The 144179-nt window shown below is 45.5% G+C and overlaps 4 protein-coding genes and 1 pseudogene across 12 annotated transcripts; 4 read left to right on the forward strand and 1 right to left on the reverse strand.

The window, feature by feature from the left end:
* Positions 1-530: 530 nt before the first annotated feature.
* Positions 531-33112, forward strand: LOC130296763 (gastrula zinc finger protein XlCGF26.1-like). 2 transcript variants are annotated; one of them, XR_008849281.1, is made up of 7 exons: positions 531-722; positions 5707-5846; positions 5972-6151; positions 6517-6643; positions 6727-7068; positions 14398-15853; positions 32925-33112. XR_008849281.1 is itself a non-coding variant. In XM_056548665.1 (6 exons), exons 2-6 carry the CDS (start codon positions 5769-5771, stop codon positions 15606-15608), a joined length of 1938 nt encoding a protein of 645 aa, XP_056404640.1. In that variant the 5' UTR covers positions 531-722; positions 5707-5768; the 3' UTR covers positions 15609-16308. The 2 variants fall into 2 exon arrangements, 1 of the variants encoding a protein (XP_056404640.1); XM_056548665.1 differs by lacking the exon at positions 32925-33112 and having other exon boundaries at positions 14398-16308.
* Positions 13703-13811, reverse strand: LOC130344574 (U2 spliceosomal RNA; annotated as a pseudogene).
* On the forward strand, positions 25299-61370 carry LOC130296749 (zinc finger protein 436-like). Of its 2 annotated transcripts, none has more exons than XM_056548635.1 (7): positions 25299-25445; positions 33989-34128; positions 34551-34727; positions 36230-36356; positions 36440-36507; positions 37052-37529; positions 58633-61370. In XM_056548635.1, exons 2-7 carry the CDS (start codon positions 34051-34053, stop codon positions 59676-59678), a joined length of 1974 nt encoding a protein of 657 aa, XP_056404610.1. In that variant the 5' UTR covers positions 25299-25445; positions 33989-34050; the 3' UTR covers positions 59679-61370. The 2 variants fall into 2 exon arrangements, with proteins under 2 accessions (XP_056404610.1, XP_056404617.1); XM_056548642.1 differs by lacking the exon at positions 25299-25445 and adding an exon at positions 33110-33429.
* A 31060-nt stretch (positions 61371-92430) lies between these two features.
* Positions 92431-125406, forward strand: LOC130297126 (oocyte zinc finger protein XlCOF7.1-like). 7 transcript variants are annotated; one of them, XM_056549413.1, is made up of 8 exons: positions 102246-103419; positions 103620-103809; positions 104665-104804; positions 105599-105778; positions 106636-106762; positions 106846-106913; positions 107457-107757; positions 123243-125406. In XM_056549413.1, the coding sequence occupies exons 3-8, from the start codon at positions 104727-104729 to the stop codon at positions 123917-123919; spliced, it is 1431 nt and encodes a 476-aa protein (XP_056405388.1). In that variant the 5' UTR covers positions 102246-103419; positions 103620-103809; positions 104665-104726; the 3' UTR covers positions 123920-125406. The 7 variants fall into 7 exon arrangements, with proteins under 7 accessions (XP_056405386.1, XP_056405392.1, XP_056405391.1 ...); XM_056549411.1 differs by lacking the exons at positions 102246-103419; positions 103620-103809 and adding an exon at positions 92431-92489; XM_056549417.1 differs by lacking the exons at positions 102246-103419; positions 103620-103809 and adding an exon at positions 92431-92489 and having other exon boundaries at positions 107457-107745.
* Positions 125407-127024: 1618 nt separating this feature from the next.
* LOC130295997 (gastrula zinc finger protein XlCGF26.1-like) lies at positions 127025-129995 on the forward strand. The gene is made up of 2 exons (XM_056547397.1): positions 127025-127408; positions 128181-129995. Exons 1-2 carry the CDS (start codon positions 127025-127027, stop codon positions 129345-129347), a joined length of 1551 nt encoding a protein of 516 aa, XP_056403372.1. The 3' UTR covers positions 129348-129995.
* Positions 129996-144179: the final 14184 nt, after the last annotated feature.

Consider the following 144179-nt stretch of genomic DNA (forward strand, 5'->3'; position numbering starts at 1 on the left):
ACAGCTCAGCTACATGCACATTACACATATACAGCTCTACTGTGTACACATACAGCTCAGCTACATGTACATTACACATATACAGCTCTACTGTGTACACATACAGCTCAGCTACATGTACATTACACATATACAGCTCTACTGTGTACACATACAGCTCAGCTACATGTACATTACACATATACAGCTCTACTGTGTACACATACAGCTCAGCTACATGCACATTACACACAGCTCTGCTGCAGACATATATAACACACACATACACAGCTCTGCACCACGCACATCACACACACACAGCTCTGCTGCATACACATAACTTCAGCTCATCCAGCAGCGATCACAACCAGCACAGCAGAGTCCTGCATACACTGAGCAGATGAGCCTAGAGCAGCAGCCCCTGATCATGTGACTCCCCCTCCTCCATGTGACGGATCACATGACTGTGACATCATGGCAGGTCCTGTAACAACCAGGAAACGACAGGTGGAGGTATCTGTGTGTGTGTAGATATATATATAAAAGGAATATGTAAAGCAGCTCCTCACTTCCCCTTCTCAGGTCGCATTCCCTGAAGCTTTAGCTCCAATTACTGAGTCTCAAAAACTGATCGGGACTTTATGGCAGAATTCTCCCCAGAAGGAAGAGGACTCATCTGCAGACATCACTGTTCGGGGTGATCGCCCCTCGTTACTACAGAGCAGAGTGTTCTGGTTTATCTGGTGAGAGGCCTGGAGACTATGTATATGTGTGTGGTTTGTTCCCCTCTTACTGGTTATTGTGGTTCCGGTCTCTGTAGTTACTGGTTATTGTGGTTCCGGTCTCTGTAGTTACTGGTTATTGTGGTTCTGGTCTCTGTAGTTACTGGTTATTGTGGTTCTGGTCTCTGTAGTTACTGGTTATTGTGGTTCTGGTCTCTGGAGTTACTGGGTATTGTGGTTCCGGTCTCTGGAGTTACTGGTTATTGTGGTTCCGGTCTCTGTAGTTACTGGTTATTGTGGTTCTGGTCTCTGTAGTTACTGGTTATTGTGGTTCTGGTCTCTGTAGTTACTGGTTATTGTGGTTCCGGTCTCTGTAGTTACTGGTTATTGTGGTTCCGGTCTCTGTAGTTACTGGTTATTGTGGTTCCGCTCTCTGTAGTTACTGGTTATTGTGGTTCTGGTCTCTGTAGTTACTGGTTATTGTGGTTCCGGTCTCTGTAGTTACTGGTTATTGTGGTTCCGCTCTCTGTAGTTACTGGTTATTGTGGTTCTGGTCTCTGTAGTTACTGGTTATTGTGGTTCTGGTCTCTGTAGTTACTGGTTATTGTGGTTCCGGTCTCTGTAGTTACTGGTTATTGTGGTTCCGCTCTCTGTAGTTACTGGTTATTATGGTTCCGGTCTCTGTAGTTACTGGTTATTGTGGTTCTGGTCTCTGTAATTACTGGTTATTGTGGTTCTGGTCTCTGTAGTTACTGGTTATTGTGGTTCTGGTCTCTGTAGTTACTGGTTATTGTGGTTCCGCTCTCTGTAGTTACTGGTTATTGTGGTTCTGGTCTCTGTAGTTACTGGTTATTGTGGTTCTGGTCTCTGTAGTTACTGGTTATTGTGGTTCCGGTCTCTGTAGTTACTGGTTATTGTGGTTCCGGTCTCTGTAGTTACTGGTTATTGTGGTTCTGGTCTCTGTAGTTACTGGTTATTGTGGTTCCGGTCTCTGTAGTTACTGGTTATTGTGGTTCTGGTCTCTGTAGTTACTGGTTATTGTGGGTCCGGTCTCTGTAGTTACTGGTTATTATGGTTCCGGTCTCTGTAGTTACTGGTTATTGTGGTTCTGGTCTCTGTAGTTACTGGTTATTGTGGTTCCGCTCTCTGTAGTTACTGGTTATTGTGGTTCTGCCCTCTGTAGTTACTGGTTATTGTGGTTCCGGTCTCTGTAGTTACTGGTTATTGTGGTTCTGGTCTCTGTAGTTACTGGTTATTGTGGTTCCGCTCTCTGTAGTTACTGGTTATTGTGGGTCCGGTCTCTGTAGTTACTGGTTATTGTGGTTCTGGTCTCTGTAGTTACTGGTTATTGTGGTTCTGGTTATTGTGGTTCCGGTCTCTGTAGTTACTGGTTATTATGGTTCCGGTCTCTGTAGTTACTGGTTATTGTGGTTCTGGTCTCTGTAGTTACTGGTTATTGTGGTTCTGGTCTCTGTAGTTACTGGTTATTGTGGTTCTGGTCTCTGTAGTTACTGGTTATTGTGGTTCTGGTCTCTGTAGTTACTGGTTATTGTGGTTCTGGTCCCTGTAGTTACTGGTTATTGTGGTTCTGGTCTCTGTAGTTACTGGTTATTGTGGTTCCGCTCTCTGTAGTTACTGGTTATTGTGGTTCCACTCTCTGTAGTTACTGGTTATTGTGGTTCCACTCTCTGTAGTTACTGGTTATTGTGGTTCCACTCTCTGTAGTTACTGGTTATTGTGGTTCTGGTCTCTGTAGTTACTGGTTATTGTGGTTCTGGTCTCTGTAGTTACTGGTTATTGTGGTTCCGCTCTCTGTAGTTACTGGTTATTGTGGTTCCGCTCTCTGTAGTTACTGGTTATTGTGGTTCCGCTCTCTGTAGTTACTGGTTTTTGTGGTTCTGGTCTCTGTAGTTACTGGTTATTATGGTTCCGCTCTCTGTAGTTACTGGTTATTCCGGTTCCGCTCTCTGTAGTTACTGGTTATTCCGGTTCCGCTCTCTGTAGTTACTGGTTATTCCGGTTCCGCTCTCTGTAGTTACTGGTTATTGTGGTTCCGCTCTCTGTAGTTACTGGTTATTGTGGTTCCGCTCTCTGTAGTTACTGGTTATTGTGGTTCCGCTCTCTGTAGTTACTGGTTATTGTGGTTCCGCTCTCTGTAGTTACTGGTTATTGTGGTTCCGCTCTCTGTAGTTACTGGTTATTGTGGTTCCCGTCTCTGTAGTTACTGGTTATTGTGGTTCTGGTCTCTGTAGTTACTGGTTATTGTGGTTCCGCTCTCTGTAGTTACTGGTTATTGTGGTTCTGCCCTCTGTAGTTACTGGTTATTGTGGTTCCGGTCTCTGTAGTTACTGGTTATTGTGGTTCTGGTCTCTGTAGTTACTGGTTATTGTGGTTCCGGTCTCTGTAGTTACTGGTTATTGTGGTTCCGGTCTCTGTAGTTACTGGTTATTGTGGTTCTGGTCTCTGTAGTTACTGGTTATTGTGGTTCCGCTCTCTGTAGTTACTGGTTATTGTGGGTCCGGTCTCTGTAGTTACTGGTTATTGTGGTTCTGGTCTCTGTAGTTACTGGTTATTGTGCTTCCGCTCTCTGTAGTTACTGGTTATTGTGTGTGATGTCCCAGTACGGGATATGTTCCTACAGTCCTGTCTGGTTGAGTCCCTGTACCTCCTCAGGGCTATATTCCCCCATAATGTGAACAGGTTGTGTATTAAGTGCAAAGGACCTTGTAATGTTGGTCACATGATAATGTTTGTCACATGTTTAAGTCATGCTTTGTTACCCAGAGAGCACCAGATAACCCACAATTGGCCTATGGGCTCCTTGCTCTGCCCCCCTTAATAAGAGGAGGTGGTACTACAATCACTCTCATAGATCCTGAGGTCAGATCCAGTCCAGATGTCTCAGAGCCAGTGTCCAGCACATCTGGAGGCCTCAACCTAAATTCCAGCCATAAGTCAGTAAGTCAAGTCATCTTTATCTGCTGTCACTACCTTCAGTCAAGTCAAGTCAATTGTAGTCAGCGTGGCCTGCACCTATAGTCTCTTAAGTCACTTCAAGTCCCAGCAAGCTGCGAGGTCCCCTGTGTTACTGGTCACCTCTCTGGGATTCTGGCCAAAATTTATAGACTGTACCATCTGTCTACCTCATTAAAGCTACCGTAACCTTAACCTGGCCTTGGACTATTATTTGCCCCTGCCTAACCTAGGACTAGCAGTACTACCTTCGGGTGGTTACATAGGCAAATCACGCCCTGGTAGTTACTGGTTATTGTGGTTCCGGTCTCTGTAGTTACTGGTTATTCCGGTTCCCGTCTCTGTAGTTACTGGTTGTGGTTCCGGTCTCTGTAGTTACTGGTTATTGTAGTTCTGGTCTCTGTAGTTACTGGTTATTGTGGTTCTGGTCTCTGTAGTTACTGGTTATTGTGGTTCTGGTCTCTGTAGTTATTGGTTATTCCGGTTCCGGTCTCTGTAGTTACTGGTTATTGTGGTTCTGGTCTCTGTAGCTACTGGTTGTGGTTCCGGTCTCTGTAGTTACTGGTTATTGTGGTTCCGGTCTCTGTAGTTACTGGTTATTGTGGTTCTGGTCTCTGTAGTTACTGGTTATTGTGGTTCTGGTCTCTGTAGTTACTGGTTATTGTGGTTCTGGTCTCTGTAGTTACTGGTTATTGTGGTTCCGGTCTCTGTAGTTACTGGTTATTGTGGTTCCACTCTCTGTAGTTACTGGTTATTGTGGTTCCGGTCTCTGTAGTTACTGGTTATTGTGGTTCCGGTCTCTGTAGTTACTGGTTATTGTGGTTCCGGTCTCTGTAGTTACTGGTTATTGTGGTTCTGGTCTCTGTAGTTACTGGTTATTGTGGTTCCGGTCTCTGTAGTTACTGGTTATTGTGGTTCCGGTATCTGTAGTTACTGGTTATTGTGGTTCTGGTCTCTGTAGTTACTGGTTATTGTGGTTCCGGTCTCTGTAGTTACTGGTTATTGTGGTTCCGGTCTCTGTAGTTACTGGTATTAGAAGAATTGACATAGCATCGGGCGCTCGGGGATCCAGGGAGATTTCACAACCAGGTCATGGAGGTGGATAGGAATTCAAGCTTTATTAGTATACAACAACGCTTTCCGGGTTAGCATACCCCTTCTGTCAATCTGAAGAAGGGGTATGCTAACCCCGAAACGCGTTGTTGTATACTAATAAAGCTTGAATTCCTATCCACCTCCATGACTTGGTTGTGAGATCTCCCTGGATCCCCGAGCGCCTGATGCTAGGTCAATTTTTCTAATACCAAGTTCACCAACAGGATCTCCTTTTTGGATCCATCCTGAAGACCTGTAGGCTTGCACAGATTCCTTCATTACCTCAGATTGAGGTTATATGCGTATTATTATACGCTCCAGGTGAGCGGCCATTCATTAGACCCCTTACATATCCCCACTTTACGTGGGTCTTTGTAATAATTTTTAGGGTAATGCACTAGGCGCCTCCTTGGGTCTTCTCTTTTTTATTTGTTTACAGGTCTGTAGTTACTGGTTATTGTGGTTCTGGTCTCTGTAGTTACTGGTTATTGTGGTTCTGGTCTCTGTAGTTACTGGTTATTGTGGTTCCGGTCTCTGTAGTTACTGGTTATTCTGGTTCTGGTCTCTGTAGTTACTGGTTATTGTGGTTCTGGTCTCTGTAGTTACTGGTTATTGTGGTTCCGGTCTCTGTAGTTACTGGTTATTGTGGTTCCGGTCTCTGTAGTTACTGGTTATTGTGGTTCTGGTCTCTTTAGTTACTGGTTATTGTGGTTCCGGTCTCTGTAGTTACTGGTTATTGTGGTTCCGGTCTCCATAGTTACTGGTCATTGTGGTTCCGGTCTCTGTAGACAGTTGAGACCCCTCCCCCACCAAATACCTTACTAGACTGTATGGCGATACTGACCATGTTGTGTCTCCCATCTTATCTCTCGTCTGACCTGAGTCCTAAGGTCGTGTTTATATGGGATTTTATACCGGATCCTCTTCTTCCCTTCAGGTTCCTCCAACCCAGGATCCTCTGCTGATATCTTCTATATAAGAGAAGTTTCCTGATCAACCATGGAGAGAGACAGGAACAAGATGGCCGACAGGATAATAAACCTCACCCTAGAGATACTCTTCCGGCTTACTGGAGAGGTGAGGGATTCTGGGAGTGATGTCACATGACCTCATTATTATCTATAATAACAGATGGATATGACTGGAGAGGTGAGGGATTCTGGTGTATGTAGTGATATATTAATGTGTCTCTCCATACACAGGTTTACACAGTAATGAAGAAGTCCTCTAGTGGGCGCTGTCGGGCCCCTGTGTGTGAAGGATGGGGAAGAACCCAGAGCCCAATCCCGGGGCCCCCACCTCACTCCCTGATACATGAGGAAATGGATGAACAGAAGATCCTAGAACTAATCAACAAGATGATGGAGCTGCTGACTGGAGAGGTGACCCTGCTGGGACATTATACAGTAATGGAGGGGTCTGGTGATGACTGGAGAGGTGACACTGCTGGGAATGCTGGGACATTATACAGTAATGGAGGGGTCTGGTGATGACTGGAGAGGTGACACTGCTGGGACATTATACAGTAATGGAGGGGGTCTGGTGATGACTGGAGAGGTGACACTGCTGGGACATTATACAGTAATGGAGGGGTCTGGTGATGACTGGAGAGGTGACACTGCTGGGAATGCTGGGACATTATACAGTAATGGAGGGGTCTGGTGATGACTGGAGAGGTGACACTGCTGGGACGTTACAGTAACACCGCTGGAGGGGTCAGGGTGATGACTGTATCATTGTATGTCAGGTTCCTATAAGGTGTCAGGACGTGGCGGTCTATTTCTCCATGGAGGAGTGGGAGTATGTAGAAGGACACAAGGATCAGTACAAGGATCAGGTGATGATGGAGGATCAGCAGCCCCTCACATCACCAGGTAATAGACATGACTATATACACACGTCCTCTCATTATTTGTATGTAAAGAATTAATTCAGTCTCCGTATGTGTTCCCTACAGTCAGATCCAGTAAGAGAACAGCACCAGAGAGGTGTCTTGTATATCAAGGTGAAAATCTCAAGTGTATTAATGCTACAGACTTAAAGGAAAAAGAAAAGACAGACGTGAGCAGTGATGAGCAGTATAAGGAGGACATTTCTACAGGGAAAGATCTGATCTATATTAATGCTACAGATATAAAGGAAGAAGAGACAGATGTGAGCGGTGATGAGCAGTATAAGGAGGACCTTTCTACAGGGAAAGATCTGATCTATATTAATGCTACAGATATAAAGGAAGAAGAGACAAATGTGAGCGGTGATGAGCAGTATAAGGAGGACATTTCTACAGTTAACTGCCTAGGTGAGTAGTAACTACTAAAATAAGAGAACAGTCACGGATTCTTCTCAGTCACTTACTACAACAATTGTGTGTGGAATATTTTACGTTCTGTGTTCTGTCTGTATTTTGGCTGAATGGAGGAATACACAGCAGAAAAGTCTTAATATACTGGAAAAAAATATATTTGGAAAGTCTTTAGATCCTTTGACGTTGTTCTAATTTTTTTTATTTTGAGGCCCATCATTCCGTAATACTCCATAATGACAATAAGTAAAAATAGAATTTTAAAGTGTAGCTGTCATTAAAAAAGAACTTGTGTAATTCAGATAATACCATTGTATGTATATTTGTAATATACAAGGTGGGCCATTTATATGGATACACCTTAATAAAATGGGAATGGTTGGTGATATTAACTTCCTGTTTGTGGCACATTAGTATATGTGAGGGGGGAAACTTTTCAAGATGGGTGGTGACCATGGCGGCCATTTTGAAGTCGAATGGCGGCCATTTTGAACTTATTGGGAATTTCACAAGAAAAACAATGATCTGCTTGGTTTTAACGTAACTGTATTCTTTCATGAGTTATTTACAAGTTTCTGACCACTTATAAAATGTGTTCAATGTGCTGCCCATTGTGTTGGATTGTCAATGCAACCCTCTTCTCTATATACTGCTATATACTACTATATACACCGCAGGAGAAATGCTAGCACATGCTTCCAGTATCCGTATACACTGCTATATACTACTATATACACCGCAGGAGAAATGCTAGCACAGGCTTCCAGGATTCGTAGTTTCAGGTGCTGCACATCTCGTATCTTCACAGCATAGACAATTGCCTTCAGATGACCCCAAAGATAAGCCTAAGGGGGTCAGATCGGGAGACCTTGGGGGCCATTCAACAGGCCCACGATGACCAATCCACTTGATGTTTCCCTCTTTATGCACTGAAGCTGGCACGTTCCCTGAGTTTTTCCAGCAAGATGGTGACCACCACATTATGGGTGTCAGGTCCGAGCATTCCTAGATGAACAGTTTTTCCTGGAAAGTGGATTGGTCCTCGTGGGCCAGTTGAATGGCCCCAAGGTCTCCCGATCTGACCCCCTTAGACTTTTATCTTTGGGGTCATCTGAAGGCAATTGTCTATGCTGTGAAGATATGAGATGTGCAGCACCTGAAACTACGGATACTGGAAGCCTGTGCTAGCATTTCTCCTGCGGTGTATATAGTAGTATATAGCAGTGTATACGGATACTGGAAGCCTGTGCTAGCATTTCTCCTGCGGTGTATATAGTAGTATATAGCAGTGCATACAGATACTGGAAGCCTGTGCTAGCATTTCTCCTGCGGTGAATATAGTAGTATATAGCAGTGTATACGGATACTGGAAGCCTGTGTTAGCATTTCTCCTGCGGTGTATATAGTAGTATATAGCAGTGTATACGGATACTGGAAGCCTGTGCTAGCATTTCTCCTGCGGTGTATATAGTAGTATATAGCAGTGTATACGGATACTGGAAGCCTGTGCTAGCATTTCTCCTGCGGTGTATATAGTAGTATATAGCAGTGTATACGGATACTGGAAGCCTGTGCTAGAATTTCTCCTGCGGTGTATATAGTAGTATATAGCAGTGTATACGGATACTGGAAGCCTGTGCTAGCATTTCTCCTGCGGTGTATATAGTAGTATATAGCAGTGTATACGGATACTGGAAGCCTGTGCTAGCATTTCTCCTGCGGTGTATATAGTAGTATATAGCAGTGTATACGGATACTGGAAGCCTGTGCTAGCATTTCTCCTGCGGTGTATATAGTAGTATATAGCAGTGTATACGGATACTGGAAGCCTGTGCTAGCATTTCTCCTGCGGTGTATATAGTAGTATATAGCAGTGTATACAGATACTGGAAGCCTGTGCTAGCATTTCTCCTGCAGTGTTTCTATCAGTGTGTGAAGAGTGGGAGAAGAAGGTTGCATTGACAATCCAACACAATGGGCAGCACATTGAACACATTTTATAAGTGGTCAGAAACTTGTAAATGACTCATGAAAGAATAAAGTTCCATTAAAACCAAGCACATCATTGTTTTTCTTGTGAAATTCCCAATAGGTTTGATGTGTCACATGACCCTCTTCCTATTGAAAAAACAAAAGCTGGATTCAAAATGGCCGACTTCAAATGGCCACCATGGTCACCACCCATTTTGAAAAGTTTCCCCCCTCACAAATACTAATGTGCCACAAACAGGAAGTTAATATCACCAACCATTCCCATTTTATTAAGGTGTATCCATATAAATGGCCCACCCTGTACATTTTTTTTTTAAAAATGTGTATTTTTGTCCCTGTGGCTAATATCATACCTGTGTGTCTCTGTGAGGAGACAAAATAGGAAGGAAGTGTGGAATGACGAGCAGGGCCCTGTACACTGAGGACGAGCAGGGCCCTGTACACTGAGGACGAGCAGGGCCCTGTACACTGAGGACGAGCAGGGCCCTGTACACTGAGGACGAGGAGGGCCCTGTACACTGAGGACGAGCAGGGCTCTGTGCAGTGAGGCTCTATGACACACCCTCAGCTCACACATCAGAATGATTGACAAACCAGGAGCCTGCACAGATCCCTGCTGTCCTGCGTCACTTCCTGCATTTGGACTCCTCACAGAGACACACAGACAATAGCTGCAGGGACAGAAATTTTAAAACCAATGTTTATTATAAATATTCATATAATGGTATTATCTACACTATATAAAAAGTATTTGGTAACGACAGGTACACTTTAAACTAGGGATCGACCGATTATCGGTATGGCCGATATTATCGGTCGATAATCACGATTTTGGGCATTATCGGTATCGGCAATTACCTTGCCGATAATAACCCTCCCCCCCCCCCCCCCCCCCCCCCGACCCACCGCATCGCACCCCCCACCGTAGTGCTGGGCGGTATACCGGTATGAACCGGATACCGTTTTTTTTCTCCCACGGTATGGATTTTTGTCCATACCGCTATACCGGTCGGGCCCCTCCCCCCACCCTCCGAGTCAATAAAAAAAATAATAAACTTACCCGTAATGGTGGTGGTCCGGGCCATCCATCCTTCCTGTAGTGTCCGGCGTCATTCCGAGTGGAGGGTGAAACGGTCCGGGCTGTTCTTCTCCGGGGGTCCTCTTCTCCACTCCGGGCAGGCTCCTGCCTAGTACGCTGCATAGACGCCGCTACGCCATGACGTCCGGTGCGTTGCTGCGGGTGGTGGCGGCGGCCTATGGCACCACAAAAGCCACTGCAGTGCATTGATTTAAAGTGCCCGCTTTAAATCAATGATCTGCAGCGGTGTCGCGGGGGGATAAATAGCAGATAACTTATACCGATATTCCGGTATAAGTTATCGGCTATAGGCCCTAACCTCCACCGATTATCGGTATCTGCCCTAAAAAAAACAATATCGGTCGATCCCTACTTTAAACTTTTCAAAAATTAATTTATTTTGACCATAAGTATTCAGACCCTTTTTGTTATGACACATGATAGCTCTTGGGGGGTCTTTAATTTCTCTTGATAATCTCTGAGATGTTTCTACACCTTAATTGGAGAACACATCATTCAGCTGATTGGACAGGATTTGGGAAGACACAGCCGTGTCTATATAAAGTTTGATAGCTGACAATGAATATCAGAGTAAAAACTGAGCCATGAGGGGTAAAGAATTGTCTGTAGAGCTCAGTGACAGGATTGTGAGGAGCAACAGATCTGGAGCGGAGTAAAAAAAAAATTCTCTTTCAATATTGGAGCACTCGGCTTTACCTGTTTCTAAGTCCTTTATACTACTCTGCAGTCCCTGTTTACTCCCTTTTTATATGGGGCCCTAATAGAGGCAAAATCAAATTGTCCACCCTACAACATCCGAAGTTGGCGGCAGGGGCGGCTTTGCCTGACGTTCATCTTTACTATTTAGGTGGTCAACTTAGATATTGGGTGCTCCCTGACCCTATGCCAAGTGCGGAGCGTACACTTGCTAGATATGTACAGTGTGACGGACTGACCAGGGACCTCTGTGTCCCCCTCTGCCAAGTGCGACTTCTCCTTCCAGACGACAAGCTCCAGCATACCACAGACAATATCTTTAGGCAGAACTAGAGATTATCGCATCCTCGTACCCAAAGAACCAGGCAACACCAGTCTTCAGGTATAAAAAAAAAAAAAATCAATCTCTCTTTATTCCTGAGAAAGGACATCACAGGGGGGGGGAGGGGCAGTAAAGACAATACAGGTGACAGTAAGTCTGGAAGATAATCCAATAAAGGTATGCCTATATAGTGCCTTGTGCAGAATCAGTACCTTGTGCAGAAGGTGGACCGTGTGCAAAATGTGTACTGAAAACAGCAAATAAAGGTATTTTAATAAGATATCCAACAAGGAGCTTTAGGTCACTGGACAACATTAACTGAGGGGCACAAACTGTGGAGATAGTCCATCAAAGTCCCTGTCTTTCTTCTGTCAGCCCCTAAAGCTAGTGCCAGTCACTCTTCCATAGTCACTCTGGGAGCCGAGGCAACAATAGCGAAGGGGTAGGTTGACTCTAGGAACCGTCACAGTGCTCCCCCTAACAAAAAGGCAGACCCGGTGCGATCCCAACCGATCCACTTGGGGCTGTCTGGGCCACCACCATCAGTCCCAGTTGTCGTGGTTCTCCTCTCGGTTAATGTTTAGTGGCAACAATGTAGTCCAATACCAGCAAACCCTGCATGAAGCTCATTGGGGCACCCCTCAAGAAAAAAAAAAAAAAAAAGTTTCCGCTTCTCCCCCCTCCTCAGCCGGGGGAGGGGGAAGGCCTGACCCGGCCTGTAGTCCGTGAGAAGGAGGCTAGCTTCCGAGCCCCTCCCAAACAACCTTTCCCAAACAAAGCCTCCATTCATCGGCGGTCGGAGGGGCAGGAGACCGATTGCCTCCACACCCGGTTGCAATATCTGCCACTGAGCAGCCGCACAGACTGTGCCAGTCCCTGTACTGTTCCACAGCTGCTGGGGATCCAGGCCGACTGTCTGGGATCCTGGCGGGATCAGTGCAGGGATCACTGTCTCCTCTGTAACTTCAGAGCTGCCAGCAGTCTTTGTTGAGCAAAGTGTAGCAGAACTCTGCCCTGATGCCAGCGCTTAAGCCGGGGATGTAATCAGTAGGTGGAGAGAGGTTGACTGCCTCCTCACCCGGTTGCAGGGTCCATCTCACGACATGGAATTCTCTGGGGAGCCGCACCGACTGTGCTTGCTCCTGTACCGTTAAACAGCCGCTGGGGATCCAGGCCGACTGCCTGCAATCCAGGGTGGATGGTACAGGGGTCACGGACCCCTCTGTAGCTGTAGAGCTGCCAGCAGTGTTCGGTGCGGGGCAGAGTGTAACAATTCTCCCATTTACTGGTCTCTTCAGCTGCTAATAGCAAGCTTATTCAGCTATATATCATTTATTATTGCTACATTACCCCGCTTCGACTTTGTCAGATGGGGCGCGCATCCTCGGATGCCTGTCATAGATGTTTTGCCCTTAGGGCAGACGTTTGGCACCTTTTATATGGGACAGCTGTTATGTGGCATCCTTTTTGGGGTGAGGTTTTGCACCTACCAAACTCTCTAGTGGCCCAGTATCTCCCGACTGACCCCCTCCATTTGTTTATTCGGTATCCTGAATGAGGAGGTGTGGCCCAATCACGTCCTTACATTTCTTAGGGAAACTCTGTTTTTGGACAGAAAAGATATAGCCCTATGATGGATGTACCCCCGACCCCCTACATGTACTAAATGGAAGAAATTGGTGAACTCTATTATTCTGTTCTCTAAAGTGGTGTATAAACACCGGAAATTATTATTATTTTTTTTTTTTAAGAGCCGAGGCAAGTGCTCTCTATCACCCAAAGTGCAAGAAAAAGTGCAAACGTGTCACACTAAAAAAACGTGCACAAAGGATGCGGTCTATCGCTAAGCCCTTCTCCAACAGGAGAGAGGCCCCCCAACAAACCTACCCTTCACCTCCAGGCCAAAAGGCACCTGCAAGGATCCAGGTTCGATGCCCCTTTTAGCCGAAGCTACTAAGGGGCCGAAAATGCACCTGGCTTCAACCTAGGTGTTAACCAAGGTATCAGCCGAGGAGCCGTATACTGATGGCATCTTGACCAAAGCCAAGATGCCCAGGGGTTGCAGGGAGGTGAGGAACCTAATGGCCACACACACCTCCCCTAGACCGCCAGGAGGGACACTCAGAAGGGCTACCGCATCCTGCCAATCCTGTGTACAAAACAACACGTAAAAGTAGCACAGTGACAAAACACAAAAAATAAATAAGTAAATAAATGCAGATATACTGCCCGGTCATCCGGCCAGATCTATAAAAATTTCCCGGATCCTAGCCAGAAGGCCGGGATACCAAGGGTGAGTGCCAAAGGTGAAGAGTATGGTGCAGTGCTTTCACTCAGTGAGTTATAACACCCAGTGAGTTTCGGCACCTCAGGCTCACCACTCCCCGAGGAACAGAAGTACCTCGGCTCTACACCCCCCCAACCTCATGGTGAGACCCAGAGGAAACAGGTCACACCAGAGCAGCCGTCGAGCTGATTCCTCAGAACCAGCCCCGGAACACCCTGATACCCCTGCCCCCTCCATGCAGCACCCATCCCCACCAGCCCAAAACCGGCGTCATTCGGGCACCGGCATGAAACTGTTAAGAACAGATACTACACTTGATTTTAGCCAAAAGGCCGAGAAGCGATTCTTTCTCCGTCTGTTGTATAAACACCGGAAATGTCCGTCCAAATTTGACCATGTGTGGGGCACATGGTTTTCCTCCCCCTTGACTCAGTGTTTCCTGGCTTCTGTTCGTGGTTTGACCAACTCACGGTGCCCAATAGTGCCTAACATATTTATGTTTTCTGTTTCTACTGATGTAAAATGGTTTTTCCAGCGGCGGCGACATTGTTGATGTATCTCTAGTCCTCTCATTTAGTTCTAATTCTTGAAGGTCTCTGCTTGATTTTGTGATGTGTGGGGACAGCGGACCTACTTCCGTGTTATCTTTGCACCTTCGGGTGCTTGTTTTTTGTTTAATGTTTCGGTTAGCCCTTATTGAAAAGCTTATTTTGTTGCTGATTAGATAGGTACTATGCCCTTTGTTTTTTATACTCGATATGATTGTACCTTTGCCTGCCTTTCATATTTGTAATGCTGATGGCTTTTTTACCTTTTAACAAAAAAAAAAAACAAAAAAAAAAGGGCCCTTCTACCCAAAAGTCTAACTATATTTATATGCAAAATTCTTAAGGTTATATTTCTGAAAAATATCTGTTTTATTCTTGGCAGATGACTGTACCAGGAGATCAGAGGAGAATCTTATATCTTCAGATTATAAAGCAGATGATGATATCACACAAGATACATATGAAGAACATTCCATTATCCCAGATACACCCTCAGCCCTTCACAGACAAGATCTGTCATCTCATCCTGTTATACCCGTCCTGTCTTCTGATCCATCACAGGCTGGTAAACAAAATAAAAGCCACAGAAGGGGTGTTAGACATCAAAAAGCTTATACAGGAAAGGAGCCATTTTCTTGTTTAGAATGTGGAAAATGTTTTACTAAAAAATCAAGACTTTTTAAACATCGAAGAACTCACACAGGAGAAAAGCCATTTCTATGTCCAGAATGTGGAAAATGTTATCGTTATAAATCAAATCTTGTTGAACATCTAAAAACTCACACAGGAGAGAAGCCATTTCTTTGTCTAGAATGTGGAAAATGTTTTCCTCAAAAAACACAGCTTTTTAAACATCAAAGAACTCACACAGGTGAGACGCCATTTGCATGTCCAGAATGTGGAAAATGTTATCGTTACAAATCAAATCTTGTTGAACATCTAAAAACGCACACAGGAGAGAAGCCATTTCTTTGTCTAGAATGTGGAAAATGTTTTTCACAAAAAACAAAACTTGTTAGACATCAGACAATTCACACAGGCGAGAAGCCATTTTCATGTTCAGAATGTGGGAAATGTTTTTATACTAAATCAAGACTAGTTGAACATCAGAAAACTCACACAGTTGAGAAGCCATTTTTATGCCCAGAATGTGGAAAATGCTTTACTCTTAAAGCAAAACTTGTTAGACATCTAACATTTCACACGGGGGTGAAGCCATTTCTATGCCCAGAATGTGGGAAAGGTTTTATTCAAAAATCAGATCTTGTTAAACATCAACGAATTCACACAGGGGAGAAGCCATTTTCCTGTAAAGATTGTGGCAATGTTTTTACTCAGAAAACATCTCTAAAGGAACATCAAAGAATTCACACAGGGGAGAATCTATTTTCATGTCCTGAATGTGGGAAAAGTTTTAAACGGAAATCAAATCTTGTTGAGCATCAAAAAACTCACACAAGGGAAATGCAGTTTTCATGCTCAGAATGTGGCAAATGTTTTAATCGGAAATCATATCTTGTTAAGCATCAGAAAACTCACAGAAAAAAACAATATTCATGTACAATATGTCCTTTAGGACAAAGTAATGTCTAATTACACAGTAAAAAAAATCACAGAGGAAAAGCAGAACCTGTTCTTCTTACCATCCTGTTGTTTTTTTATTATGTCCTGTAAGTATGATGGGTGCAGGGCTGCCATCAGAAAAGTTCTTTGCCCTTCTTATACAATCGGCATCTTCTCAAATGTTTTGATTTCCAACGTCTTATTTTGGGCGTCATTCCAAGGTTTCTTAGTCACAAGCAGATTGCAAGCTCAGCAACATGGTGCATAGTTTAAAAGTAGGTAACAGATCTTTTTTCAGCATTAGAAATGACATATAAATATATAAGTATTAATATATATATTGATTGGAGTCAGAATCATTTTAATCAACTTGACAAGGGCAGCACAGTAAAGCACTGTGCTGCAAAGTATGTAACTCCGCCGCACTCTGCTATAATCTAATATGCCCTATTCTGGTTAGTGTAAAACTGCCCTAAAATTTTGTAAATATTCCCACATACTGTGGGAGATGTATGAAAATCTAAGAGAGGTAAAGTGTGGCTTCTTTAATTTTTAAGAAAGCCTTTGAAAAATAAATAGCAGCAATCTGATTGTTGCAATGGGCAACTGCATCACTTTCGTCTCTTCAGGTTCTGATAAATCTCCCCTGTTGACCATACAGAGGTAGATACCAGAAAGTGTCTGCTGACAGTGTAGGCCAGGGGGTCCTCAAACTTTTTAAACGGGGGGCCAGTTCACGGTCCCTCAGACCGTTGGAGGGCCGGACAATAGATAACAAAACATGAACAAATTCCTATGCACACTTATATCTTAGTGGACTACCACTTTAAGTACGCAGCACAGTTCCCCCCACATTAGGTTGACAGTATAGATCCCCCCCACATAAGGTTGTAGTTCCCACACATTAGGGTTGGCAGTACAGTTCCCACACATTAGGGTTGGCAGTACAGTTCCCACACATTAGGTGCAGTACAGTTCCCCCCACATTAGGTGCAGTACAGTTCCCCCTACATTGGGCGCAGTACAGTTCCCCCCACATTAGGCGCAGTATAATGTTCCCCCACATTAGGCGCAGTATAATGTTCCCCCACACTAGGTGCAGTATAGATCTCCAACACTAGGTGCAGTATAGATCCCCCAAATTAGATGCAGTATAGCTCCCCACAATTAGGTGCAGTATAGCTCCCCCACATTAGGTGCAGCATGTTCCCCCACATTAGGTGCAGTATAGATCCCCCACATTAGGTGCAGTATGTTACCCCACAAACATACAGCCTCCATCCATACAGTGTATGGCTGGAGGCTGTATGCCTGTGTCCTGCCCCACTTCAGTGCTCTGACCACCGCTCCACCGGTCTGGACATAGCAGTAAGTCCCGGGACCGGTGCTTGGAGCACCGAAGCTGACGTGCCGCTGGGAACACTTACCTAGCTGGCCAGCGCACGTCTTCATCGCTGCCCCGCTCCTCCGCGCTCCGTTACTATGGGCGCACGCATGGCGTCAGTGACGTCCCTGTGTGCGCCACCTTCCCTGTGTTTTTAAAGTAAATGCGGGGTCTCCGAGAGTGCATCCCTGTGTCCCGAAAACATCTTTCGGGACACAGGGATGTCCCAGACAGCGTCGGGCCGCATGTGGCCTGCGGGCCATAGTTTGAGGACCCCTGGTGTAGGCGATTACAATGACATGACTCACAGATGACGTCTTCTCTGATCGGAGTTGTTGGCTTTTCCTTTTCTTCTGAATCTTGCCTGGACCTCCATGAAGACTCCCAGCTATGATTTGTCTCTGCAGAATACAACGGACGCACATTATAGGCTCCTTTCTAAAGCACCATCCCCACCTCTATACATACTCCCCATCTATACTGCCTCACATAGTAATAGTTTCCACTTTGTGCCCCCATACACAGATATATACAGCCCCCCACATACATATCCCGCTTATACGCATACACATCTCCCACACACACACATACACAGCCCCCCACACACCTCACACATACACAGCCCCCATACACACATACACAGGCCCCACACACACAGCCCGTTTATACGCATACACATCTCCCACACACACACACATACACAGCCCCCCACACACATACATAGCCCCCATACATACACAGGCCCCACATACATAGCCCGCTTATACGCATACACATCTCCCACACACACAGACACAGCCCCCATACACAACCCGCTTATATGCATACACATCTCCCACACATACACAGCCCCCACACACATACACATCTCCCCCACACACATACACAGCCCCCCACACACATACACATCTCCCCCCCACACACACATACACAGGCCCCACATACATAGCCCGCTTATACGCATACACATCTCCCACACACACACATACACAGCCCCCATACACAGGCCCCACATACATAGCCCGCTTATACGCATACACATCTCCCACATACACAGCCCCCATACACAGGCCCCACATACATAGCCTGCTTATACGCATACACATCTCCCCCACACACACATACACAGCCCCCATACATACACAGGCCCCACATACATAGCCCGCTTATACGCATACACATCTCACACACACACAGCATTACACACATACACATCTCCCACATACACAGCCCCCATACACACACATACACAGGCCCCACATACACAGCCCGCATATATGCATACACATCTCCCCCACATACATAGCCCCACCACACATACACAGCCTTATACGCATACACAGCCCGCTTATATGCATACACATCTCCCACACACATACACAGCCCCCATATAAACATACTCTACTCCCATACTCCCTCAAGGACGCAGGGATTTTTTATTTTTGGACTTTTGTTTCCCCCTTGTTTTCTAAGAGCCATAACGCTTCCAATTTTCCACCTACAGACCCATATGAGGCTTGTTGTTTGATGTCACTCCAAAGTACAAACAGTGGCACAATCATTATTAGTGGGGGCTTCTGTTTCTTCACAATATACTTTTCGGTAAGAATGACCCATATCTGGGCTATTATCTTTATTCTGTAAGTCCATACAATTAAAGGACTACTCTGGAGCAAAGTTATTTTATGGCATTGAAAAGACAGCAAGAAGTTATATAAGAAAGCCAATTGCCTCCATTGTCTCACTTGCATGCATCACGACTTTGCCGATATCCAGAAGTACAGCCTGTCTGCCACAGTTATGAATTTTGTTCCCTGTGTGTTCGGCCGACCGCGGCCATCTTGGTAACGAAACGTCACTGCTCTCATCATCCTCCCCTCTCTCAGCTGGCCCCCCTGGCCTCCTCCCTGCTCTCAGCCTGCCCCCCTCCCTCCGATCCGGTCACTCCCATCCTTTACATATTCCTATACTCAACATTTGCAGAGCCGTCATTAGCTGGGCTGTGCAAACGCGTCAGAATACCCTTTTAAACAGTAAAACAATGTATTACAAACATGTTCTTTCTTAGGCTGGGTTCACACCACGTTTTTCAAATACGGTTACCGTATACGGTTTTCTGCTAAACAACGTATGGCAAAAACCGTATGCAACCTTATACAACCGTATGACTCCAAATTAAAACGTATACGGTTTTTCCCTGTTCGGTTCTATCCGTTTGCATCAGTTTTTGCCAACGGTTTTGCTATTTTGTTGGAATTAGTTTTCCAGCAACTTAATAAAGTTACTATTGTTCTATTGAAATTCCAATCTGCGCATGTGTCAACTCCAAAAACGGATAAGAAAAACCGTGTGGAACCGTATTCTGAAATTCTGTGTACGGTTCTCATAGACAACAATGTTAAAAGAACCGCATACGGTTTTCCAACCGGAGGCAAAAACGTGGTCGACAGCGTTTTTGCCTACGGTTGAAAAATCGGCAAAACCGTATCCGAGGCAAAACGGATGCAACCGTACACAACATTTGGAATATGGTTTACAATGCATTCTCTATGCATACGGTTTCGGATACGGTCGTATAAGTTTTTTTGCGGAAAACCGTATACGGTTACTGTATTTGAAAAACGTGGTGTGAACCCAGCCTTATGTATATATTCCTTTTCAAAACAGAGTGTCTCCAGCGATTTCAAAACAACAACTCCCAGCCGGTCTGGACATGCTGGGAGTTGTAGTTTTGCAACAGCTGGAGGCACCCTGGTTGGGAAACACAGTATTATACCCTTGGGGGGGGGGGGGGGGGACTTTATTACCGAAGTGAGGCTGTGTCCTGTTGCTTCTCAGGCACCAGGGAGATATAGCAATGAGAGCAGCGTGTACTCAAATAGCTGTATCTCCCCTCTGAGCCGAGTACAGCGTCGGAGCTCACTTTGTTTGGTGCGGGGGGAGGGAGACATACATCATAGTGGTGGGTTTACACACAGGGCGGCAGCAGGGGGGGCGTGATTATTGTAATTACTGGGGAGGGGGTGAGGAGTAGGGAGGCAAGGAGGGACCGGAAATCAGAGCAAGGCAGCGTGGGGGATGACGATTTTTTATTTTTTTTTAAACTGTAATTTTTATTAAAGATTTTTCATGTATACAAATCCAAGCATAAACAGCGGAAAAGAACACTACAAGTACCGAGGTCCTGGAATATTCAGCATAACAAGTAAAATCAACCAACAAGAAAGGCCAAGACTGTCTAGTAAGGTAGCAGGACAATCCACTAGAACCATGAACGTCAAGAGTATAACACAGAAATGTAAGCGTCAATCAGTAAAATTGAACATTCTGTCATCTGCTGACCGCAATGTACCAGAAAAGGAACAAAAAAAATAAAGCTTTACAGACCACAAACACTGAAAGGGGAGGGGGGAACATAAAAAAAAAAGTGGGGGGGAGGAGGACACACAAGCAGAGATGCGCGGGGTTCATGCAGAGAAGCAGAGATGCAGGGGGTTCATACAGGGAAGCAGAGATGCAGGGGGTTCATACAGGGAAGCAGAGATGCACAGGGTTTATACAGGGAAGCAGAGATGCACGGGGTTCATACAGGGAAGCAGAGATGTACGGGCTTCATGCAGGGAAGCAGAGATGCACGGGGTTCATACAGAGATGCATGGGGTCTATACAGGGAAGCAGAGATGCACAGGGGTCTATACAGGGAAGCAGAGATGCACTGGGTTCATACAGGGAAGCAGAGATGCACGGGGTTCCTACAGGGAAGCAGAGATGCACAGGGTTCATACAGGGAAGCAGAGATGTACGGGCTTCATGCAGGGAAGCAGAGATGCACAGGGTCCATACAGGGAAGCAGAGATGCACAGGGTTCATACAGGGATGCAGAGATACACGGGGTTCATACAGGGAAGCAGAGAAGCACGGGATTCATACAGGGAAGCAGAGATGCAGGGGGTTCATACAGGGATGCAGAGATGCACGGGGTTCATACAGGGAAGCAGAGATGCACGGGGTTCATACAGGGAAGCAGAGATGCACAGGGTTCATACAGGGAAGCAGAGATGCACGGGGTTCCTACAGGGAAGCAGAGATGCACGGGGTTCCTACAGGGAATAAGATGCACGGGGATCATACAGGGAAGCAGAGATGCACGGGGTTCATACAGGGAATAAGATGCACGGGGATCATACAGGAAAGCAGAGATGCACGGGGTTCATACAGGGAATAAGATGCACGGGGATCATACAGGGAAGCAGAGATACACGGGGTTCATACAGGGAAGCAGAGAAGCACGGGATTTATACAGGGAAGCAGAGATGCAGGGGGTTCATACAGGGAAGCAGAGATGCACAGGGTTCATACAGGGAAGCAGAGATGCACGGGGTTCCTACAGGGAAGCAGAGATACACAGGGTTCATACAGGGAAGCAGAGATGCACGGGGTTCCTACAGGGAAGCAGAGATGCAGGGGGTTCATACAGGGAAGCAGAGATGCACGGGGTTCATACAGGGAAGCAGAGATGCACGGGGATCATACAGGGAATAAGAGATGCACGGGGATCATACAGGGAAGCAGAGATGCACAGGGTTCATACAGGGAAGCAGAGAAGCACGGGATTCATACAGGGAAGCAGAGATGCAGGGGGTTCATACAGGGAAGCAGAGATGCACAGGGTTCATACAGGGATGCAGAGATACACGGGGTTCATACAGGGAAGCAGAGAAGCACGGGATTCATACAGGGAAGCAGAGATGCAGGGGGTTCATACAGGGAAGCAGAGATGCACGGGGTTCATACAGGGAAGCAGAGATGCACGGGGATCATACAGGGAATAAGAGATGCACGGGGATCATACAGGGAAGCAGAGATGCACAGGGTTCATACAGGGATGCAGAGATGCACGGGGTTCATACAGGGAAGCAGAGATGCACGGGGTTCATACAGGGAAGCAGAGAAGCACGGGATGCATACAGGGAAGCAGAGAAGCACGGGGTCCATACAGGAAAGCAGAGAAGCACGGGGTTCATACAGGGAAGCAGAGATGCAGGAGGTTCATACAGGGAAGCAGAGATGCACGGGGTTCATACAGGGAAGCAGAGATGCACTGGGTTCATACAGGGAAGCAGAAATGCATGGGGTTCATACAGGGAAGCAGAGATGCACGGGGTTCATACAGGGAAGCAGAAATGCACAGGCTTCATACAGGGAAGCAGAGATGCACGGGGTTCATACAGGGAAGCAGAGATGCACTGGGTTCATACAGGGAAGCAGAAATGCATGGGGTTCATACAGGGAAGCAGAGATGCACGGGGTTCATACAGGGAAGCAGAAATGCACAGGCTTCATACAGGGAAGCAGAGATGCACAGGCTTCATACAGGGAATCAGAAATGCACGGGGTTCATACAGAGGTCTTCATGTCAGCGTTCATTACACAGCAGCTTTGAGAGAAAATCTGCTTTCCTGTATGGACCCCGTGCATCTCTGCTTCCCTGTATGAACCCTGTGCATTTCTACGTTCCTGTGTGAACCCCGTGCATCTCTGCTTCCCTGTATGAACCCTGTGCATCTCTGCTTCCCTGTATGAACCCCGTGCATCTCTGCTTCCCTGTATGAACCCTGTGCATCTCTGCTTCCCTGTATGAACCCTGTGCATCTCTGCTTCCCTGTATGAACCCCGTGCATCTCTGCTTCCCTGTGTGAACCCCGTGCATCTCTGCTTCCCTGTATGAACCCCGTGCATCTCTGCTTCCCTGTATGAACCCTGTGCATTTCTACGTTCCTGTGTGAACCCTGTGCATCTCTGCTTCCCTGTATGAACCCTGTGCATCTCTGCTTCCCTGTATGGACCCAGTGCATCTCTGCTTCCCTGTATGAACCCTGTGCATCTCTGCTCCCCTGTATGAACCTCGTGCATTTCTATGTCCCTGTATGAACGCTGACATATAAATGCACAGGGTTCATACAGTGATGTTCATGTCCTGTACAAACCCCATTCATTTCTATGTCCTCTTTATGGGGCTAATGAACACTCCATGAAAAAGCAGAAGCCAGCCCGAGCAGTTCGTCCCCCCCCCCCTTGCAGCCCGAGGAAACCTGCGTTATACACAGCACACTAATATAACTCAGCCCTGGTTGGGATACACTGGCATACACACACAAAAGGGACTACAACTCCCAGCATACACACCTAACGGACTACAACTCCCAGCATACACACACCTAACAGGGACTACAACTCCCAGCATACACACACCTAACAGGGACTACAACTCCCAGCATACACACACAAAACCGGGACTACAACTCCCAGCATACACACCTAACAGGGACTACAACTCCCAGCATACACACACCTAACAGGGACTACAACTCCCAGCATACACACACACATAACCGGGACTGCAACTCCCAGCATACACACACACACCTAACAGGGACTACAACTCCCAGCATACACACCTAACAGGGACTACAACTTCCAGCATACACACACCTAACAGGGACTATAACTCCCAGCATACACACACACATAACCGGGACTACAACTCCAAGCATACACACCTAACAGGGACTACAACTCCCGGCATACACACACCTAACAGGGACTACAACTCCCAGCATACACACACATAACCGGGACTACAACTAGCAGCATACACACCAGTAACAGGGACTACAACTCCCTGCATACACACCTAACAGGGACTACAACTCCCAGCATACACACCTAACAGGGACTACAACTCCCAGCATACACACACACCTAACAGGGACTACAACTCCCAGAATACACACGTAACAGGGAGTACAACTCCCAGCATACACACACATAACCGGGACTACAACTCCCAGCATACACACCTAACAGGGACTACAACTCCCAGAATGCACACCTAACAGGGTTTACAACTCCCAGCATACACACCTAACAGGGACTACAACTCCCAGAATACACACCTAACAGGGTCTACAACTCCCAGCATACGCACCTAACAGGGACTACAACTCCCAGCATACACACACCTAACAGGGACTACAACTCCCAGCATACACACCTAACAGGGACTACCACCCCCAGCATACACACACACCTAACAGGGACTACAACTCCCAGCATACACACCTAACAGGGACTACAACTCCCAGCATACACACACACACACACCTAACAGGGACTACAACTTCCAGCATACACACACACACACACACACAAACACACCTAACAGGGACTACAACTCCCAGCATACACACACCTAACAGGGACTACAACTCCCAGCATACACACACCTAACAGGGACTACAACTCCCAGCATACACACACCTAACAGGGACTACAACTCCCAGCATACACACGCCTAACAGGGACTACAACTCCTAGAATACACACACACACATAACCGGAACTACAACTCCCAGCATACACACCTAACAGGGACTATAACTCCCAGCATACACACTCACCTAACAGGGACTACAACTCCAAGCATACACAAACACCTAACAGGGACTACAACTCCCAGCATACACACAAACACACCTAACAGGGACTACAACTCCCAGCATACACACCTAACAGGGACTACAACTCCCAGCATATACACACACCTAACAGGGACTACAACTCCTAGCATACACACACACACACACACACACACACACATAACCGGGACTACAACTCCCAGCATACACACTTAACAGGGACTATAACTCCCAGCATACATACCTAACAGGGTCTACAACTCCCAGCATACACATAACAGGGACCCCCCCTCCTCACATAGAAATCATCCCCAGTCAGAGATTTATTCCCAGTCCCTGCAGTGTATACATCCTCAGCCTATGTACAGTAAACACAGTCAGGGGAGATGAGGAGCGCTGCTCTGGCTTCTAGACCTGCGTCCTCCGAGGGGAGATGCTGTAGCCGTGATCCTCCTCTCTACCCCTGCTCTGGCTTTCCGTGGATCTCTGCGTCCTCAGCTCGGGGAGATGAGGGAGGGGACGTGTACTTCTCCCTGTGGAGATCTGCGTCCTCCCGAGCTCAGGGAGGGGAGATAAGGGTGGGGGCGTGTTCCTTCTCTCTCCCCTTGCTCTGCCCTCCCCCAACACTAGCTTCGGAAATCTCCGTAGAGCTGGGGGAGGAGCGGACCCAAGGATTCAGGGGGCGCAAAAAACACCTCACAGCGGTCCGATTTTTTCACGGGTTTGACTTTAGCCCCTGCAGAGTATTACTTGGCCCCTGCAGACTATTACTCCGCCATATACACCACCAAGAGAAAACCTCCCCCGATACTAAAGCTTTCCTGTCCTTCTCGTCACCAGCAAATCACTCATAACCGCCAACTCTATTGTATTTCCTACAGACTCCACACTGGCTCCGCCTACTAGGGTTTAGTCACATGGCTGGTCACATGGTCATGACATCATCACAGGTCCTTTAGCTGGCTAGGAAATAGCGTCCACCCCATGTCTCCTCTACTATTGTAGGTATGTGTGTAGTTTGATTTGTTTTCCTCTTACTGGTTATTGTGGTTCTGGTCTCTGTAGTTACTGGTTATTGTGGTTCTGGTCTCTGTAGTTACTGGTTATTGTGGTTCTGGTCTCTGTAGTTACTGGTTATTGTGGTTCCGGTCTCTGTAGTTACTGGTTATTGTGGTTCCGGTCTCTGTAGTTACTGGTTATTGTGGTTCCGGTCTCTGTAGTTACTGGTTATTGTGGTTCTGGTCTCTGTAGTTACTGGTTATTGTGGTTCTGGTCTCTGTAGTTACTGGTTATTGTGGTTCCGGTCTCTGTAGTTACTGGTTATTGTGGTTCTGGTCTCTGTAGTTACTGGTTATTGTGGTTCTGGTCTCTGTAGTTACTGGTTATTGTGGTTCCGGTCTCTGTAGTTACTGGTTATTGTGGTTCCGGTCTCTGTAGTTACTGGTTATTGTGGTTCCGGTCTCTGTAGTTACTGGTTATTGTGGTTCTGGTCTCTGTAATTACTGGTTATTGTGGTTCTGGTCTCTGTAGTTACTGGTTATTGTGGTTCTGGTCTCTGTAGTTACTGGTTATTGTGGTTCTGGTCTCTGTAGTTACTGGTTATTATGGTTCCGGTCTCTGTAGTTACTGGTTATTGTGGTTCTGGTCTCTGTAGTTACTGGTTATTGTGGTTCTGGTCTCTGTAGTTACTGGTTATTGTGGTTCTGGTCTCTGTAGTGTTCTCTGTAGTTACTGGTTATTGTGGTTCCGGTCTCTGTAGTTACTGGTTATTGTGGTTCCGGTCTCTGTAATTACTGGTTATTGTGGTTCTGGTCTCTGTAGTTACTGGTTATTGTGGTTCCGGTCTCTGTAGTTACTGGTTATTGTGGTTCTGGTCTCTGTAGTTACTGGTTATTGTGGTTCCGGTCTCTGTAATTACTGGTTATTGTGGTTCTGGTCTCTGTAGTTACTGGTTATTATGGTTCCGGTCTCTGTAGTTACTGGTTATTGTGGTTCTGGTCTCTGTAGTTACTGGTTATTATTGTTCTGGTCTCTGTAGTTACTGGTTATTGTGGTTCTGGTCTCTGTAGTTACTGGTTATTGTGGTTCCGGTCTCTGTAGTTACTGGTTATTGTGGTTCTGGTCTCTGTAGTTACTGGTTATTGTGGTTCCGGTCTCTGTAGTTACTGGTTATTGTGGTTCCGGTCTCTGTAGTTACTGGTTATTGTGGTTCCGGTCTCTGTAGTTACTGGTTATTGTGGTTCTGGTCTCTGTAGTTACTGGTTATTGTGGTTCTGGTCTCTGTAGTTACTGGTTATTGTGGTTCTGGTCTCTGTAATTACTGGTTATTGTGGTTCTGGTCTCTGTAGTTACTGGTTATTGTGGTTCTGGTCTCTGTAGTTACTGGTTATTGTGGTTCTGGTCTCTGTAGTTACTGGTTATTGTGGTTCCGGTCTCTGTAGTTACTGGTTATTGTGGTTCCGGTCTCTGTAGTTACTGGTTATTGTGGTTCCGGTCTCTGTAGTTACTGGTTATTGTGGTTCTGGTCTCTGTAGTTACTGGTTATTATTGTTCTGGTCTCTGTAGTTACTGGTTATTGTGGTTCCGCTCTCTGTAGTTACTGGTTATTGTGGTTCCGGTCTCTGTAGTTACTGGTTATTGTGGTTCCGGTCTCTGTAGTTACTGGTTATTGTGGTTCTGGTCTCTGTAGTTACTGGTTATTGTGGTTCTGGTCTCTGTAGTTACTGGTTATTGTGGTTCTGGTCTCTGTAGTTACTGGTTATTGTGGTTCCGGTCTCTGTAGTTACTGGTTATTGTGGTTCTGGTCTCTGTAATTACTGGTTATTGTGGTTCTGGTCTCTGTAGTTACTGGTTATTGTGGTTCTGGTCTCTGTAGTTACTGGTTATTGTGGTTCTGGTCTCTGTAGTTACTGGTTATTATGGTTCCGGTCTCTGTAGTTACTGGTTATTGTGGTTCTGGTCTCTGTAGTTACTGGTTATTGTGGTTCTGGTCTCTGTAGTTACTGGTTATTGTGGTTCTGGTCTCTGTAGTGTTCTCTGTAGTTACTGGTTATTGTGGTTCCGGTCTCTGTAGTTACTGGTTATTGTGGTTCCGGTCTCTGTAATTACTGGTTATTGTGGTTCTGGTCTCTGTAGTTACTGGTTATTGTGGTTCCGGTCTCTGTAGTTACTGGTTATTGTGGTTCTGGTCTCTGTAGTTACTGGTTATTGTGGTTCCGGTCTCTGTAATTACTGGTTATTGTGGTTCTGGTCTCTGTAGTTACTGGTTATTATGGTTCCGGTCTCTGTAGTTACTGGTTATTGTGGTTCTGGTCTCTGTAGTTACTGGTTATTATTGTTCTGGTCTCTGTAGTTACTGGTTATTGTGGTTCTGGTCTCTGTAGTTACTGGTTATTGTGGTTCCGGTCTCTGTAGTTACTGGTTATTGTGGTTCTGGTCTCTGTAGTTACTGGTTATTGTGGTTCCGGTCTCTGTAGTTACTGGTTATTGTGGTTCCGGTCTCTGTAGTTACTGGTTATTGTGGTTCCGGTCTCTGTAGTTACTGGTTATTGTGGTTCTGGTCTCTGTAGTTACTGGTTATTGTGGTTCTGGTCTCTGTAGTTACTGGTTATTGTGGTTCTGGTCTCTGTAGTTACTGGTTATTGTGGTTCTGGTCTCTGTAGTTACTGGTTATTGTGGTTCTGGTCTCTGTAGTTACTGGTTATTGTGGTTCAGGTCTCTGTAGTTACTGGTTATTGTGGTTCCGGTCTCTGTAGTTACTGGTTATTGTGGTTCCGGTCTCTGTAGTTACTGGTTATTGTGGTTCCGGTCTCTGTAGTTACTGGTTATTGTGGTTCTGGTCTCTGTAGTTACTGGTTATTATGGTTCTGGTCTCTGTAGTTACTGGTTATTGTGGTTCCGGTCTCTGTAGTTACTGGTTATTGTGGTTCTGGTCTCTGTAGTTACTGGTTATTGTGGTTCTGGTCTCTGTAGTTACTGGTTATTGTGGTTCCGCTCTCTGTAGTTACTGGTTATTGTGGTTCCGCTCTCTGTAGTTACTGGTTATTGTGGTTCCGCTCTCTGTAGTTACTGGTTATTGTGGTTCCGCTCTCTGTAGTTACTGGTTATTGTGGTTCTGGTCTCTGTAGTTACTGGTTATTGTGGTTCCGCTCTCTGTAGTTACTGGTTATTGTGGTTCCGCTCTCTGTAGTTACTGGTTATTGTGGTTCCGCTCTCTGTAGTTACTGGTTATTGTGGTTCCGGTCTCTGTAGTTACTGGTTATTGTGGTTCTGGTCTCTGTAGTTACTGGTTATTGTGGTTCCGGTCTCTGTAGTTACTGGTTATTGTGGTTCCGCTCTCTGTAGTTACTGGTTATTGTGGTTCCGCTCTCTGTAGTTACTGGTTATTGTGGTTCCGGTCTCTGTAGTTACTGGTTATTGTGGTTCTCTGTAGTTACTGGTTATTGTGGTTCCGGTCTCTGTAGTTACTGGTTATTGTGGTTCCGGTCTCTGTAGTTACTGGTTATTGTGGTTCTGGTCTCTGTAGTTACTGGTTATTGTGGTTCCGGTCTCTGTAGTTACTGGTTATTGTGGTTCCGGTCTCTGTAGTTACTGGTTATTGTAGTTCCGGTCTCTGTAGTTACTGGTTATTGTGGTTCCGGTCTCTGTAGTTACTGGTTATTGTGGTTCCGGTCTCTGTAGTTACTGGTTATTGTGGTTCTGGTCTCTGTAGTTACTGGTTATTGTGGTTCCTGGAGTTACTGGTTATTGTGGTTCCGGTCTCTGTAGTTACTGGTTATTGTGGTTCTGGTCTCTGTAGTTACTGGTTATTGTGGTTCTGGTCTCTGTAGTTACTGGTTATTGTGGTTCCGCTCTCTGTAGTTACTGGTTATTGTGGTTCTGGTCTCTGTAGTTACTGGTTATTGTGGTTCTGGTCTCTGTAGTTACTGGTTATTGTGGTTCCGGTCTCTGTAGTTACTGGTTATTGTGGTTCCGGTCTCTGTAGTTACTGGTTATTGTGGTTCCGGTCTCTGTAGTTACTGGTTATTGTGGTTCCGGTCTCTGTAGTTACTGGTTATTGTGGTTCTGGTCTCTGTAGTTACTGGTTATTGTGGTTCTGGTCTCTGTAGTTACTGGTTATTGTGGTTCCTGGAGTTACTGGTTATTGTGGTTCCGGTCTCTGTAGTTACTGGTTATTGTGGTTCTGGTCTCTGTAGTTACTGGTTATTGTGGTTCCGGTCTCTGTAGTTACTGGTTATTGTGGTTCCGGTCTCTGTAGTTACTGGTTATTGTGGTTCTGGTCTCTGTAGTTACTGGTTATTGTGGTTCCGGTCTCTGTAGTTACTGGTTATTATGGTTCTGGTCTCTGTAGTTACTGGTTATTGTGGTTCCGGTCTCTGTAGTTACTGGTTATTGTGGTTCTGGTCTCTGTAGTTACTGGTTATTGTGGTTCTGGTCTCTGTAGTTACTGGTTATTGTGGTTCCGGTCTCTGTAGTTACTGGTTATTGTGGTTCCGGTCTCTGTAGTTACTGGTTATTGTGGTTCCGGTCTCTGTAGTTACTGGTTATTGTGGTTCTGGTCTCTGTAGTTACTGGTTATTGTGGTTCCGGTCTCTGTAGTTACTGGTTATTGTGGTTCCGGTCTCTGTAGTTACTGGTTATTGTAGTTCCGGTCTCTGTAGTTACTGGTTATTGTGGTTCTGGTCTCTGTAGTTACTGGTTATTGTGGTTCCTGGAGTTACTGGTTATTGTGGTTCCGGTCTCTGTAGTTACTGGTTATTGTGGTTCTGGTCTCTGTAGTTACTGGTTATTGTGGTTCTGGTCTCTGTAGTTACTGGTTATTGTGGTTCCGGTCTCTGTAGTTACTGGTTATTGTGGTTCTGGTCTCTGTAGTTACTGGTTATTGTGGTTCTGGTCTCTGTAGTTACTGGTTATTGTGGTTCCGGTCTCTGTAGTTACTGGTTATTGTGGTTCCGGTCTCTGTAGTTACTGGTTATTGTGGTTCCGGTCTCTGTAGTTACTGGTTATTGTGGTTCCGGTCTCTGTAGTTACTGGTTATTGTGGTTCCGGTCTCTGTAGTTACTGGTTATTGTGGTTCCACTCTCTGTAGTTACTGGTTATTGTGGTTCTGGTCTCTGTAGTTACTGGTTATTGTGGTTCTGGTCTCTGTAGTTACTGGTTATTGTGGTTCCGGTCTCTTTAGTTACTGGTTATTGTGGTTCTCTGTAGTTACTGGTTATTGTGGTTCCGGTCTCTGTAGTTACTGGTTATTGTGGTTCTGGTCTCTGTAGTTACTGGTTATTGTGGTTCTGGTCTCTGTAGTTACTGGTTATTGTGGTTCTGGTCTCTGTAGTTACTGGTTATTGTGGTTCCGGTCTCTTTAGTTACTGGTTATTGTGGTTCTCTGTAGTTACTGGTTATTGTGGTTCCGGTCTCTGTAGTTACTGGTTATTGTGGTTCCGGTCTCTGTAGTTACTGGTTATTGTGGTTCTCTGTAGTTACTGGTTATTGTGGTTCTCTGTAGTTACTGGTTATTGTGGTTCTGGTCTCTGTAGTTACTGGTTATTGTGGTTCCGGTCTCTTTAGTTACTGGTTATTGTGGTTCCGCTCTCTGTAGTTACTGGTTATTGTGGTTCCGCTCTCTGTAGTTACTGGTTATTGTGGTTCTGGTCTCTGTAGTTACTGGTTATTGTGGTTCCGGTCTCTGTAGTTACTGGTTATTGTGGTTCCGGTCTCTGTAGTTACTGGTTATTGTGGTTCCGGTCTCTGTAGTTACTGGTTATTGTGGTTCCGCTCTCTGTAGTTACTGGTTATTGTGGTTCCGCTCTCTGTAGTTACTGGTTATTGTGGTTCTGGTCTCTGTAGTTACTGGTTATTGTGGTTCTGGTCTCTGTAGTTACTGGTTATTGTGGTTCCGCTCTCTGTAGTTACTGGTTATTGTGGTTCCGGTCTCTGTAGTTGCTGGTTATTGTGGTTCTGGTCTCTGTAGTTACTGGTTATTGTGGTTCCGGTCTCTGTAGTTACTGGTTATTGTGGTTCCGGTCTCTGTAGTTGCTGGTTATTGTGGTTCTCTGTAGTTACTGGTTATTGTGGTTCCGGTCTCTGTAGTTACTGGTTATTGTGGTTCCGGTCTCTGTAGTTGCTGGTTATTCTGGTTCCGGTCTCTGTAGTAACTGGTTATTCTGGTTCCGGTCTCTGTAGTTACTGGTTATTCTGGTTCCGGTCTCTGTAGTTACTGGTTATTGTGGTTCCGCTCTCTGTAGTTACTGGTTATTGTGGTTCCACTCTCTGTAGTTACTGGTTATTGTGGTTCCGCTCTCTGTAGTTACTGGTTATTATGGTTCCGCTCTCTGTAGTTACTGGTTATTGTGGTTCCGGTCTTTGGAGTTACTGGTTATTGTGGTTCCGCTCTCTGTAGTTACTGGTTATTGTGGTTCCGGTCTCTGTAGTTACTGGTTATTATGGTTCCGCTCTCTGTAGTTACTGGTTATTGTGGTTCCGGTCTTTGGAGTTACTGGTTATTGTGGTTCCGGTCTTTGGAGTTACTGGTTATTGTGGTTCCGCTCTCTGTAGTTACTGGTTATTGTGGTTCCGCTCTCTGTAGTTACTGGTTATTGGGGTTCTGGTCTCTGTAGTTACTGGTTATTGTGGTTCCGCTCTCTGTAGTTACTGGTTATTGTGGTTCCGGTCTCTGTAGTTACTGGTTATTGTGGTTCTGGTCACTGTAGTGACTGGTTATTGTGGTTCCGGTCTCTGTAGTTACTGGTTATTGTGGTTCTGCTCTCTGTAGTTACTGGTTATTGTGGTTCCGCTCTCTGTAGTTACTGGTTATTGTGGTTCCGCTCTCTGTAGTTACTGGTTATTGTGGTTCCGCTCTCTGTAGTTACTGGTTATTGTGGTTCCGCTCTCTGTAGTTACTGGTTATTATGGTTCCGCTCTCTGTAGTTACTGGTTATTGTGGTTCCGGTCTTTGGAGTTACTGGTTATTGTGGTTCCGCTCTCTGTAGTTACTGGTTATTGTGGTTCCGGTCTCTGTAGTTACTGGTTATTGTGGTTCCGGTGTTTGTAGTTACTGTGGTTCTGCTCTCTGTAGTTACTGGTTATTGTGGTTCTGGTCTCTGTAGTTACTGGTTATTGTGGTTCCGGTCTCTGTAGTTACTGGTTATTGTGGTTCTGGTCTCTGCAGTTACTGGTTCTTGTGGTTCCGCTCTCTGTAGTTACTGGTTCTTGTGGTTCTGCACATTTAATTTCATTTTTTTAAATTTGAATTCTTAAAACAAACTTTATTAAAACTTATGTAATTCCTTTTTTAGTCTGATCCTTCATACTGTGATTTACATAATGTTTCTGTGGTGGCCCAGTATGGGTTGGTGTTACCCCGTACCTTCCCTGCCCTGTCTGGCAATGTCCCCAGGGCCCCCTGCATTGTTTCCCCCATTGTTAATATGTTATGCATTATGCTGTGTGTTATACCTTTAATAAATGTACCATGTGATTTATACCCAGGAGGTACCAGTGACCAGCTGACCCCAAGGGTTACCTATGGGCTCCCTGCTAGTCTCCCCCATATAAGCCTTGGGTGGAGGTAGCTTCTCTCTCTTGTTTCCTGCTGAGGTCCAGTAAAGTCGTGCCTAGAGTGTGTGCCTAGAGTAGTGGAAGCTTCAAGGCAAATCCTGAAGCCACAAGTCAAATTCAAGTAAGATAAAGTCAGTGTCCTGTCAGTCAAGTCATCTGTCTACCCATCGAGGCCTGCACTAAATTCTCCCGTCCAAGTCCCAGCAAGCCTGTGAGGTCTCTGTGTCACTGGTCACTTCCTTGGGCCCCGGCTATACTGCATAGACTGTAACAACAGCCTACCCTCAGTAAAGCTACTGTTGTCTGTAACTTGGCGTCAGTGTCTTCATTGCTCCCGTGCCTAGCCCAGGATCCAGTGATATACCTTTGGGTGGTTATAGGCTAAACCACGCCCTGGCTTCAAGAATACAAGGGGTTAATGTCATCTGCCCCTAGGGTAATAACATCTGCCCTGCATCTCACACTCCGCCATACCACACATCAATAATACAATCTATTCGGCCATATATTTGGCATATAGCCATGGCAGGTCTAGGATCCTTCTTTAGGCCCCAGGTTGCCCTGGTAACCCATTGGCTCCATGTGACCATTATCTTGTTCCTGGCCATTGCAGCGGGATGTTATCTGTACATTACAGCCGCCATCATCTACTGATACCATGGACACATCTCCTGCCACATAACTGTATGTCCTCTTGTGGGAAGATAGTCCGAACTACAGCGTATAGTTACATCATGGTGCGGGAAGGGGTTAAGATCTTCACTATGATCTATCTGACCGTCCCTTATATCCTTCCCCCCCCCCCCCCCAAACCGGCCTTCACTGTTTACCCAGAAATTCCTCCCCCTCCCCATCTAAGTCCCCTCCCCCCACCAAACACCGCCCTGTATGGAAATACTGAACATGTGGTGTCCGCCATCTTATCTCTCCTCTGACCTGAGTCCTAAGGTCGGGTTTATATGGGATTTTATACTAGATCCTCTTCTTCCCCTCAGGTTTCTCCAACCCAGGATCCTCTGCTGATATCTTCTATATAAGAGAAGTTTCCTGATCAACCATGGAGAGAGACAGGAACAAGATGGCCGACAGGATAATAGAACTCACCCTACAGATACTCTTCCGGCTTACTGGAGAGGTGAGGGATTCTGGGAGTGATGTCACATGACCTCATTCTGATCTATAATAACAGATGGATATGACTGGAGAGGTGAGGGATTCTGGGAGTGATGTCACATGACCTCATTCTTATCTACGTAATAACAGATGAATATGACTGGAGAGGTGAGGGATTCTGGGAGTGATGTCACATGACCTCATTCTTATCTATGTAATAACAGATGGATATGACTGGAGAGGTGAGGGATTCTGGGAGTGATGTCACATGACCTCATTCTTATCTCTGTAATAACAGATGGATATGACTGGGGAGGTGAGGGATTCTGGGAGTGATGTCACATGACCTCATTCTTATCTCTGTAATAACAGATGGATACGACTGGGGAGGTGAGGGATTCTGGGAATGTATGTAGTGATATTTATGTGTCTCTCTATACACAGGATTACACAGTAGTGAAGAAGTCCTCTAGTGGGCGCTGTCGGGCCCCTGTGTGTGAAGGACGGGGAAGAACCCTGAGCCCAATCCCGGGGCCCCCACCTCACTCCCTGATACATGAGGAAATGGATGAACAGAAGATTCTAGAGCTTATCAAGATGATGGAGCTGCTGACTGGAGAGGTGACACTGCTGGGATATTATACAGTAATGGAGGGGTCTGGTGATGACTGGAGAGGTGACACTGCTGGGACATTATACAGTAATGGAGGGGTCTGGTGATGACTGGAGAGGTGACACTTCTGGGACATTATACAGTAATGGAGGGGTCTGGTGATGACTGGAGAGGTGACACTGCTGGAACATTATACAGTAATGGAGGGGTCTGGTGATGACTGGAGAGGTGACACTGCTGGGACATTATACAGTAATGGAGGGGTCTGGGGATGACTGGAGAGGTGACACTGCTGGGACATTATACAGTAATGGAGGGGTCTGGTGATGACTGGAGAGGTGACACTGCTGGGACATTATACAGTAATGGAGCGGTCTGGTGATGACTGGAGAGGTGACACTGCTGGGACATTATACAGTAATGGAGGGGTCTGGTGATGACTGGAGAGGTGACACTGCTGGGACATTATACAGTAATGGAGGGGTCTGGTGATGACTGGAGAGGTGACACTGCTGGGACATTATACAGTAATGGAGGGGTCTGGTGATGACTGGAGAGGTGACACTGCTGGGAATGCTGGGACATTATACAGTAATGGAGGGGTCTGGTGATGACTGGAGAGGTGACACTGCTGGGACATTATACAGTAATGGAGGGGTCTGGTGATGACTGGAGAGGTGACACTGCTGGGAATGCTGGGACATTATACAGTAATGGAGGGGTCTGGTGATGACTGGAGAGGTGACACTGCTGGGACATTATACAGTAATGGAGGGGTCTGGTGATGACTGGAGAGGTGACACTGCTGGGACATTATACAGTAATGGAGGGGTCTGGTGATGACTGGAGAGGTGACACTGCTGGGACATTATACAGTAATGGAGGGGTCTGGTGATGACTGGAGAGGTGACACTGCTGGGACATTATACAGTAATGGAGGGGTCTGGTGATGACTGGAGAGGTGACACTGCTGGGACATTATACAGTAATGGAGGGGTCTGGTGATGACTGGAGAGGTGACACTGCTGGGACATTATACAGTAATGGAGGGGTCTGGTGATGACTGGAGAGGTGACACTGCTGGGACATTATACAGTAATGGAGGGGTCTGGTGATGACTGGAGAGGTGACACTGCTGGGACATTATACAGTAATGGAGGGGTCTGGTGATGACTGGAGAGGTGACACTGCTGGGACATTATACAGTAATGGAGGGGTCTGGTGATGACTGGAGAGGTGACACTGCTGGGAATGCTGGGACATTATACAGTAATGGAGGGGTCTGGTGATGACTGGAGAGGTGACACTGCTGGGAATGCTGGGACATTATACAGTAATGGAGGGGTCTGGTGATGACTGGAGAGGTGACACTGCTGGGAATGCTGGGACATTATACAGTAATGGAGGGGTCTGGTGATGACTGGAGAGGTGACACTGCTGGGAATGCTGGGACATTATACAGTAACACCACTGGAGGGGTCGGGGTGATGACTGTATCATTGTGTATCAGGTTCCTATTAGGTGTCAGGACGTGGCGGTCTATTTCTCCATGGAGGAGTGGGAGTATGTAGAAGGACACAAGGATCAGTACAAGGATCAGGTGATGATGGAGGATCAGCAGCCCCTCACATCAGCAGGTAATAGACATGACTATATACACACGTCCTCTCATTATTTGTATGTAAAGAATGAATTCAGTCTCTGTATGTGTTCCCTACAGTCAGATCCAGTAAGAGAACAGCAGCAGAGAGGTGTCCCCGTCCTCTTCTTCCACAGGATCAGGATCAGGTAGATGGAGATATTCCCTATGATCTGTAGAAGGGCTGTGAAGCTTTTGTGTTCAGTCTTGTTTTATCCTACAGTATTATATGCTTTATACTTGTGGAATGAGAAAGGTGGAGATGACAGGATAAAGCCGACCATAGACATTACATGTTGTCTGGATCTTCTCACAGTTTTCTGACTATGGAGACTGCTGGTTGGAATAAGGAAACAACAGGTTGGATTTATACCCATCTGATCCTTTATTTCCCCCCGAGACAAACCCCAGAGGTGTCTGGCAGGAGCTGATCTCCTCCACTGACACAACCTGAAGCCTGTCTAGCCATGGGGGATATACATGTGTATGAGGGTCCTGAGGTTATTGATCCATCATCTAATCTCTATGTCCGGCTTCTAGGAGACCTGCAGCTATGGGGCTCAGATAACTCCTCCTGTCATTTTTGTTTCTCTTTATAATTAATAATCTTTTCTGCTGATATAAAACATTCAAAGTGATTTCTCCTACTGTCAGATGACTTTTACAATATTTCTTTCACATCCTATGAATCAGGGTGAAGATCTGATTTATATTAATGCTACAGACATAAAGGAAGAAGAAACAGATGTGAGGGGTGATGAGCAGTATAAGGAGGACATTCCTACAGGGAAAGATCTGATCTATACTAATGCTTCAGACATAAAGGAAGAAGAGACAGATGTGAGGGGTGATGAGCAGTATAAGGAGGACATTCCTACAGGGAAAGATCTGATCTATGTTAATGCTGCAGACGTAAAGGAAGAAGAGACTGATGTGAGCGGTGATGAGCAGTATAAGGAGGACATTCCTACAGGGAAAGATCTGATCAATGTTAATGCTAAAGACGTAAAGGAAGAAGAGACAGATGTGAGCGGTGATGAGCAGTATAAGGGGTACATTCCTACAGGGAAAGATCTGATCAATGTTAATGCTACAGACGTAAAGGAAGAAGAGACAGATGTGAACGGTGATGAGCAGTATGAGGAGGACATTCCTACAGGTAACCGCCCAGGTGAGTAGTCACCACTAAATGCTGAGAAGAGTCACAGATTCTCAGTCACTGACTACAACAGTTGTGTGTTGAATATCTTAAGCTTTATGTCCTGTCTGTATTTTGACTGAATAGAGGACTATATAGCAGAATAGTCTAAATATGGTGGAATACAATGCATTCGGAAAGTCTTCAAACCCTTTGACTTCTTTTCATATTTTGTTATGTTTAGGCCAATTGTTCTGCAATATTCTATAATGACAATAAGTGAAAAGAGAATTTTAGAAATGTTGACAAATCTATAAAAAGGTATTTGGCATGACCATAAGTATTCATACCCTTTGCTATGACACATGATATTTAGCTCTGGCTCCTCCCATTTCTCTTGATCATCTCTGAGATGTTTCTACACCTTGGTCAGAGTCACCTGTGATAAATTCCGATGATTGGACAGGAGTTAGGAAGACACAGCCTTGTCTATATAAGATCTGCCAATATATATTTGAGCAAAATCTGAGCCATGAGGAGAAAAGAACTGCCTGTAGATCTCATAGACAGAATTGTGAGGAGGCACAGATCTGGGGGGAACAAGATTCTTTAATCTGATGAAGCATCATGTCTGTGGGAAACCAGGCACTGCCCATCACCTGCCCAATACCATCCCTACAGTGATCAAGGTGGGGCAGCATCATGTCTGGAGGAAACCAGGCACTGCCCATCACCTGCCCAATACCATCCCTACAGTGAAGCATGGTGGGGCAGCATCATGTCTGGAGGAAACCAGGCACTGCCCATCACCTGCCCAATACCATCCCTACAGTGATCATGGTGGGGGCAGCATCATGTCTGGAGGAAACCAGGCACTGCCCATCACCTGCCCAATACCATCCCTACAGTGATCATGGTGGGGGCAGCATCATGTCTGGAGGAAACAAGGCACTGCCCATCACCTGCCCAATACCATCCCTACAGTGATCATGGTGGGGGCAGTATCATGTCTGTGGGAAACCAGGCACTGCCCATCCCCTGCCCAATACCATCCCTACAGTGAAGCATGGTGGGGCAGCATCATGTCTGGAGGAAACCAGGCACTGCCCATCACCTGCCCAATACCATCCCTACAGTGATCATGGTGGGGGCAGCATCATGTCTGGAGGAAACCAGGCACAGCCCATCACCTGCCCAATACCATCCCTACAGTGATCATGGTGGGGGCAGCATCATGTCTGGAGGAAACCAGGTACTGCCCATCACCTGCCCAATACCATCCCTACAGTGATCATGGTGGGGGCAGTATCATGTCTGTGGGAAACCAGGCACTGCCCATCCCCTGCCCAATACCATCCCTACAGTGAAGCATGGTGGGGCAGCATCATGTCTGGAGGAAACCAGGCACTGCCCATCACTTGCCCAATACCATCCCTACAGTGATCATGGTGGGGGCAGCATCATGTCTGGAGGAAACCAGGCACTGCCCATCACCTGCCCAATACCATCCCTACAGTGATCATGGTGGGGGAAGCATCATGTCTGGAGGAAACCAGGTACTGCCCATCACCTGCCCAATACCATCCCTACAGTGATCATGGTGGGGGCAGCATCATGTCTTGAGGAAACCAGGCACTGCCCATCACCTGCCCAATACCATCCCTACAGTGATCATGGTGGGGGAAGCATCATGCTGTGGGGACAGGGAGACTGGTCAGGGTTAAGGGAAAGCTCTGGGCCTCAGACTGGGGTGATCATCCACCATCCAACATGACAATGCCCCTAAGCACACAGTCAGGACAACACGGGAGCGGTTTAGGGACAACTCTATGAATGTCCTTGAGTGGCCCAACTAGAGCCTGAACCCAATGGGACATCTCTGGAGAGACCTGAAAATGGCTTCACCGACGGTCCATATCTATCCCGACAGAGCTGAGAGGATCTGCAGAGAATTTATTTTTATTTTACCACAAGAAACAACAGAGAAAAAAACATGAAAAGTGAGGAGGTCTGTAGACTTTCTGAATGCATAGTATGCTGTAAACAAAACAAAATATATAAAATATTCATACGAATATTTGGTTGTTATTTTTCTCTCCTGTATTTTCCCCTATTCAGTCAAAATGCACATTAACTATAGATGAACATGTGACCCGGTTCCAGGTGATAACACATAATGTGCACTTATAATATGGATGTGAGAGGACGGTATATATGATAGGAAATAGATCTTTATACTGTGGGACACATTCATCCATCCAAGACATGAATTCTCCAAGTATGATCCACTTAAGGTGTTATGGGGTTAAAGGACATCGCAGCGAATTAATGCTTATCCCCTGTCTGTAGGCTAGGGGACAATTGTTTGATCGCGCGGGGGGGATGACTGCTGGGACCCCACCGCGATCTCCCAAACGGGCCCCGGCATTGCCACTCTATGACAGCGGCTAATGCGCGTAGTGACGAGCTCAGTATGGTGGACGGTACGCCCCCTACATGCTCCCTCCCCATACAGTGTTATAGGAGAGGCAGGGAGGCATGAACGCTGCATCCCCGTCTCTCCCATAGAACTACAGAGATACATGCAGGGGGCATTTCAGACGCTGCTTCGTGCAGAGGTTTGACACGCTTTGTTCCCGTGGAGAGCTGGGTACCGTGCAGGAGATCGTGGGGGATACCGGCAGTTGGACCCCCCTGGCGATCAGACATGTATCCCCTATCCTGGCAATGGTATTATTAAGATTGAAACAGGTAAGAGAATAGACTGTTTGCACTTATACCCCGTAGTTTCTCACTCGGCGCTTAGCACGGCGCCAATCTGTATAGAGACTGCAGCAGTTTCCTAGTAGCCAGTATACACTCATATCCCTCGGGTTCCAAGTCCCTTGAAAAATAGTTTTCCAAATTTGCAATGTAGATAGAAATAAAGGACGTCACTCACCGGGATGCAGTGCAAAGTTTCTTTATTTTCATAGGTGCATGGACAGGGGTGCATATGAATGGACTTAGAGAAGCAGCTTGTCAGCCATTAGCTGGGTTACAGCTGTTGTGCGTGCGTCAAACACGCTTCATCATGTAGACACACCGACAGCTCACCTCCACCACCTGCACCTGTGCACGGGCCTTATCAGCAGCGTCCCTGACCACGTGTGTGCACAAGAAGGAAAAATGGTCCAGCCCAGGATTGCAGATAAAAGCAGTTTCTTTATTGGGTTGTAATCAGACAGAACAGCTGACGCGTTTCGGACCTACACCGGGCCCTTAGTCATGGCATATACACACATTAAAACAAAGTTACTTATATATAAAAACTATATGGTCATGTGATCATCAACTTGAATAGAGAGAGCTCTGGAAAAGATGGCATGGATCAATAGTATCCTATAAAAAGTGGTGTGGATCCAAAAAAGAAAACCGTAGCTAGATACAACAATAGATTGTATTAATCATAAAAGGCATGTAAATAAAACAAACTGTTGTGAAGGAGACATTTAGATACATTTTTATACATTTTAGGTTTCATATATATATTAACATCCAAAAGGATCATTGTGATACACCACAGGAGATAAGAAAAGATTTTATATGGGAATGAAAAGGAAGAAAAATGCGAATATATATATATATATATATATATATATATATATATATACACAAATATTTAAATTAGCTCACCACACCACCTTCACAGGTAGTGTGTCCTGCAAAACAGCTCAGGCTCCATTTAAGAAGTCTCAGAACTGATTGGGATTTATGCCAAGCCAGAACTCTCTCCTTCCGGCACTTCGGGTTTACTGCTTGCAGAATCTTGTTAATGATGCACCTGTTCCCTCTGCGTCACTGAGAGGCGTCCCCTATAACAGACAGACAGGGTCTGATGAAGCGTGTTTGACGCACGCGCAACAGATGTAACCCAGCTCATGGCTGACAAGCTGCTTCCCTAAGTCCATTCGTATGCACCCCTGTCCATGCACCTACGAAAATAAAGAAACTCTGCACTGCATCCCGGTGAGTGACGTCCTTTTATTTCTATCTACATTGGTATTATTTAAATATTGTTAAGAAGATTGATAAGATATCATACATATTAGGAAAATTTTGGTCCGAAAATTTAGCCTGTGCTTGGCCAAAAAAACAAAAATGCATTGCCCCGACCCCTTTTTTAAAAAAAAATATTGTTTTTGTTAAATTTTTTATTTTTTTTTTGTGATGTGACCAAAATCGGCAATTTTTGCGTAAATTTTTTAATTTTTTTTTGCATTAACGCCGTTCACACAGCAGGATCTGAAATTAAATAATTTAATAGTTGGGACAATTACGCACGTGACGATACCAAATGTTTATTTTTATTTTTTAAATAAAAAATGGGAAAAGGAAGGTGATTTTTACTTTTATGGAAGGGGTTAATGGCTGTTTTTTTTTTTTTTTTTTTTTACACTATTTTTTTTAGTGTCCTTAGGGGACGATTAGAAGGAATCATTAGATTCCTTATTACGGATCATTGGGGTTCCATAGAACAGTCGCATTGCGGAGGGGTGATCCACCCCACCGGACCACCAGGGAGCATTAACATGTCCCTTTAGATCCCATTTATGACACAGACTTGACAGCAGCCCACGTCATGTCCTCACCCGATCCATGATGTACATGTATGTCATGGGTCGGGAGAGGATTAAGCCACTCCCACCAAAGTAATTTTCAGCGGCCAAAATTTCGGTCCATCCCTAACACATATATAGTAAAAGATATCTCTTAGCAACATGTTTCAGGGGTATACATAGAGTCCCTCTTCCTCAGAAAGTCAGATCATCTTGAAAATACATGTTATTTATACATACTGGCTATTTTCTACCAGACCATTTTCTCCTTTTGGCGCTGCTGGAAGGCTTTTGGCACTTCTGTATCATGTGACTAATGCATCACAAAGGTGTTATTCAGTGGAGTGCATGCCCCCATCCTGCCATGGTGGTAAAACACAGTGCTCCACACGCCCCGCCCCCTCAATGTATGCAAGCCTTGAACAGCAGTTTGAGGGTGCATATTGTTGTGCATGATGTGTGCGAGTTGTTCATTTGGAAGCCCAGATCCTGGATCAAGAGGAGCAACTGGCAACACTGAGATGCATTGACAACTTGGAGAGGAGTCTCCTGCTCACTGAGCAAGTACTCTCTGGGGTAGAGGTGGGGGAGGATAGTGGGACGGAGGTGCAGGACAGTCAGGCAGTTACCTGGTGGGTTACAGTTAGAAAACGGGGTAAAGGGAAAAGTGTCAGGGAGGCTAGTCCTGATCCGGCACACCCCAACAAGTTTGCCCGGTTGGCAGATGAGGGGGATGCCAATTCAGAGCTAGCGGTACTGCAGCAGGACTCTGCCTCTGACCGCCAGGGGGGCGTCTGCTCCAGTAAGGAGGGAGGGAGGAGAGCAGGGCAGGCCACACAGGTACTGGTAGTGGGGGACTCAATTATTAGGGGAACAGACAGGGCGATCTGTCACAAAGACTGGGATCGCCGAACAGTGTGTTGTCTTCCTGGCGCTCGAGTTCGGTACATCGCGGATCGGGTTGACAGGTTGTTGGGTGGGGCTGGAGAAGACCCAGCAGTCATGGTACATATTGGCACCAATGACAAAGTAAGAGGTAGGTGGAGTGTCCTTAAAAATGATTTCAGGGACTTAGGCCGCAAGCTTAAGGCAAGGACCTCCAAGGTAATATTTTCTGAAATATTACCTGTACCATGAGCCACACCAGAGAGGCAGCGAGAGATTAGGGAGGTAAACAAGTGGCTCAGAAGCTGGTGTAGGAAGGAGGGATTTGGGTTCATGGAGAACTGGGCCGACTTCGCTGTCGGTTACCGGCTCTACCGTAGGGACGGGCTTCACCTCAATGGGGAGGGTGCAGCTGTGCTTGGGGAGAAGATGGCTAGAAGGGTGGAGGAGTGTTTAAACTAGGGACTTGGGGGTAGGGAACCTACAACATAAAGGGGAACGATAGAGTAGATAGAGAGGGGGACTTATTAATGTACCTTGGGGTGTAGCAGAGGGAGGGGTTAGAATAATTAATAGGGATAGGCTTCAAAGGAAGAAAAACCATATGCCATTAAATTGCATGTTGACTAATGCCAGAAGTCTGACCAATAAAACTGATGAACTGGAGGGGTTGATGTCTGAGGAGGATTATGACATAGCGGGTATAACAGAGACTTGGTTGGACGATACCTGTGACTGGGCGGTCAACATACAGGGTTACAGTCTATTCAGGAAGGATCAGACAAAACGGAAAGGGGGAGGAGTTTGTCTTTATGTAAAGTCCAGTCTGAAGGCCGCACTGCGGGAGGGAAACGATAATGTGGAGTCATTATGGGTAGAAATATATGGAGATAAAAATAATACAATCCTGATAGGGGTATAAGCTATAAGCCACCAAACATAATGGAAGAGGCAGAAGATCAATTACTGAGGCAAATAAACAAGGCAGCAAATCAGAATGAGGTGATAATAATGGAGACTATAACTATCCTGATATAAACTGGGAGACTGAGACCTGTGAATCTCATAAAGGAAACAGGTTTCTGACTATAACTAAAGACAATTATCTGTCCCAAATGGTGCAGGGCCCGACCAGAGGGGGCGCCCTACTAGATTTAATATTGACCAACAGACCTGACTGAGTAACTAATGTGCAGGTAGATGGACACCTAGGAAATAGTGACCATAATATAATACATTATAACTTGTTCTTCAATAAGGGAATCTCTCGAGGGGCCACAAAAACAATGAACTTTATGAAGGCAAAGTTCGATTAATTCAGAGAAGCCCTTAACAATATAAAATGGAATAATGTCCTCAAAAACAAGAATACTGACACTAAATGGGAGACTTTTAAAAATATCTTAAACTCTCACTGTAAAATGTATATACCTTATGGGAATAAAAGGGTCAGAAATAAAAGAAAACCAATATGGATGAATAAAAATGTTAGGGGGGCGGGGGCGTGGCCTGGCGGTTGAGATGAGCGGTCGCACACTGTAGGTGCTCCCGCTTAGAGCCTGCATTTTACCTATCCTGTACTAAATCCTGGAGCCTCTGACCCTGCTGACCCGACTCAGGACCAGAACGATGGCACCTAAACTGGATCCTACGAAACAGAAGGATAGATCTGCGGTGGAGAAGCTGCGAGACTATGCCCGCGCGGTGAAACAAGATGGTGCTGGGCGGGCTGGGCCGCAAGGTCGGGCGGAGGAGCGAGAGGCCTTGCTACCTGATGACGACTCTGCCGGCCCTGAGCTGACCCTTCGGGAGGTGAGCGACACCCTCTTGATGGCTATCCAGACATGCCGGACCTCCCTTACGGGCAAGATGGAGGAGGTCAGGGTGGATGTTGGCCTTCTCCGGCAAGATCTGCAGAGTCTCCGGGAGCGGGTGGGGGAGACGGAGACTCTCATTTCCACTCTAGAGGACACGGTACAGCCCTTACCTTCCTCCTTACGAGCGGTGCAGGAGCAGCTGGAGTCGGCCCGCCAGAAGAATGACGACCTCGAGAACCGACTGCGCCGGAACAACATACGGGTGATTGGTCTCCCGGAACGCACGGAGGGCCAGAATCCGGGGGCCTTTGTGGAGTCGTGGATTCGGGAGCTCATGCCAGATGCTCCCTTCTCGGCTGCATATGCTGTAGAGAGGGCGCACCAAGTGCCGGCGAAGCCACCTGTACCGGGGGCCCCTCCTCGCCCACTGCTAGCAAGATTCCTCAATTGCAATGACCGGGACCTGATACTCCGTTCTGCCCGACGGCTGGCGGAGATCACGGTCCAGAATGCCAAGGTGTCCATCTTCCCGGACTTCTCTTCCGATCTCCAGCGCAAGAGGGCCTCCTTCACTTCTGTTAAGGCGCGGTTGTGTGAACGGGGGATGCCATATTCCATGGCCTACCCTGCCCGACTTCGGGTGGTGGATGGAGACCGGGCGATTTTCTTTGCCACCCCGCAGGACGCAGATGAATGGCTGAGTAGGCAGAGGTGAACCTGCTTCCCCTGGCGGGACCTAGCTGCCTGACCGGACTGATGTGGGTGACTGCCGTGGAGTTCCAGCCTGTGTCCCTTTTCTACATCTCCTGTCTACCCTGGTTCCCTGCAGTGTTTGAGGTACTGTGTATTCCCCTGCCATCCCACCTACTTGGCACCTTTTTTCCACCCTCTCCCCCCTAGTCCAGACTGCCCTGTGTTTTCCCCCCCCCCCACCGATCACTGTTACCCCTGGGACGTTTTAAGTTTGCCCACGAGGGACTGGGCCGGACCTCTGTGGGGAGCATACCCCTCTGTCTTTCCTCCGGTCAGGCTGGACCCCTGTACCCGGACTGCTCTCCCCATTGTTTTTGTGTTTTTTTTTTCTTTTTTTCTCTCACCCTCAATTGCCCCCCCCCCCCCCCTTTCACATGGACATTGTATGGCCCTGATGGAACTGTCAAGACTTTCCTCCAGTTCCCCCCACAAATTGGATCCCCCCTGCCTGGACATTCCAAATGCTGAATCCCCCCCCCCCCCCCCCCATGCCCCTACTCGACCTCTGCAGCGAGGTCACTTCCATGTGACCTTTTATGGATGAATAAGGGTGTGGGGTTATGACGACTGCTCTCCTGCTGGGTGGGTGGCGGGAGACTTGTGTCAATGGTGGTCACTTTGCACTGTGTTTTATGCTTTATACACCTCCAATTCTCACTCTATCTCCTGATATATTCTAGTCTGTTCCCTCTTTCCTGCCTTGGTCTCTTCCCCCTCCTGAGTGTCATACCTTAAGCCTCCTCTTTTTCCCTTTGCCTCTTTGTTTAATTGGTGGTCATTTTCTTCCCCCCCCCCTCTCTTCTTTATCTGTTTTCCTGTTTTTCCCTCCTATTTCTATCTGGTCCTCCGGTGTCGCCTCCTTCTCCTGTGTAATGCTGTCCTCCTTGGCTTCTTCTGCAGTTTATATAATCCAGAGGCTCTCATCTACCCCATGTTTGAGCAGGCTCTCCCCACTAGATGGAGCTGTTGCTCTATCACTGCTTTTCCTGCAGTGGTTATGTTTGTTTCTCTTGTTTTCTTCTATGTTTGTTCCCCATGTTTAGGGGACATTTCTCTTGTCAGAATGCGCATTCTCAATGGAGCATATCTTGTACCACTTCTACCTCTCACCACCTTGGTGCCTTTTCTATTTTCATGGACCCGTGTGTGTTTTGTACCAATCTGTTGGTGTGGATGGTTGATGTTTGTGTTGTCTTTATGTGTCTCTTGCTGTGTTCTTAGTGTACACTCTCTTTTACCATGGCGGACCTTAGAGTAATGTCGTGGAATATACGGGGGGCCCGGGCCCCTCGTAAACGTACAATGGTTTTTGCACATATTAGGAAGTTCCGCCCTCATATGATAGCATTACAAGAGACACATCTCACCCCGGACAGGGCCCACCAGTTTACCAAACCTTGGGTACAATGGTCTCACCACTCCTTCCATACATCTTTTTCTAGGGGCGTTTCACTTTTGATTGCTAGGTCAGTGAGATGGGATCCTGTAGCTGTGCGTAAACACAAGGTCGCTATATTTTTGTCTATGCCTACATTAACAACGTGCCTTATGTGCTGCTATTTATTTATAATCCCCCGCCGGCCTCCATGGAGGTATTGCATAGTGCTGTCACTTTTGCTGCCGGCTTCCCTTTCTGCGCGTGTGCTGTGTATGGGAGATTTTAAAATGGTGCCTGACTTGGTCATGGATCGTCACAGTACCAGAGGGGTTCCTTTGGGAACTGGGACCACTCCTCTCTCTTTGTTGGTGGATGAAATTGGCTGGGTGGACATCTTTCGGGATCGCCATCCTCATACTAGACAATTCTCCTGCCACACTCTGGGTCGCAATGCGTTGTCCAGAATCGACCTTGCCTATGGTAATCCGCTTCTCTTGTCTCAGGTCTCGGCGGTTTCGTATGAACCACGTGCTGTATCTGACCATTCTCCATTATTGCTGGACATTCGCGTGGCCGATTCTGGTACACCGCATAGATGGAGAATACACCCTTTCTGGCTGGATCAGATTGGCCCCAATGACCGTATCCCGGACCAGCTTCATGTGTTTCTTCGAGCCAATGTTCCAGAGGGTTCTCCTGTGCTGGTGTGGGAGACTCTAAAGGCATACCTGCGGGGCTGCCTGCGATCTACGATCTCTTTTATTAAGAAATCTGCATCTCGGCGGGAGGAGGAACTGGCCAGTTCCTGCACCGCTCTGGAGGCCAGATATGTGGCGGACCCTTCAGAGTCTAATAAGGTGGCTTGGCTGCGGGAGGGAAGACAATATATGTTGCATCTTCACGAAAAGGCCAATAGGAAATTATTTTTCACCAAGCAATTCTATTTCGAACATGGTAATCAATCCAGTAAACTGTTAGCTCACATAGTACGGCAATCTACTTCAGCTGCTCAGGTTCTTAAAATTAAAGCCCCAGATGGGTCTGTGCTGCTGGGGGTGGAGGAGATGGCACAATGTTTTTCTGCTTTTTATACTAACCTCTATTCTTCGCAGGCTCAATATGATGATGTGGAGCTGGCTTCTTACCTGGACGGCATAGATTTCCCTGTTTTATCTGATAGTGATAGAGACATGTTGGATGCCCCTCTTACGCTCTTGGAAGTGCAGGAAGCAGTAGCTGATATGTCTAGGGGTAAGTCTCCGGGCCCGGATGGCCTCCCCTTGGAGGTTTATCTTCGGTACTCTGAGATTCTCCTTCCTCCCCTGTTGGCCATGTTTGAAAAGGCATTTATAGACAATATCCTACCTGACTCTATGTACGAGGCGACCATAGTTGTCCTCTTGAAACCTGATAAAGATCCCTTAGAATGTGGCTCCTATCGGCCGATCTCTTTATTAAATCTGGATTATAAAATTCTCACAAAAGTTTTAGCTAAACGGTTGAATCGGGTAGTACTGTCCATTATACACTCAGATCAGACCGGATTCATGCCGGGCAAGTCCACATCGGACAATATCCGTAGGGTTCAAACTGCCGTCCAGGTGGGAGGGGCTCTGGGAGGTGACTGGGCCTTGGCATCTTTAGATGCTGCCAAGGCTTTTGACTCGGTGGAGTGGGGGTACCTGCAGGCAGTGCTCTCTAGGTTCGGTTTTGGTCCTGCTTTCCGGAAGTGGGTCTCCCTCCTCTACCGGTGTCCGCAGGTCCTGGTTAATGGCACTTGCTCACGCCCATTTCCCTTGGGCAGGGGTACGCATCAGGGGTGCCCCCTGTCCTCGCTCCTGTTTGCGGTGGCGGTGGAGCCCTTTGCACTGCGTATCCGCCAGGACTCTGGTTTCCGTGGTATGCCGGTGGGAGATAGGGAAGAACGCATTGGTCTGTACGCGGATGATACAGTGCTCTTTCTCTCAGACCCGTTGACGACACTGCCGTATGCTATGGCCTTGCTGGATAGGTTCGGATTTTATTCTGGGCTGTTTATTAACTGGTCTAAATCCGTTATTATGCCCCTCTTGCGTAAAACTTGGCCCCCCATTATGTGTGGCCTTCCAGTGGTCACGGAGTTTAAGTACCTGGGGATCTTTATCCATAGGGACCCAGCTGGTGACCTATTGTCTAACATCCTCTCATTGATCCCATATGTCAAATCCAAATTTAGAGTCTGGGCTACGCTGCCGCTATCTGTTACTGGGCGTGTTAATCTTATTAAACTCATTATCCTTCCTAAATGCCTGTATATGTTGGAACACGCTTCTGGGCCTGTCCCTAAATATTTCTTTGACTCCCTTCACTCTCTTCTGTTCCCATTTATTTGGGGCCCGAATAGACGCAAAATCCGACTTTCTACTTTGCAACGCCCTAAATTAGCGGCAGGTATGTCATTACCCAACTTCTACCTCTACTATTTGGCGGGCCAGCTACGATATCTCAGGCAATGGGTGGGAGAGGATGTTGGAATGGGTCCGGAGCGATCCTTAACTAGCTTTGTCCCGTTCTTGACCCCGAGACTTTTACTGGAGAGTCCCACCCTTGGCGGGCGGGCTTACCTACCCCTTCATAAACTGGCGATCAAGGTGTGGCGTGCTGCTAAGGTGCTCTATGGTTATACTGATGTGCCATTGGATCTCCCGATGTGGGACAACCCTTTCCTCCCACACATTACTGTCTCTCTGGACCCACCCTTTTGGAGGGGACTCGGGATTCTTACTTTAGACCATGTGTACCGTGACAATGTACTGTGTTCTTTTGATCAGTTACAATCCACCTATGCTTTGCCCAGGCACTGTTTTTTTAGGTATTTACAGTTGCGCCATGCGCTCAATGCTCAGTTCCCTGTAGGTAGCGCCCCTATATCAGCCTTCCCTCTAATAGGTGAACTGCGATCTCAGGGTCCTAGGGGGCTGGTGTCCATCCTGTATACACACCTCATTCAGGCCAAGGTTTCCGGTTCCCAGCTGCCGGCGGTCCGGCATTGGGAGTCTCACAGCCCCAATTTGTCTACAGAGATCTGGGAGGAAATATTTTCTTCGCATATACTGGTGTCCCCAGCGGCTATTAATAAATTGATTCAATTGAATATCATTCATTACAGCTATGTTACCCCTCTCAGACTGTTTAGAATGGGTCGTACCGACTCTGATGCCTGTCATCGCTGTGGTGATGCCGGAGCTGACTTTTGGCATCTTATTTGGGCTTGCCCCAATATTGAGACATTTTGGGGGGAGGTTATTCGATTTCTCAACACGCTTGCCCAGCCTCCCTTATCTGCTGACCCCTTAATCTGTCTTTTTTGTATTTTAGATGAGGAGGTGTGGACTCATCATGTCCGCGTCTTCTTGAGGGAAACATTATTCATGGCCAGGAAGGCTATTGCACTTAAGTGGATGGACCCCGGCCCTCCTACTTTATCTCAATGGAGGGCTTTGGTGAATGCAGTGATACCCTTCTCCCATTTGGTATATAAGCATAGGAAATGTCCTGGTAAATTTCTTTCAGTGTGGGGTGAGTGGTGCTCCTCTCCGTCCACGCAATGCTCATACTCTGTCTCCTCGTGGGCCTCCATCCCTGGTTCCTGGAGACCGTGTGTGATTGCATGGTGCGCTTGTCGTCTTCTCTCTTTTATGTGACATGTTAGCTGGTCTTCTCTGTTCTCTTTTCTTGCACGGGTCTGCTTTCTTTCATTTCTCTCCCTTCCCACCCTCCCCCTTCTCTCTCTCCATCTCTTACCTTTTCTCTTAACTATGATGGTACACAACTTTACCCAGAGTGTGCTCCGTGGGGATGCTCCAATTACTAGTATCTAGAGTATCCCGGGTTCTCCCGGTTTGAGGTTGCCTGTTCAGTGTTCTTTATTTTGCATTCTAAGATAAGTAACCCTGTCGTTTACATTCTGTCAGACTGTACTTTGCTCAGGCGCCCTTGAATTAATGTAACGTGTACTACCATGTTGTCTCTTTATTGAGCCGATTGTTCCTTACTTTCCAATAAAACGTGTTTAAAAAAAAAAAAAAAAATGTTAGGGGGGCAATAAATGACAAAAATAAAGCATTTAAATTACTAAAACAGGATGGCAGTGAAAAAGCATTAAAAAGCTATAGAGAAAAATGTAAATTATGTAAAAAGCAGATAAAAGCCGCAAAAATAGACAGACAGACTCATTGCCAAAGAGAGTAAAACTAACCCCAAAATGTTTTTTAACTATATAAATAGCAAAAAGGTCAAAAATGAAAGTGTAGGCCCTTTAAAAAAATTATAAAGAAGAAATTATAAATGGAGATCATAAACAAATTTTTCTCCACTGTATTCACTGAGGAATGAAATGCCAGGTGAAATACAGTGTGATAAGGTAAACTCCCCAGTACAGGTCACTTGTCTAACCCAGGAAGAAGTACAGTGCCGTCTACAAAAAATCAAAATAGACAAATCACCAGGTCCAGATGGCATTCACCCCTGTGTTCTAAAGGAATGAAGTAGTGTAATAGACAGACCCCTATTTTTAATATTCATGGACTCTATAGTAACAGGGATTGTTCCCCAGGACTGGCACATAGCAAATGTGGTGCCAATATTTAAAAAGGGGACAAAAGGTGACCCCGGAAACTATAGGCCTGTTAGTTTAACCTCTGTTGTATGTAAATTGTTTGAGGGTTTTCTAAGAGATGCTATTTTGGAATATCTTGATACAAATAAATGTATGACCCCGTATCAGCATGGCTTTATGAGGGATCGGTCCTGTCAAACTAACCTGATCAGCTTTTATGAGGAGGTGAGCTCCAGACTGGACCAAGGGCAATCGCCGGATGTCATATATCTGGATTTTTCCAAAGCATTTGATACAGTGCCACATAAACGGTTGGTGCATAAAACGAGAAGGCTGGGGGACAATGTGTGTAAATGGTTAAGTAACTGGCTCAGTGATAGGAAACAGAGGGGGGTTATTAATGGTACTTATTCTAATTGGGTGACTGTAACTAGTGGAGTACCGCAGGGGTCAGTATTGGGTCCTTGCCTGTTTAATATATTCATTAATGACCTTGTAGAGGGGTTGAATAGTAAAGTAGCAATCTTTGTAGTTGATACTAAACTCTGTAAAGAGGTAAACACAATAGAGGACAGGGCACTGTTACAAATGGATCTGGATGGGCTGGAGGCTTGGGCTGGGAAGTGGCAGATGAGGTTCAACACTGATAAATGTAAGGTAATGCACATGGGGAGGAAAAATCCGGCCTGGGATTATGTATTAAATGGGAGCACACTAGGGACAACTGACGTGGAAAAGGACTTGGGAGTTTTAGTTAACAGTAAATTTAGCTGTAGTGACCAGTGTCGGGCAGCTGCTACCAACGCTAATAAAATCATGGGGTGCATCAATAGGGGCATAGATGCCCACGACAAGGAAATAATTCTACCGCTGTACAAATCACTAGTCAGACCACACATAGAATACTGTGTACAGTACTGGGCACTAGTGTACAAGAAAGATATAGTGGAGCTGGAGGGGGTTCAAAGACGGGCAACCAGAGTAATACGGGGAATGGGAGGACTACAGTACCCAGAAAGATTATCAGAATTAGGGTTATTTAGTTTAGAAAAAAGAAGGCTTAGGGGAGACCTAATAACTATGTATAAATATATCAGGGGACAGTACAGAGATCTTTCCCATTATCTATTTATACCCAGGACTGTATCTATAACAAGGGGGCATCCTCTACGTCTGGAGGAAAGAAGGTTTCTACACCAGCACAGACGGGGGTTCTTTGCTGTAGGAGCAGTGAGACTGCGGAATTCTCTCCCGGAGGAGGTGGTCATGGGGAACTCTGTGAAAGAATTTAAAAGGGGTCTAGATGCATTTTTGGAGAGTAAGAACATTGCTGGTTATGTAAATTAGAATTATAGGGACAGAAGGTTGATCCAGGGATTTATTCTGATGCCATATTTGGAGTCGGGAAGGAATTTTTTACCTCTAGTATGAGGATTTTTTTGCCTCTGAATTAACTCTGGATTAACTCAGTAGGGACTCATTAGGGTTATAGGTTGAACTTGATGGACTCTGGTCTTTTTTCAACCGTATGAACTATGTTACTATGTTATGGGAGGGGGCGTGATGGCACCTCCTTGATTTAAAAGAAAATGTTTTCCTGTGGCAATTCCTCAGTGTGAACATACCCTTACTGATATAATTAAAAAAGTGATTAATAACAGGATTGCAAGGAAAAAAATATTTATAATATTTCTTATTTATAAGTCTCTTCAGTGTACCAGGAGAATCTTAAATTTAAACGTATAACTGGATGGGAACGAGATATGGAGCGAACTGAGGATTCCGCTTGGTCTCTTATCTATTGGAATCTAAAGATCAGCTCTTATATTAATCGTTTTACTCAATTTTGTATTATCCATAGAACCTATTATAGTCCTAAGATTAAAAAAAAAAGCTCAGATTCCAATTGCTCTCCATGTGAGGAGGGAGGGGCCGACCTTATTTCGTGTGGCGGTAATGCGCTAGTGTACAACTTTTTTGGAAATACATTTTCAAGAGAGTTTTAAAGGAGGTGCTGGGCGTTGTAGTTTTGCAACAGCTGGAGGCACCCCGGTTGGTAAGCACTGTACATGTAGCAGAGCTGAGTGTGTGATCATGTACATGGAGCATAAATTAGTGTGTGGCATGTGTATGTAGCAGGGCTGAGTGTGTGATTATGTGTATGCATGACCACTAACACACTGCTCTGCTGCATACACATAATCACACACTCAGCTCTGTGGCATACACATAATCACACACTCAGCTCTGCTGCACGCAGGAGCAAGCTGGTAAAATAGTGTATTTTTGGTCACTTTTTATATCATGAAAAAATTAATAAAAAGCGATCAAAAAGTCTGATCAATACAAAAATGGTACCGATAAAAACTTCAGATCTTGGCGCAAAAAATGAGCCCTCATACTAGGGATCGACCGATATCGTTTTTTTAGGGCCGATACCGATAATCGGTGCAGGTTAGGGCCGATAGCCGATAACTTATACCGATATTCCGGTATAAGTTATCGGCTATTTAACCCCCTGCGACACCGCTGCAGATCATTGATTTAAAGCGGGCGCTTTAAATCAATGATCTGCAGTGGCTTTTGCGGGGCCATAGGCCGCCACCACCCGCTTCTCTCCCCTACCTGTCAGGGTGGTCCGGGCCATCCATCCATCGTTCCTGTAGTGTCCGGGGGCGTTCCGGGTGGAGGGTGCACCGGTCCGGGCTGTCCTTCTTCTCCCACGGTCTTCTCCTCCACTCCGGGCAGGCTCCGGCCTAGTACGCTGCATAGACGCCGCTGCGCAGTGACGCCCGTGCGCAGCGACGCACCTGACGTCACGGCGTAGCGGCGTCTATGCAGCGTACTAGGCTGGAGCCTGCCCGGAGTGGAGGAGAAGACCGTGGGAGAAGGACAGCCCGGACCGGTGCACCCTCCACCCGGAACGCCCCCGGACACTACAGGAAGGAAGGATGGATGGCCCGGACCACCCCCATTACGGGTAAGTTTAATTTTTTTATTGACTCGGAGGGTGGGGGAGGGGCCCGACCGGTATAGCGGTACGGGCAAAAATCCATACCGGTATACCGCCTAGCATCACGGTGGGGGGGGTGCGACACGGTGTGGCGGGTCGGGGGTGCGGTGCGGGGGGTCGGGGGGGTGGCGGTCGCGGTGCGGTGGGGGCGGTGCAGGGGGCGGGGCATTATCGGCTTATCGGCAAGATAATTGCCGATACCGATAATGCCCAAAATCGTGATTATCGGCCGATAATATCGGCCATACCGATAATCGGTCGATCCCTACCTCATACTGCCCCATACACGGAAAAATTAAAAAGTTATAGGGGTCAGAATATGACAATTTTAAACGTATACATTTTCCTGCATGTAGTTATGATTTTTTCCAGAAGTACGACAAAATCAAACCTATATAAGTAGGGGATCATTTTAATCGTATGGACCTACAGAATAAAGAGAAGGTGTAATTTTTACCGAAAAATGTACTGCGTAGAAATGGAAGCCCCCAAAATTTATAAAATGGTGGTTTTTTTTGTTTTTGTTTTTTCAATTTTGTCGCACAATTTATTTTTTTCATTTCGTCGTAGATTTTTTGGTAAAATGACTGATGTCATTGAAAAGCAGAATTGGTGGCGCAAAAAATAAGCCATAATATGGATTTTTTGTTGCAAAATTGAAAGAGTTATGATTATTTAAAGGTAAGTAGGAAAAAAATGAAAGTGCAAAAACTGAAAAAACCCTGGTCCTTAAGGGGTTAAGTAGTTAAAAATGGTCACTAGGGGGGTCTGTCTTTTTAATGTTTACAGTATTTGGGGTGGGGGTGGGGGGGGTTAAGACGGGAAATAAGAGAGAATTATATTTTTAAAAATGTTTGTAATGTTATAAAATGAAATGTATTAATAAACAAAGTTTTGTAGCCACCATCAGCTCCAGGAAAGGTGCATTTATACCCGAACATCTATCCAAATGTGTCTGCAGATCTGAGCAGCAAATACACCTGATCCCTGTAGAAAGGTCCTAATTCTGATAGTGCCTTATATAGATGCACCTAAAAGACTAAATATGCAAAATTCTTAAGGTTATATTTCTCAGTAATAATAATAAAAAGGATTCTTATCCTTGGCAGATGACTGTACCGGGAGATCAGAGGAGAATCTTATATCTTCAGATTATAAAGCAGATGATGATATCACACAAGATACATATGAAGAACATTCCATTATCCCAGATACACCCTCAGCCCTTCACAGCCAAGATCTGTCATCTCATCCTGTTATACCCGTCCTGTCTTCTGATCCATCACAGGCTGGTAAACAGAGAAAAAGCCAAAGAAGTGTTGTTATACATCGAAAAGCTTATACAGAGAAGGAGCCATTTTCTTGTTTAGAATGTAGGAAATGTTTTAATTACAAATCAAGACTAGTTGAACATCAGAGAACTCACACATTAGAGAACCCTTTTTCCTGCCCAGAATGTGGGAAATGTTTTACTCAAAAATCACATCTTGTTAAGCATCAGCGATCTCACACAGTCCTAAAGACCCTGATCTTTGGCGACCGGGAAAGAGCAGGCCAGAGTTCCCAAGTAACTGGAAATATAGGTCCCACGATCGTCCCAGTCCAGCACTTTCCAGGTGTGGTCCCCCACACTGGAAAGAAGGGACCATCCCAGAAAAGATGCAGAGTGTGTTACAAGAGGGGGAAACGGAAGGACACCACCACTCAGTGTGACACTTGCCCCGATAATCCGGGCCTCTGCATTAAAAACTGCTTCAGGGAGTATCACACTTCCATGGAGTACTAAATTTTCCCTTTTCATTTTAATTTCCCTCAGACCTTTTCATTTTAATTTCCCTCAGAGCTGTTTACGTGAATATATGAGGTATGTCCTTACTCTAAAGAAATGTATTTACAAATTTACGGTGACATTTTCTCCTATTACCTCTTGTCTAAAGAAAAAATTGGGGGTAACTCCGGCATTTTAATGTAAAAAGAAAATTTTTCCTTTTCACATCCCACTTTAATGAACATTTATCAAACACCTGTGGGGTGTTAAGGCTCACTGTAATGCTTGTTATGTTCCTTGAGGGGTGTAGTTTCCAAAAAAGTGTGCCATGTCGGGGGGTTGCTGTTCTGGCACCATAGGGGCTTCCTAAATGCGACATGCCCCCCAAAAACCATTTCAGCAAAATTTGCTTTCCAAAAGCCAAATGTGACTCCTTCTCTTCTGAGTATTGTATTGCGTTCGAGAGCACTTGACGTCCACACATGGGGTATTTCCATACTCAGAAGAGATGGGGTTACAAATTTTGGGGGGCATTTTCTCCTATTTTAGTGGGGGAAAAAAAATTTCATTTACACATCCAACTTTAACGAAAAGTCGTCAAACATCTGTGGGGTGTTAAGGCTCCTTGAGGGGTGTAGTTTCCAAAATAGTATGCCATGTGTTTTTTGAGGGGTGTAGTTTCCAAAATAGTATGCCATGTGTTTTTTTTCTGCTGTTCTGGCACCATAGAGGCTTCATAAATGTGACATGCCCCCCCAAAAACCATTTCAGAAAAACTCACTCTCCAAAATTCCATTGTTGCTCCTTCCCTTCTGAGCCCTCTACTGCGCCCGCCGAACACTTTACATACACATATGAGGTATTTTCTTACTCGAGAGAAATTAGGTTACAAATTTTGGGGGTATTCTTCTCCTTTTACCCCTTGTACAAATTCAAAAACTGGGTCTACATGAAGATGCAAGTGTAAAAAATGAATATTTTGAATTTTCGCCTTTCATTTTGCTGTTATTCCTGTGAAACACCTAAAGGGTTAACACACTTACTGAATGTAATTTTGAATACTTTGAGGGGTGCAGTTTTTATAATGGGGTCAGTTGTGGGGTACTTGTAATATGAAGGCCCCTCAAATCCATTTCAAAACTGAACCGGTCGCTGAAAAATTCCGATTTAGAAAATTTTGTGAAAAATTGCTGCTATACTTTGAAGCCCTCTGATGTCTTCCAAAAGTAAAAACATGTCAACTTTATGATGCCAACATAAAGTAGACATATTGAGGGACATCTATCAATCTTTGCTTATGTATTCTTTTTTTAGTAATTTTTTCCTTACTTTGTTTTTGCTTATGTGTGACGTATTTATCAACTGGTTTCAGCCTGTTGATAATTTTCTTTCTCGTAAGCAATTTTTTTCTTTTTTACTTTGGTAGTAGCTTTTTCTGCTCCATGTTTGAGCTGGAGTAAATTTAGTCAATTTTTAACGCTGTTGCGACTGTCGCAGTTAATAAATACCTGACTACCCGTAGACCATTTTAAAATTATTACTACTTAGTAAATTTTAGGAAAACTTGCTTTTCTCGCTTTCCAGTCAAAATGTCGCACGAAAAATCGTGTAGTCGCAGTTGCGACAATTTTGCGACAATTATAGTAAAGAAAACCTGACTAAACCCGTTGATAAATGTCCATAATTGTGTATGTGATTCAATATATAATTTATTTGGGATGTCTATTTATTTTACTTATAAGCAGAGAGAGCTTCAAAGTTAGAAAAATGCTAAATTTTCAAATTTTTCATGAAATTTTGGAATTTTTCACCAAGAAATGATGCAAGTATTGGAGAAAATGTTCTACTGTGTAAAGTAGAATATGTCACGAAAAAATCTCTGAATCAAATTCATAAGTAAAACATCCCAGAGTTATTAATGCTTAAAGTGACTGGTCAGATGTGCAAAAAATGCTCTGGCCCTTAAGGTGAAAATGGGCTTGGTCCTTAAAACGGTCACTAGGGGTCTGTCTTTTTCATTTTTATAGTATTGGGGGGGGTTAGGACGGGAAATAATTATATTTTTAAAATGTTTGTAATGTTATAAAATTAAATTTATTAATAAACAAAGTTTGGTAGCCACCATCAGCTCCAGGAAAGGTGCATTTATACCCGAACATCTATCCAAATGTGTCTGCAGATCTGAGCAGCAAATACACCTGATTCCTGTAGAAAGGTCCTAATTCTGATAGTGCCTTATAAAGATGCACCTAAAAGACTAAATATGCAAAATTCTTAAGGTTATATTTCTCAGTAATAATAATAAAAAGGATTCTTATCCTTGGCAGATGACTGTACCGGGAGATCAGAGAAGAATCTTATATCTTCATATTATAAAGCAGATGATGATATCACACAAGATACATATGAAGAACATTCCATTATCCCAGATACACACTCAGCCCTTCACAGCCAAGATCGGTCATCTCATCCTGTTATACAAGTCCTGTCTACTGATCCATCACAGGCTGGTAAACAGAGAAAAAGGCACAGAAGGGTTGTTAGACATCGAAAAGCTTATACAGAGAAGAAGCCAATTTCTTGTTTAGAATGTGGGAAATGTTTTACTCTAAAATCAAGACTTTTTAGACATCAAAAAACTCATACAGGAGAGAAGCCATTTTCATGTTCAGAATGTGGGAAATGTTTTATTGAAAAATCAGATCTTGTTAAACATCAAAGAATTCACACAGGAGAGAAGCCATTTGTATGCCCAGAATGTGGAAAATGTTTTATTGGACAATCACATCTTAGTAGACATCAAAAAATTCACACAGGAGAGAAGCCATTTCCATGCCCTGAATGTGGGAAAGGTTTTACTGCAAAATCACATCTTGTTAGACATCAAAGAATTCACGCACAGGAGAAGCCATTTTCATGCCCAGAATGTGAGAAATGTTTTATTGAAAAATCAGATCTTGTTAAACATCAAAGAATTCACACAGGAGAGAAGCCATTTTTATGCCCAGAATGTGGAAAATGTTTTACTGGACAATCACATCTTAGTAGACATCAAAAAATTCACACAGGAGAGAAGCCATTTTCATGCCCTGAATGTGGGAAAGGTTTTACTGTAAAATCACATCTTGTTAGACATCAAAGAATTCACGCACAGGAGAAGCCATTTTCATGCCCAGAATGTGGGAAATGTTTTTCTCTGAAATCATATCTTCTTAAACATCAAAACACTCACACAGGGAAAAAGCCATTTTCATATCCAGAATTTGGGAAATGTATTTATTTTACAAATCAAAACTTAATAATCATAAAAAACTCCCAGGGGAGAACCCTTTTTCCTGCCCAGAATGTGGGAAATCTTTTACTCAAAAATTAAATCTTGTTAAACATCAACAAACTCACACAGTCCTAAACGCCCGGATCTTTGGCGACCGGGAAAGAGCAGGCCAGTGTTCCCAAAGAACTGAAGTTATAGGTGCCACGATCGTCCCAGTCCAGCACTTTCCAGATGAGGTCCCCCACACTGGAAAGAAGGGACGATCCCAGAAAAAAATGCAGAATGTGTCGCAAGAGGGAGATACGGAAGGACACCACCACTCAGTGTGACACTTGCCCCAATTTTAATACAGAGGCCCTCTGCATTAAGGACTGCTTCAGGGAGTATCACACTTCCATGCAGTACAAAATTTTCCCTTTTCATTTTAATTTCCCATAATTTCACCCCAATGTACCAAGTTTATAGTAAATTCCAAGTTTTAAGCCCATAAGCCACTAAATTGCCCAAAAACCTCTTATTAAAAAAAAAAAAAAAAAAAACACCTGATAAGACCTCTGTGGGTATTTTTTCCAAAAATGGGTCATGGGTCACTGAGTCTCTATCATCGGGGACTTAGGGACGGCCACACACATCACATTCCCAGAATGATGACTCAGAGCATAGGGTTTGGGGTGGGCATATTTTTCAGTTTTGGTTATGCTCTGGGTCATCATTCTGGGAACATAACCTGTTTTTTCATCTTATGGCCCACTGTACCCCACTTTATTAACTCAGTGTACCCCATGTAACGCTCCTTGAGGGGGGTCCCACTGTTCTGGCTCCATAGTAGCTCAGTAAATGCTCAAGGCCCCTGACTGTGCTCCTGCTCTGCCAAGACCTGGTGTGCACCCGCAGAGCTGTTTACATGAATGTATGAGGTATGTCCTTACTCCAAAGAAATGTATTTACAAATTTACGGTGACCTTTTCTCCTATTACCTCTTGTTAAAATTAAAAATTTGGGGTAACCCCGGCATTGTAATGTAAAAAATAAAAATTTTCCTTTTCACATACCAATTTAATGATCATTTATCAAACACCTGTGGGGTGTTAAGGCTTACTTTAATGCGTATGTTCCTTGAGGGGTGTAGTTTCCAAAATAGTATGCCATGTGTTTTTTGTGCGTTCTGGCACAATAGGGGCTTCCTAAATGCGACATGCCCCCCAAAAACCATTTCAGCAAAATTTGCTTTCCAAAAGCCAAATGTGACTCCTCTTCTGAGCATTGTAGTTCGCTCACAGTGCACTTGACGTCCACACTTGGGGTATTTCCATACTCAGAAGAGATGGGGTTACAAATTTTGGGGGCATTTTCTCCCATTCCCCCTTGTAAAAATGTAAAATTTGGGGGAAAACCGGAATTTTAGTGAGAAAATGTTTTTTACATATCCAACTTTAACGAAAAGTCGTCAACCACCTGTGGGGTGTTAAGGCTGTACCCCTTGTTACGTTCCTTGAGGGTGTAGTTTCCTAAATAGTATGCCATTTGTTTTTTTTTTTGTTTGTTTTGTTTTTTTGCTGTTCTGGCACCATAGAGGCTTCCAAAATGTGACATGCCCCCCAAAAACCATTTCAGAAAAACTTACTCTCCAAAATTCCATTGTCGCTCCTTCCCTTCTGAGCCCTCTAGTGCACCCACAGAGCACTTTACATCTACATATGAGGTGCAGTCATGGCCATATATGTTGCCACCCCTTAAATTTTCCAAGAAAATGAAGTATTTTTGGGGATTGCAGTAACACATGTTTTGCTATAGACATGTTTATTCCCTTTGTGTGTTTTAGAACTAAACCAAAAAAGGAGGAAAAAAAGCAAATTGGACATAATGTCACCAAACTCCAAAAATGGGCTGGACAAAATTATTGTCACCCTTAACTTAATATTTGGTTGCACACCCTTTGGAAAAAATAACTGAAATCAGTCCCTTCCTATAAACATCAATAAGCTTCTTACACCTCTCAGCTGGGATGTTGGACCACTCTTCCTGCAGACTGCTCCAGGTCTCTCTTCTTGGAAGGCGCCTTTTCCCAATAGCAATTTTAAGATCTCTCCACAGGTGATCAATGGGATTTAGATCAGAACTCTCCAGCGCTTTGTTGCCATCCATTTCTGGGTGTTTGTTTACGTATGTTTGGGGTCATTGTCCTGCTGGAAGGCCCAAGATCTCGGACACAAACCCAGCTTTCTGACACTGGGCTGTACAGTGCAACCCAAAATCCGTTGGTAATCCTCAGATTTCATGATGCCTTGTACACATTCAAGGCCCCCAGTGCCAGAGGCAGCAAAACAACCCCAAAACATCATTGAACCTCCACCATATTTCACTGTTGGTAATGTGTCCTTTTCTTTGTAGGCCTCATTCCATTTTCAGTAAACAGTAGAATGATTAGCTTTACCAAAAAGCTCTGGGTTGCAAACTTCTTGATAATGTGGACAAAGGCAAATAGACTTGTAACCTTAAAGGAGTAGTCCAGTGGTGACCCAGTGGTTAACAACTTATCCCCTATCCTAAGGATAGGGGATAAGTTGCAGATCGCGGGGGGTCCGACCGCTGGGGCCCCCTGCGATCTCCTGTATGGAGCCCCGACAGCCCGCGGGAAGGGGGCGTGTCGACCTCCGCACGAAGCGGCGGCTGACACGCCCCCTCAATACAACTCTATGGCAGAGCCGAAGCGCTGCCTTCGGCAATCTCCGGCTCTGCCATAGAGATGTATTGAGGGGGCGTGTCGGCCGCTGCTTTGTGTGGGGGTCGACACCCGCTATCTGGCCGGAGAGCCTGGCCCCCGTACAGAGAGATTGCAGGGGGCCCCAGCGGTCGGACCCCCCGCGATCTCAAACTTATCCCCTATCCTTAGGATAGGGGATAAGTTGTTCACCACTGGACTACCCCTTTAAGATTGTTGATATTTTTCCACAATTTTGGTCCTCAAGTCCTCAGACAGTTCTCTTCTCCTCTTTCTGTTGTCCATGCTTAGTGTGGCACACACAGACACACAATGCAAAGACTAAGTGAACGTCTCTCCTTTTTATCTGCTTTCAGGTGCTTTCAGATTTTTATATTGCCCACACCTGTTACTTTCCCCCAGGTGAGTTTAAAGAAGCATCACATGCTTGAAAGAATCTTATTTTTCCACAATTTTGAAAGGGTACCAATAATTTTGTCCAGCCCATTTTTGGAGTTTGATGTGACATTATGTCCAATTTGCTTTTTTTCCTCCCTTTTTTGGTTTAGTTCCAATACACACAAAGAGAATAAACATGCGTATATCAAAACATGTGTTACTGCAATCCTTTTCTGTGAGAAAAACAAAATTTTCTTGAAAAATTTCAGGGGTGCCAACATTTACGGCCATGACTGAATTTCCTTACTCGAGAGAAATTGGGTTAACACACTTACTGAATGTCATTTTGAATACTTTGGGGGGTGCAGTTTTTATAATGGGGTCATTTGTGGGGTATTTCCAATATGAAGGCCCTTCAAATCCACTTCAAAACTGAAATGGTCCCTGAAAAATTCAGATTTAGAAAATTTGGGGAAAAATGTGAAAATTGCTGCGTAACTTTGAAGCCCTCTGTCTTCCAAAAGTAAAAGTAAAAACATGTCAACTTTATGATGCAAACATAAAGTAGACATATTGTATATGTGATTCAATATATAATTTATTTGGGATGTCTATTTTCCTTACAAGCAGAGAGCTTCAAAGTTAGAAAAATGCAAAATTTTCAAATTTTTCATGAAATTTTGGAATTTTTTTTACCAAGAAATGATGCAAGTATCGACAAATTTTACCATTATGTTAAAGTAGAATATGTCACGAAAAAACATTCTCAGAATCAAATTCATAAGTAAAAGCATCCCAGAGCTATTAATGCTTAAAGTGACAGTGGTCAGATGTGCAAAAAATGGCCGGGTCCTTAAGGTGAAAATGGGCTTGGTCCTTAAGGGGTTAAAAATGGTCACTAGGGGTCTCTGTCTTTTTAATTTTTACAGTATTGGGGGGCTGGGTTAGGATGGGAAATAAGAGAGAATTATATTTTAATGTTTGTAATGTTATAAAATGAAATGTATTAATAAACATAGTTTGGTAGCCACCATCAGCTCCAGGAAAGGTGCATTTATACCCGAACATCTATCCAAATGTGGTGCCTTATATAGATGCACCTAAAAAGACTAAATATGCAAAATTCTTAAGGTTATATTTCTCAGTAATAATTAAAAAAAAGGATTCTTATCCTTGGCAGATGACTGTACCAGGAGATCAGAGGAGAATCTTATATCTTCATATTATAAAGCAGATGATGATATCACACAAGATACATATGAAGAACATTCCATTATCCCAGATACACCCTCAGCCCTTCACAGCCAAGATCTCTCATCTCATCCTGTTATACCCGTCCTGTCTACTGATCCATCACAGGCTGGTAAACAGAGAAAAAGCCAAAGAAGTGTTGTTATACATCGAAAAGCTTATACAGAGAAGAAGCCAATTTCTTGTTTAGAATGTGGGTAATGTTTTACTCTAAAATCAAGACTTTTAAGACATAAAAAAACTCATACAGGAGAGAAGAATTTTCGTGTTCAGAATGCGGGAAATTTTTAATTGTAAAATCAGATCTTGTTAAACATCAAAGAATTCACATGTCACGATGCCGGCTGGCAGGTAGTGGATCCTCTGTGCCAGAGAGGGATTGGCGTGGACCGTGCTAGTGGATCGGTTCTAAGTCACTACTGGTTTTCACCAGAGCCCGCCGCAAAGCGGGATGGTCTTGCTGCGGCGGTAGTGACCAGGTCGTATCCACTAGCAACGGCTCAACCTCTCTGGCTGCTGAAGATAGGCGCGGTACAAGGGAGTAGACAGAAGCAAGGTCGGACGTAGCAGAAGGTCGGGGCAGGCAGCAAGGATCGTAGTCAGGGGCAACGGCAGGAGGTCTGGAACACAGGCTAGGAACACACAAGGAAACGCTTTCACTGGCACGATGGCAACAAGATCCGGCAAGGAAGTGCAGGGGAAGTGAGGTGATATAGGGAAGTGCACAGGTGATAACACTAATTGGAACCACTGCGCCAATCAGCGGCGCAGTGGCCCTTTAAATCGCAAAGACCCGGCGCGCGCGCGCCCTAGGGAGCGGGGCCGCGCGCGCCGGGACAGGACTGACGGAGAGCGAGTCAGGTACGGGAGCCGGGGTGCGCATCGCGAGCGGGCGCTACCCGCATCGCGAATCGCATCCCGGCTGGAGGCGGTATCGCAGCGCCCCGGGTCAGTGGATCTGACCGGAGCGCTGCAGTGAGGAGAGTGTAGCGAGCGCTCCGGGGAGGAGCGGGGACCCGGAGCGCTCGGCGTAACAGTACCCCCTCCCTTGGGTCTCCCCCTCTTCTTAGAGCCTGAGAACCTGAGGAGCATACTTTTGTCTAGGATATTGTCCTCAGGTTCCCAGGATCTCTCTTCTGGACCACAACCCTCCCAATCCACTAAAAAAAAGGTTTTCCCTCTGACCTTTTTGGACGCCAAAATCTCTTTGACGGAGAAGATGTCCGAGGAGCCGGAAACAGGAGTGGGAGGAACAGATTTGGGAGAGAAACGGTTAATGATAAGTGGTTTAAGGAGAGAAACGTGAAAGGCATTAGGAATACGAAGAGAAGGAGGAAGAAGAAGTTTGTAAGAGACAGGATTAATCTGGCACAAAATTTTGAAAGGACCAAGATAGCGTGGTCCCAACTTATAGCTAGGGACACGGAAGCGGACATATTTAGCGGAGAGCCATACCTTGTCTCCAGGGGAAAAAATGGGGGGAGCTCTTCTTTTCTTATCCGCGAATTTCTTCATGCGTGATGAAGCCTGTAAGAGAGAATTTTGGGTCTCTCTCCATATGATGGAAAGATCACGAGAAATTTCATCCACAGCGGGCAGACCAGAGGGCAAGGGGGTAGGGAGGGGGGGAAGAGGGTGACGGCCGTACACCACAAAAAATGGGGATTTGGAGGAGGATTCAGAGACTCTGAAGTTATACGAGAATTCGGCCCATGGTAGAAGATCTGCCCAGTCATCCTGGCGGGAGGAAACAAAATGTCGTAAATAATCACCCAAGACCTGGTTAATTCTTTCTACTTGTCCATTGGATTGAGGATGATATGCAGAAGAAAAATTTAATTTAATCTTGAGTTGTTTACAGAGAGCCCTCCAGAATTTAGACACGAATTGGACGCCTCTATCCGAGACGATCTGCGTAGGCAACCCGTGAAGACGAAAAATGTGTACAAAAAATTGTTTAGCCAACTGAGGCGCTGAAGGAAGACCAGGAAGAGGGATGAAATGTGCCATTTTGGAGAATCGATCAACGACCACCCAAATAACAGTATTGCCACGGGAAGGGGGTAAGTCAGTAATAAAATCCATACCAATCAGAGACCAAGGCTGTTCGGGGACAGGCAGAGGATGAAGAAAACCAGCGGGCTTCTGGCGAGGAGTCTTATCCCGGGCACAGATAGTGCAGGCTCGCACAAAGTCCACCACATCTGTCTCTAGAGTCGGCCACCAATAGAAGCGAGAGATGAGTTGCACAGATTTCTTGATGCCCGCATGACCTGCGAGATGGGAGGAGTGACCCCATTTGAGGATTCCAAGGCGTTGGCGTGGAGAAACAAAGGTCTTTCCTGGAGGAGTTTGCCTGATGGAGGCTGGAGAAGAGGAAATCAGGCAGTCAGGAGGAATGATGTGTTGAGGAGAGAGTTCAACTTCAGAAGCATCTGAGGAACGAGAGAGAGCATCGGCCCTAATGTTCTTATCGGCAGGCCGAAAGTGAATTTCAAAATTAAATCGGGCAAAGAACAGAGACCACCTGGCCTGGCGAGGATTCAGCCGTTGGGCAGACTGGAGGTAGGAGAGGTTTTTGTGATCGGTGTAAATAATAACTGGAAATCTTGATCCCTCCAGCAGATGCCTCCATTCCTCAAGTGCTAATTTAATGGCTAGAAGCTCTCGATCCCCGATGGAGTAGTTCCTCTCCGCCGGAGAGAAGGTCCTAGAAAAAAAAACACAAGTAACAGCATGCCCGGAAGAATTTTTTTGTAGAAGGACAGCTCCAGCTCCCACTGAGGAGGCATCAACCTCCAATAGAAAGGGTTTAGATGGGTCAGGTCTGGAGAGCACGGGAGCCGAAGAAAAGGCAGACTTGAGCCGTTTAAAGGCGTCTTCCGCTTGAGGAGGCCAAGACTTGGGATCGGCATTTTTTTTGGTTAAAGCCACGATAGGAGCCACAAGGGTAGAAAAATGTGGAATAAATTGCCTGTAGTAATTGGCGAACCCCAAAAAACGTTGGATGGCACGGAGTCCGGAGGGGCGTGGCCAATCTAAGACGGCAGAGAGTTTGTCTGGATCCATTTGTAGTCCCTGGCCAGAGACCAAGTGTCCTAGGAAAGGAAGAGATTGGCATTCAAACAGACATTTCTCTATTTTGGCATAGAGTTGGTTGTCACGAAGTCTCTGAAGAACCATACGGACATGCTGGCGGTGTTCTTCTAGATTGGCAGAAAAAATCAGGATATCGTCCAGATATACTACAACACAGGAGTATAGGAGATCACGAAAAATTTCATTAACAAAGTCTTGGAAGACGGCAGGGGCGTTGCACAGGCCAAAGGGCATGACCAGATACTCAAAGTGTCCATCTCTGGTGTTAAATGCCGTTTTCCATTCATCCCCCTCTCTGATGCGGATGAGATTATAAGCACCTCTTAAGTCCAGTTTGGTAAAAATGTGGGCACCTTGGAGGCGATCAAAGAGTTCAGAGATGAGGGGTAGGGGGTAGCGGTTCTTAACCGTGATTTTATTAAGACCGCGGTAGTCAATGCAAGGACGTAGAGAGACATCTTTTTTGGACACAAAGAAAAATCCGGCTCCGGCAGGAGAGGAGGATTTACGGATAAAGCCCTTTTTTAAATTTTCCTGGACGTATTCAGACATGGCAAGAGTCTCTGGGACGGACAGAGGATAGATTCTGCCCCGGGGTGGAGTAGTGCCCGGGAGGAGGTCGATAGGACAATCATAAGGCCTGTGAGGAGGTAGAGTCTCAGCTTGTTTTTTGCAAAAAACATCCGCAAAGTCCATATAGGCCTTGGGGAGACCGGTTACAGGAGGAACCACAGAGTCACGGCAAGGGTTACTGGGAACCGGTTTTAGGCAGTCCTTGGAACAAGAGGGCCCCCAACTCTTGATCTCCCCAGAGGACCAATCCAGGGTTGGGGAATGAAGTTGAAGCCAGGGAAGTCCAAGGAGAATTTCAGAAGTGCAATTGGGGAGGACCAAAAGTTCAATCCTCTCGTGATGAGATCCGATGCACATTAGAAGGGGCTCCGTGCGGAAACGTATGGTACAGTCCAATCTTTCATTGTTTACACAATTGATGAAGAGGGGTCTGGCGAGACTGGTCACCGGGATGTTGAACCTGTTGACGAGAGAGGCCAAAATAAAATTTCCTGCAGATCCGGAGTCCAAGAAGGCCACAGTAGAGAAGGAGAAGGCAGAGGCAGATATCCGCACAGGCACAGTAAGACGTGGAGAAGCAGAGTAGACATCAAGGACTGTCTCACCTTTGTGCGGAGTCAGCGTACGTCTTTCCAGGCGGGGAGGACGGATAGGACAATCCTTCAGGAAGTGTTCGGTACTAGCACAGTACAGGCAGAGATTCTCCATGCGGCGTCTTGTCCTCTCTTGAGGTGTCAGGCGAGACCGGTCGACCTGCATAGCCTCCACGGCGGGAGGCACGGGAACAGATTGCAGGGGACCAGAGGAGAGAGGAGCCGGGGAGAAGAAACGCCTCGTGCGAACAGAGTCCATATCCTGGCGGAGCTCCTGACGCCTTTCGGAAAAACGCATGTCAATGCGAGTGGCTAGGTGAATGAGTTCATGTAGATTAGCAGGAATTTCTCGTGCGGCCAGAACATCTTTAATGTTGCTGGATAGGCCTTTTTTAAAGGTCGCGCAGAGGGCCTCATTATTCCAGGATAATTCTGAAGCAAGAGTACGGAATTGTACGGCATACTCGCCAACGGAAGAATTACCCTGGACCAGGTTCAACAGGGCAGTCTCAGCAGAAGAGGCTCGGGCAGGTTCCTCAAAGACACTTCGAATTTCCGAGAAGAAGGAGTGTACAGAGGCAGTGACGGGGTCATTGCGGTCCCAGAGCGGTGTGGCCCAAGACAGGGCTTTTCCAGACAGAAGGCTGACTACGAAAGCCACCTTAGACCTTTCAGTGGGGAACTGGTCCGACATCATCTCCAAGTGCAATGAACATTGGGAAAGAAAGCCACGGCAAAACTTAGAGTCCCCATCAAATTTATCCGGCAAGGATAGTCGTAGTCCAGAAGCGGCCACTCGCTGCGGAGGAGGTGCAGGAGCTGGCGGAGGAGATGATTGCTGAAGCTGTGGTAGTAACTGCTGTAGCATAACGGTCAGTTGAGACAGCTGTTGGCCTTGTTGCGCTATCTGTTGTGACTGCTGGGCGACCACCGTGGTGAGGTCAGCGACAACTGGCAGAGGAACTTCAGCGGGATCCATGGCCGGATCTACTGTCACGATGCCGGCTGGCAGGTAGTGGATCCTCTGTGCCAGAGAGGGATTGGCGTGGACCGTGCTAGTGGATCGGTTCTAAGTCACTACTGGTTTTCACCAGAGCCCGCCGCAAAGCGGGATGGTCTTGCTGCGGCGGTAGTGACCAGGTCGTATCCACTAGCAACGGCTCAACCTCTCTGGCTGCTGAAGATAGGCGCGGTACAAGGGAGTAGACAGAAGCAAGGTCGGACGTAGCAGAAGGTTGGGGCAGGCAGCAAGGATCGTAGTCAGGGGCAACGGCAGGAGGTCTGGAACACAGGCTAGGAACACACAAGGAAACGCTTTCACTGGCACGATGGCAACAAGATCCGGCAAGGAAGTGCAGGGGAAGTGAGGTGATATAGGGAAGTGCACAGGTGATAACACTAATTGGAACCACTGCGCCAATCAGCGGCGCAGTGGCCCTTTAAATCGCAAAGACCCGGCGCGCGCGCGCCCTAGGGAGCGGGGCCGCGCGCGCCGGGACAGGACTGACGGAGAGCGAGTCAGGTACGGGAGCCGGGGTGCGCATCGCGAGCGGGCGCTACCCGCATCGCGAATCGCATCCCGGCTGGAGGCGGTATCGCAGCGCCCCGGGTCAGTGGATCTGACCGGAGCGCTGCAGTGAGGAGAGTGTAGCGAGCGCTCCGGGGAGGAGCGGGGACCCGGAGCGCTCGGCGTAACATCACATAGGAGAGAAGCCATTTTTTATGCCCTGAATGTGGGAATGTTTTATTGGACAATCACATCGTTAGACATCAAAGAATTCTCGCAGGGGATAAGCCATTTCATGCCCAGAATGTGGGAAATGTTTTAATTACAAATCAAGACTAGTTGAAAATCAGAACTTACACATTAGAGAAGCCATTTTTATGCCCTGAATGTTTTACTCAAAAATCACATCTTGTTAAACATCAAACCAGTCACAGAGGGGTGAAGACATTTTCATGCCCAGAATGTGGAAAATTGTTTGCTAGAAAATCTTCTTTAACGTCAAAACACTCACACAGGGGAAAATACATTTTCATGGCCAGAATGTGGGAAATGTTTTATTCAAAAATCACAACTTAATATTCATTTAAAAAAAACTCACACAGGAGAGAAAACTTTTTCCTGCCCAGAATGTGGGAAATGGTTTACTCAAAAAGGTAATCTTGTTAAATATCAACACACTTACACAAGGGAGAAGCCATTTTCCTGTCCAGATTGTGGCAATTTTTTTACTCTGAAAACAAGTCTAAGGGAACATCAAAGAATTCACACAGGGGAGAAGCCATTTTCATGTTCAGAATGTGGGAAATGGTATACTCTGAAATCATATCTTGTTAAAAATCAAAAATCTCACGCAAAAATGTGCAATCTGGCCTTTTAGGACAAAGTAATGTCTAATTACACATCCTGTAAACATAATCTATTCTTCTTACGGTACCATCCTGTTGTTTTATTATGTCCTGTAAGTATCACTGGTGTATGGAGTGGGCTCTACACTCGACCCCTTTCCATACCTCGAGGCTCCTGGCTGCTTTTAATAGCAGAGGGGCACCGTAAATAACTGACATGGAGCAACTAGTTGAAAATCGTAATTAAAAAATATTTAAAAAATATATATTTTCCTATAAAAAGAAATCATGTAAGTTCCTATCGGAGGTGGAGCTTGTGGCAGACCTAGGCAGCTGTGCCTTCTCTTAGCATCTGCTGCAGACCTCTGTTTCTGAGGAATTCTCTGTGAGAAGAATAGTGGCTGGATTCTGACACCAGCAGATTTCTTACCATTCCTGGAACATTTTGGTATCTTCAGCCACCATTTTGAGCCATGGGAAAGCCATGTGGCTGAGGAGAGCCTAGTAGGAGCCAGTGCCATCATGGACTCCCTGCTGCTGGGCTGGATAAGGGCCTGCAGTGCCTCTCTGTCTGGTCAGTGACTCTCCTGGGTGCTGTCTCAGTGCCTTATCTCCTCTCTGAGCTGTCCCCTGTACTCAGCCTGCACTGAGCTCCCTCCTTCACACCTCTGTCCCAGGGACTCCTCCATAATCCCTCCTTCACACCTCTGTCCCGGGGACTCTTCCATACTCCCTCCCTCACACCTCTGTTCCGTGGACTCCTCGATACTCCCTACCTCACACCTCTGTCCTGGGGACTCCTCCATACTCCCTCACACCTCTGTTCCGTGGACCCCTCCATACTCCCTCACACCTCTGTCCCGGGGACTCCTCCATACTCCCTCCCTCACACCTCTGTTCCGTGGACCCCTCCATACTCCCTCACACCTCTGTCCCGGGGACTCCGATACTCCCTCCCTCACACCTCTGTCCCGTGGACTCCTCCATACTCTCTCACACCTCTGTCCCAGGGACCCCTCTATACTCCCTCCCTCACATCTCTGTTCTGGGGACTCCTCCATTCACCCTCCCTCACACCTCTGTCCTGGGGACTCCTTCATACTCCCTCTCTCACACCTCTGACCCGTGGACTCCTCCATACTCCCTCTCTCACACCTCTGACTCGTGGACTCCTCCATACTCCCTCTCTCACACCTCTGACCCGTGGACTCCTCCATTCACCCTCCCTCACACCTCTGTCCTGGGGACTCCTTCATACTCCCTCTCTCACACCTCTGACCCGTGGACTCCTCCATACTTCCTCCTTCACACCTCTGACCCGTGGACTCCTCCATACTCCCTCCCTCACTTACTTGCTTACTATCTGTGTGCCTGATACAAGTGAGCTCTGAGAAGCCTCTGTATTCCCAGCACAGGGGGTTAGAGTGTACCATGTGCACAAAAGCGACATCCATAACTTTACTCCATAGTATTCTGGAAAAAAAAAGTGACATCTAGAAAAACGACTCTTGTTCTATATATCTGCTGCTGCTAGAAAAATCCATACTCCATTTCTGGATATCTAATTCACCTCCCTCTACCCGTCTTCTCCTTGAAAAACTTGTATTTCTTTGCTGTACAGACTGAAAAGAGCCTTCACCACTCAGGGAGCAGATGGCTAAACAATTCTTCCTCACCTGGATCAGATTCCCATCTCTATTTACCCCTTCACTCATAACAACCCCCCCTGGAGAGGACCTCCGACCACAGGACAGGAAACCTGAGGATAGTAAAATAGGACGCACCTCTCCACACCTCAGGTCAGGTCTCCTGCCCTCAGACGTTCTCCCTATTAAAATCCTTATGATAAAAATGTGTTTCCTCATAGCTATAACCACAGATAGGAGAGGGAAGCTCCAAGCTCTTTCAGCTTTCCCTCCTTTTACTAAAATCCTGGATGATAGAGTAGTAATGAAGACTTTGCCTTATTTTGAGGAGATAATACGACCATCTTTTTGTTTAACCCCAAAAAACGATAGAGAAGAAGACGTTAATAACCTTGATGTCAGACGTAGCCTTTTACAATATCTGGACTGTACCAAGAAGTTTCGCCTGTCAGATATTCTTCTTATACAGTTTTCAGGTCTGAACAAGGGTAGAACTGTTCCAAAACAACTATTAGTATATGGATTAAAGCTTCCATCTCTGTGGCCTATGTCTGTAAGAATCAGACTCCTCCATTGTACTTTTCCGCTCACTGGACTAGAGCAGTAACAGCATCATGGGCAGAGAAAGTGAAAGCTTCCTAAATATATAAGGCCTCCACATGATCTTCTTGCGATACCTTCTTAAGATATTACAGATTACAATTAAATCCCACTTCAGACATGTCTTTTGGTCGCAAGGTTTTGCAGCACCCCTCACTTATTCCCCTACCTGAAAAAAATATAAATAAATAAAATATTTACCCATGTTAGGGCTCCCTGTCAGAGTACTTTCCTAAGAACTGAGGTGTGGAGAGGTGCATCCTATTTTATATGCTCATATTTCCTGTCCTGCAGTAGGAGGTCCTCTCCAGGGGGCTCACTACTTGGTGCTTGGAGCAATCCATAGGCGGTGGAGATCCACTAGGCTCTGACCGACGGCACTTACCCCTTATCTTCATGGTGGACTTTCGTGTTCATGCTCCTCCGGGTACCCAACCTCCCCATCCCTGGTTTGTCCCCTTTAATCAGGGTTCACCTCTTTTGTTATATGAATGGAATAAATTGGAGAGAGAAAATACCAGATCTGTGGTTATTTTGGTCCCATCACAATTCACTAAAAAAATGTACGGTAAGTAAGAAAAAATCTGTTATGGATCAAATAGTTTTGTTTTTTTTGAAAGTAGTGGGGGAAAAAAACTATACTATACAAACTATGTACTGAAGAACAGAGATATTGTAATTTTAACATATACGTGTCTCAAACAAAAAATTCTGTTATTGTTGGATAAGTTATGGTAAAATGCAGGGCGACATTATAAAGCACAAATGACACTGAGGACAGAAAAGACAAGCACTTTCGAGGTTCACACCCAAAAATCACAATGATATGAGTATAAAAAATATATACATTTTAGGGATCGACCGATATAGATTTTTTAGGGCCTTTACCGATAATCAGTCACCTTTCAGGCAGATAGCCGATAACTTATACCGATATTCCGGTATAAGTTATCGGCTATTTCAAACCGATAATCTGTCGATCCCTAATACATTTACTGAACAATAAATGCAAGGGAACAAGACATTTAAAAAACACTTAAAAAGCATATTTGAGCCCCACTAAAACCAAAGGGGAATAAACAATTCCCCTTCAGGGATCCCAGGTATGGTGACAAATTATACAATATGGTGATATCGCTGTCTGCGCTAAATAATACCTTATGCCAAAAAAATCCTTTATATTACAAGCAATCAATAATAATGCTGAAATGGGGCTGGCACAAAGGACTAATCATCAGGCAAGTGCAGCACTCCGAGGAACCCTCTCAGAGCTTCGACACTATACCAGGCGGTATACCAGAAAGGGCAAACAATTTCCTGCAATCCCCTGTGAGTCACAATAAAAGATCTCAATTTCTATAAAATAAAAAATAATTGTGCCTGAATTCCCAATGCCTTTCGGCATCTAGCCTGTCTACTCCCCAAAAAAGTCTTCAGGTGAGATACCAGCATTGGCTAATCTGGAGTAACCGCATCCAACCATTTGACAAAAAGACATCTCAGTGCCACAAAAAGAACAATATGGACTAACTGCGCAATTTTCTTCCCTCCCCCGCAGGTGGGTCGCAATTGATAGAATAATAAGGATTGGGAATGGAATCGGCACCTGCCATTGAGCGGTCCCAAACCCCATGATATAGATTTCTCAGTGGCGCGTGACATTTAGGGCAGCTAGTTATCCTATCTGGGAAGGATGGCGAGGGTAGCGTATAATGCTGCATGGGCCACTTTAAAATAGGTTTCCCTCTATCACTCATTAATGACGTGTTTACGGACCACCTCCCAACTCGTCAGGATCATATCAGGGGTATCAGCATCCCCTGTCCACCTCTCCCATGGAACAACTTCTTAGGGTTAATTTTCAAGAAGCGGTAGCAAAAAGCTGAATAAAGCTGGGAGATCAACACCAACTGTGGATCCTTGCCTAAAATGTTATCTAGGGAGTGTGTAGGTTCCAACCACATGAGATCCCCGGGTATGGAGGAGCAGAAGGCGAATACTTGATAAGCATAGGACGTGAAGAAGTCCAAAGGAACTAAGCATCTCCCCGGGCGTGAGGTGAGGGGACCAGAGAGAATGCCCGGGTTGTATACTCTAGCAGTGAGAGAGTCATATAAGGCTGCTATGAAAGAGTCAAATCTACCCTTGATCCTGAATTTGGTCAGCAACAGCCCCAGCCAGTGCCAGTGCACATTATCAAGTGCTTTCTCCGCATCAAGGGTAAGCAGTGCAGAGTGGGAGTCTGGCCAGGGTTGGTTCCGAGCACTATCCATGGCTGACAGGACATTTCTAATATTCGTAACCATTGAGCGAGTTTTAACAAACCCCACCTAAAAGGGCGGGCAGAAACATGGCCAAACAATTTGCCAGGATTTTTTAGGGCAATTTCATGTCCTGGTTGATTAGAGAAAGAGGGCAATATGAGCCAGGGTCTAAGGGATCTTTGGCTGGTTTGGGGAGCACCTTAATATATATATATGCCCTTTTGGCTGCAAGCGATAAAACCCCAGATTGCAGAATTTCGTTAAAATAGCTTGTTAAAGGTGGATCAACTTGTTCTATTAAGGACTTGTAAAATTCACTAGGATAACCACCTGGTCCTAGCACCTTAACATTAGCTAGAGACCTTATACCCGCCACCACCTCCTTTGATATTGCTGCATTGAGTTCCTGACGCTACTCCGACAATGCCGGCAGCGTAATGCCCTCCATAAACGTTGTTCCCTCATCAGTCGGAGTGGGGGGATGGAGGTGGAAGAATATAGCTTAGTATGATAGGAGCCCAATACAGCATTAATTGAGTGTGGCTCGTTTCTAATTTGACCCTGAGAGTCCCGCAATGCTAAAACATGCTCTGGTGCATATGCCCCTGACGCTACACGCGCTAGGAGACCTCCAGCTTTGTTGCCTTGTCTAAATAGATCGGTCTCAAAGTGAGATCTATTAATACGCTCCTTCCTATCTAGCATACTTTCGTAGGATGCCCTCGTTTCCTGCCATTTTAGTTTATGGGCCGGGATGGGGGAGTCACCAAAACAGGAATAAGCTTCTGATAAGGCTGCACTTGCAATTAGGTGAAGCTCCAGAGTCTTATGTTTAGGCATGTTACTATATGCCAAGATCTTGTCTTGCCCCTGAGGACCTCTTTTGCTATTTCCCAGTAAAAGGCGGGATTGTCTCTGTGCATTTCATTATCAGTCTGAAACTCCAGCCACCATTCCTTTAGAAGAATTAGGAAGGACTCGTCCTTAGTAAGGCTGGCCTGCCACGATTTTCATTCCGGGTCAAAATTTGGATGCCCTGAGAAAATGACCAGATCATGGTCACTAGCTGACTATGTTTGGGTACGCAGCCCTATAGAAGTTAAAGGGTCCGTATCTATCCGTGCACAGATTTGATTTCAGATTTGAGCTTCCGAAATCGTATCTGTGCTTCGGAGGTTTAAATTGTGATGTGAACCCAGCCTTAGGTAGGACAGAAAATGCCGTAGGAAATTCGAGCCTTTGGGGCAGGATGGCAAAAGTTCCAGGACAACCGGTGTGTTTTTCTAAATGACCAAATTCCGGACATCCGCTGCGCATGAACAGGGGAACAGCAGGGGACTGACCAAGAAATAGTCAATATGGGACCAAGAACCGTGAACATGTGAGATATGTACGAACGTGTGGTAGTCTGGGTGGAGGTGATGCCAAGTGTCTTGTAGTCCCGTTAGGGTCAGTAAAGGGGGAAGGACTTTATCACTCTGACGCGTGAGTACTGGGGGAAAAGAGGAGTCCCATGGTCTACTAGGGGGTCAACTACCGAATTCGAGTCCCCACCCAGGAGCACGAGTGATCTAGCAATGCAGTGAATGGTACCTGCTAGGGATGTAAAAATTAATTAGTTTCCATTTGGTGCATAAACATTGTAAATACTATATGCATTGCCATTATGTTCTAATTGCACTTGAGATAAGCGTGGCTAAGAATCCCTCTCATGGGAGAGTTAGCATTCCAGATTTGCCATCAACCGCCGGGCTGCCCAGGACCCTGTCTTCCCACAGCTTCGGCATTCTCTGAAAGTCATTTTCCGCAAGATGTATCTCCTGGAGGAGGACTATGTCAGGTCGCTAAAGTTTCAGAAAAAACAGAATTTTAATTAGCTTCTAAGGGGACTGTAGCCCCTCAACATTCCAAGTAACTGCCCTACACATATGTAGAACCCCTAGGGGGCAAGGGGGGAGGGAAAGGCACTACACAGCGGTGGACCGGAGAAGACCAGGAGAGCCCAGCGGAGGCCCGGGGACACCATCGGGAGCGGCGGGACGCGGTCCGGAGCGGCGGGGACAGGTGAGTACAGCTTCCAATACTTTACATTGCACGAATCCCTCAACATACGATGGATTCGACAAACGATGGCTCATTTGGAACGAATTACCATCGTATGTGGAGGGACCACTGTATATGTAATTAATTGATTAACCTCTTAAGGACCAATGACGTTGTGGAACGTCATGGCGCCCTGGGCTTTAAGGACCAATGACGTTCCACAACGTCATGGCGTTTTCCGGTCTCTGCCACTCGCCGGGCAGAGATCGGATCCGGGTGCCTGCTGAAATCCTTCAGCAGGCATCCAGGGCAAACGCCGAGGGGGGCCATGTAGGCCGCAAATCAAAATCGCCCTTGCGATCAAAATCGCCCTTGCGATCTGCGGCGATACCGGGCTGATCGGGTCTCTGGGACCCGACCGCCCGGTAATTTTGCATGATCCCGGCTGTCACAGACAGCCAGGACCATGCTGGAGCCTAGGAGCGAGGTGGCAGGCTTGCCACCTCGCTCCTAGGCTCCAGCATGGTCCTGGCTGTCTGGGCATGCTGGGAGTTGCAGTCCTTGGCGTCTGGGCATGCTGGGAGTTGCAGTTTTGCAACATCTGGAGGTCCACAGTTTGGAGACCACTGTGCCCTTCCAGATGTTGCAAAACTACACATCCTCAGCATGCCCTTACTGTCCAGGCATGCTGGGAGTTGTAGTTCTGTAACATCTGGCCCTTCAGATGTTGCAGAACTACAACTCCCAGCATGCCTGGACAGTAAGGTCATACTGGGAGTTGTAGTTTTGCAACATCTGGAAGGGCAAAGATTGGGAACCACTGTATTAGTGGTCTGCAAACTGTAGTCCTCCAGATGTTGCAAAACTACAACTCCAAGCATGCTGGGAGTTGTAGTTCGGCAACATCTGGCTCTAAAGATGTTGCCAAACTACTACTTCCAGCATGCCTGAGAATGTTTGGGAGTTGTGGTTTTGCAACATCTGGAGGCACACTGGTTGGGAAACATTGTCTGTTTCCTAACTCAGTGTTTCCCAACTCGTGTGCCTCCAGCTGTTGCAAAACTATAACTACCAGCATGCACTGATGGACTGTGCATGCTGGGAGTTGTGGTTTTGCAACAGCTGGAGGTCCCCCCCCCCCCCCCCTGTGAATGTACAGGGTACATTCACATGGGCAGGGGGCTTACAGTGAGTATCAGGCTGCAAGTTTGCGATGCAGCAAATTTTGCGCGGCAGCTCAAACTCGCTGTAACCCCCCGCCCGTGTGACTGTACCCTAAAAACACTACACTACACTAACACAAAAACACTACATATACACATACCCCTACACAGCCCCCCTGCCCTCCCCAATAAAAATGAAAGCGTCTGGTACGACACTGTTTCCAAAATGGAGCCTCCAGCTGTTGCAAAACAACAACTCCCAGTATTGCCGGACAGCCGTTGACTGTCCAGGCATGCTGGGAGTTTTGCAACAGCTGGAGGCACCGTTTGGGAATCACTGACATAGAATACCCCTATGTCCACCCCTATGCAAATCCCTAATTCAGGCCTCAAATGTGCATGGCGCTCTCACTTTGGAGCCCTGTCGTATTTCAAGGCAACAGTTTAGGGTCACATATGGGGTATCGCCGTACTCGGGAGAAATTGCCTAACAAATTTTGGGGGGCTTTTTCTCCTTTCACCCCTTATGAAAAGGTGAAGTTGGGGGGTCTACACCAGCATATTAGTGTAAAAACTAAATTTTTTTACACTAACATGCTGGTGTTGCCCCATACTTTTAATTTTGACAAGAGGTAAAAGGGAAAAACGCCCCCCAAAATTTGTAATGCAATTTCTCCCGACTACGGAGATACCCCATAAGTGGGCGCAAAGTGCTCTGGGGGCACACAACAAGGCCCAGAAGGGAGAGTGCACCATGTACATTTGAGGTGATTTGCACAGGGGTGGCTGATTGTTACAGCGGTTTTGACAAATGCAAAAAAAAAAAAAAAAAACACAGGTGACCCCATTTCGGAAACTACACCCCTCACGGAATGTAATGAGGGGTGCAGTGAGAATTTACACCCCACTGGTGTCTGACAGATCTTTGGAACAGTGGGCTCACTGTACCCCTTGTTACGTTCCTCAAGGGGTCTAGTTTCCAAAATGGTATGCCATGTGGGTATTTTTTGCTGTCCTAGCACCATAGGGGCTTCCTAAATGCGACATGCCCCTGAGCAAAATTTGCTCTCAAAATGCCAAATATCACTCCTTCTCTTCTGAGCATTGTAGTTCGCCCGTAGTGCACTTCAGGTCAACTTATGGGGTACCTCCATACTCAGAAGAGATGGGGTTACAAATTTTGAGGGGTATTTTCTGCTATTAACCCTTGCTTAAATGTGAAATTTGGGGGGAAACACATTTTAGTGAAATTTTTTAAACATTTTTTTACATATGCAAAAGTCGTGAAACACCTGTGGGGTATTAAGGCTCACTTTATTCCTTGTTACGTTCCTCAAGGGGTCTAGTTTCCAAAATGGTATGCCATGTGGGTATTTTTTCCTGTTCTGGCACCATAGGGGCTTCCTAAATGCAACATGCCCCCCAAAAACCATTTCAGAAAAACGTACTCTCCAAAATCCCCTCGTCGCTCCTTCGCTTCTGAGCCCTCTACTGCGCCCGCCGGACAATTTACATAGACATATGAGGTATATGCTTACTCGAAAGAAATTGGGCTACAAATGTAAGTATACATTTTCTCCTTTTACCCTTGTAAAAATTCAAAAATTGGGTCTACAAGAACATGCAAGTGTAAAAAATGAAGATTGTGAATTTTTTCCTTCACTTTGCTGCTATTCCTGTGAAACACCTAAAGGGTTAAAATGCTGACTGAATGTCATTTTGAATACTTTGGGGGGTGCAGTTTTTATAATGCGGTCATTTATCGGGTATTTCTAATATGAAGACCCTTCAAATCCACTTCAAACCTGAACTGGTCACTGAAAAATAGTGATTTTGGAAATTTTGTGAAAAATTTGAAAATTGCTGCTGAACTTTGAAGCCCTCTGGTGTCTTCCAAAAGTAATAACTCGTAAATTTTATGATGCAAACATAAAGTGGACATATTGTATATGTGAATAAAAAAAATTAATTTTGGAATATCCATTTTCCTTACAAGCAGAGAGCTTCAAAGTTAGAAAAATGCAAAATTTTCAATTTTTTCATCAAATTTTGGAATTTTTCACTAAGAAACGATGTAAGTATCGACAAAATTTTACCAATAACATAAAGTAGAATATGTCACGAAAAAACAGTCTCGGAATCAGAATGATAGGTAAAAGCGTCTTAGAGTTATTAATGCTTAAAGTGACAGGGGTCAGATGTTCAAAAAACGCTCTGGTCCTAAGGTGTAAAATGGCCTGGTCCTTAAGGGGTTAATAAGTAACATTACAATGGCAAAATAATATGAGGACATGGTGAAATGTAATTATTAATAATGGCAGTGGTTGTATATAAATATGTATATATAATTAATTAATTATATATAATTAATACGGAGGGAAGGGGAGCTGGAGTGAGATAACTGGAAGACTGGTCAGATGATTGTTTCCACAATTTCGTTAAGCCCACGTGGCAAAACTGTGCTAAGTTTAAACATCCAATAAACCCCACGCTTTTTGAGAAGTTCAAAGCGGTTGGAGGTGTCTTCACTGATGTAGTCAATGGGAGTGACTCGGATGGGACTATTGTCATTAGGATGCTAATTATGACAGTGTCTAGATAGCCCATGGAGTAGAAACTGTTTCCTAATGTTTTGACGGTGTTTATTAATTCTACAGTGTAATGGTTGATTTGTTCGCCCTATGTATTGCAATCCACAGATGCAGTCAATGAGATATAAGGAGCCCTCCGAAATGTCAGCTGTGGGTGATTTGGAATATTTCCTTTAAGATGAACATCATTTAGCAGAATATGCCAGTTTCTGTTAAGGACTACTCTTATTCTACTGGCCGCATTGCTATATGTGGTAATAAAATTTGTTTTCTGTTTGTTATGTATTCCTTGGTTGGTTGTTTTTGTTGTGTTCAGACAGTCTTTTTGCGTTTTTGATTTTACTCGTTGGAGTGCATGTCTAACTATCATATTTGGATACTTTTTTTCTTTAAACCGCCTCTCTAGAATCCTTGCTTCTTTTCTGAATGAGGTTTCTTCTGTACAATTTTTACATAATTACATAGTTAGTACGGTCGAAAAAAGACATATGTCCATCAAGTTCAACCAGGGAATTAAGGGGTAGGGGTGTGGCGCGATATTGGGGAAGGGATGGGATTTTATATTTCTTCATAAGCATTAATGTTATTTTGTTCCAGGAATGTATCTAATCCTGTTTTAAAGCTGTTAATTGTTCCTGCTGTGACCAGTTCCTGAGGTAGACTGTTCCATAAGTTCACAGTTCTCACGGTAAAGAAGGCGTGTCGACCCTTGAGACTAAACTTTTTCTTCTCCAGACGGAGGGAGTGCCCCCTCGTCCTTTGGGGGGGTTTAACCTGGAACAGTTTTTCTCCATATTTTTTGTATGGGCCATTAATATACTTATATACGTTTATCATATCCCCCCTTAAACGTCTCTTCTCAAGACTAAACAATTGTAACTCCTTTAATCGCTCCTCATAGCTAAGATGTTCCATGCCCCATATTAGTTTACGGATTCTTTGAAATTGGCAATAGGTAACATTCTTCAGTAATTGTTTATAGTGGGCGCTATCAAATTCTAAATAGCTGTTCATGTTGACAGTCTTGAAGAAAGTGGACGTAATAAATTCCGTGTCGTTATGCATAACACAGAGATCTAGGAAGTGAATTTTGTCACAGCTAGTTTCCAAAGTAAATTGTAGGCCCCCAATCATTTGCATTTAGTGTCTTCAGAAGGATTTCAGATGTATCCTCTGGCCCATATGAAAAATAAATCGTCTATATACCTTTTATATAGGATGATGTGAGGTGTTAGACAGGGATTGTGCGAAATATGATGGGACTCGAAGGCGCCCATGAATAAATTAGCGTAAGCTGGTGCGACATTCGAGCCCATCGCAGTACCTTTACACTGCTGATATATCTTCTTGTTGTATATAAAGAAATTGTTGTAGAGAATAAACTCTAAACTTTTCATCAGGAACTCTTTTTGTATGGAGGGGAGTTTTGTATCGTTTTGGAGATAGTGTTGTACACATTTTAAACCAAGATTGTGGGAAATATTTGTGTATAGTGATGTAACATCACAGGTGATTAATTGATAGCCCGATTTCCAGGATATTCTTACCAGTGTCTCAATCAGCTGTGTGGAATCCCGTAAGTAACTAGGTAGATCCAGAACATAGGGTTGTAGAAAGAGGTTAATATAGTGAGCCAGGCTGCTACTGATGGAGTTTGTATTTGAAATAATGGGTCGTCCGGGGGGATCACTGAGGGATTTGTGAATTTTGGGTAAAAAATTGAAGTATGGTTTTGTGGTGTCCCGGTACTGGATTGCATCCGTTACCTTGTGGTGAGGTCCCTAAAGTCAGAGTCCCTAGGTATCGGTGGCGTCCTCATCAATAGTTAGCCCCTTGTCACCCCTATAATAGTTAAAATTATTCAAATTCAATTTGTAAATATGCAATTAAAGTGTACTTACCTTGTTGTGGCGTCGCAGGACCTGCGGGTCACGTGATGCGTTCCAAAACTCGATGGTTTTCTGGTTCAAGGACCTCTGGAGGAAGTCAGGTGATTGCCCACCATGCATTGTAACGGTGAGTGACAGCTGGCACGGACCAATCCAAAACGTCCCTGCCCATATAAGGTAGCGGCGGCCATTACTCGCTCTCTTTCCTCGTGGGCTGCTGATGAAGGAGGATCTGCGCAGCTGTCATCAGCAGTGACCAGGCCCAAGCCTTGCGGCAACGGCCATCTTTACATAACTGTGAGTTATCTCAATCCCTGTTAACTCTGCAAGATCACCGGACCTAAATAGACCCCTAAATCCGGACGGATCTCTGCACCAATCCTAATTCTAATAGTCCTTTGGATAAGTCAATGGTCCTCAGCATCTGTCAATCACTACCGTGCTGTGTAGAGACTGTATTGCTAAGACTGTTGCTGTTAATTGGATGTACTTTGTGGACCTTCATTCATTTAAAGGGGTATTCCAGGAAAAAACTTTTTTTTTTATATATATCAACTGGTTCCAGAAAGTTAAACAGATTTGTAAATTACTTCTATTAAAAAATCTTAATCCTTTCAGTACTTATGAGCTTCTGAAGTTAAGGTTGTTCTTTTCTTAAGCTGGCTGTAAAAGTGTGGCGGGCCGCTAAGTCAGTATATGGATATGCTGATATCCCGTCTGATACCCCTCTATGGCACAACCCCTTTCTCATCCATGTGGGTGAGACTCTAGACTCTGTTTTTTGGATGAATGCTGGTGTGCTCACTCTGGGCGATGTGTATAGGGATAATGTTTTGTGTTCCTTCGAGCAATTGCAATCAGAATATGATTTACCCCGACATTGCTTCTTTAAATACCTACAGCTCCGTCATGCATTGTCAACACAGTTCCCTGCTGGAAGTGCACCCATATCGGAATTCCCTCTTATTGGTATTTTAAAATCGCAGGGTCCTAGGGGACTGGTGTCCATCCTATATACGCACCTCATTCAGGCCAAGAACTCCCGTTCCCGGTTGCCGGCTGTCCGACACTGGGAATCTCATATTCCCAATTTGACCAAAGATGATTGGGAGGAGATGCTTTCCTCACATATGGTGGTGTCTCCTTCTGCTAATAATAAACTGATTCAATTAAATATTATACATTATAGTTACATCACCCCCGTTCGTTTGCATAGAATGGGTCGTTCTGACTCGGACGCCTGCCATAGATGTGGTGCGGCTAAAGCTGATTTCTGGCATCTTATCTGGGCTTGCCCTGATATAAGATCCTTCTGGCAGGATGTCCTTGGTCTTCTTGCCACAATTATCCAACCTCCCCCGGGGTGTGACCCTCTGATTTGTTTATTTGGAGTTCTGGATGAGGAAGTGTGGCCACATTACGTGCGCACTTTATTGCGAGAATCCTTATTTTTTGCTAGGAAGTCGATTGCCCTCAAATGGATGGACCCCGGCCCGCCTTCCCTGTCTCAATGGAAAGCTTTGGTTAATGCTATGATACCCTTCTCCCATCTTGTTTACAAGAATAGAAAATGCCCTGGTAAATTTCTTTCTGTGTGGGGTCCCTGGTGCTCCTCACCATTGACCCAATGTTCATACTCTGCATCCCCTGAGGGGACTTAGGGTCATGACTGCCCTTCCCTTTCTAGATGTGGTTGTATATACCCCTTTGATTTATGTATGTTAAGATGTTGTGCTGGATGTGTGTATACTCCCTCCCCTCTGTGGACGCATGGGTCTGCTTTAACATTAGAAACATTATGCTTGGCACTCGTGACTAGATGTGGCGATATCTGCTGAATTCTACACTACGGCCTCTATTCAATATTATTTTGCCAATTTTATATTACATACCATCCCCCTTTTCTTTTCTTTTCCTTTTTTTTCGTTCACCTTGTTCACCCTCTTTTTGTGTTAAGGTTTCTCAACTGGTTGTTCTTGGTTTTCCTCAGATTGTGCCCTCACTGCACTGATTACTGCCGGATCTTTATATGATATTATGTCGTTTACATTCTGCTTACTTGTACATGTTCTCAGTGCCTTTTTTACTTGTGTACTCCGCTTTATACCATTTTGCTCTGTGAGGCGATTTGTCTGATGTTTGTTTAATCTTCAATAAAACGTATTTAAAAAAAAAAAAAAATAAACAAAAAAAAAAGGTTGTTCTTTTCTGTCTAAGTAATCTCTGATGACACGTGTCTCGGGAAACGTCCAGTTTAGAAGCAAATTCCCATAGCAAACCTCTTCAAAACTGGGCGGTTCCCGAGACACGTGTCATCAGAGAACAACCTAAACTTCAGAAGCTCATAAGTACTGAAAGGATTAAGATTTTTTTATAGAAGTAATTTACAAATCTGTTTAACTTTCTGGAGCCAGTTGATATATAAAAAAAAAGTTTTTTCCTGCACGCACCTATCGTTTCTGGGAAGGGTGGCGATAGGCCGAAGATTTACCTCAGCGTATTAACCCCCACCCTGGCGTCACGAGTGACAAGGGTTAAATTAACCCCTCAAATACCGAAGCAACACCCCAACTACACTACACCCCAAGGCAGTTACCACAGTATGTTAGCATTAGAGATTTTCAAGTATTTTCCTTCCTCCTTGTTAAGAATATTCTTCTGTATCCCTTCTCAATTTGTAGAAAGGGATTACAAGTGATAACCTGATAGAATGTTTCATCTGACAATATTCTGTTTGCTTCTTTTTCATAGTATTCATAGTCAAGTATGACCAAACCTCCCCCTTTGTCGGCACATCTGATAACAATTTCAGAGTTATCTTGTACAGTGATCCCTCAACTTACAATGGCCTCAACATACAATGGTTTCAACATACAATGGTCTTTTCTGGACCATCGTAAATTGAAACCAGACTCAACATACAATGTACAGACAGTCCTGATCTGTGATACCTGTCAATGGCCGGAAGAACCGACCAATCAGAATGGGCAATTTACTGGTAAAACCCCTGTATTACTGAAGCGTATGCACTGACTGATGTCTGGTAGTGCCCCCTACAGTACAGGGTGGTATTACGTGTTCTGTACTCTTTACCTGTATTACTGAAGCGTATGCACTGACTGATGTCTGGTAGCGCCCCCTACAGTACAGGGAGGTATTACATGTTCTGTACACTTTACCTGTACCAGGGTTACCTGCTCCTTTGGACACAAGGTAAGGGCGAGTTGTAGTTTTGCAACAGCTGGAGGCTCCCTGCTTGGAACAACACTGACAAAGACAGTGATTTACAGCTCCCAGCAGCTATTTCTTACTTTTATATGTAAGGATTTGCTTTATCTATATTAGTTATCTACTTATTTTTCTTTAATCCTCACTTTTTCTTATTTTTGGATGACATTTTGGATCTTTAGAACCAATTACCAGGTTTCCATAGAGTTATGGTCTCAACATACAATGGTTTCAACATACAATGGTCGTCCCAGAACCAATTAATATTGGACCACTGTAATTGTTTTATTGCCATATGTTCTTTCTATAATTCTTGTTTCCTGATGGTTTCATGAGTTCCTGTGAGACAAGTTCATGGAACACTTCAATATTTGGACCCCTTGCGTGGGTAGGGTAAAAAGTGGACGGTGGCTTCACTATTATATATAATTAAATTAATTATATATACATATTTATATACAACCACTGCCATTATTAATAATTACATTTCACCATGTCATCATATTATTTTGCCATTGTAATGTTACTTATTAATTAATTACATATTTATATACAACCACTGCTATTATTATTAATAATTCACCATGTCATCATATTATTTCACTATTCCTATTATTAGTATTTACATTTTTATTTACTGCACCAATTCATTTCGAATTGGACCCATACCTATACCTCATAAAATTTACTGTTATGAGCCAAAAACATCCATATTTTCTATGTAACATACTGTCTTCTATTACTATATTTTCATCAAAATATCACCAAAAGAATCACTCTAACCTGCCTCTATTATGGAGTGGACTGACAATTCAAACATAAACCTGATGCTAACTATTGGAACTAGCTTTATTACATAATGGTACCTAGATGAATCCAGGAGCCCGTTTGCCCTTTGTTATATCTACAGAAGTTTAAAGGGGTTATCCAGGAAAAAAAACTGGCTCCAGAAAGTTAAACAGATTTGTAAATTACTTCTATAAAAAAAAATCTTAATCCTTTCAGTACTTATGAGCTTCTGAAGTTAAGGTTGTTCTTTTCTGTCTAAGTGCTCTCTGATGACACGTGTCTCGGGAACCGCCCAGTTTAGAAGCAAATCCCCATAGCAAACCTCTTCTAAACTGGGCAGTTCCCGAGACACGTGTCATCAGAGAGCACTTAGACAGAAAAGAACAACCTTAACTTCAGAAGCTCATAAGTACTGAAAGGATTAAGATTTTTTAATAGAAGTAATTTACAAAACTGTTTATCTTTCTGGAGCCAGTTGATATATTGATATACTGATTTATATATATATATATATATATATATATATATATATATATATATATATATATAAAAGTTTTTTCTGGATAACCCCTTTAAATAATGAAGAAAAAAATACTCCAAAAAATACTCCAATAATATGTGTCTCCAGCGTTCCCATCAGATACATTAATAAAGTAACAAATAACCCCGATTAATAACAAATGCAACCTGCCCCCCATTTGTCTTATGTGCACGTTAGCAAGGAGAACTGTGCACAAGATCCCCATTAATTTAGGAATCACGCCATGTCGCTCTGTAAACCCAGTATAAATGACCAGAGACCAGTCACATACCAGATCAAACCAGAAACATTTTGCGGTTATGATATCAAAAGATCCTCAGTACATGATTGCCGAAACTTTCCTCTATTCTCACTGCATGAAATGAGACTTTGCACATGCTCGCCGATAACCAACGAAACTCGGATCACAATTGTCCCATATTATTATTTTCCAAAAACTGACTGGACTAATATGGCTAGAGAAAAATAGCAAAAAGATAATCTGGTGACTTACTGCGAACTGAACGGACCACAGATTGAAAAAGCACGGCACGGACCACAGTGGGCACAAAACCAATGGTCTCCAGCGCTGCAGAACATACTAGTGCAACACTCAAGCATCACATCCACATATTTTATTATCACTGATGTTATTGTTATTTTACTTTTAGTCTCATTCACAATGTGGTTTTAATGCTATTCATGATGCTGCAAAAGGACCCACCCCCATGACCTGTGACCCGGTGGCATTTCAGCCTTTTACATTAAAATTTGGCGCATTTTACTGTAACAGAAACTGCCTGATGAAGAATCCGGTCCGGATTCGAAACTTTTAAGTTGCACCCTGTTTTTATTTTATTTTATTCTGTTCATAAATAAAAATTGCCTTTTAAACCCATTGGCAATTTTTTATTCCTGCAAGAGAAGACGCCATCCGGATAGTTCTATTTTTTTTGGTTTGTTTTATCCTGGATATGGAGTCACACTCAAAATCACAGTGGAAAACCCCACTACAGGCTGATCCAACTTTATGTAATGTCCTTAATACAAGTCACAATGAGGCTCAGTAGTGTGTGTGGCCTCCACGTGCCCGTATGACCTCCCTACAACGCCTGGGCATGCTCCTGATGAGGTGGAGGACGGTCTCCTGAGGGATGTCCTCCCAGACCTGGACTAAAGCATCCGCCAACTCCTGGACAGTCTGTGGTGGATAGGGCGAGATGTCCCAGATGTGCTCAATTGGATTCAGGTCTGGGGAACGGGCGGCCAGTCCATAGCATCAATGTCTTCATCTTGCAGGAACTGCTGACACACTCCAGTCCCATGAGGTCTAGCATTGTCTTGTATTAGGAGGAACCCAGGGCCAACCGCACCAGCATATGGTCTCACAAGGGGTCTGAGGATCTCATCTTGGTATCTAATGGCAGTCAGGCTACCTCTGGCAATCACATGGAGGGCTGTGCGGCCCCCCAAAGAAATGCCAACCCACACTATTACTGACCCACCGCCAAACCGGTCATGCTGGAGGATGTGGCAGGCAGCAGTACGTTCTCCACAGCGTCTGCAGACTCTGTCACATGTGCTCAGCGTGAACCTGCTTTCATCTGTGAAGAGCACCGGGCGCCAGTGGCGAATTTGCCAATCTTGGTGTTCTCTGGTAAATGCCAAATGTCCTGCACGGTATTGGACTGTAAGCACAACCACCACCTGTGGACGTCGTGCCCTCATACCACCCTCATGGAGTCTGTTTCTGGCCATTTGAGTGGACACATGCACATTTGTGGCCTGCTGGAGGTCATTTTGCAGGGCTCTGGCAGTGCTCCTCCTTGCACAAAGTCGGAGGTAGCGGTCCTGCTGCTGGGTTGTTGCCCTCCTACAGCCTCCTCCACGTCTCCTGATGTACTGGTCTGTCTCCTGGTAGTGCCTCCATGCTCTGGACACTACGCTGACAGACAGAGCAAACCTTCTTGCCACAGCTCGCATTGATGCGCCATCCTGGATGAGCTGCACTACCTGAGCCACTTGTGTGGGTTTGGTTATTAGTTGTTTATCAACTTCTCCCCACTCTGGGCGTTTTTGTTAATCCATTTGTAGACTCTGTCTCATGCTATCACTAGAGTGAAAGCACCACCAGCATTCAAAAGTGACCAAAACATCAGCCAGGAAGCATAGGAACTGAGAAGTGGTCTGTGGTCACCACCTGCAGAACCACTCCTTTATTAGGGGTGTCTTACTAATTGCCTATAATTTCCACCTGTTGTCTGTTCCATGTGAAATTGATTGTCAATCAGTGTTGCTTCCTGAGTGGACAGTGTGATTTCACAGAAGTGTCAGTGACTTGGAGTTACATTGTGTTGTTTAAGTGTTCCCTTTATTTTTTTTGAGCAGTGTGTTTGTATATATATATATGAATTAAAAGTTAACAGAGAGCAAATTACATATATACAGCTCTACTGTGTACACATACAGCTCAGCTACATGTACATTACACATATACAGCTCTACTGTGTACACATACAGCTCAGCTACATGTACATTACATATATACAGCCCTACTGTGTACACATACAGCTCAGCTACATGTACATTACACACATACAGCTCTACTGTGTACACATACAGCTCAGCTACATGTACATTACACATATACAGCTCTACTGTGTACACATACAGCTCAGCTACATGCACATTACACATATACAGCTCTACTGTGTACACATACAGCTCAGCTACATGTACATTACACATATACAGCTCTACTGTGTACACATACAGCTCAGCTACATGCACATTACACATATACAGCTCTACTGTGTACACATACAGCTCAGCTACATGTACATTACACATATACAGCTCTACTGTGTACACATACAGCTCAGCTACATGTACATTACATATATACAGCCCTACTGTGTACACATACAGCTCAGCTACATGTACATTACACACATACAGCTCTACTGTGTACACATACAGCTCAGCTACATGTACATTACACATATACAGCTCTACTGTGTACACATACAGCTCAGCTACATGCACATTACACATATACAGCTCTACTGTGTACACATACAGCTCAGCTACATGTACATTACACATATACAGCTCTACTGTGTACACATACAGCTCAGCTACATGCACATTACACATATACAGCTCTACTGTGTACACATACAGCTCAGCTACATGTACATTACACATATACAGCTCTACTGTGTACACATACAGCTCAGCTACATGTACATTACACATATACAGCTCAGCTACATGCACATTACACATATACAGCTCTACTGTGTACACATACAGCTCAGCTACATGTACATTGCACATATACAGCTATACTGTGTACACATACAGCTCAGCTACATGCACATTACACATATACAGCTCTACTGTGTACACATACAGCTCAGCTACATGCACATTACACATATACAGCTCTACTGTGTACACATACAGCTCAGCTACATGTACATTACACATATACAGCTCTACTGTGTACACATACAGCTCAGCTACATGTACATTACACATATACAGCTCTACTGTGTACACATACAGCTCAGCTACATGTACATTACACATATACAGCTCTACTGTGTACACATACAGCTCAGCTACATGCACATTACACATATACAGCTCTACTGTGTACACATACAGCTCAGCTACATGTACATTATACATTACAGCACTACTGTGTACACATACAGCTCAGCTACATGCACATTACACATATACAGCTCTACTGTGTACACATACAGCACAGCTACATGTACATTACACATATACAGCTCTACTGTGTACACATACAGCTCAGCTACATGTACATTACACATATACAGCTCTACTGTGTACACATACAGCTCAGCTACATGCACATTACACATATACAGCTCTACTGTGTACACATACAGCTCAGCTGCATGTACATTACACATATACAGCTCTACTGTGTACACATACAGCTCAGCTGCATGCACATTACACATATACAGCTCTACTGTGTACACATACAGCTCAGCTACATGTACATTACACATATACAGCTCTACTGTGTACACATACAGCTCAGCTACATGTACATTACACATATACAGCTCTACTGTGTACACATACAGCTCAGCTACATGTACATTACACATATACAGCTCTACTGTGTACACATACAGCTCAGCTACATGTACATTACACATATACAGCTCTACTGTGTACACATACAGCTCAGCTACATGTACATTACACATATACAGCTCTACTGTGTACACATACAGCTCAGCTACATGTACATTACACATATACAGCTCTACTGTGTACACATACAGCTCAGCTACATGTACATTACACATATACAGCACTACTGTGTACACATACAGCTCAGCTACATGCACATTACACATATACAGCTCTACTGTGTACACATACAGCTCAGCTACATGCACATTACACATATACAGCTCTACTGTGTACACATACAGCTCAGCTACATGTACATTACACATATACAGCTCTACTGTGTACACATACAGCTCAGCTACATGTACATTACACATATACAGCTCAGCTACATGTACATTACACATATACAGCTCTACTGTGTACACATACAGCTCAGCTACATGCACATTACACATATACAGCTCTACTGTGTACACATACAGCTCAGCTACATGTACATTACACATATACAGCACTACTGTGTACACATACAGCTCAGCTACATGTACATTACACATATACAGCTCAGCTACATGTACATTACACATATACAGCTCTACTGTGTACACATACAGCTCAGCTACATGCACATTACACATATACAGCTCTACTGTGTACACATACAGCTCAGCTACATGTACATTACACATATACAGCACTACTGTGTACACATACAGCTCAGCTACATGCACATTACACACAGCTCTGCTGCAGACATATATAACACACACATACACAGCTCTGCACCACGCACATCACACACACACAGCTCTGCTGCATACACATAACTTCAGCTCATCCAGCAGCGATCACAACCAGCACAGCAGAGTCCTGCATACACTGAGCAGATGAGCCTAGAGCAGCAGCCTCTGATCATGTGACTCAATGACTCCGCCTCCTCCATGTGACTAATCACATGACTGTGACATCTTCGCAGGTCCTGTAACGACAAAGAAACCTCATGTCTCCTCTTTAGATACAGGTATGTTTGTTTGTGTAGTCTTGTACTTTGTTCCCCTCTTACTGGTTATTGTGGTTCTGGTCTCTGTAGTTACTGGTTATTGTGGTTCCGGTCTCTGTAGTTACTGGTTATTGTGGTTCTGGTCTCTGTAGTTACTGGTTATTGTGGTTCTGGTCTCTGTAGTTACTGGTTATTGTGGTTCTGGTCTCTGTAGTTACTGGTTATTGTGGTTCCGGTCTCTGTAGTTACTGGTTATTGTGGTTCCGGTCTCTGTAGTTACTGGTTATTGTGGTTCCGGTCTCTGTAGTTACTGGTTATTGTGGTTCCGGTCTCTGTAGTTACTGGTTATTGTGGTTCTGGTCTCTGTAGTTACTGGTTATTGTGGTTCTGGTCTCTGTAGTTACTGGTTATTGTGGTTCCGGTCTCTGTAGTTACTGGTTATTGTGGTTCCGGTCTCTGTAGTTACTGGTTATTGTGGTTCCGGTCTCTGTAGTTACTGGTTATTGTGGTTCTGGTCTCTGTAGTTACTGGTTATTGTGGTTCTGGTCTCTGTAGTTACTGGTTATTGTGGTTCTGGTCTCTGTAGTTACTGGTTATTGTGGTTCTGGTCTCTGTAGTTACTGGTTATTGTGGTTCTGGTCTCTGTAGTTACTGGTTATTGTGGTTCTGGTCTCTGTAGTTACTGGTTATTGTGGTTCCGGTCTCTGTAGTTACTGGTTATTGGGGTTCTGGTCTCTGTAGTTACTGGTTATTGTGGTTCCGCTCTCTGTAGTTACTGATTATTGTGGTTCTGGTCTCTGTAGTTACTGGTTATTGTGGTTCTGGTCTCTGTAGTTACTGGTTATTGTGGTTCTGGTCTCTGTAGTTACTGGTTATTGTGGTTCCGGTCTCTGGAGTTACTGGTTATTGTGGTTCCGCTCTCTGGAGTTACTGGTTATTGTGGTTCTGGTCTCTGTAGTTACTGGTTATTGTGGTTCTGGTCTCTGTAGTTACTGGTTATTGTGGTTCCGGTCTCTGTAGTTACTGGTTATTGTGGTTCCGGTCTCTGGAGTTACTGGTTATTGTGGTTCCGGTCTCTGGAGTTACTGGTTATTGTGGTTCTGGTCTCTGTAGTTACTGGTTATTGTGGTTCTGGTCTCTGTAGTTACTGGTTATTGTGGGTCCGGTCTCTGTAGTTACTGGTTATTATGGTTCCGCTCTCTGTAATTACTGGTTATTGTGGTTCTGGTCTCTGTAGTTACTGGTTATTGTGGTTCTGGTCTCTGTAGTTACTGGTTATTGTGGTTCCGGTCTCTGTAGTTACTGGTTATTGTGGTTCTGGTCTCTGTAGTTACTGGTTATTGTGGTTCCGGTCTCTGTAGTTACTGGTTATTGTGGTTCTGGTCTCTGTAGTTACTGGTTATTGTGGTTCCGGTCTCTGGAGTTACTGGTTATTGTGGTTCCGGTCTCTGTAGTTACTGGTTATTGTGGTTCTGGTCTCTGTAGTTACTGGTTATTGTGGTTCCGGTCTCTGTAGTTACTGGTTATTGTGGTTCCGGTCTCTGTAGTTACTGGTTATTGTGGTTCCGGTCTCTGTAGTTACTGGTTATTGTGGTTCTGGTCTCTGTAGTTACTGGTTATTGTGGTTCTGGTCTCTGTAGTTACTGGTTATTGTGGTTCTGGTCTCTGTAGTTACTGGTTATTGTGGTTCTGGTCTCTGTAGTTACTGGTTATTGTGGTTCCGGTCTCTGTAGTTACTGGTTATTGTGGTTCTGGTCTCTGTAGTTACTGGTTATTGTGGTTCTGGTCTCTGTAGTTACTGGTTATTGTGGTTCCGGTCTCTGGAGTTACTGGTTATTGTGGTTCCGCTCTCTGTAGTTACTGGTTATTGTGGTTCTGGTCTCTGTAGTTACTGGTTATTGTGGTTCTGGTCTCTGTAGTTACTGGTTATTGTGGTTCCGGTCTCTGTAGTTACTGGTTATTGTGGTTCCGGTCTCTGGAGTTACTGGTTATTGTGGTTCCGGTCTCTGGAGTTACTGGTTATTGTGGTTCTGGTCTCTGTAGTTACTGGTTATTGTGGTTCTGGTCTCTGTAGTTACTGGTTATTGTGGGTCCGGTCTCTGTAGTTACTGGTTATTATGGTTCCGCTCTCTGTAATTACTGGTTATTGTGGTTCTGGTCTCTGTAGTTACTGGTTATTGTGGTTCCGGTCTCTGTAGTTACTGGTTATTGTGGTTCCGGTCTCTGTAGTTACTGGTTATTGTGGTTCCGGTCTCTGTAGTTACTGGTTATTGTGGTTCTGGTCTCTGTAGTTACTGGTTGTTCTGGTCTCTGTAGTTACTGGTTATTGTGGTTCTGGTCTCTGTAGTTACTGGTTATTGTGGTTCCGGTCTCTGTAGTTACTGGTTATTGTGGTTCTGGTCTCTGTAGTTACTGGTTATTGTGGTTCCGCTCTCTGTAGTTACTGGTTATTGTGGTTCCGGTCTCTGTAGTTACTGGTTATTGTGGTTCTGGTCTCTGTAGTTACTGGTTATTGTGGTTCCGCTCTCTGTAGTTACTGGTTATTGTGGTTCTGGTCTCTGTAGTTACTGGTTATTGTGGTTCCGCTCTCTGTAGTTACTGGTTATTGTGGTTCTGGTCTCTGTAGTTACTGGTTATTGTGGTTCCGCTCTCTGTAGTTACTGGTTATTGTGGTTCCGGTCTCTGTAGTTACTGGTTATTGTGGTTCCGGTCTCTGTAGTTACTGGTTATTGCGGTTCCGGTCTCTGTAGTTGCTGGTTATTGCGGTTCCGGTCTCTGTAGTTGCTGGTTATTGCGGTTCCGCTCTCTGTAGTTGCTGGTTATTGCGGTTCCGCTCTCTGTAGTTACTGGTTATTGTGGTTATGGTCTCTGTAGTTACTGGTTATTGTGGTTCCGGTCTCTGTAGTTACTGGTTATTGTGGTTCCGGTCTCTGTAGTTACTGGTTATTGTGGTTCCGCTCTCTGTAGTTGCTGGTTATTGCGGTTCCGCTCTCTGTAGTTACTGGTTATTGTGGTTCCGCTCTCTGTAGTTACTGGTTATTGCGGTTCCGCTCTCTGTAGTTACTGGTTATTGCGGTTCCGCTCTCTGTAGTTACTGGTTATTGTGGTTCCGCTCTCTGTAGTTGCTGGTTATTGCGGTTCCGCTCTCTGTAGTTACTGGTTATTGTGGTTCTGGTCTCTGTAGTTACTGGTTATTGTGGTTCCGCTCTGTAGTTACTGGTTATTGTGGTTCCGGTCTCTGTAGTTACTGGTTATTGTGGTTCCGGTCTCTGTAGTTACTGGTTATTGTGGTTCCGGTCTCTGTAGTTACTGGTTATTGCGGTTCCGGTCTCTGTAGTTACTGGTTATTGCGGTTCCGGTCTCTGTAGTTACTGGTTATTGCGGTTCCGGTCTCTGTAGTTACTGGTTATTGTGGTTCCGGTCTCTGTAGTTACTGGTTATTGCGGTTCCGGTCTCTGTAGTTACTGGTTATTGTGGTTCTGGTCTCTGTAGTTACTGGTTATTGCGGTTCCGGTCTCTGTAGTTGCTGGTTATTGCGGTTCCGGTCTCTGTAGTTGCTGGTTATTGCGGTTCCGCTCTCTGTAGTTGCTGGTTATTGCGGTTCCGCTCTCTGTAGTTACTGGTTATTGTGGTTATGGTCTCTGTAGTTACTGGTTATTGGGGTTCCGCTCTCTGTAGTTACTGGTTTTTGGGGTTCCGCTCTCTGTAGTTACTGGTTATTGGGGTTCTGCTCTCTGTAGTTACTGGTTATTGGGGTTCCGCTCTCTGTAGTTACTGGTTATTGGGGTTCCGCTCTATGTAGTTACTGGTTATTGGGGTTCCGCTCTCTGTAGTTGCTGGTTATTGGGGTTCCGCTCTCTGTAGTTACTGGTTATTGGGGTTCCGGTGTCTCTAGTTACTGGTTATTATGGTTCCTGTACATTATACACATACAGCTCAGCTACATGCACATTACACATATACAGCTCTACTCTGTACACATACAGCTCAGCTACATGCACATTACACATATACAGCACTACTGTGTACACATACAGCTCAGCTACATGTACATTACACATATACAGCTCTACTGTGTACACATACAGCTCAGCTACATGCACATTACACATATACAGCTCTACTGTGTACACATACAGCTCAGCTACATGTACATTACACATATACAGCTCTACTGTGTACACATACAGCTCAGCTACATGTACATTACACATATACAGCTCTACTGTGTACACCTACAGCTCAGCTACATGTACATTACACATATATACAGCTCTACTGTGTACACATACAGCTCAGCTACATGCACATTACACATATACAGCTCTACTGTGTACACATACAGCTCAGCTACATGCACATTACACATATACAGCTCTACTGTGTACACATACAGCTCAGCTACATGTACATTACACATATACAGCTCTACTGTGTACACATACAGCTCAGCTACATGCACATTACACACATACAGCTCTACTGTGTACACATACAGCTCAGCTACATGTACATTACACACATACAGCTCTACTGTGTACACATACAGCTCAGCTACATGCACATTACACATATACAGCTCTACTGTGTACACATACAGCTCATCTACATGCACATTACACATATACAGCTCTACTGTGTACACATACAGCTCAGCTACATGCACATTACACATATACAGCTCTACTGTGTACACATACAGCTCAGTTACATGTACATTACACATATACAGCTCTACTGTGTACACATACAGCTCAGCTACATGTACATTACACATATACAGCTCTACTGTGTACACATACAGCTTAGCTACATGTACATTACACATATACAGCTCTACTGTGTACACATACAGCTCAGCTACATGTACATGACACATATACAGCTCTACTGTGTACACATACAGCTCAGCTACATGTACATTACACATATACAGCTCTACTGTGTACACATACAGCTCAGCTACATGTACATTACACATATACAGCTCTACTGTGTACACATACAGCTCAGCTACATGTACATTACACATATACAGCTCTACTGTGTACACATACAGCTCAGCTACATGTACATGACACATATACAGCTCTACTGTGTACACATACAGCTCAGCTACATGTACATTACACATATACAGCTCTACTGTGTACACATACAGCTCAGCTACATGCACATTACACATATACAGCTCTACTGTGTACACATACAGCTCAGCTACATGCACATTACACATATACAGCTCTACTGTGTACACATACAGCTCAGCTACATGCACATTACACATATACAGCTCTACTGTGTACACATACAGCTCAGCTACATGCACATTACACATATACAGCTCTACTGTGTACACATACAGCTCAGCTACATGCACATTACACATATACAGCTCTACTGTGTACACATACAGCTCAGCTACATGTACATTACACATATACAGCTCTACTGTGTACACATACAGCTCAGCTACATGCACATTACACACAGCTCTGCTGCAGACATATATAACACACACATACACAGCTCTGCACCACGCACATCACACACACACAGCTCTGCTGCATACACATAACTTCAGCTCATCCAGCAGCGATCACAACCAGCACAGCAGAGTCCTGCATACACTGAGCAGATGAGCCTAGAGCAGCAGCCCCTGATCATGTGACTCAATGACTCCGCCTCCTCCATGTGACTAATCACATGACTGTGACATCTTCGCAGGTCCTGTAACGACAAAGAAAGCTCATGTCTCCTCTTTAGATACAGGTATGTTTGTTTGTGTAGTCTTGTACTTTGTTCCCCTCTTACTGGTTATTGTGGTTCTGGTCTCTGTAGTTACTGGTTATTGTGGTTCCGGTCTCTGTAGTTAATGGTTATTGTGGTTCCGGTCTCTGTAGTTACTGGTTATTGTGGTTCTGGTCTCTGTAGTTACTGGTTATTGTGGTTCTGGTCTCTGTAGTTACTGGTTATTGTGGTTCCGGTCTCTGTAGTTACTGGTTATTGTGGTTCCGGTCTCTGTAGTTACTGGTTATTGTGGTTCTGGTCTCTGTAGTTACTGGTTATTGTGGTTCCGGTCTCTGTAGTTACTGGTTATTGCGGTTCCGGTCTCTGTAGTTACTGGTTATTGTGGTTCTGGTCTCTGTAGTTACTGGTTATTGTGGTTCTGGTCTCTGTAGTTACTGGTTATTATGGTTCTGCTCTCTGTAGTTACTGGTTATTGCGGTTCCGGTCTCTGTAGTTGCTGGTTATTGCGGTTCCGCTCTCTGTAGTTGCTGGTTATTGCGGTTCCGCTCTCTGTAGTTACTGGTTATTGTGGTTCTGGTCTCTGTAGTTGCTGGTTATTGCTGTTCCGCTCTCTGTAGTTGCTGGTTATTGTGGTTCTGGTCTCTGTAGTTACTGGTTATTGTGGTTCTGGTCTCTGTAGTTACTGGTTATTGTGGTTCTGGTCTCTGTAGTTACTGGTTATTGTGGTTCCGCTCTCTGTAGTTACTGGTTATTGTGGTTCCGCTCTCTGTAGTTACTGGTTATTGCGGTTCCGCTCTCTGTAGTTGCTGGTTATTGCGGTTCCGCTCTCTGTAGTTGCTGGTTATTGCGGTTCCGCTCTCTGTAGTTGCTGGTTATTGCGGTTCCGCTCTCTGTAGTTACTGGTTATTGCGGTTCCGCTCTCTGTAGTTACTGGTTATTGCGGTTCTGGTCTCTGTAGTTACTGGTTATTGTGGTTCTGGTCTCTGTAGTTACTGGTTATTGTGGTTCTGGTCTCTGTAGTTACTGGTTATTGTGGTTCCGCTCTGTAGTTACTGGTTATTGCGGTTCCGGTCTCTGTAGTTACTGGTTATTGCGGTTCCGCTCTCTGTAGTTACTGGTTATTGGGGTTCCGCTCTCTGTAGTTACTGGTTATTGGGGTTCCGCTCTCTGTAGTTACTGGTTATTGCGGTTCCGCTCTCTGTAGTTACTGGTTATTGCGGTTCCGCTCTCTGTAGTTACTGGTTATTGGGGTTCCGCTCTCTGTAGTTACTGGTTATTGGGGTTCCGCTCTCTGTAGTTACTGGTTTTTGGGGTTCCGCTCTCTGTAGTTACTGGTTATTGGGGTTCTGCTCTCTGTAGTTACTGGTTTTTGGGGTTCCGCTCTCTGTAGTTACTGGTTATTGGGGTTCCGCTCTCTGTAGTTACTGGTTATTGGGGTTCCGCTCTATGTAGTTACTGGTTATTGGGGTTCCGCTCTCTGTAGTTACTGGTTATTGGGGTTCCGCTCTCTGTAGTTACTGGTTATTGGGGTTCCGGTGTCTCTAGTTACTGGTTATTATGGTTCCTGTACATTATACACATACAGCTCAGCTACATGCACATTACACATATACAGCTCTACTCTGTACACATACAGCTCAGCTACATGCACATTACACATATACAGCACTACTGTGTACACATACAGCTCAGCTGCATGCACATTACACATATACAGCTCTACTGTGTACACATACAGCTCAGCTACATGCACATTACACATATACAGCTCTACTGTGTACACATACAGCTGAGCTACATGTACAGTACACATATACAGCTCTACTGTGTACACATACAGCTCAGCTACATGTACATTACACATATACAGCTCTACTGTGTACACATACAGCTCAGCTACATGTACATTACACATACACAGCTCTACTGTGTACACCTACAGCTCAGCTACATGTACATTACACATATATACAGCTCTACTGTGTACACATACAGCTCAGCTACATGCACATTACACATATACAGCTCTACTGTGTACACATACAGCTCAGCTACATGCACATTACACATATACAGCTCTACTGTGTACACATACAGCTCAGCTACATGTACATTACACATATACAGCTCTACTGTGTACACATACAGCTCAGCTACATGCACATTACACATATACAGCTCTACTGTGTACACATACAGCTCAGCTACATGCACATTACACATATACAGCTCTACTGTGTACACATACAGCTCATCTACATGCACATTACACATATACAGCTCTACTGTGTACACATACAGCTCAGCTACATGCACATTACACATATACAGCTCTACTGTGTACACATACAGCTCAGCTACATGTACATTACACATATACAGCTCTACTGTGTACACATACAGCTCAGCTACATGCACATTACACATATACAGCTCTACTGTGTACACATACAGCTCAGCTACATGTACATTACACACATATACAGCTCTACTGTGTACACATACAGCTCAGCTACATGCACATTACACATATACAGCTCTACTTAGTACACATTCAGCTCAGCTACATGCACATTACACATATACAGCTCTACAGCTCAGCTACATGTACAGCTCTACTGTGATCTGCATAATGTATGTATGTGTACACAGTAGACCTTAAGATTGTTGATATTTTTCCATAATTTTGGTTCTCAAGTCCTCAGACAGTTCTCTTCTCCTCTCTCTGTTCTCCATGCTTAGTGTGGTACACACAGACACACAATGCAAAAACTATGTGAACTTCTCTCCTTTTTATCTTTCATGTGTGATTTTTATATTGCCCACACAAGTTACTGGCCCCAAATAACTTTAAAGGAGCATCACATGCTTGAAACAATCTTATTTTTCCTCAATTTTAAAAGGGTGGCTATAATTTTGTCCAGTCCAATTTTGGAGTTTGGTGACATTATGTCCAATTTGCTTTTTTCCTTCCCTTTTTTGGTTTAGTTCCAATACACACGAAGGGAATAAACATGTGTATAGCAAAACATGTGTTACTGCAATCCTTTTCTGTGAGAAACACTTCATTTTCTTGAATAATTTCAGGGGTGCCAACATTTACGGCCATGACTGTAAATTAGAGTTGTAGCATCCACCGTAGTCCCAGTCCATAGATCCAACTGTCTATAGTAAAATGTCTGTTTTCCCATCTCCAAGTGTTCAGGATACTTTACTGGTCAGAAGGTATTCCTGATAGCTATACAAAACGCGTACAGTGACAGTGATAATACCATGTCAAAGTAACACTAATGTCTAGAGTTATCTGTACAGAGTTCTGGGGGAAAGTGTGTGAAACCAAGGGACCCCAGTAGCCAAGGCATTGGGAAGATAGCCTCCGGCAGCCTAATCCAAAAATGTGTGTATAGTTTTTATTAGGGATCGACCGATTATCGGTATGGCCGATATTATCGGCCGATAATCACGATTTTGGGCATTATCGGTATCGGCAACCTTGCCGATAAGCCGATAATGCCCTGCCCCCACCGCACCGTGACGCCTCCCCGCACCGCGACCGCACCCCGCCGCACCGCGTCGCACCCATCACCGTAGTGCTGGGCGGTATACCGGTATGAACCGAATACGTTTTTTTTTTCTCCCACGGTATGGATTTTTGCCCATACCGGTCGGGCCCCTCCCTCACCCTCCGAGTCAATAAAAAAAAATTAAACTTACCCGTAATGGGGGTGGTCCGGGCCATCCATCCTTCCTGTAGTGTCCGGCGGCATTCCGGGTGGAGGGTGAACCGGTCCGGGCTGTCCTTCTTCTCCGGGGGTCATCTTCTCCACTCTGGGCAGGCTCCTGCCTAGTACGCTGCATAGACGCCGCTACGCCGTGATGTCAGGTGCGTCGCTGCGCACGGGCGTCACTGCGTAGCAGTGTTTATGCTGCGTTACTAGGCCGGAGCCTGCCCGGAGTGGAGAAGATGACCCCCGGAGAAGGACATCCCGGACCGGTTCACCCTCCACCCGGAATGCCGCCGGACACTACAGGAAGGATGGATGGCCCGGACCACCCTGACAGGTAGGGGGAGAGAAGCGGGTGGTGGCGGCGGCCTATGTCACCGCAAAAGCCACTGCAGTGCATTGATTTAAAGCGCCCGCTTTAAATCAATGATCTGCAGCGGTGTCGTGGGGGGATAAATAGCCGATAACTTATACCGGAATATCGGTATAAGTTATCGGCTATCGGCCCTAACCTCCACCGATTATCGGTATCGGCCCTAAAAAACCGATATCGCTCGATCCCTAGTTTTTATGCATATTGTTGTTTATGTCAAGAGAGCGATTACAAGGTCAAAATTCTCTGCATATGTTTAAGAGCATGTATGGACATTCCCCCTGCCACATGGATTCCTTCTGATTTCCATTATCAGACCTGGAATCGATGTTGAGTACCAATGCCCCAGGAACTGTCATTGGCTACCTCGGTCCTCCCCCCCCCCCCTCTAGGACTGGGTGTCGAGGGTGACTTCAGTTAAGAGGGGGAGTTTGTGGTGGCCTAGTACAGTTACACTGTAACTTACCTGCTCTGTCAGGCTGTTATGTTCCACCCTCCGGCCACACGCTGGCCATGAGCGCTTGGCCTCATTAACCCCTGCTGTCGGTGGGGCTGGGATTTGCAACGTGGGACTCGCCCGCATGCGAATCCCAGCTCGTCACTCACTCATTGCTCTTCTGCCGCTTCCTCTGCCTTGGAGCACGTGTCCACATCCCCTATGGCGTGTGCACCGAAGCTTGGAGATTTAAAGGGCCAGTACACCCAATAATTAAGTGAACACCTGTGGCTCCGTTTTAAGTTCCATAACCTCCCACGCTTCCCTGCTGGATGTTTGTTGCCCTAGTTCCTGAAAAAAAGCATTCCTGAGACTTGCCTTGCCGTGTTTCTGACCCTTAGTTCTCTGACATGACCTTGCTCCTTTGCTGCCTGCCTGCTGACCTCCTGCTATGTCCCTGACTACGCATCTGTGCCGCCTGCCCTGACCTTCTGCTATCCCGACAACAAGTGGCCATATCCTACCTGTGCCTCGTATCTACTCAGCCGCCTGTGTGGTCGAGCCGTGCCAGGGGTAGCGACCTGGGTGCCGCCTGCTGCAGCAAGACTATCCCGCTTTGCGGCTGGCTCTGGTGAAAACAAGCGGCAACTTAGACTCCGCACCCTGGTACGGTCCGTATCATCTGCCACACAGGTCCATCGGATCCACTACTACAAGTGTTCCTGTATACTGAACCTTGAGTGTTACACAGGCATTGTCCCTGTGTGTCCCAAGGGCCCCCTGCAGTGTTTCCCCCATTCTAAATATGTTATGCATTATGCTGTGTGTTATATCTTTAATAAATGTACCATGTGATTTATACCCAGGAGGTACCAGTGACCAGCTAACCCCAAGGGTTACCTATGGGCTCCCTGCTAGTCTCCTCCATATAAGCCTTGGGTGGAGGTAGCTTCTCTCTCTTGCTTCCTGCTGAGGTCCAGTAAAGTCGTGCCTAGAGTTTGTGTCTAGAGTAGTGGAGGCTTCAAGGCAAGTCCTGAAGCTACAAGTCAAATGCAAGTAAGATAAAGTCACCGTCCTGTCAGTCAAGTCATCTGTCTACCCATCGAGGCCTGCACTAAATTCTCCCGTCCAACTACAAGTCTGAGCAAGCCTGCAAGGTCTGTGTCACTGGTCACCTCCTTGGGCCCCGGCTATACTGCATAGACTGTTCTGTCTACCCTCAGTAAAGCTACTGTTGTTTGTAACCTGGCATCAGTGTCTTCATTGCTCCCGTGCCTAGCCCAGGATCCAGTGGTATACCTTCGGGTGGTTATAGGCTAAACCACGCCCTGCCATCATGAATACAAGGGGTTAATGTCATCTGCCCTGCATCTCACACTCCGCCATACCACACATCAATAATACAATCTATTCGGCCATATATTTGGCATATAGCCATGGCAGGTCTAGGATCCTTCGTTAGGCCCCAGGTTGCCCTGGTAACCCATTGGCTCCATGTGACCATTATCTTGTTCTGGCCATTGCAGCGGGATGTTGTCTGTACATTACAGCCGCCATCATCTACTGATACCATGGACACATCTCCTGCCACATAACTGTATGTCCTCATGTGGGAAGATAGTCCGAACTACAGCGTATAGTTACATCATGGTGCGGGAAGGAGCTAAGATCTTCACTATAATCTTCTATCTGATCCCAACTTGTGGCCTTCCCTTAAATCCTCCCCGCTCTTTACCTGCCCCCCAAACCGGCCTTCACTGTTTACCTAGAAACACCTCCCCCACCAAACACCCTTCTAGACTGTATGGAGATACTGATCATGTGGTGTCCACCATCTTATCTCTCCTCTGACCTGAGTCCTAAGGTCTTGTTTATATGGGATTTTACACTGGATCCTCTTCTTCCCTTCAGGTTCCTCCAACCCAGGATCCTCTGCTGATATCTTCTATATAAGAGAAGTTTCCTGATCAACCATGGAGAGAGACAGGAACAAGATGGCCGACAGGATAATAGACCTCACCCTACAGATACTCTTCCGGCTTACTGGAGAGGTGAGGGATTCTGGGAGTGATGTCACATGACCTCATTCTTATCTATGTAATAACAGATGGATATGACTGGAGAGGTGAGGGATTCTGGGAGTGATGTCACATGACCTCATTCTTATCTATGTAATAACAGATGGATATGACTGGAGAGGTGAGGGATTCTGGGAGTGATGTCACGTGACCTCATTCTTATCTATGTAATAACAGATGGATATGACTGGAGAGGTGAGGGATTCTGGGAGTGATGTCACATGACCTCATTCTTATCTATGTAATAACAGATGGATATGAATGGAGAGGTGAGGGATTCTGGGAGTGATGTCACATGACCTCATTCTTATCTATGTAATAACAGATGGATATGACTGGAGAGGTGAGGGATTCTGGGAGTGATGTCACATGACCTCATTCTTATCTATGTAATAACAGATGGATATGACTGGAGAGGTGAGGGATTCTGGGAGTGATGTCACGTGACCTCATTCTTATCTATGTAATAACAGATGGATATGACTGGAGAGGTGAGGGATTCTGGGAGTGATGTCACATGACCTCATTCTTATCTATGTAATAACAGATGGATATGAATGGAGAGGTGAGGGATTCTGGGATTGATGTCACATGACCTCATTCTTATCTATGTAATAACAGATGGATATGACTGGAGAGGTGAGGGATTCTGGGAGTGATGTCACATGACCTCATTCTTATCTATGTAATAACTGATGGATATGACTGGAGAGGTGAGGGATTCTGGGAATGTATGTAGTGATATTAATGTGTCTCTCCATACACAGGATTACACAGTAATGAAGAAATCCTCTAGTGGGCGCTGTTGGGCCCCTGTGTGGGAAGGATGGGGAAGAACCCTGAGCCCAGTCCCGGGGCCCCCACCTCACTCCCTGATACATGAGGAAATGGAGGAACAGAAGATCCTAGAACTCATCAACAAGATGATGGAGCTGCTGACTGGAGAGGTGACCCTGCTGGGAATGCTGGGACATTATACAGTAATGGAGGAGTCTGGTGATGACTGGAGAGGTGACACTGCTGGGACATTATACAGTAATGGAGGGGTCTGGTGAGGACTGGAGAGGTGACACTGCTGGGACATTATACAGTAATGGAGGGGTCTGGTGATGACTGGAGAGGTGACACTGCTGGGAATGCTGGGACATTATACAGTAATGGAGGGGTCTGGTGATGACTGGAGAGGTGACACTGCTGGGAATGCTGGGACATACAGTAATGGAGGGGTCTGGTGATGACTGGAGAGGTGACACTGCTGGGACATTATACAGTAATGGAGGGGTCTGGTGATGACTGGAGAGGTGACACTGCTGGGACATTATACAGTAATGGAGGGGTCTGGTGATGACTGGAGAGGTGACACTGCTGGGAATGCTGGGACATTATACAGTAATGGAGGGGTCTGGTGATGACTGGAGAGGTGACACTGCTGGGACATTATACAGTAATGGAGGGGTCTGGTGATGACTGGAGAGGTGACACTGCTGGGAATGCTGGGACATTATACAGTAATGGAGGGGTCTGGTGATGACTGGAGAGGTGACACTGCTGGGAATGCTGGGACATTATACAGTAATGGAGGGGTCTGGTGATGACTGGAGAGGTGACACTGCTGGGACATTATACAGTAATGGAGGGGTCTGGTGATGACTGGAGAGGTGACACTGCTGGGAATGCTGGGACATTATACAGTAATGGAGGGGTCTGGTGATGACTGGAGAGGTGACACTGCTGGGAATGCTGGGACATTATACAGTAACACCACTGGAGGGGTCGGGGTGATGACTGTATCATTGTGTGTCAGGTTCCTATAAGGTGTCAGGACGTGGCGGTGTATTTCTCCATGGAGGAGTGGGAGTATGTAGAAGGACACAAGGATCAGTACAAGGATCAGGTGATGATGGAGGATCAGCAGCCCCTCACATCAGCAGGTAATAGACATGACTATATACACACGTCCTCTCATTATTTGTATGTAAAGAATGAATTCAGTCTCTGTATGTGTTCCCTACAGTCAGATCCAGTAAGAGAACAGCAGCAGAGAGGTGTCCCCGTCCTCTTCTTCCACAGGATCAGGATCAGGTAGATGGAGATATTCCCTATGATCTGTAGAAGGGCTGTGAAGCTCTTGTGTTCAGTCTTGTTTTATCCTACAGTATTATATGCTTTATACTTGTGGAATGAGAAAGGTGGAGATGACAGGATAAAGCCGACCATAGACATTACATGTTGTCTGGATCTTCTCACAGTTTTCTGGCTATGGAGACTGCTGGTTGGAATAAGGAAACAACAGGTTGGATTTATACCCATCTGATCCTTTATTTCCCCCGAGACAAACCCCAGAGGTGTCTGGCAGGAGCTGATCTCCTCCACTGACACAACATGAAGCCTGTCTAGCCATGGGGGATATACATGTGTATGAGGGTCCTGAGGTTATTGATCCATCAACTAATATTTATGTCCGGCTTCTAGGAGACCTGCAGCTATGGAGCTCAGATAACTCCTCCTGTCATTTTGGTTTCTCATTATAATTAATGTTCTTTTATGCTCATATGAAACATTTAAAGTGATTTCTCCTACTGTCTGATGACTTTTACACTATTTCTCTCACATTCTATAAATCAGGGTGAAGATCTGATTTATAATAATGCTACAGATGTAAAGGAAGAAGAAGAGACAGATGTGAACGGTGATGAGCAGTATAAGGTGGACATTCCTACAGGGAGAGATCTGATCTATGTTAATGTTACAAACGTAAAGGAAGAAGAGGAGACAGATGTGAGGGGTGATGAGCAGTATAAGGTTGACTTTCCTACAGGGAAAGATCTGAGCTATATTAATGCTACAGACATTAACAAAGAAGAAGAGACAGATGTGAGCAGTGATGAGCAGTATAAAGAGGACATTCCTACAGGTAACCGCCCAGGTGAGTAGTCACCACTAAATGCTGAGATTAGTCACAGATTCTCAGTCACTAACTACAACAATTGTGTGTGGAATATTTTAAGCTTTATGTCCTGTCTGTATTTTGACTGAATAGAGGAATATATAGCAGAATAGTCTAAATATGGTGGAATACAATGCATTCGGAAAGTCTTCAAACCCTTTGACTTCTTTTCACATTTTATGTTTAGGCCAATTGTTCTGCAATATTCTATAATGACATTAAGTGAAAAGAGAATTTTCGAAATGTTGACAAATCTATTAAAAGGTTTTTGACATGACCATAAGTATTCATACCCTTTGCTATGACACATGATATTTAGCTCTGGCTCCTCCCATTTCTCTTGATCATCTCTGAGATGTTTCTACACCTTGGTCAGAGTCACCTGTGGTAAATGATGATTGGACAGAAGTTGGGAAGACACAGCCCTGTTTATATAAGCAACAAAGAAGAAGAGAAGAATAATCGGCAACTCACCGCGGCCAGCTGAGTATATCTTCTTTTATTGATTCATACTCACAAACATCTCATTTGGGAAGAGGGTAGTGGGGGGACACAGGATGGCGACCAAGCTCCGTTTCGCACGATGTTCGTGCTTCCTCCGGCCATGGCCGGAGGAAGCACGAACATCGTGCGAAACGGAGCTTGGTCGCCATCCTGTGTCCCCCCACTACCCTCTTCCCAAATGAGATGTTTGTGAGTATGAATCAATAAAAGAAGATATACTCAGCTGGCCGCGGTGAGTTGCCGATTATTCTTCTCTTCTTCTTTGTTGCGATTCCATGCACTATTGCTAGTCAGAGCACCACCCCCAGCAAACTATAGTCCTGGTCTGCCGTGTCATCATCGTTCTGCACCTGAAGGGATAGTAGTGCCGCGCTGTCTGTCTATGAACTGTGTCTACCTGTTTATATAAGATCTGCCAATATATATTTGAGCAAAACCTGAGCCGTGAGGGGAAAAGAACTGCCTGTAGATGTCATGTTTAAAGGATCAAACTCAAACTATGAGGAACAAGATTCTCTGGTCTGATGAAGCATCATGTCTGGAGGAAACCAGGCACTGCCAATCTCCTGCCCAATACCATCCCTACAGTGATCATGATGGTGGGCAGCATCATGTCTGGGGGAAACCAGGCACTGCCCATCACCTGCCCAATACCATCCCTACAGTGATCATGGTGGGGGCAGCATTATGTATGGAGGAAACCAGGCACTGCCCATCACCTGCCCAATACCATCCCTACAGTGATCATGGTGGGGGCAGTATCATGTCTGGGGGAAACCGGGCACTGCCCATCACCTATCCGATACCATCCCTACAGTGATCATGGTGTGGGCAGCATCATGTCTGGGGGAAACCAGGCACTGCCCATCACCTGCCCAATACCATCCCTACAGTGATCATGGTGGGGGCAGCATCATGTCTGGGGGAAACCAGGCACTGCCAATCTCCTGCCCAATACCATCCCTACAGTGATCATGTGGAGGCAGCATCATGTCTGGGGGGAAACCAGGCACTGCCAATCTCCTGCCCAATACCATCCCTACAGTGATCAGGGTGGGGGCAGTATCATGTCTGGGGGGGAAACCAGGTACTGCCAATCTCCTGCCCAATACCATCCCTACAGTGATCAGGGTGGGGGCAGTATCATGTCTGGGGGAAACCATGTACTGCCAATCTCCTGCCCAATACCATCCCTACAGTGATCATGGTGGGGGCAGCATCATGTCTGGGGGAAACCAGGCACTGCCCATCACCTGCCCAATACCATCCCTACAGTGATCATGGTGGGGGCAGCATCATGTCTGGGGGAAACCAGGCACTGCCCATCACCTGCCCAATACCATCCCTACAGTGATCATGGTGGGGGCAGTATCATGTCTGGGGAAACCAGGCACTGCCCATCACCTGCCCAATACCATCCCTACAGTGATCATGGTGGGGGCAGCATCATGTCTGGAGGAAACCAGGCACTGCCCATCACCTGCCCAATACCATCCCTACAGTGATCATGGTGGGGGCAGCATCATGTCTGGGGGAAACCAGGCACTGCCCATCACCTGCCCAATACCATCACTACAGTGATCATGGTGGGGGCAGCATCATGCTGTGGGGACAGGGAGACTGGTCAGGGTTGAGGGAAAGCTGAATTAGATATTCTTAAATAAAAACCTGATCCAGAGCTCTGGGCCTCAGACTGGGGTGATCATTCACCATCCAACATGACAATGCCCCTAAGCACACAGCCAAGACAACACAGGAGCGGTTTAGGGACAACTCTATGAATGTCCTTGAGTGGCCCAGCTAGTGCCCAAACCCAATGGGACATCTCTGGAGAGACCTGAAAATGGCTTCACCGACGGTCCCCATCCAACCTGACAGAGCTGAGAGGATCTGCAGAGAATTTTTTATTTTAGCACAAGAAGACTTTCTGAATGCACAATGTATGTTGTAAACAAATATTTGGTTGTTATTTTTCTCAACTGTATTTTCTCCTATTCAGCCAAAATGCACATTAACTATAGATGAACATGTGACCCGGTTCTAGGTGATAACACATAATGTGCATTTATAATATGGATGTTAGAGGACGGTATATATGATATATGATAGGAAATAGATCTTTATACTGTGGGACACATTCATCCATCCAAGACATGAATTCTCCAAGTATGATCCACCTCAGGTGTTATGGGGTTAAAGGACATCTGCAGCGAATTATTGCTTATCCCCTATCCACAGGATAAGGGATAAGTGTTTGATCGAGGAGGGGGGGCGCGACCGCTGGAACCCCACCGCGATCTCCCAAACAGGCCCCGGTATGCCCCCTACCCATACTGCCACAGCTTCGTTCAGAGGTTTAAGACACTCTGTTCCAGGGAAGAGCTGGGTGCCGTGCAGGAGATCGTGGGGGATACCGTCAGTTGGACCCCCCTGGCAATCAGACATGTATCTCCCATCCTTTGGAGGCAATGTTATTATTAAGATATTGTTAAGATAAAGACTCTCCTAAGGATCGGGTAATTTAGAAGAACAGTATAGCATATATATTAGGGATGCACCGAAAGGAAAATTTTGGTCCGAAACCAAAAATTTTGGCTGTGCTTGGCTGAAAACCTAAACCAAAAATGCATTGCCCCGCCCCCTTTAAAAAAATAATAGTTTTTGTTACATTTTATCACTTTTTTGGGATGTGACCTAAATCAGCAATTTTAGCATTTAAATATTTTTTTTGTGTTTACGCCGTTCACACGACAGAATCAGAAACAAAATAATTTAATAGTTGTGACAATTATGCAGGTGGCGATACCGAATATGTCTATTTTTATAATTTTTTCATATTTTTTAAATAAAAAATGGGAAAAGGAGGGTGATTTAAACTTTTATTGAAGGGGTTAATGGCTGTTTTTTTTTTTTTTTTTTAAGGAGGAATCATGAGATTCCTTATACAGATCAATGGGGTTCCATAGAACAATCGCACTGCGATCGACCACCCCGGACCACCAGGGAGCATTAACAAGTCTACAAGAATCCACAGGGGGCCGTCGTACACTGTGCCAACCAGTTAAATGATGGACATCGGAGCAATCTCCGATATCAGTCATTACAGGCAGATGTCAGCAGCTGATTGCAGCAGGCATCTCCCGTTTATGACGCGGACCCGACCAGCGGCCCACGTCATGCCCTCACCTGATCCATGACGTACATGTATGTCATGGGTCGGGAGAGGATTAACCTCTTAAGGACGCAGGGCGTACCTGTACGCCCTGCACCCGGTCCCGGTATAAAACATGGGGTCACGCCGTGACCCTGCGTCATACTGCATCGGTCCCGGCGTATAATGACAGCCGGGACCCTGGGCTAATAGCGTGCGGCACCGATCGTAATGCCGCACGATATTAACCCTTTAGACGCGCCATTCAAAGTTGATCGCCGCATCTAAAATGTTAGTAAAAGCTTCCCGGCAGCTAAGTCGGGCTGATCGGGACTATCGCGGTGAAATCGCGATGTCCTAATCAGCTAGAACGCAAGCAGAGGTCCCCTTACCTGCCTCCGTCGCGTCCAATCGGCGATTGATTGCTCCAAGCCTGAAATTCAGGCTTGAGCAATCGACCGCCGATTACACTGATCTTTGCTGTGTCAATGCACGGCAATGATCTGTGTATGAGATCGGTTTGTGCAGTGTAATAGCCACCAGGGAGGGCTATAACACTGCAAAATAAAAGTGTGAAAAAAAGTTAATAAAGATCATTTAACCCCTTCCCTATTAAAAGTAAGAATCACCCCCCTTTTTCCCATAAAAAAAAAAAAAAACTGTGTAAATAAAAATAAACATGTGGTATTGCCACGTGCGGAAATGTCCGAACTATAAAAATATATAATTAATTAAACCGCACGGTCAATGGCGTATGGCCCAAAAAATTCCAAAGTACAAAATAGCGTATTTTTGGTCACTTTTTATATAATCAAAAAATGAATAAAAAGCTATCAAAAAGTCTGATCAATATAAATATGGTACCGACAAAAACTTCATTTCTCGGTCGCTCTTCATTGGGGGACACCTAACTGATGGGGTATATGCTCTTGCCACTAGGAGGCGCTGACACTAGGAAAAAGAAAAGTCGGCTCCTCCCTGGCAGGATATACCCCCCCCCACCTGCAGTGAGGCGACCAGTTTTGGCTAGTGTCACTTAGGAGGTAAGACACAGGTCTGGAGCTCTCCAGACCATGTCTTTTTTTATTATTTTCTAGTAAGGGTTGTTTAGTCAGGTTGTTTACTCCTTTTTGTTTCCCTTTTTCAGGTGGGGGTTCAGGAGCATGGCGCTACCTGTTCCCCCATATCCGGCTAAGGGGCACGGGACATAAAATACAAATGCACCGTTAACCCCTTCCCGCCAACGGCCAGTGCCTGGAGTTGCACCGTGGGTCCAGGTCCCCCTATTTTCTCTGCTCGTCTTGGGCTGTAGCAGCATGACGTGATGCAGGTGACTAAAATGCTGGCTGAAGACGTCTCCAGGTGAGTATGTGAAGATAGGTAAGTATGTAAAGCGTGAGGTGAGTATACTCCCCTTCCCTCCTCTCCCCTAGCAGTACGAGCAGTTGTGTTATACGGACAGTGAGGGCCCTATTTCTGGGGCTGTTTTGGGGAGTCCGGACAGTGAGGGGTTAACCCTCGCTATTATATTCATGCAGCCTCGACTGCATCTACTGGGCTCAGGGGGGGGGTTGACTGGAGCCGTCACCCCCCGTCCTCTATGTGGTCCTGGCAGGGGTGCGTTCTGGGGCACTTGGCTGGCGGGAATTCGGGGAACTGTGGCGGCACATAGCTCCGCCCTTCTTCCCCTGATTCCCGCGCGAGTCGGGAGGTTGGCTCCTCTCTGTCTCTCGCGCTGCTGGGGTCCAATGGCGGGCTCTGCAGCGCTCCTTTAGTTCCCAGGGCTTTAGCCCAGAGGGAGCTTTGATGTAATTCCTTCTCCTGGAGCCGGGCGGCGGCTTGGCAGCAGTGCTGCTGTAAGCAGTCGCTGCTCCAAGGGATTCTGCGGCCAGCACTTCGCAGGGCACCCTGCGCCTCATGCTCCCGTCTAGCCACTTCTTCGCGCCAGAACTGTGCGGTGCCGGCTGCGTTTAGCTCCGCCTTTTTCGGGAGGCGGCACCGCTTTGTGCACCGGCCTCCCGAAGCTGCGGCCCGGCGTGGACTTCTAACTGTGGGGCGACGGCTGGCAGCGGGCTATATTAGCCTGTCAAACCGCTGCTCCAGAGCTCCCGTCGGCGGCAGCCGCAGGAGCTAGAAAGAGTACGGTGGTCAGCGGTGCCTTCTGGCGGAATTTAGCCCCGCCCCCTCCATTTCGGGAGGCGACACCGCTTTGTTCACCGGCCTCCCGAGGCTGCGGCCCGGCGGGAGCTTCTCCGGTCCGGGCTGTGACTATTAGCCTCGGAGCTCTGCGGTTGGCAGTTGCCGCTCCTGAGGCTGCTCGCTGTCTTGCAGGGGCATTGATTGCGGGACTTAAGTCCCCATTGCACAAAACCGTTCTTAAAAAAATAAATAAAAAATTTGCAGCTTTTCAGTCAATTTGGTGTACTCTGGAATCCGTCTTGTGGCTAATCCTGGCATTGCCTTATATTTGTTTAATTTTCATGCCTGAACCTAGGTTCCTAGAGTGACTCATCTAGCAGCTGGCCCACCAGTCCCTCTCTCTGGTGCGAGATGTCCGATGGAAGGACTCACCCATACCGGTTGGCCGGTGGGTGTAGTATGTGGAGGACTGTCCCGATATGTCCCATACACGGCTGATGTGTTGTTGCTGCAGTTCCGATACCCCTCTGCTGGGTGTGGTATATGTGGAGAACTGACTGATGTGTCTTCAGGACCCATACCAGTAAGCCAGACAGTGGTCTGCATGGTTTCCTCTGCCTTTTATCACACGACTCACGGCTGAGATACCTGTGGCTGCAGTTCCGATACCCCACTGCTGGGTACGGTATGTGGAGAACTGACTGATGTGTCTTCAGGACCCATACCAGTAAGCCAGACAGTGGTCTGCATGGTTTCCTCTGCCATTTATCTCACGACTGAGATGCCTGTGGCTGCAATTCCTATACCCCACTGTTGGGGGTGGTATATGGAGGTCTGCCTGATGTGTCTTCAGCATACCAGTATGTCAGACAGTGGTCTGCTTGGTTTCCTCTGCCGTTTGTCTCTTGTTTCATGGCTGATGTATCTGTTACTACAGTTCCGATACCCCACTGCTGAGTGCGGTATATGAAGAACGGACCTGATGTGTCCTCAGACCCATTCCAGTAAGCCAGACAGTGGTCTGCATGGTTTCCTCTGCCGTTTATCACGCATCTCACGGCTGAGGTGTCTGGGCTGCAGTTCCGTTAGGGTACGATATATGGAGACCTGACCCGATGTGCCTTCAGGACTCTAAGGCTCGTTAAAACCTCTTCCATGGACCCATCTTGCATCTGCGGCTGGAGTTCCGGTTCCTCACTACTGAGCGAGGTACTGATGGTATGTATGGTTGTCTTTCGTGGATCCACGCGAGCAGGTCAGACGATGGTCGGCATAGTTGACTGCACGGCCTGTCGTACATCGATCGGCGGCTGTTCTGTGACTGGTGTTCCGGTCCCTCTCTACCAAGTAAGGTGCCGATGGCATGAGCAATTATGTTCGGTGAATTCATGCCAGTAAGCAGGACAGTTCCTCTCTTCTCTGCGTAAGTGCCGAGGGTAAGAGTGGTTGTCTTTTGTGGCTCCATGCTGGTTGGTCCAACAGTGATCTGCATGGTTGCCACACTGTCTGTCGGTCTTCCGACAGCTTAGGTCTCTGTAGCTTGGGTTCCGGTACCTCATTGCTGGTGAGGTGCCAATGGGATGCATCGTTGTCTACTTTGGACCCATACCGGTACGCCAGCCATTCGTCTCCTGGGTTGTCTTCGCCGCCTGTCCTGCATCAACTAGCTGGTGCCTCTGCTTTTTCGGTGCCTCACGATTGTGTGAGGCGTTCCAATGGGGGGGTTCCTTTCCTTGCTATGGTCCCATACCGGTGAGCCAGTCTGTATGGTTGCCCGCACCGCCTGTCATACATCACACGTCTGTTGCAACTTTCTTTTTTGAATATTTTGTATTTGCCACAGCAGCGGGCACCTGTGTATTAGGTTGTTGTGCTGGCTATTTTTCCTTTTGTTTTTACTTTGTAAGTTGGGGGGTGTGGCACCCTCTTTAGCCGTGCACCCCACCCCTCTCAGACTGGAGGTGGTTTAGTCAATGGCTGATCCAACATGTCACACAGTCAGAGGCTATATGCACAGCAGAGTTATCATGTTAGGGTCCCATCCGATATGGGGCCACCTCCGCTTGGTGGATGGGGGGACAAATTTTGATCAAAAAGTGCGCTAAGAGCCTCCATTTTTTGACCAAGAGTGCTGTTGCAACTTTCTTTTTTATCACACGTCTGATGTATCTGAGACTGGTGTTCCAGTACCCCTCTACTGAGCGAGGTGCCAATAACGTAACTCGTCTTCTATGATCATATACTGTCAGTCAGGTAGTGGTTTGCAGGGTTCTTGCGCCACTTGTCACACATCACATCACCGGTGTATCTGCGTTGGTCTTCCACAGCCTCACTACGGTGTGAGGTTTCCGCCGGGATGACTTGCTGTCCCTTGGGGGCTCATACCAGTTAGCCAGACAGTTGTCTGCACTTTTCTTCTGCCGAGTGTCTCTCGGCGGAGGTTTTTTGGCAACTAGGGTTCCAGTACCCCACTGTTGTGCGTGATATACGTGGACCTGTCCCAGCGTGTCCCACGGACACTTTACGGGATGTCAGGGATGCATTCCACGGTCCCTCTGCTTCCCTCTATCTCTCTCCCGGGGGCGGGGTTTATTGGTCTCCCCGCCCTTCCACCTTTTGTCTTAGGTGCTCTGTTATCTCCAGTCCGGCTGTTCCTTTTTCGGCTGCCACTGCAGCTGTTGTACAGTGTCTCTCTCCTGGGTGCTGTCCCGCAGAGTATGTGCATGTGGGTTCTTGGGACCCCTTTTTTCCTATAGGTCACTCTGTGTCGGCTTTTTTCCTGCTCCACATTCCTTCTTCATTTCCTGAGTCTGCGGCTCCAGCCTTGGTGTTTGGCACTGTGGAGGGCCTTTCGCAGCAACAGCAGCGTCGCTCTGTTCTTCCTTCTTACGTTGCACTGTTGGTCTGCTGTGGGCATACCTCCCTTCCTGCCGGTCCTTTGGATGCTGTTGTCGTGGGGTCCTCATGTCTGTATTCCTACATATGCTAGGACCGCTTTGTAGGATTAGAGCCATCTTCCTTTGCTCGGGGTTCGCGCCCGGGACTTCCGGTGATTTTGTCTCTGCTGTTCCGTGGCAGGTGGCACCTCTGTTCTGACTTGGGGCCTGCTGGGGCGCCTGTCGGTTCAGCCCCTCCCTATACTTTCGGGTGTTCTTTTTCCGGGGTCTCTGTCCAGGGTGACTCTGGCACCTCCTCATCACTATCTGGATTAATCCTCAACGGGTCTTGTTTTTTTTGCCCGGCTTCGGGGTACGGGGCTCCAGTCTCTCTTGGTTAGCACGGTGACTCCTTCTGGCGGCGAAGGCTGCAGCTGGAGCCTGGGGGCTTCGTCCACCCAGTATTTGAATTCCCTGCTCCTTCAGCGCCTAGCGCGTTTACCACTCCCCTTTTCACTTGGTGTGCGGGGATCAGGGTCCTTGTCGTAGGTCTCTACTTGAGTTGACGTCTCCGCCACCCTTGTTTTTTCCCTCCTGGAGGGACTCTTTGGTTTTTGCTACCATGCATTCAACGGTGAATTTTACAGTCTAGGCTTGTGTGCTTTCTGTCTGCTATCACCGCCTAGCGCTCTGTATGTCCTTCTTACCCATTTGTCTGGGTCAGTCATACTGCATTGACTCCTTGGTTCTCTGGAGTAGTTCTTCCTATGCCCGGACCCTGGGAGTCCAAGCTGGGCTCTCATTGGTCCTCCTCCATTCCCGTTTCTGACTGGATGTTTCTTGGGGCTGCTCAGGTCTCCTCGGTCCACTCTGATCTCTCATTGTTGGTCCACTTGATTCGGTCTCTGTCCTGCGATGCTGCAGTGTGCCTTCCTTTCAGACGGCTCTCCGATTCCTTAGGTCTTGGTGATGGGGCAGTTTTGGATTTGTAGCGTCCAGTCCCAGACTCCCCAGCGATCCGTTGGTCGGTGTGGTATTTCTATTCTGCTCTCCTTCCCTTATTTCTGGAAGTTTTCTGGCAGGAGAGTTTTTTCGCGGTCATCAGGTTCACTTTTTCCTGTGTTTTCTCGTCTCTCTATATGACCCAGGTGCCTTGGGTCTCTATAGAGGATGGACCTCCCCCTTGGTGTTTTGGTCCTTCTCCTTGGATGGGAGGTCTTACGGGAACTCTTTTTTGTTCTGTATGTCTCCGACCTGGGGACTCGTCCATAGTCCTGCAGGCATGCAAGTTCAGTCTTGGACTGTCTCCTTTTCACTGGTGGTTGTTTTTTTTCCCCACCCTAGGGGACTGCTTTGGTACGTCCCATCAGTTAGGTGTCCCCCAATGAAGAGCGACCGAGAAAAGGAGATTTTTTTGTACTCACCGTAAAATCTCTCTCGTAGCCTTCATCGGGGGACACCGCACCCACCCATTTCTTCTTTTTCCGGTTCTTGGGTTGCTTCCAGGATTCCTTTCTAGGGTCCTTCGGACGTATTTCCTCTCGGGCTTCTCCTACTGCTTTGTGACAAAAACTGGTTGCCTCATTGCAGGTGGGCGGGTATATCCTGCCAGGGAGGAGCCGACTTTTCTTTTTCCTAGTGTCAGCGCCTCCTAGTGGCAAGAGCATATACCCCATCAGTTAGGTGTCCCCCAATGAAGGCTATTAGAAAGAGATTTTACGGTGAGTACAAAAAAATCTCCTTATCACAGCACAAAAAATGAGCCCTCATACCGGCCCATACGTGGAAAAATAAAAAAGTTATAGGGGTCAGAAGATGACCATTTTAAGCGTATACATTTTCCTGCATGTAGTTATGATTTTTATTTTATTTTATTACGACAACCTCAAACCTATATAAGTAGGGTATCATTTTAATTGTATGGACCTACAGAATAAAGATAAGATGTAATTTTGTGTGTAGAAAAAGAAGCCCCCAAAAGTTACAAAATGAAATTTTCTCTTCAATTTTGTCGCACAATTAATTTTTTCTCCACTTTGCCGTGGGTATTTTGGTAAAATGACTGTCACTGTAAAGTAGTATGGAATTTTAGGTGCAGAATTAAAAGCGTTATGATTTTTAGAACGTGATGAGGAAAAAATGAAAATGCAAAAATGGAAAAACCCTGCATCCTTAAGCATTGCCCACAGAAATTATCGGCGGAAAGTCCATTCACCTGAAACTGCCGAAAGGGCCATTTTCGGACAGTAATTTTCGGCGGACGAAATTTCGGTGCATCCCTAATACATATAGTAAAAGATATCACTTATCAACATGTTTCGGGGCATACATAGAGCCCCTCTTCCTCAGAAAGTCAGATCATCTTGAAAATACATGTTATGTATACATACTGGCTATTTTCTACCAGCCCATTTTTTCCTTTGGCGCCACTGGAAGGCTTTCGGCACTTCTGTATCATGTGACTAATGCATCACAAAGGTGTTATTCAGTGGAGCTCATGCCCACATCCTGCCATGGCGGTAAAACACAGCGCTATCTTCCTCCGGTTACTAGATGGGGCACATCCCCGGCCACAGCAAACTCCCAGGTCTCATACCTACTACGCCCCATGGCACCTGATCCAATATCAGGACAGCGCTATAGTAATTACGGCCTTCCAAGTGGTGCTAGAAAATGAATAAACGAGAAGGCAAAAAATAAAATGTATTTTTCAGAAAGGAAAAACGATTTGGAAAGTGGAACGGCAAATGTCCTATGTCTATGATTAAAAATGCAGTTCAATTTGGGCCTGGGAATATTTGTAATGACCCAAAAGCTGTAGTGGAGAATATCGCAGAGTATTATCGAAACATCTACTGGTCAGAGACCACTCCAGGTAAAGAGGAGATTATTGACTATCTTAGGCTGCTTTCACACTGTGAAATAGTTCCGTTTAGGAACTTCCACCAGAAGTTCCGTCACTATATCGGCAAAACCCGGCCGTTACAAAACCCCTGACGGCCTTGACTAAATTGCATTGCAGCCTATCGGGTTTTGTAACTACCTGTTTGCACCCGCATATGCCCGTAATTCATGTATTCATGTATATAAATGTATTATTTTTCCGCCACGATGTCCCGTCACTATATAACGCCCGTAATGAATTACGGGCATATGTGGGTGCAAACGGGTGCAAAGCAGCCTTAAAAATATACATTTTTCAAAGCTTACAGAGGCGGAGAAAGTATCACTAGATGCTCCTATTACCCTTACGGAAATAAATAGGGCCCTCGATTCAATCAGTGGGAACTCTTCTCCAGGGATGGATGGTTTATAGACAGGGCTGGTGCAAGGATTTTTGCCATCCTAGGCAAAAGCTAATTTTGTCGCCCTACCTTACTATGGGGGTAACACACTGTAACAAACCTTCTCCTGTAATCTCTTTATTACTGGGGTGACCACAGTAGTTACTGTGCAGGAAACATGTGACCTCCACTCCCGCTCAGTCCCGCCTCCTCCACAGCATCACCAAAGGTCCTTCAACCACCATCTCTCCTATCCGGCGCGGATGAACCCTCAACATGTAACTGACCCCTGAATGGTGACCTCATCAATGGTCCTTCATATTCACCATCTAGTAGGCCGGTTTGGGGCGGAGGTAGACGGAGGAGTGCGCGTATTTCATAAGTTGGTCCTGCAGGGACCAAGCCCTGGATAATCGTGGTCATGGGGAGGAGGAGTGTGCAAAGGCCGTTGGGAGCTCAGCACTGTTACATCACAGTAATAATTACTGCCAGAATTCTTAACAGATTTGTAAATTACTTCTATTAAAAGATCCTAATCCTTCCAGTACTTATCAGCTGCTGTATGCTCTAGAGGAAGTTGTGTAGTTCTTTTCTGTCTGACCACAGTGCTCTCTACTTTCACCTCTGTTCGTGTCAGGAACTTTCCAGAGTAGGAGCAAATCCCCATTACAAACCTATCCTGCTCCAGATAGTTCCTGACATGGACAGAGGTGTCAGCAGAGAGCACTATGGTGCAGAAAGGAAAGAGAAAAAAAACGAACTTCCTGTGGAGCATACAGCAGCTGATAAGTACTGGAAGGAATAAGATTTTTAAATAGAGGTAATTTACAAATCTGTTTAACTTTCTGGCACCTGTTGATTTAAAGGAAAATGTTTTCCTGTGGCGTATTCCTTTTAAGGATAAATTGGAGCGGAATAATCGAGAAGAATGTATTACTGCGCCCAATTCCTCAGTGTGAACATACCCTTACTGATATAATTTAAAAAAGTGATTTAATAACAGGATTGCAAGGAAAAAAATATTTATAATATCTTTTATTTATAAGTCTCTTATTCAATGTACCGGGAGAATCTTAAATTTAAAAGTACAACTGGATGGGAATGAGATATGGGGCGAGCCGAGGATTCCGCTTGGTCTCTTATCTATTGGGATCTAAAGATCAGCTCTTATATTGATCGTTTTATTCAATTTTGTATTATCCAGAGAACCTATTATAGTCCTAAGATTAAAAAAAGCTCAGATTCCAATTGCTCTCGATGTGAGGAGAGAGGGGCCGACCTTATTACGTGTGGAGGTAATGTGCTAGTGTACAACTTTTTTGGAAATACATTTTCAAGAGAGTTTTAAAGTAGATGCTGGGAGTTGTAGTTTTGCAACGCAACAGCTGGAGGCACCCTGGTTGGTAAACACTGTGTACATGTAGCAGAGCTGAGTGTGTGATCATGTACATGGAGCAGAAATTAGTGTGTGGCATGTGTATGTAGCAGAGCTGAGTGTGTGATTGTGTATGCATGACCATTAACACACTGCTCTGCTGCATACACATAATCACACGCTCAGCTCTGCGAGATACACATAATCACACACTCAGCTCTGCGGCATACACATAATCACACACTCAGCTCTGCGGCATACACATAATCACACACTCAGCTCTGTTGCACACACATATACATAAGCTTCCTGCAGGAGCAAGCTGGTGGCATAGAGAGACATGGCTACATAAAAGGTAATGCAACTATATAAGGATCCTATATATCTTTTATATATCTTATGCCCTATCCAAAGCATAGGGGATAAGATGTATGATCGCTGGGGACCCCCACGATCTCAGTGCAGCCCTATCCATTCATGTCTATGGGAGAGAGCGTGACGGTCGTCAAGCACCCTCCCATAGACATGAATGGAGAGGGCGTGGCGTGACATCACTAGGGGGTATGACCGTGACGTCACACCCCCGTCTCGGAGGCAGTGCCTGGCACACAGCCCCGGGGGGTTGGGGGGGAGGTCAACTCGAGATCGCGGGGATAAGATGTATAAACCCAGAATACCCCTTTAGGCATTACTGTCGTTAGAAACAACTTTTTTCCATTTAATACTTCCTTAAAAACAAAGTATTTTCCTAATATTCTTCATTAAAAAAAATGTAGTGCTAAAGATGTGAAAAAAGGGTTAAACCCCTTAAGGACCACGGGCATACCTGATGCCCTGGTACTTACGGACCAAGGGTGTACATGTACACCTGTGGGAACTTCGGTCCCCGCCGGGTGGGGACCGGACTGGGATGCCTGCTGAAAAAACATTCAGGGTATCCCGTAACAACGCCGAGGGGGTTTCAGAGACCTCCAACCCCCCCCCCCCAACAATGTCTGCGATCGCTGCAAATCGCCAGTGAATTCACTCCGCCAATCTGCGACGGTTCCAGTCATGCGGGTCACGTGTGACCCGATGAACCGGAATTAGAATGTGATCGGCGCCAATCATCTCCTGTTTTTGGGGGAGCTGGTGATCCCGTCACCCCCGCCCTCCAGGAGCGCTGCTATTGGTCGGAGGGGGATCCCGCTGTTCTGGCTCCATAGAAGCTCAGTAAATGCTCAAGGCCCCTGACTGAGCTCCTGCTCTATTTCTGTGAAACACCTAAAGGGGTTAACACACTTTCTGAATGTCAATTTGGATACTTTGAGGGGTGCAATGTTTATAATGGCGTTATTTATGGTGTTTTTCTAATAAAAAGACCCTTCAAATCCACTTAAAAGCTGAACTGGTCCCTGAAAAATTCAGATTTTGAATTTTTTTTGAAAAATTCGAAAATTGCTGCTGAACTTTGAAGCCCTCGAATGTTTTCCAAAAGTAAAAACATCTCAACTTTATGATGCAAACATAAAGTAGACATATTGTATTTGTGAATCAATGTATTATTTATTTGGGATGTCTATTTTCCTTACAAGCAGAGAGCTTCAAAGTTGGAAAAATGCAAAATTTTCACATTTTCCATGAAATTTTGGAATTGTTCACCAAGAAATGATGCAAGTATAGCCGAAAATTTACCACTAACATGAAGTAGAATATGTCACGAAAAAACTATCTCCGAATCAAATTCATAAGTAAAAGCATCCCAGAGTTATTAATGCTTAAAGTGACAGTGGTCACATATGCAAAAATTGCTCTGGTCCCTAAGGTGAAAATGGGCTTGGTCCTTAAGTAGTTAAAAATGGTCACTAGGTAGTTATAAAGTAGTTATATTTTTAAAAATGTTTGTAATGTTATAAAATGAAATGTATTAATAAACAAAGTTTGGTAGCCACCATCAGCTCCAGGAAAGGTGCATTTATACCCGAACATCTATCCAAATGTGTCTGCAGATCTGAGCAGCAAATACACCTGATCCCTGTAGAAAGGTCCTAATTCTGATAGTGCCTTATAAAGATGCACCTAAAAGACTAAATATGCAAAATTCTTAAGGTCATATTTCTCAGTAATAATAATAAAAGGATTCTTATCCTTGGCAGATGACTGTACCGGGAGATCAGAGGAGAATCTTATATCTTCAGATTATAAAGCAGATGATGATATCACACAAGATACATATGAAGAACATTCCATTATCCCAGATACACCCTCAGCCCTTCACAGCCAAGATCTCTCATCTCATCCTGTTATACCCGTCCTGTCTTCTGATCCATCACAGGCTGGTAAACAGAGAAAAAGCCAAAGAAGTGTTGTTATACATCGAAAAGCTTATACAGAAATGGAGCCATTTTCTTGTTTAGAATGTAGGAAATGTTTTAATTACAAATCAGGACTAGTTGAACATCAGAGAACTCACACATTAGAGAAGCCATTTATATGCCCAGAATGTGGGAAATGTTTTGCTCAAATATATAATCTTGTTAAACATCAACGATCTCACACAGTCCTAAAGGCTTTGATCTTTGGTGACGGGGAAAGAGCAGGCCAGAGTTCCCAAGGAACTGGAGTTATAAGTGCCACGATCGTCCCAGGCCAGCACTTTCCAGGTGAGGTCCCCCACACTGGAAAGAAGGGACGATCCCAGAAAAAATGCAGAGTGTGTCGCAGGAGGGGGATACGGAAGGACACCACCTATCAATGTGACACTTGCCCCGATAATCCGGGCCTCTGCATTAAGGATTGCTTCAGGGAGTATCACACTTCCATGCAGTACTAAATTTTCCCTTTTCATTTTAATTTTCCATAATTTGACCCCAATGTACCAAGTCTAGAGTACATTCCAAATTTTAACCCCATGAGCCCCTAAATTGCCCAAAAACCTCTTTTATAAAAAAATAAATAAAAAAGAAAACACCTGATAAGACCTCTGGGGGTATTATTTCCAAAAATGGGTCACTGAGTCACTTTCATCGGGGACTTTTTTTATGTTGCCTCAAATGTGCAGGGCTCTCTCTGCACCTGAGCGGGTGCGCATTTGAGGCAACTGGTTAGGGACGGCCACACACATCACATTCCCAGAATGATGACTCAGAGCATAGGGTTTGGGGTGGGCATCTTTTTTAGTTTTGGCTATGCTCTGGGTCATCATTCTGGGAACATAACCTATTTTGTCCTTTTACGGCCCACTGTACCCCACTTTATTAACTCGGTGTACCCCATGTAACGCTCCTTGAGGGGGGTCCCACTGTTCTGGCTCCATAGTAGCTCAGTAAATGCTCAAGGCCCCTGACTGTGCTCCTGCTCTTCCGAGACCTGGTGTGCACCCGCAGAGCTGTTTACATGAATATATGAGGTATGTCCTTACATACCTCATTTTCTCCTATTACCTCTTGTGAAAATGAAAAATTTGGGGTAACCCCAGCAACACCTGTGGGGTGTTAAGGCTCACTGTAATGCTTGTTACGTTCCTTGAGGGGTGTAGTTTCCAAAATAGTATGCCATGTGTTTTTTTTTTTTTTTTGTGCGTTCTGGCACCATAGGGGCTTCCTAAATGCGACATGCCCCCCAAAAACCATTTCAGCTAAATTTGCTTTCCAAAAGCCAAATGTGACTCCTTCTCTTCTGAGCATTATAGTGCGCTCACAGTGGACTTGACGTCCACACTGGAGATGGGGTTACAAATTTGGGGGGGCATTTTCTCCCATTTCCCATTGTAAAAATGTAAAATTTGGGGGGAAAACCAGCAAAAAAAATACAATTTACACATCCAACTTTAGTGAAAGTCGTCAACCACCTGTGGGGTGTTAAGGCTGGACCCCTTGTTACGTTCCTTGAGGGGTGTCGTTTTCAAAATAGTATGCCATGTGATTTTTTTTCTGTTCTGGCACCATAGGGGCTTCCTAAATGTGACATGCCTCCCCCCCCCCCGTAAATCATTTCAGAAAAATTCACTCTCCAAAATCCCATTGTCGCTCCTTCCCTTCTGAGCCCCCTAGTGCACCCACAGAGCACTTTACATCTACTTATGAGGTGAAGTATTTTTGGGGGATTGCAGTAACACATGTTTTGCTATAGACATGTTCTGGCTTGGCTTGGTACTTAAGGGGTTAAAAATGGTCACTAGGGGTCTCTGTCTTTTATATTTTTACAGTATTGGGGGGTGGGGTTAGGACGGAAAATAAGAAATAATTATATTTTTAAAAATGTTTGTAATGTTATAAAATGTAATGTATTAATAAATAAAGTTTGGTAGCCACCATCAGCTCCAGGAAAGGTGCATTTATACCCGAACATCTATCCAAATGTGAATATAGGAAAGAGACTCGGTAACTCACCATTACTGCAGTTCAACTTCTTTTATTCCAAGAAGAGCATAGTACACATCAAGGTAAAGGGAGGGCTGGGGAGGAGGCAGGGGGTGCGGGTAGGACTGCACAGTTTCGTGCCGACTTGGCACTTCTTCTGGCTACTTGCACACTGACTCCACCTGAGCTAATAAGGCAGGTGAGGCAAAGGGAAGGGACAGGTAACTAATACACAAGGGGAGGTACAACGGGTCTACAAACAATACATAGAACGCATCTCTTGGAATTTTTTTTTATAAAAACACACTCAAATAATTTCTATCATTGAGGCCAGCCGGCCCCAAGGCACTTAACTTCACAATCCAACGGGATTCTTTTTGCAAGAGTGTCCGATGTCGATCCCCGCCTTGTCTCAATGCATTAACCGTTTCTAAACCTGCAAAATTTATGCATCTACCATTGCCCCCATAGACTTCACACATATGGCTAATAAAACGAGGAGCACCGCGTCCCGTAACTAGGGACTGCAGGTGTTCTCTTACTCTGACGAAAAGACATCTCTTGGTCTTGCCTATGTAATACAGTCCACAAGGGCAAATGAGCGCATAAACCACATACGTGGTACGGGAGGTAATGAGACACGGGATGACCTGTTCTTCACCTCCAATGAACAGTACTCTGCTATTAATATTCAATGGGCAGAAGGAGCAATTAACGTAAGGTTTATTCCCTTTTGGGGTTGCTAGGGACAACCATGTTTCTTGTTTTTGTTCTAACTTTCTGTGCTTAATATTGATTCTCTCTCCTACTGTGATATTTTTTCTATAGGCTATTAGAGGTTTTTGATTAGTAATTTCTCTAAGGTCGGGGTCGGATTCCAATATGTACCAATGTTTTAGCAAAGCCTTGCGTATAACATTGTTCATATTGGTATTGGTAAAGGAGAATGTAGAGCGTGGCGTACTGGAGCTAAGCTTTTTTTTCTTTTAGGATGCAACAGTTGGCTTCTAGGGACAATGGCACGCCGCTCTCCTGCACGTATGCCAATCTGTTTCTCACAGTTTTTGAGAGGAAGTGGATTTTTTCTGATCGCAACCCCTTTATAAGACACATAAAATGTTTCCTTCGTTATGTTGATGATGTGCTGGTAATTTGGGAGGGCACTGAACGGACATTCCAACAGTGAACAGAACCAAGTAAATATGTTATTTACTTATTCTTTTGGTGGCGATTCCATTGAGTTTCTAGACGTCAACATTAAGATTATAGATAACACCCTGGTCACCTCAAATTTTTGGAAATCTAAAAACGCCCTCCTCCACTATACCAGTTCTCACCCTAACCATTGCAAGAACGGCATCCCTTTTTCGCAGTTTCTGCGCTTGAAGTGGAATAATTCTGATGAGGTTAACTATGCACGACAAGCAGAAGACCTGAAAAATAGGTTACAGGAACGAGCATATCCTAATAGTCATTGAAACTGCGTTTGAGAGCGCTGCCATTGTCCCTAGAAACCAACTGTTGCATCCAAAAAGTCTAGCTCCAGTACGCCACGCTCTACGTTTTCCTTTACCAATATGAACAATGTTATACGCAAGGCTTTGCTAAAACATTGGTACATATTGGAATCCGACCCCGACCTTAGAGAAGTTACTAATCAAAAACCTCTAATAGCCTATAGAAAAAATATCACAGTAGGAGGGAGAATCAATATTAAGCACAGAAAGTTAGAACAAAAACAAGAAACATGGTTGTCCCTAGCAACCCCAAAAGGGAATAAACCTTGCGGTAATTGCTCCTTCTGCCCATTGAATATTAATAGCAGAGTACTGTTCATTGGAGGTGAAGAACAGGTTATCCCGTGTCTCATTACCTGCCGTACCACGTATGTGGTTTATGCGCTCATTTGCCCTTGTGGACTGTATTACATAGGCAAGACCAAGAGATGTCTTTTTGTCAGAGTAAGAGAACACCTGCAGTCCCTAGTTACGGGACACGGTGCTCCTCGTTTTATTAGCCATATGTGTGAAGTCCACGGGGGCAATGGTAGATGCATAAAGTTTGCAGGTTTAGAAACGGTTAATGCATTGAGATAAGGCGGGGATCGACATCGGACACTCTTGCAAAAAAAGAATTCCGTTGGATTGTGAAGTTAAGCGGCTTGGGGCCGGCTGGCCTCAATGATAGAAATGATTTGAGTGTGTTTTTATAAAATTTTTCCAAGAGATGCGTTCTATGTATTGTTTGTAGACCCGTTTTACCTCCCCTTGTGTATTAGTTACCTGTCCCTCCCCTTTGCCTCACCTGCCTTATTAGCTCAGGTGGAGTCAGTGTGCAAGTATCCAGAAGAAGTGCCAGGTCGGCACAAAACTGTGCAGTCCTACCCGCACCCCCTGCCTCCTCCCCAGCCCTCCCTTTACCTTGATGTGTACTATGCTCTTCTTGGAATAAAAGAAGTTGAACTGCAGTAACGGTGAGTTACCGAGTCTCTTTCCTATATTCATTGCCTTGTTGGATTCATTACCACTTGTAGCACCACCTACCTGCTTGCATGGACTCCGGGCTAAATACTCGTCTACACACACAGGGCTGATTTACACTGGTGGTGCCTGACGCTCTGCTTCTTTGCTGTTTATCTATCCAAATGTGTCTGCAGATCTGAGCAGCAAATACACTCGGTTCCTGTAGAAAGGTCCTAATTCTGATAGTGCCTTATAAAGATGCACCTAAAAGACTAAATATGCAAAATTCTTAAGGTCATATTTCTCAGTAATAATAATAAAAGGATTCTTATCCTTGGCAGATGACTGTACCGGGAGATCAGAGGAGAATCTTATATCTTCAGATTATAAAGCAGATGATGATATCACACAAGATACATATGAAGAACATTCCATTATCCCAGATACACCCTCAGCCCTTCACAGACAAGATCTGTCTTCTCATCCTGTTATACCCGTCCTGTCTACTGATCCATCACAGGCTGGTAAACAGAAAAAAAGCCACAGAAGGGTTGTTGCACATCGAAAAGCTTATACAGAGAAGAAGCCATTTTCTTGTTTAGAATGTGGGAAATGTTTTACTCTAAAATCAAGACTTTTTAGACATCAAAAAACTCATACAGGAGAGAAGCCATTTTCATGTTCAGAATGTGGGAAATGTTTTATTGAAAAATCAGATCTTGTTAAACATCAAAGAATTCACACAGGAGAGAAGCCATTTTTATGCCCAGAATGTGGAAAATGTTTTATTGGACAATCACATCTTAGTAGACATCAAAAAATTCACACAGGCGTGAAGCCATTTCCATGCCCTGAATGTGAGAAAGGTTTTATTGTAAAATCACATCTTGTTAGACATCAAAGAATTCACGCACGGGAGAAGCCATTTTCATGCCCAGAATGTGGGAAATGTTTTTCTCGAAAATCATATCTTCTTGAACATCAAAACACTCACACAGGAGAAAAGCCATTTTCATGTCCAGAATGTGGGAAATGTTTTTTTCACAAATCACAACTTAATATTCATAAAAAAACTCACACAGGGGAGAACCCGTTTTCCTGCCCAGAATGTGAGAAATGTTTTACTCAAAAATGTAATCTTGTTAAACATCAACAAATTCACACAGTCCTAAAGGCCCGGATCTTTGGCGACCGGGAAAGAGCAGGCCAGAGTTCCCAAGGAACTGGAAATATAGGTGCCATGATCGTCCCAGTCCAGCACTTTCCAGGTGAGGTCCCCCACACTGGAAAGAAGGGACGATCCCAGAAAAAATGCAGTGTGTGTAACAGGAGGGGGATACAGAAGGACACCACCACTCAGTGTGACACTTGCCCCGATCATCCGGGCCTCTGCATTAAAAACTGCTTCAAGGAGTATCACATTTCCATGGAGTACTAAATTTTCCCTTTTCATTTTAATTTCCCATAATTTGACCCCAATGTACCAAGTCCAGAATACATTCCATGTTTTAACCCCATAAGCCACTAAATTGCCCTCTTTTATAAAAAAAAAAAAAGCACCTGATAAGACCTCTGGGGGTATTTTCTCCAAAAATGAGTCACTGAGTCACTATCATCGGGGACTTTTTTATGTTGCCTCAAATGTGCAGCGCTCTCTCCACCTGAGCGGGGTGCGCATTTGAGGCAACAGGTTAGGGACGGCCACACACATCAAATTCCCAGAATTATGACTCGGAGCATAGGGTTTGGTGCGGGCATATTTTTTAGTTTTGGTTATGCTTTGGGTCATCATTCTGGGAACATAACCTATTTTTTCATTTTACGGCCCACTGTACCCCATTTTATTAACTCAGTGTACCCCATGTAACGCTCCTTGAGGGGGGTCCCTCTGTTCTGGCTCAATAGTAGCTCAGTAAATGCTCAAGGCCCCTGACTGTGCTCCTGCTCTTCCAAGACCTGGTGTGCACCCGCAGAGCTGTTTACATGAATATATGAGGTATTTTCTTACTCCAAAGAAATGTATTTACAAATTTACGGTGACTTTTTCTCCTATTGCCTCTTGTGAAAATGAAAAATTTGGGGTAACCCCGGCATTGTAATGTAAAAAATAAAATTTTTCCTTTTCACATCCCAATTTAATGATCATTTATCAAACACCTGTGGGGTGTTAAGGCTCACTGTAATGCTTGTTATGTTCCTTGAGGGGTGTAGTTTCCAAAATGGTATGCCATGTGTTTTTTTTTTTTTGGGATGTTCTGGCACCATAGGGGCTTCCTAAATGCGACATGCTTCCCAAAAACCATTTCAGCAAAAATTGCTTTCCAAAAGCCAAATGTTACTCCTTTCTCTTCTGATCATTGTAGTGCGCCCGCAGTGCACTTAACGTCCACACATGGGGTATTTCCATACTCAGAAGAGATGGGGTTACAAATTTTGGGGGGCATTTTCTCCCATTACCCCTTGTAAAAATTTAAAATTTGGGGGAAAACCAGCATTTTAATGAAGGGATTCTTATACTTGGCAGATGACTGTACCAGGAGATCAGAGGAGAATCTTATATCTTCATATTATAAAGCAGATGATCATATCACACTAGATACATGTAACGCTGAGCGCTCCGGTCCCTGTTCCTGGACTGGAGTGCTCGCAACGTCTGCCCCGGCAGGGTGCCCCGGTCGGACTCTCTGACCAGGGACACTCCGTCTCTGTTCCCGGCGGGGACACGGTCCGCTCTGCGGGATGTCCCCGCAGGTGTCCTGCGTCCCAGCGCCACTTACCCGTGCCGGCTCCGGCCCTCTCCTCTGCTTCCCGCTCACGTGACTCCCGGTGCGCGCTGGCAGTTTAAGATTTAAAGGGCCAGTGCACCATTGATTGGTGCCTGGCCCAATTCGTTCTTTGTCCCTCCTATAAAGGTGTCCTGCCCCTTCCTGCCCTTGCCGGATCTTTGTTGCCTCAGTGCCCTAGAGAAAGCGTTTTGTGTATATCCTTGTCTGTTGCCGATCCCGTTGCTAATGACTACTGCCTGAGAACCCATGCTGCCTGCCCTGACCTTTGCTACGTCTGACTACGCCACTGCCTGCCCCTTCTGTACTTCGTCTGTCTCAGTTGCCAGTGAGGTAGAGCCGCTATCGGAGGACACGACCTGGTAGTTACCACCGCAGCAAGTCCATCCTGCTTTGCGGCGAGCTCTGGGGAAAACCGGTAACTGCTTAGAACCGATCCTCCGGTACGGTCCACGCAATCCCTCTCTGGCATAGAGGATCCACCACCTGTACTGCTTCTTGCTATTAGTCCGGATCCTGACAATACATATGAAGAACATTCCATTATCCCAGATACACCCTCAGCCCTTCACAGCCAAGATCTGTCATTTCCTCCTGTTATACCCGTCCTGTCTTCTGATCCATAACAGGCTGGTAAACAGAGAAAAAGCCACAGAAGGGTTGTTAGACATCGAAAAGCTTATACAGAGAAGAAGCCATTTTCTTGTTTAGAATGTGGGAAATTCTTTACTCTAAAAATCAGAGACTAAAGTCAAGACTTTTTAGACATCAAAGAATTCACACAGGAGAGAAGCCATTTTCATGCCTAAAATGTGGAAAATGTTTTATTGCAGAGTGGGAGTCTGGCCAGGGTAGTTCTGAGCACTATCCATGGCTGACAGGACCTTTCTAATATTCGTAACCGCTGAGCGAGTTTTAACAAACCTCACCTATAAGGGCGGGCAGAAACATGGCCAAACAATCTGCCAGGATTTTTTAGGGCAATTTCATGTCCTGGTTGTTCAGAGAAATAGGGCAATATGAGCCATGGTCTAAGGGATCTTTGGCTGGTTCGGGGAGCACCTTAATATATGCCATTTTGTCTTCAGGCGATAAAATCCCAGATTGCAGAATTTTGTTAAAATAGCTTGTTAAAGGTGGATCAACTTGTTCTATTAAGGACTTGTAAAATTCACTAGGATAAGCACCTTATTATTAGCTAGAGACCTGATATCCTCCACCACCTCCTTTGATATTGCTGCATTGAGTTCCTGATGCTACTCCTCCGACAATGCCGGCAGGGTAATGCCCTCCATAAATGTTGTTCCCTCATCAGTCAGAGCGGGGGGATGGGGGTGGAAGAATAGAGCTCAGTATAATAGCCCAATACAGCATTAATTGAGTGTGATGCCCTCGGAGGATGCCCTCATTTCCTGCCATTTTAGTTTATGGGCGGGGTGGGGGAGTCACCAAAATGGGAACAAGCTTCTGATAAGGCTGCACTTTCCATTATGTGATGCTTACGTTTAGGTATGTTACTATATGCCAAGACCACTTTCGCTGTTTCCCAGTAAAAGGCGGGATTGTCTCTGTGCATTTCATTATCAGTCTGAAACTCCAGCCACCATCCCTTCAGAAGAATCAGGAAGGACTCGTCCTTAGTAAGGCTGGTCTGCCACGATTTTCAGTCTGTGTCAAAATTCGGGTGCCCTGAGAAAATGACCAGATCATGGTCACTGGCTGACTATGATTGGGTCCACAGCCCTATAGGAGTTAAAGGGTCCGTATCTGTCTGTGCACAGATATGATTTCAGATTTTGAGCTTCTGAAATCGTATCTGTGCATCGAAGGTTTAAAGGGGTACTCCGGCGCTAAGACATCTTATCCCATATCCAAAGCATAGGGGATAAGATGCCTGACCGCGGGGGTCCCGCCGCTGGGGACCCCCGTGATCTTCCACACCGCACATGAGGGGGCGGAGCCGTGACGTCACTATGCTCCGTCCCTGTGATCGCTAGTAATCAGACAGGGCTGATTCTAATGGGGTGCGGCATGGAAGATCACGGGGGGCCCAGTGACGGGACCCCCGTGGTCAGGCATCTTATCCCCTATCCTATGGATAGGGGATAAGATGTCTTAGCGCCGGAGTACCCCTTTAAATCGTGATGTGAACCCAGCCTTAGATAGGACAAAAAAAAATTGAGCCTTGGGGCAGGATGGCAAAAGTTCCAGGACAACTGGTGCGTGTTTTGAAATGACCAAATCCTGGACATCCACTGCCCATAAACAGGGGGCACAGCAGGGTACTGACCAAGAAATAGTCACTATGGGACCAAGAACCGTGAACAAGTGTGAAATGTGCGGTAGTCTGGGTGGAGGTAATGCCAAGTCTTGCAGTCCCGTTAGGGGGAAGGACTTTATCACTCTGAGTACTCTGACATGTGGGAGCTCCTATGGTCTACTAGGGGGTCAACTACCGAATTCAAGTCCCCACCCAGGATCGCCAGTGGTCTGACAATGCGGTGAATGGTACCTGCTAGGGACGTAAAAAAAGGAATTATTGTTTCCGTTTGGTGCATAAACATTGTAAATACTATATGCATTGCCATTATGTTCTAATTGCACTTGAGATAAGCACTCCTAAGAATCCCTCTCATGGGAGAGTTAACATTCCAGATTTGCCATAAAACCGCCGGGCTGCCCAGGACCCTGTCTACCTACAGCTTTCGCATTCTCTGAAATTCATTTTCTGCAAGATGCATCTCCTGGAGGAGGACTATGTCAGGTCACTTAAGTTTCAGAAAACTCAGAATTTGAATTCACTTCTGAGGGGACTGTAGCCCCTCAACATTCTAAGTAACTGTCCTACACATATGTAGAACCCCTTGGGGGGCAAGGGAGGAGGGAAAGGCACTACACTGGTCAGGAGATGGAGAGAGAGACAGAGCAGTCAGTACCAGATGGAGTGAAGAATAATGGGGGGAAAGGGAAGAAAGACCAACCCAGGGAACCATGAGCATAATATGAAACTAGACAAACCCTGCAATACAACAGTGCCTGGCATGGAATAAAGGCAGCTGTCAATCGGGTGATGGACTTCACTTTTTTTAGGCACATGTGGAAATCGGATCCCCACCCCCGCACTTTTGGCTGACCAGGGCGCTGTCTATTAAGGCCTTAGTAACAAGACAGGAAGGCTCTAAATGCCGCTAAATGACCACTTAACCCCAGAAACACAGGACTCCATGCCCCCTAATGCCATGCTAACAAGAACTATAGGTGGATTCAAATCCTCCACAATAGATTAAACAACATGATGATTGCAAAGATTGATCTTCTGCGCATCCCAGCCGACTTTCTGCGTTTCCTGGATTCACCAGGTGATCGTGTGCGGCTTCCTCTATGTCTAGATGGACGAGAAGCAACCCCTCAGTGATAGGAAGCAACAAGTAGGTTGATTCGGCTCCACCAAGAGATCCTGGAGTGCCTCATCTGCAGCTGCTGGTGTTGGGTAAGAGGAGAAAGTCCTATCAGAGTGAAACACCTTCAGGATGGCAGGATACTGGAGTTGAAAGCAACTCTTTACCTTGAACAGCTCGGTACATATCTTTCTATGAGCGCGCCTGCGCTTGGCAACTTCAGCCAACAAATCTTCAAAGGTCAGCACTCTCTTGTTGCGAAAAGTAAGCTGGGATGTATGTCTGCGGTAAGCCCTCAGGATCTTCACCTTGTCGTTGTAATCAAGCAGCTTCAGGATGACTTGCTTCGGACGGGTCACATCACCATGAAGAGACTGAGAGGTAGCAGTGGGGGCCTGACCCAGTTGGTGCACCTTTTTAACCCTACATTTATAATAGAGGCCCAGAGCTTTGGGCAGGTCGCTATCACAAAAGTCTTGCAGGTAAGACTGAAGAAGAGATCCACTGACCCAACTAGACGTAGATTGTTCCAGCGGGATTGTTCCAGGTTTTCAAGCTTCTCGCTGGCCTAGTAGAGATCCGATTCCGTCTGGCGAATTCGAGTAGCAAGGCCACTATTATCATTTTCCAAAGTGATAATTCTCTATTCCGCCTCGTCCTGGCGCCCAGATCAGTCTGAATAAGTTTTAATGTAGAGCACATTTTTTTTCGAGCATCTGTTAAATAGTAGGGGTGATCAACTTGACCAAGGCTGCTGCTAGCGTCTGGAGGTCCATGGGGGTAGACAGAGAAACATCTGGAACGACTGCCAAGGGGGGGGGGGGGGGGCAGAGAGAGAGGAGCTGCTGGTGGTTGTGTCCCTTCCTCAGGTTAGAACAGGAGCTGGCTGATCCCAACATCCATGACTACTGCCAGGTTTTGCACAGGCTATGCTGGCACAGGACCTGAGGCCGGAGCAAGAATGGAGGGGAGCACTGCAGTGGATGAGCCCGAGCATCGGGACCCCTTATTTCCACGAGAGAAACAGGAGACTCCAGCCAAGTGAAAAGGTTGTTTGACAGGTAAAGCAGGCCCTCCTTAGGACCATGGTGCAAAAAGGTTGGGTAGAGGAAATACTTGATCACGGCTGGCACAGAGATCCCTCAGCATGGAGTTAGGTTGGTGAGGGGTATATAATCCCTTCAGAGGGTAATCCCACTATCTCGGCTTTTCTAGTGGCTGGGTGGCACAAAGAGGAGAGTCCCTGATAGGTGGTAACCGGTGCAGGCTGCAGCGACAAATTGGTGGCCCCTTTTGTGCTATGGGGTTGCCTGACAATATGATATCCTGCCCTGTCTGCTTTCTAGGACATGCAGGGTCTCCATCTGAAAGTGGTAGTGCAGGCTGACCATCTGCCATCCACGTGAAAGGTCCCCCAAGAGATGATGCATGCTCCTCGCTGTAGTGTGGCCGGAGCAGTGATATGGCAAAAGTCCCTTATGCTCTATGGGGCTGCTTGTTGGTGAAGAGGGGGTATTGCCTGTTGCCTCCCGATGCTGACCTGGTACCTAGAGGTTGTGCGGGTGGTGCGCTGACTGACCGGCCGGCTGCAGCGCTATGGCCGCTGTATAGCCAGGTGAAGAGGCCGCGGGAAACTTTCTGGCTCTCCTCTGCCTGCCGGGACCCCCTGCAGTGTTCTGGGGGTAAGTACCCCTAGTGGCGGCTGGTACGGTGCAGGTATGATGTCTGGGGTGCAAGAGGTCTGTCTCCATGCTCCTCACATGCCCGCGCTGGAACTGGAATTCCGTGAGGACTCATTTTGAAGGTATTGTGAATGAGAATCCAGCCCTATAAGATTGCGTTAATGAATGTGCCCATAAAAACATACTGTGAATAGTTGTTAGATATGGTATTATTAGAGGGGCAGCCCCCTTGAGTCCTTCCATCTGTAAACGGTATTACTCTGGTACCTTTTTGGCTGGAGATGGTGTTATATTGTATAGTACAGCTGTGTAATCCACCCCCGACCATAACAATTCCCACCTATATAGTGGTTCTTAGACTTGGGGTCTCCACATACTTCTGGATCAAAAGGGATGGAATGCATTAGAGATGCTGATACTGAATTACACCAATGCATTATAGACATTTCATCCATTATATGTGACACCGATCAGTTAAGAAGAAGGTCGGAGGGTCCATACCTGTCTCCGAGTCATCGGATCAGCGCTCTGAGAATACAGGCAGGATATATAAGCAGAGCACAGATGACACTGATCAATGCTGGGGTCTAAAAAAAAATAGTGAACAAAATAATAAAAAAATAAGGGGAGGAGCCTATTCACTTAAGTTTAATTCACCCCCTTTTTCAATAAAATAATGTAAACAAAAACCAAACATATTTAGTATCGCCACGTGTGGAAATATCCGTACTATTAAAATGTAACATTAATAAAACCGCACAATAAGAATACCAAAGTCCAGAATTGCTTATTTTTGGTCACTTCACACGCACGCACACACACACACACACACACACACACACATATACACTGCTCAAAAAAAATAACACTAAGATAACACATCCTAGATCTGAATGAATGAACTAATCGTATGAAATACTTTCGTCTTTACATAGTTGAATGTGCTGACGACAAAATCACACAAAAATTATCAATGGAAATCAAATTTATCAACCCATGGAGGTCTGGATATGGAGTCACACTCAAAATCAAAGTGTAAAACCCCACTACTGGCTGATCCAACTTTATGTAATGTCCTTAAAACAAGTCACAATGAGGCTCAGTAGTGTGTGTGACCTCCACGTGCCCGTATGACCTCCCTACAATGCCTGGGCATGCTCCTGATGAGGTGGCGGATGGTCTCCTGAGGGATGTCCTCCCAGACCTGGACTAAAGCATCCGCCAACTCCTGGACAGTCTGTGGTGGATGGAGCGAGACATGATTTCCCAGATGTGCTCAATCGGATTCAGGTCTGGGGAACAGGCGGCCAGTCCATAGCATCAATGTCTTCCTCTTGCAGGAACTGCTGACACACTCCAGCCACATGAGGTCTAGCATTGTCTTGCATTAGGAGGAACCCAGGGCCAACGCACCATCATATGGTCTCACAAGGGGTCTGAGGATCTCATCTCTGTACCTAATGGCAGTCAGGCTACCTCTGGCAAGCACATGGAGGGCTGTGCGGCCCCCCCCAAAAAAACACCCCACACTATTACTGACCCACCACCAAACCAGTTCTTTTTCCCCCTCTATTGACACCGCCTCTGCAGCCAACTATCTACCCAGAACAGTGCGAGCTTAAAAAGAAAGCTCGACGTAGAGGCTGCAGAGGTGGATAAAAAAAGAAAGGAAAAAAGGAGTCATGTAACAAACCCTTCCTAAAGATATTTAATTTATCATCCTATGTGTTACAGGACAGTGAGAGCTCCCTATTATCTAGGGGGTTATCTTTCTGCCCTGCTATTAATCCTGATCCATTTCAACTGTTTCTGGATTTCAATGAATTTACCAAAACATTAACCCTTACAAGGTTTTTTGAACTTATGAATAAGAAAGCAATAAAGGAGGGTAATGTTACCTCTCAAATTAATAATGATCCTTCATGTGGACTGGGGGAACCCATTTCAAATATAACGGTTCCGCCTTTGATAGCTCCTGACATTCCTATTAAACATGTGGATGTATATGCTAAATCCAGTTTTTACCCTATAACTTATAAAGGCAACTACATAGAGACTTTTTATTCTTTAGTTTCTCAGGACTTCAGAAAAATAAATGAAATCCCTATTGGGAATTTTAGGGATAATCTATCTAAAGAGGAAAGAAAATCCCTCCATACACTAAAAAAATAATGATTCTTTGATTATTCGTCCGGCTGATAAAGGGGGCGATACAGTCCTCCTAGATCACCAAGACTATATTTATGAAGCTTTACACATTCTTTCAGATGAGACTTATTATGGCCTTTTAGACGCTGACCCCTCTCCAGATATTTTTATTAATTATAATAAACTTTTATCTAAAGCTATGGATTCAAATAGTTTAAATAAACAGGAAAAAAAAGATAAAAAACTACCAGACCCCTATCTTCTATTACCTCCCAAAGGTCCATAAAGATGAAAAGCGACCCCCTGGGAGGCCTTAAATATCTGGGATAGGTGCAATAACTAGTCATTTGTCACATTATGTTGACTTATATTTGCAAAAATATGTTTTGGAGCTTCCAGCGTATCTCAAAGATTCTACACAATTAATTGCTGAGCTCCAATCTCTACCTCTTCCTATTGATTTTAGTTTTTTAACATTAGATGTTAGTGCTCTATACTCCAATATTTTGGAAGTTAAGGGTCTGAACTCTATACAACATTTTCTTGATTTAGATAGGGATATGATTACCTCCCAATCACAATTTTTACTGGAATCCATTTTATTTATTTTACAAAATAATGTTTTTACATTTGGTGATGCTGTGTACCGTCCGCGGCGGGGCTGTGCGATGGGGACTCGATTTGCCCCTAGTTATGGAAATTTGTATATGGGGCACTTCGAGTCCCTTTTCATTGTGCAGTCCCATTGGTATGGTTCACACACACCTTTTTATCGCCGTTTTATCGACGACCTATTTATTATCTGGCTATGGAGTGAAAGTAATGCTATGGAATTTGTCAGGCATCTTAATGACAATGACTGGGGTTTGTCTTTTACCCCGAATTTTTCAAAGACGAGTATGGTCTTCCTTGATTTGGAAGTTTTTAAAGATTCCTTGAATACTGTACAAACTAAAACACATTTCAAGAAAGTCGACGTGAATAGCCTTTTAGAATATTCCAATTGCCACTACCCCAAGTGGGTGAACAATATTCCATTTGGGCAGTCAACGCATACAGAAAAATTGCAGTTCGGATATAGATTTTAAAACACAATCAGTTATTCTACGCGACTGCTTTTAGAAAAGGGTTACCCTAAAAAGATTTTTTTAAATGCTTTTAAAAAAGTAAGCACCTTATCACAAAAAGAATTAATAGGAAAAAATGTAAATTTATTGAAGGAACGGATAAAAAGGCCGCTATTTCTTCAGGTTCACCTATTGTTGAGAAAAATAGGAAATTTAATTTTATTACTAATTATAACTCTGGTACTGACAATATCAAAAAAAATTATAAAAAGACATTGGCCAGTTCTTCTCTCAGACCCTGTTTTAAAGGGGTTACTCCTAAAAAATCCTGGAATCACTTTTCGAAGAGCAAAAACGTTACGGAATTATTTGGCACGTAGCCATATCAGATCCCTCTATCAAAAGGAGCATAGGGTTGTTAACTCCGGGGTAAGTAAAAAAAATTGGCACATTCCGGTGTGGGAAGCCAAGATGTTTGTGTTGTAACTTAATCCCCAGAGAAGGTATAAAAAACGTCTCCTCTAAATCAACAGGTGAGACCTTTGTGTTAAAACAATTACACACTTGTGCTTCCATGTTCGTGATATACTTATTGACCTGCTCCTGTGGAGTACAATACATAGGGCGAACTGTTCAGACTCTGAGAGCCCGGCTAAATAAGCACCGCTACAACATTACAAATACATTTCAACTGCACTTGTGATGTTGGTGGCATGTCGATATGCGTGGTTCAATCCATCTCTGCTCAACATCACAATAGATTCCAGCAACTCATTAACAGGGAGTCGTATTGGATTTATAAAATTAATTCCCCATATCCAGAGGGTCTTAATGAGACAATTGAAAGAACCACTGTATAATTATTATTACCATTGTATTTGTAATTGTTCAGGAGTATTTCTGTTGCGGAACGTCCTGTCCAGTTGTATGACCCTCCCTCCCTTTTATAATTCCATTGTGTGAATTGTTTTATCACGCCTGAAGAAAGGGCTGACCCAGCCCAGAAACGCGTTGCGTGTAATTAAAGATTTCTTACCTACCATTATCCAGTCGTGGATCCGTTTCTTCTGACCCTCATCATCGGCAAGCGCAGGGAGACCATCCACCATATCTGTGAAAATCCTCCCGTCTACTGTTACACGCCAACCCGGCATGGGAAGCCTACTGCAGCCGTGATCATCATTGCAAGCCTGCATAAGTGTTGTGCCTTATTTATGCACAACCCCTCAAGGTTAGCATAACCGATACATTATTGCTATTCATTGGGTTCTGCACATAGGAGCGCTCTGTATCTTTCTTTTTTTCCACCACCAAACCAGTCATGCTGGAGGATGTTGCAGGCAGCATAACGTTCTCCACTGCGTCTCCAGACTCTGTCACATGTGCTCAGTGTGAACCTGCTTCATCTGTGAAGAGCACAGGGCGCCAGTGGCGAATTTGCCAATCTTGGTGTTCTCTGGCAAATGCCAAATGTCCTGCACGGTGGACTGTAAGCACAACCCCCACCTGTGGACGTCGGGCCCCCATAGAGTCTGTTTTTGACTGTTTGAGTGGACACGTGCACATTTGTGGCCTGCTGGAGGTCATTTTGAAGGGCTCTGGCAGTGCTCCTCCTTGCACAAAGGTGGAGGTAGCGGTCATGCTGCTGGGTTGTTGCCCTCCTACTGCCTCCTCCACATCTCCTGATGTACTGGCCTGTCTCCTGGTAGCCCCCCCATGCTCTGGACACTATGCTGACAGAAACAGCAAACCTTCTTGCCACAGCTCCCATTAATGTGCCATCATGGATGAGCTGCACTACCTGAGCCACTTGTGTGGGTTGTAGAATCCGTCTCATGCTACCACTAGAGTGAAAGCACCGCCAGCATTCAAAAGTGACCAAAACATCAGCCAGGAAGCATAGGGACTGAGAAGTGGTCTGTGGTCACCACCTGCAGAACCACTCCTTTATTAGGGGTGCCTTGCTTATTGCCTATAATTTCCACCAGTTGTCTGTTCCATTTGCACAACAGCATGTGAAATTGATTGTCAATCAGTGTTGCTTCCTGAGTGGACAGTGTGATTTCAGAGAAGTGTCATTGACTTAGAGTTGCATTGTGTTGTTTGTGTTCCCTTTATTTTTTTGAGCTGTGTGTGTGAGAGAGTGTGTGTGTATATTATGTATATATATATATATATATATATATATATATATATATATATATATATATATATATATATATAGGGATGAGTATTTACCTCAGGGAGAGGCCACCACTCCTGGTGTAACGGAGCTTCAGAAGGCAATTTAGCACTCCTCGGGCAAATTGGGTAGGGGAATATGCAAAGCAGCTCATTATATCACCTTTTCAGGTAATGTTCCCTGGTATCAGCTTGGCTCCTGTTAAGGAATGTAAAAAGCTGATCGGGATTTATTCCAAGCCAGACTACTCCCCAAAAGGGAAGTTTCTACCCATCTGCAGACAGCTGTTTCGTGGTTTATTGAAAGAGCTTTATTGTCCGTTCAGTCATTACAAGTCATACAATAAATTACAATCACACAAAGCATGACAGTACAATACACAGCATAGGTTCCCTAAGCTATACATCGCACATCATGCTACTCTAACACTCCGCTCAATCCTGTAATAGAAAAGCACAAGATATCAAATAACAAAACAATACAATCTGTGATCTGGGTAGGGGCGTGGGCTGTGGGGGGTATGGGCGACTATGTGGGGGTGGGGAGGGGGCGGATCACAGGGTCATACTGCTGGGCTGTATCTTCAAGGAGACATGGGAGAAGGAGAGGGGTCTTCACTCATCTTCTTCCTCATCGACGGCCGGGCTGTCCAAGATGGAATAGTCTCTAAGCAGGCTCTTGATGAACCTGCGGCAGTCCCGGACGGACATGTTCTCCCTGTTGATCACGAGGCGGTTCCTGGCAAGCCACACTGCGTCCTTAAAACGGTTCATAAAGGCGCCAGGCCTCCTGGATGGCCTCCACATCGTGGGTCCCAGGGAACAGACCGTAAAGCATCGAATGGTACGATAGGCAGTTCCTGGGTACAGAGTCTCTGAGTTCATGTTCTAGGGCGTCTGAAAGGTGCTCAGTACCCCTGGTACTAGGTCCAATTCGGCTTAAGGCTTGTACTGGCGCCAGGAGAGCGTCTTGTCGGGTGTGGAAAGAATACATGCACACAGGATACCGTCTAAGTACGCTCTGTTTTACTATTTACCAACGTTTATATATATATATACACACACACATACACACCATAGTTGCACAATAGTTACAAGTCAGCAGAGCGCAAAAACAGGATGTACGTGCACAATAGTTACGAATCAGCAGTTGAGCAAAGCAAGATGTACGTGACTTAAGGGAGTGTAACTTATGCCTTGCGGTTACAAAAAGCAGAATTAAGATATATCATACAAGAATACAGATCTGTATTATTTTATCAAGATCCTTGTATCCTTCAGCGTCCAACAGACCCTGTGCAAAGGGGCACTGCCAAAACATGTGCAAAGATGTTTCCTCCACATAGGGGCACCGAGGGCAGTACCGGGTTGTGCACAGGTTGCAGGCATGCATGAACGACCTAAGAGAGAGTCCTCCCTTGACGGCCATCCACGACAAGTCCTTGGGTCCATTGTTAAGCCGCTTTGAGGCCACATTAGTCCAAACTGTCTCTGCAGTGGCTGCGGGGAGTCCCGGAACCAGCTCAGTCAAGTCCTTAGCTCGGATGAGCTTGTAGATAGTCTTCGGCTTCCATAGGTCGGGTTTCAGTCCTTCCAGCTGGTGCTCCCACACAAACCGGACAACATCCCCATAGAACCAGGGAGCGTTCCAGTTGTAAGGGATGGAGCTGACCCACTTATCCCAGCCCACCTGTCTCCAGAGGGGCATGAGAAACAAGCGAGACATAGACTGAGCCAGTCTTTTCCACAAGAGTCCGCTGCACGCTGACACATGCAAAGGAGGCCCTCAGCAGAGTGGGAATATCGGGTATTCCCTTCCCACCCTTGCAGGGATCCTTGTACATCATAGTCCTCTTAACTCTGTCCATTTTGCCCCAGATGAAGCGAAACACTGTCCGGGTGATGGCCTTGCAAACGGTGGTATGGGGAGGCCAGGCCTGTGCGATATACTGGAGCACAGGCAAAACTTCACTCCGCAGTGCTTTGACAAGTGCTTTGCCTTCAATAGAGAGCTTTTTGGAGCTCCACAGTCCGATCTTAGAGTTCATCTTTCCAAGACTTAAGGGCCGCTCCTTCCTTCCCAAACCAGACTCCAAGAATTTGAAGAAGCCAGGTGCCATTCCCCGAAGAGCATGGCTTCCGACTTCCCGCAGTTGACTTTTGCCCCCGAAGCTCTGCCGAAGTCCTCGCAGGTCTGGACGAGTGCAGTCACCGAATGCTGGTCAGCGCAGAAGACGGTCACGTCGTCCATGTAGAGCGAGCACTTAACCTCGTAGCGATCTGGTTCTGGTGCGGTGATCCCTCTGATCTCTCCATTCTGCCGGATAGTCTCAGCGAAGAGCTCTATAACACAAACAAAAAGAAGAGGTGAAAGAGGGCAGCCTTGTCTAACCCCTGAAAGGATGGAAAAGGGGTTAGTCTTCCAGGCGTTCACCAACACCGTGCTGTAAATATCAAAATACATGACGTTAACAAAAGAGCAAAACATCTTCCCCAGACCTAGCCTGTGCAAAGCCCTGCCCATGAATGCGTGGGAAACACAGTCAAACACCTTCTCCTGATCCAAACTGACCAGGGCGGCGCGGCCACAACAGTCCTGGATGTAATGGACCGTGTCTCTCACAAGGGCAAGGCTCTCAGCAATCCTGCGACCAGGAATGCCGCAGGTCTGGTCCGGATGGAAGATCTGCCCGATGACAGATTTCAGCCTGTTGGCCAGCACCTTGGCAAGGATCTTGTAGTCCACGTTCAGGAGAGAGATGGGATGCCAGTTTTTCAGGTCACATCTCTCTCCCTTCCGCTTATACAAGATCGTGATCATCCCTTCCCTCAACGACTGAGCCATTGTGCCCCCCCACCACCATCTCCTCGTACACCTTCAACAGGTCTGGACAGATCAGGTCACCCAGCGCTACATAGAGCTCGGCTGGGAGTCAGTCACTGCCCGGGGTCCTGCCGGGCTTAAAGGATTTAGCGGCAGAGAGCAGCTCACCCACCGTCAAGGGATCGTC

This window comes from Hyla sarda, chromosome 1 (genome assembly GCF_029499605.1).
Source record: "Hyla sarda isolate aHylSar1 chromosome 1, aHylSar1.hap1, whole genome shotgun sequence".
Classification (NCBI taxonomy): domain Eukaryota; kingdom Metazoa; phylum Chordata; class Amphibia; order Anura; family Hylidae; genus Hyla; species Hyla sarda.

What these genes read in the sequence shown, in the direction of transcription:
- LOC130296763 (XM_056548665.1), top strand. Translation starts at nt 5,769, where the DNA reads ATGGAGAGAGACAGGAACAAGATGGCCGACAGGATAATAAACCTCACC. An exon ending in TCTTCCGGCTTACTGGAGAG is followed by an intron (nt 5,847 to 5,971) that starts GTGAGGGATTCT and finishes CTCCATACACAG; the next exon opens with GTTTACACAGTAATGAAGAA. An exon ending in GCAGCCCCTCACATCACCAG is followed by an intron (nt 6,644 to 6,726) that starts GTAATAGACATG and finishes TGTTCCCTACAG; the next exon opens with TCAGATCCAGTAAGAGAACA.
- LOC130296749 (XM_056548635.1), top strand. Translation starts at nt 34,051, where the DNA reads ATGGAGAGAGACAGGAACAAGATGGCCGACAGGATAATAGAACTCACC. An exon ending in TCTTCCGGCTTACTGGAGAG is followed by an intron (nt 34,129 to 34,550) that starts GTGAGGGATTCT and finishes CTCTATACACAG; the next exon opens with GATTACACAGTAGTGAAGAA. An exon ending in TTCCACAGGATCAGGATCAG is followed by an intron (nt 36,508 to 37,051) that starts GTAGATGGAGAT and finishes CCTATGAATCAG; the next exon opens with GGTGAAGATCTGATTTATAT.
- LOC130297126 (XM_056549411.1), top strand. Translation starts at nt 104,727, where the DNA reads ATGGAGAGAGACAGGAACAAGATGGCCGACAGGATAATAGACCTCACC. An exon ending in TTCCACAGGATCAGGATCAG is followed by an intron (nt 106,914 to 107,456) that starts GTAGATGGAGAT and finishes TCTATAAATCAG; the next exon opens with GGTGAAGATCTGATTTATAA. An exon ending in TCCTACAGGTAACCGCCCAG is followed by an intron (nt 107,758 to 123,242) that starts GTGAGTAGTCAC and finishes TATCCTTGGCAG; the next exon opens with ATGACTGTACCGGGAGATCA.
- LOC130295997 (XM_056547397.1), top strand. Translation starts at nt 127,025, where the DNA reads ATGAACAATGTTATACGCAAGGCTTTGCTAAAACATTGGTACATATTG. An exon ending in AGAGATGTCTTTTTGTCAGA is followed by an intron (nt 127,409 to 128,180) that starts GTAAGAGAACAC and finishes TGCACCTAAAAG; the next exon opens with ACTAAATATGCAAAATTCTT.